Source organism: Cervus canadensis, chromosome 3 (genome assembly GCF_019320065.1).
Source record: "Cervus canadensis isolate Bull #8, Minnesota chromosome 3, ASM1932006v1, whole genome shotgun sequence".
Taxonomy (NCBI): Eukaryota; Metazoa; Chordata; class Mammalia; order Artiodactyla; family Cervidae; genus Cervus; species Cervus canadensis.
This window is the reverse complement of record NC_057388.1, coordinates 38,397,108-38,541,286: the sequence shown is the minus strand read 5'-3', so window position 1 is coordinate 38,541,286 and position 144,179 is coordinate 38,397,108. Positions and strand designations below refer to the sequence as shown.

At 38.4% G+C, this 144,179-nt stretch overlaps 1 protein-coding gene across 1 annotated transcript; it reads left to right on the top strand.

Annotated features, from left to right (window-relative positions):
• The first annotated feature begins 36,016 nt into the window (after positions 1 to 36,016).
• GNAI1 (G protein subunit alpha i1) lies at positions 36,017 to 141,935 on the top strand. Its single transcript, XM_043462934.1, has 9 exons — positions 36,017 to 36,118; positions 36,618 to 36,786; positions 95,682 to 95,724; positions 95,820 to 95,961; positions 105,962 to 106,119; positions 109,489 to 109,617; positions 115,361 to 115,490; positions 116,547 to 116,700; positions 139,828 to 141,935. Exons 2-9 carry the CDS (start codon positions 36,669 to 36,671, stop codon positions 140,016 to 140,018), a joined length of 1,065 nt encoding a protein of 354 aa, XP_043318869.1. The 5' UTR covers positions 36,017 to 36,118; positions 36,618 to 36,668; the 3' UTR covers positions 140,019 to 141,935.
• Positions 141,936 to 144,179: the final 2,244 nt, after the last annotated feature.

The window sequence follows — 144,179 nt, the reverse complement described above, 5'->3', positions numbered from 1 at the left end:
GAAATGATCCTAGCCACACTTAAAAACATTTATTGTACTCATGTAAATGAGACTGCTTTAACTCAAAAATCAGAAAATGAGGGTTCTTACTACCACAGAAATCCAATAACTGAGTTTGTTTAATGTTTCTTTTCTTAATATAACAAGGCATTTCAAGGTTTATTGAGAGGTAGAAGAAACACTTTGTGGTTGGAAAGATCTTATATACTTCATTTGACATATAATTAATTGATAAAGCATTACATTCATGAAATTTTATATTTGACACTTTTATACTTCTATTTTTCTATGAAAGGATGAAACTTACTTTAAAAAAACATTTATGTTATACAATAGAAGTTTTATTGTAAATAGAATAATTCAACTAGGGGAAAATTAACAGATATTAATAAAAAATATGTGAAATAGTTTGTAATAGAATAAGAACAGATACATAGGATGTGAATAATGCTATTGTTCTCAAATTCTTGATTATTTTTTATATTTTAAAAAGTTTCCACAAGTATGGTGTGCAAACTGAGTTTTGCATTTGCAGTTAAGAAATCGAAATAAGCTATGAAATTGTCAGTTTTACTGATTAACCTAAATCAGTACATAACTAAATATTAACCTAAATTGTACATACCTAAATATCTGATAATACATAGAATGATTAACATACTGGTTTGCAGTAATTTGGGTAAAGTCTCAGTCTTTAAAACAAAAGGCTCATTTCCATGGTTCTGCATCTCTGGACATTGCTGGGCCTAATGCTTAGACCCTCAGGACTCATCAATATTACTAAGATTATTTACTGCAATTTGTATATGTTCTTATTTGTAAGAACTGTCTTTATAAAACACTCTCAGTTATTTGTATCTTGGTCTGTCTTTTAGGGCTGTATTATTCAAATGCGGTATCCACATCTGGAAGCTTGTCAGAATTGTAGAATCTCAGGCTCTACCCCTGACCTGCTGAAGTAGAATTGTAATTTAACAAGACTTTCATATGTTCTGCATGCACATTAGAATTTGAGCAGAAGTGCTTGAGGGAGTAAAAACCTAGTATGCTAGAAGGTTTAAAGGTCCCAGGTGGTATGGAGAGAAAATTCATTCCAAAGAAATACAGCTCAAATTATATTTGACTTTCCTTTTTCACATCTTGAGTTTTCTTTAGAATCTGTAAATTATAAGTGGATCATTTAAGTAAGTCAGTTTAAATGAATGGGTATAATTCAGAATTGAGTAGAAATAAGATATTATTTGCATAGTACTCTAACTTGGAAACTTTTTTTAAATAAAAAAGTATATCAAGTAATTATTAGTGATGTATTTTTTTGGTTAATTTCCTCATGATTTTAAATAATAACTTCAATAATACTTAATATGTCATTGAATTAAATATAAAAATCCTTAAATATTCAAGTGATTGAGTATTCTACTCACTTTCTTTGCATGACTTGAAAAGATTTCCAAACCTAAAGAAGCTACAATAGAGAAACTGCACACGAGTTGGTCCTATTTTGGCAGTTCATTGAATGTGTAGGCTGGAAGGTTTTCTCCCTTCACACTGAGTCCTCTACAAACATTTACTGAATGAATGAATCAGTGTTGAGTTAGAGACAAAGACTGTTCTTTCAAGAATCTGTTGTACCAGGAAAAGATATAGGGCAGTATCCAAAAGGAAGATACATTTAGTGTTTTTGTTTGATTATTTATAAAACCAGAAAGGCAATTTATTATTTAAAGATAAGAACTACATTATCAAGAGGAAAGGATACTCATGTTTGCTGATCAGCACTTTCTCTTTCTGGTACAACTATGTGTGGGAAGCAATATTATAATCAGACAGTTACTGTGAGTCAAAGACGTTTGATGGGTGATTATAAATGCTGTTGCCATCAGCCTGAAAAACTGACACATAGTTTTTTTCCATTGTTGTTCAGTCACTAAGTCCTGTTTAACTTTGCAATCCCGTGGAATGCAGCACACCAGACTCCTCCATCCTCCACCATATTAAACCCACAGAATGGATATATGATTTACTGGGTTCAGGGTAAATCTTAATCTGATTACAAGAAACATTTTATTACTATTTGCTCTACATATTCTTCCTTTTCTTTTTCTTTCTTTTGGAAAAATGCTTAGAATGGAAGAAAGAATGGATTGAGGGAAGCCAATCCAGTTAGGAGCCTATTGTTCTACTGAATGTGTGCTTATGTGTGTACATGTTTATCTGTGTCCCAGTTTAGCTGGAACAAGTCTCATTTACACCTGTTTAACATATTGTCACCCTACTTATTTAACTTATATGCAGAGTACATCATGCGAAATGCCAGGTTGGATGAAGCACAAGCCGGAATCAAGATTGCCGGAAAAATATCAATAACCTCACATATGCAGATGACATCACCCTTATGGCAGAAAGTGAAGAGGAACTAAAAAGCCTCTTGATGAAAGTGAAAGAGGAGAGTGAAACAGTTGGCTTAAAGCTTAACATTCAGAAAACTAAGATCATGGCATCTGGTCCCATCACTTCATGGGCAATAGATGGGGAAACAGTGGAAACAGTGACAGACTTACTTTTTGGGGCTTCAAAATCACTGCAGATGGTGACTGCAGCCATGAAATCAAAAGACGCTTGCTCCTAAGCAAAGCCGTAACCAACCTAGACAGCATATTAAAAAACAGAGACATTACTTTGCCAACAAAGGTCCATCTAGTCAAGGCTATGGTTTTTCAAGTAGTCATGTATGGATGTGAGAGCTGGACTATAAAGAAAGCTGAGTGCCAAAGGATTGATGCTTTTGAATTGTGGTGTTGAAGAAGACTCTTGAGAGTCCCTTGGACAGCAAGGAGATCCAATCAGTACAATGCTAAAGGAAATCAGTCCTGAATATTCATTGGAAGGACTGATTCTGAAGCTGAAACTCCAATACTTTGGCCACCTGATGCAAAGAGCTAACTTATTTGAAAAGACCTTGATGCTGGGAAACACTGAGGTCAGGAGGAGAAGGGAACAACAGAGGATGAGATGGTTGGATGGCGTCACCGACTTGATGGACATGAGTTTGAGTAAACTCCGGGAGTTGGTGATGGACAGGGAGGCCTGGCATGCTGCCGTCCATGGGGTCACAAAGAGTTGTACACAACTAAGTGATTGAGCGGAACTGAAACTGAACATTTGTCCACGATGTTTTATTTTTATTAAAGAATCAGTATTTATATGGGCTTCGCAGGTGGCAGTAGTGGTAAAGACCCTGCCTGCCAGTGCAGGAGACATAAGAAATGTGGGTTTGATCCCTGGGTCGGGAAGATCCACTGTAGGAGGGCATGGTAACCCACTCCAGTATTCTTGCCTGGAGAATCCCATGGACAGAGGAGGCTGGTTGGCTACAGTCCATAGGGTCACAAAGAGTCGGACACAACTGAAGCAACTTAGCATGCTGAGTTTGTTAGATCTACTCTTTGTATCTCCAGGTCTGTCATCATCTGTCAGGAACATGGTTGTATCTTTTAAAATAAACTTTAATAACCACTGACCTTTTCCTGGGGCTTCCCTGGTGGCTAAGATGCTAAAGCATCTGCCTGCAATGCAGGAGACCTGGGTTCGATCCCTGGGTTGGGAAGATCCCTGGAGAGGGAAATGGCTACCCATTCCAATATTCTTGTCTGGAGAATTCCATGGACATAGAAGTCTGGTGGGCTACAGTCCATTCAGTCACAAAGAGTCAGACTTGACTGAGTGACTAACATTTTCATGTTCTGGGCCTCAATGAACTCAAAGTAATGAAAAGCCCATTCAATGAAAACTTTTGTATTAAACATCTACTTTTCAAACAAGTGGATATAATGTGAACTTGCACAGAAAGCTTATCAATGAATACCATTCATCACAGGAGTCAGAGGTAAATTAATACTAAGCAAGAAAACACATTCTCTGAAGAAACATTGTCTACTTGAAAAGTTAATACTTATTTTAAGAAGAATGTTCCCAAAGACAACAAGTAGTACATGCAGTTAATATACTTTGTTCTAAGAAGCCTGAGTTTTCGTTTAGATCAAATGAATGTCTTTCTAAATAACTGAATTTATTTTCAATCCCAATTTTTCTTGGGCCCATATGGAAAGTGAACCAGTATCTCTGATGTCAGTTTTATATGTGTTGTTAGATGCTTTAAATAAGATTTCATTTGAATTAATTCCAATAATGTTTCAGGTGTTTTTCTACCAGCTCAAGGAAGCAAAGTAAAATTTTGGAGGTGATAACAGCTGACATTTACAACATTATATAAAAGTTGTAAATTCAATTGAAAGGTTCAACATGTAAGATACAATTATTTTTACACTGATTAAAATGAATGCAAATTTTGATTGGGCAAGCTTTATGGTAGAAACAATGTTGTGGCTAATTTAAGAAAACTAGTTTATCAATTAGCTATTGTCACATTAATGCTGCTTAATAAATCATCCCAAAATCCAGTGGCTTAAAAAATTACTTGTGTGAATATATAATTGTGTCAATATATGATTAGTTGTCAGTAAGAAGGCCAGCAAATAGATGAATGCAATAATCAAGAGTGAGATGATGGTGGCTCAAGCTAGGATGATAGGAGTGAGGACTCAGGGAGAGGTAGAAGTGACTGAATTTAAGTATTATACATGGTCAGCTTTGCGTAAATGACTTGGGCTATGTTAGGCTGCTACTTTATTATACGTCTCTCTCATCTTTCCTGTGGACCCAGTAGAATAGACCAGGACCTGTTCTCATGGTTATGGCAAAGGCTCTGGAGAGCAAGCAGAAATGCTGCAGACTTCTTAAAGCCTAAGGTCAGAACTAGCACACTATCAAATCTATCAATATGCCGCTGGCCAAAATAAGCCAAGGGCTGGGGAAATAGATTCTGCTCAGGATGACAAGCATATGGATGAAAAGCTTTGGGCCCATCTTTCAATCTACAAAGCCTTTTTTTTTTTTTTTAAACCATGCCCTGTGGCATGCAGAATCTTAGTTCCCCTCAAGGATTGAACCCATGTTCCTTGCTTTGGGAGCATGGAGTCTTAACCACCAGACTACCAGGGAAGTCCCTCCAAACCCTTTTGAAAGCAATAAACACTTAAACAAATAAATTTGGAATTGGCTGTGGTCATACATAATTGACTGCATCACATAAAGTACAGTGCTCCATAGTCAAAACAGAGGATGTAGATGTCAAAATTTATGCTTTTTAGTATGTTCACAGAGTAATTAAACTAAAAAATTTAGGGGGATAAAACAATGTTAAATAAGCATACAGGCACTTCAGCATTGAAGTATGTGGTTTTCCTTTTTCTTTTTTCTTTTTTTTTCATTTATTTTTATTAGTTGGAGGCTAATTACTTTACGATATTGTAGTGGGTTTTGTCATACATTGACATGAATCAGCCATGGATTTACATGTAATCCCCATCCCGATCCCCCCTCCCACCTCCGTCTCTACCCGATCCCTCTAGGTCTTCCCAGTGCACCAGGCCCGAGCACTTGTCTCGTGGATCCAACCTGGGCTGGTGATCTGTTTCACTCTTGATAATATACATGTTTCAATGCTGTTCTCTCGAAACATCCCACCCTCGCCTTCTCCCACAGAGTCCAAGAGTCTGTTCTGTACATCTGTGTCTCTATTTCTGTTTTGCATATAGGGTTATCATTACCATCTTTCTAAATTCCATATATATGTGTTAGTATGCTGTAATGTTCTTTATCTTTCTGGCTTACTTCACTCTGTATAATGGGCTCCAGTTTCATCCATCTCATTAGAACAGATTCAAATGAATTCTTTTTAATGGCTGAGTAATATTCCATGGTGTATATGTACCACAGCTTCCTTATCCATTCGTCTGCTGATGGGCATCTAGGTTGCTTCCATGTCCTGGCTATTATAAACAGTGCTGCGATGAACATTGGGGTGCACGTGTCTCTTTCAGATCTGGTTTCCTCAGTGTGTATGCCCAGAAGTGGGATTGCTGGGTCATATGGCAGTTCTATTTCCAGTTTTTTAAGAAATCTCCACACTGTTCTCCATAGTGGCTGTACTAGTTTACATTCCCACCAACAGTGTAAGAGGGTTCCCTTTTCTCCACACCCTCTCCAGCATTTATTGCTTGTAGACTTTTGGATAGCAGCCATCCTGACTGGCGTGTAATGGTACCTCATTGTGGCTTTGATTTGCATTTCTCTGATAATGAGTGATATTGAGCACCTTTTCATGTGTTTGTTAGCCATCTGTATGTCTTCTTTGGAGAAATGTCTGTTTAGTTCTTTGGCCCATTTTTTGCTTGGGTCATTTATTTTTCTGGAATTGAGCTTCAGGAGTTGCTTGTATATTTTTGAGATTACCCCTTTGTCTGTTTCTTCATTATTTTCTCCCAATCTGAGGGCTGTCTTTTCACCTTGCTTATAGTTTCCTTTGTTGTGCAAAAGCTTTTAAGTTTCATTAGGTCCCATTTGTTTAGTTTTGCTTTTATTTCCAATATTCTGGGAGGTGGGTCATAGAGGATCTTGCTGTGATTTATGTCGGAGAGTGTTTTGCCTATGTTCTCCTCTAGGAGTTTTATAGTTTCTGGTCTTACATTTAGATCTTTAATCCATTTTGAGTTTATTTTTGTGTATGGAGTTAGAAAGTGTTCTAGTTTCATTTTTTTACAAGTGGTTGACCAGTTTTCCCAGCACCACTAGTTAAAGAGGTTGTCTTTTTTCCATTGTATATCCTTGCCTCCTTTGTCGAAGATAAGGTGTCCATAGGTTCGTGGATTTATCTCTGGGCTTTCTATTCTGTTCCATTGATCTATATTTCTGTCTTTGTGCCAGTACCATACTGTCTTGATGACTGTGGCTTTGTAGTAGAGTCTGAAGTCAGGCAGGTTGATTCCTCCAGTTCCATTCTTCTTTCTCAAGATTACTTTGGCAATTCGAGGTTTTTTGTATTTCCATACAAATTGTGAAATTATTTGTTCTAGTTCTGTGAAAAATACCGTTGGTAGCTTAATAGGGATTGCATTGAATCTATAAATTGCTTTGGGTAGTATAGCCATTTTGAAAATATTGATTCTTCCAATCCATGAACACGGTATGTTTATCCATCTGTTTGTGTCCTCTTTGATTTCTTTCATCAGTGTGTTATAGTTTTCTATGTATAGGTCTTTTGTTTCTTTAGGTAGATATACTCCTAAGTATTTTATTCTTTTTGTTGCAATGGTGAATGGTATTGTTTCCTTAATTTCTCTTTCTGTTTTTTCATTGTTAGTATATAGGAATGCAAGGGATTTCTGTGTGTTAATTTTATATCCTGTAACTTTACTATATTCATTGATTAGCTCTAGTAATTTTCTGGTAGAGTCTTTAGGGTTTTCTATGTAGAGGATCATGTCATCTGCAAACAGCAAGAGTTTCACTTCTTCTTTTCCTATCTGGATTCCTTTTACTTCTTTTTCTGCTCTGATTGCTGTGACCAAAACTTCCAAAAGTATGTTGAATAGTAGTGGTGAGGGTGGGCACCCTTGTCTTGTTTTTCATTTCAGGGGAAATGCTTTCAATTTTTCAACATTGAGGGTAATGCTTGCTGTGGGTTTGTCATATATTGCTTTTATTATGTTGAGGTATGTTCCTTCTATTCCTGCTTTCTGGAGAGTTTTAATCATAAGTGGGTGTTGAATTTTGTCAAAGGCTTTCTCTGCATCTATTGAGATAATCATATGGTTTTTATCTTTCAATTTGTTAATGTGGTGTATTACATTGATTGATTTGCGGATATTAAAGAATCCTTGCATTCCTGGGATAAAGCCCACTTGGTCATGGTGTATGATTTTTTTAATATGTTGTTGGATTCTGTTTGCTAGAATTTTGTTAAGGATTTTTGCATCTATGTTCATCAGTGATATTGGCCTGTAGTTTTCTTTTTTGGTGGCATCTTTGTCTGGTTTTGGAATTAGGGTGATGGTGGCCTCATAGAATGAGTTTGGAAGCTTACCTTCATCTGCAATTTTCTGGAAGAGTTTGAGTAAGATAGGTGTTAACTCTTCTCTAAATTTTTGGTAGAATTCAGCTGTGAAGCCATCTGGTCCTGGGCTTTTGTTTGCTGGAAGATTTCTGATTACAGTTTTGATTTCCTTGCTTGTGATGGGTCTGTTAAGATCTTCCCTTTCTTTTGGTCTCCGTTTGCATGAAATATTTTTTTCCAGCCCTTCACTTTTAGTCTGTATGTGTCCCTTGTTTTGAGGTGGGTCTCTTGTAGACAGTATATATAGGGGTTTTGTTTTAGTATCCATTCAGCCAGTCTTTGTCTTTTGGTTGGGGCATTCAACCCATTTACATTTAAGGTAATTATTGATAGATATGGTCCCACTGCCATTGACTTTGTTGTTTTGGGTTCACGTTTATACAGCCTTTCTGCATTTCCTGTCTAGAGAAGATCCTTTAGCATTTGTTGAAGAGCTGGTTTGGTGGTGCTGAATTCTCTCAGCTTTTGCTTGTCTGTAAAGTTTTTGAATTCTCCTTCATATCTGAATGAGATCCTTGCTGGGTACAGTAATCTAGGTTGTAGGTTATTGTCTTTCATTACTTTAAGTATGTGCTGCCATTCCCTTCTGGCCTGGAGGGTTTCTATTGATAGATCAGCTGTTATCCTCATGGGAATCCCCTTGTGTGTTATTTGTTGTTTCTCCCTTGCTGCTTTTAATATTTGTTCTTTGTGTTTGATCTTTGTTAATTTGATTAATATATGTCTTGGGGTGTCTCGCCTTGGGTTTATCCTGTTTGGGACTCTCTGGGTTTCTTGGACTTGAGTGGCTATTTCCTTCCCCATTTTAGGGAAGTTTTCAGCTATTATCTCCTTGAGTATTTTCTCATGGCCTTTCTTTTTGTCTTCCTCTTCTGGGACTCCTATGATTCGAATGTTGGGGCATTTCACATGGTCCCAGAGGTCCCTGAGGTTGTCCTCATTTCTTTTGATTCTTTTTTCTTTTTTCCTCTCTGCTTCATTTACTTCCACCATTTTATCTTCTACCTCACTTATCCTATCTTCTGTCTCTGTTATTCTACTCTTGGTTCCCTCCAGAGTGTTTCTGATCTCATTCATTGCATTATTCATTTTTAATTGACTCTTTTATTTCTTCTAGGTCCTTATTAAACATTTCTTGCATCTTCTCAATCTTTGTCTCCAGGCTATTTATCTGTAACTCCATTTTGTTTTTAAGATTTTGGATCATTTTTATTATCATTATTCTAAATTCTTTTCCAGGTAGATTCCCTATCTCCCCCTCTTCTGTTTGACTTGGTGGGCATTTTTCATGTTCCTTTACATGTTGGGTATTTCTCTGCCTTTTCATCTTGTTTAGATTGCTGTGTCTGGAGTGGGTTTTCTGTATTCTGGAGGTCTGTGGTTCCTTTTTATTGTGGAGGTTTCACCCAGTGGGTGGGGTTGGACGATTTGCTTGTCAAGGTTTCCTGGTTAGGGAAGCTTGCGTCAGTGTTCTGGTGCGTGGAACTGGATTTCTCTCTGGAGTGCAACGGAGTGTCCATTAATGAGTTTTGAGATGGGTCTATGTGTTAGTTGTGACTTTGGGCAGCCTGTATGTTGACACTCAGGGCTATGTTCCTGCATTGCTGGAGAATTTGCATGGTATGTCTTGCGCTGAAACTTATTGGCTCTTGGGTGGTGGTTGGTTTCAATGTAGATATGGAGGCTTTTGGATGGTCTCTTATTAGTTAATGTTCCATGTAGTCAGGAGTTTTCTGGTGTTCTCAGGTTTTGGGCTTAAGTCTCCTCCCTCTGGATTTCAGTTTTATTCTTCCAGTAGTCTCAAGACTTCTCCAACTATACAGCACTGATAATAAAACTTCTAGGTTAAGGGTGAAAAGATTCTCCACTGTGAGGGACACCCAGAGAGGTTCACAGAGTTACATGAAGAAGAGGAGAGGGAGGAGGGAGATAGAGATGAGCAGGAGGAGAACGGGGACTCAAGAGGAGAAAGACAGATCTATGCAGTTGTCTGTTCCCAAAGTGTTCCCCGTAGCCCAGACACCCACCGAGATTCACAGAATTGGATTGGGAAGAGAAGGGGAAAGGAGGAAATAGAGGTGTTCTGAGGTAGAAAATGGAGAGTCAAAAGTGGGAGAGAGTAATCAACAAACTCCTGAATAAAAATGGGAACTGAATATTAGATTCTTAAATGTCCAAAATTTATATCACATACTGAAAAACAAAGATTAAAAATCTAGAGTAGAGGTTAGACTCTTAAAAGTACAATATTAGAAACAAAAACACAAAAAATTTTAGAAATATATATGAAGTTCAGTTTAAAAATAGGGCTTCTCTTTTTTTTTTTTGCAAGGTTATAGTGAAATGAAAATGAAAATTCAGGAGTAGTAGAGGAGTAATAGAGGACTTTAAAAGAAAATAAGAGAAAAAGAAAATAAAAAAAAAACAAGAAAAAAAATTTTTTTTCCTAATTAAAAAAATCATAAAAATATATGAAAATGAAAGTTAAGGGGTAATAGGGGAGTAATAGGGAATTTTAAAAGAAAATAAAAGAGAGAAGATAGAAAAGAAAAAAAAATTTTAATTAAAAAAAAGGTAAAAATATATCTAGGAATTTCTCTGAAGCTGTTGCAGTCAGTGTGGGTTCGGTTCAGTTTCAGATAGCTCCTCGTTCCAGCTTACACTTCTCGATATCTATAGGCCCCATCCAGTGTAGTCGGTGTTATCTACAGGGATTTTAATCTGTTGCACCGGTCCCTTCTGAAGCGGTTCCCTTTGTTTTTTTGGCTTCTGTTTGCCGGTCTCTTCAGTGTCTAATTTCCACCCTGACACAAGCAGGTGGAGGTGGTCTCTTGTTCAGGTTCGCTAGTTCCGTCACGCTGTGGGGAGTGGGGGCACTGTTTTCCCCGGCCACGCTGCTCAGGCTCCCGGCTGCTCTATACGAGCGGGCCCTGCGTTGCGTGCGGTTCCAGGTTTCGGGTTCTCCACAAAAGCGCGGACTCAGTTGCGCCTGCGTTTTGTGCCTTTCCCGGCCCAAGCAGCTCAGGCAGCCAGGAGCTTGACGGGCACACTCTCCCCGGGTGCGGCACGCCTTCTCCCCTCCGCGGCCCCAGCCTCAGTTTCCGCCAGCGCTGGTCGGGTGCATGCGCCCTGTGTTTAGCTGCGACCCTCCCGGCAGATGTCGACCATCCAGCATCTCAGGAAGTCTTTGGTTAGAAACTGGAGGCCTGTTTGCAGTGTGGTAGGTGATGCCGCCTCTGGGGCCGCGTTTGCCCCTTTCCCCTCCCCCCTGCCTCCTGCTTCCGGCGGGACTGGGCTGGTCCGCAGCCGGCTAGCTCCTCTGGACTTGCTCAGACCCTATGTTCTGCGAACGCCCGGCAGTGTGTTCGAGCAGGTTAATTTTCTCTCTCTCTTTTGCTATCCCACAGTTTAAGTTGCTTTTTCACAAAAGCTCCCTGCAATTGCCCTCAGGGCACTCAGGCCCAGTCCTTACCCTAAGCAATGCCGCCGCTCCTCTCTGTTCCGCCCCCACTTGCTGGTGGCAGATGCGGGCCTCTGGGGTACTTTTCTGCTGGGAGTTGTTTTTAGGCACGTAATCTGTGGGTTTTATTTATTTTTCCTCCCAGTTATGTTGCCCTCCGAGATTCGAAAACTTCCCCCAGACCCGCCAGTGCGAGGGTTTCCTGGTGTTTGGAAACTTCCTCTATTAAGACTCCCTTCCAGGAATGGGTCTCCATCCCTAGCTCTTTTGTCTCTCTATCTTTTATATTTTGTCCTACCTCCTTTCGAAGACAATGGGCTGCTTTTCTGGGCCCTTGATGTCCTCAGCTAGCGATCAGAAGTTGTTTTGTGAAGTTTGCTCTGCGTTCAATTGTTCTTTTGATGAATTTGTAGGGGAGAAAGTGGTCTCCCCGTCCTATTCCTCCACCATCTTGGCTCCTCCCTCCATGATTTTTCTCTTTGCTGCTCATCATCAATTTGATTTTTAAAATATCTGAGACTTGGGAGACAAAATTTTTAAAACAACCTAGAAGGCCTACAGTGGAATTGAACTTCTTTAAAAAAATTAAAAGTTTCTGAATTTGAGTTGCATTTTGTTCAAAATTAAAGTTGAAAATATTTAACCAAAATGCTCTGCAAACAAAACAATGGAAAACTTCCTTTTAGTAAAGAAAAAGTATTTAAAACAATCCTAAAATCCAGAAGACATTAAAATATATTTGTTTAAAAGCAAAGGAGAAACTGAATAAATTAAGGTTGAGAACTCAAACAGAGTACACAATTTAATTTTTGAAGAGTAAGGTTGCACTTTGGAATATCTCAATTACAGATGAATCTTTTGACAGAGACCTTATTATTAATGAGTAAATTTATAAATTTCTATAAAAACTGAAAAAAAGACCTACACTATGTTGAAACATCAAAACAATAGTAGAAATAACTGACAAGTTTTTTCCTATAAAATGTACATTAAAGAAAGATTTTCTGAATGGAAACAAAAAGAAAACCTGTCAAAATGTTTAGGTTAAATATTTGCATATTTGAATGGAAAAAAGTAGAGAAGAAGAACTGACAATATCCTCCAGTTAGCAAAATTTATTCTGATCTTACCAGGCATCTTAATGTCTGTAGGAGATTATATGTTTAATTAAAAATATATGGTCCACAAAGAAATATTACTATAAATTACCAATAGTCTTAAGTTTAGTAAACATAGAATACAGCTTTTGAAAAATATTGTAGGTAACTGTATAAAAACAAAATAATTAAGACATTTTTTAAGAAAACCTGCTGAAAAAATATGTTCTTAAAAATACTAGTGACATTATGTAACAAACTTATTAAAGAACATGAATATGTGGCAAGATTAATTTTTAAACTTATAATTTTTAATGTTTATATAATCAATGTATATAATTGTTGAAATTTTTGCTTTAATGAACATGGATATACACTATATTTACTTTTGAAATCTTTGTATAGTTTCTGCATTATAACAAATAATTTTGGGAATAAAGAGATAAACATTTCAAAAAACTATGTAATTTTTATATCCTTAATTATATTCCTTTTTTAAAAACAATTTATTGAAGTATAGTTGATTTACAATGCTGCATTAGTTTCAGGTATAAAGCAAAGTAATTCAATTTTATACATACACATACACATACACACACACATATATATTCATTCTCTTTCAAATTCTTTCCCATATAGTGTACTAAGTAGAGATCCCTGTGCTATACAGTATGTCCTTGTTGGCTATATACTATATACTATATTACATATATACTATACTAAATATATACTACATATATTTTATATATAGTGGTGCGTTGTATGTTAATCCCAAACTCCTGTTTTATTACTCCCTGCCATGTTTCCCATTTGGTAACCATAAGTTTGTTTTTTATATCTGTGAGTCTGTTTCTATTTTGTAAATAAGTTCATTGGTATCATTTTAAAAAATTAGAATCCACATATGAGTGATATCATATGATATTTGTCTTTCTCTATCTGACTTACTTCACTTAGTATGATCATCTCTAGGTCCATCCATATTGCTGCAAAGGCATTATTTCATTCTTTTTAATGGCTGAGTAATATTCCATCGTATATATGTACCACATCTCCTTTATCCAGTCCTCTGTCAGTGGACATTTAGGTTGCTTCCTTATCCTGGCTGTTGTAAATTGTGCTGCTATAAACATTGGGGTGCATGTATTTTTTGGATTATGGTTTTCTCTGGATAAATGCTGAGAGCTGAGGTTGTTGGATTGTATGGTAGTTTTATTCTTAGTGTTTTAGGGGACATCCATACTGTTTTCCATAGTGACTATACCAGTTTACTTTACGCCCAGCAGTGTAGGAGGGTTCTCTTTTCTCCATACCCTCTCTTGCACTTATTGTTTGTACACTTTTTGATGATGGCCATTCTGTCCAGTGTGAGGTCATACCTCATTATAGTTTTGACTTGCATTTATCTGATAATTAAGGATGTTGAGCATCTTTTCATGTGCTTTTTGGCCATCTGCATGTCTTTGAAGAAATGTATTACCTTCTGCCCATTTTTTGGTTGGATTATTTCGTTTTTTGATATAGAGCTCTATGAGCTATTTATATATTTTGTAGATCAATCCTTTGTTAGTTGCTTCATTTGTAAATATTTTCCTCCATTCAGTGGTTGTCTTTTCATTTTATAACTGTGTAATTCAATTTGATTCTTTCATTCTCCAAATTGAGTTTAAATTATCCAAAACTGAAATTTAAAATAAATGGTCAAACCTAAATTTTAGTAGTATAGGCCTGACATGATAGTAGTCTGAACTGAGCAGATGCTAGTTGTCAGACAGAAATGTGAATAGAGTTTAATTATATTTAATTAAAATTAATTGGAAGTGAAGTAGATGTATCTAGATTTTATATTTTGATTAGTGGATCTAGTTAGTATAGTTAGTTGGTTAGTGGAAGTCACCTGTTAATAGTTGGTGCTGGCCTTCATGGTATTAAAAAAGACAAGACAGAGATACAGTTTGATAGGAAACTGTTTCCAAGGAGGAGGATCAAGAAAGAGTGGGTCTTGATGGTTGGCTGAGGCCTCAGAGATGAGGTTTTGATACATTGAAGGGACAACATCATTGCTAAGTGACCATATCAAAGTCATGTCTCCTAACAAATGTACTGAGTTTTGTTCATTTGAAGCCTTTGAATGTAATTATTTTATGGGTTTTGAAACAGTATTAGAATAAATAATACACTTTCTGTATTTATGTTGGTATGACAGACTACTAACATGTTAATACACAAGAAAAATAATACTGTTGTTATATATTAATTTTTTGTGAGACCTAGTCAAATCAGTTAAGAGTGCAGTAAGGTAATATAGGGAAAGGTAATTACATATTTTCATTTACCCAGTAAACATAATGCATAATTCAACTAAAAATAAATCAATTGGAATTCAGTGCACTAAGGAAATTAAAAATTAATATATTTGCATTCTCCATTGATTTATTTGATTACTCTTTAAAAAAAGTTTTGTTATATACAAGTGGACACACAATCATATACTGAAATCACAGCCCATATACTGTACTAGTTGATAATGTACAGGTACATTAAAAAAAAGATAAACAAAAAACATAAAAATATGGAGCAGTTTGGCATTTTAGAGGGTGAAAAAGACTTTTAAATTTTAATGTGGTTAATTTTGTTCATCTGATTTATTAAGACACCAGCTGTTGCTCTAGTATGCATTAGATTTTTTATTTTTGTAATCTTGTTATCAAAGTCCATGTTTTTGTGGTTTCTGTCCTTCAGGATCTCAGATTACTTTATAGCTTATCTTATTCACTTATTTGAATATTTTAAAAGAAATTTTCATGTGTATTCGTATGTATATATTTTAGAAAATCCTGTGGAAAATATGATGTAAAACCCTCCAATGTTATAAAATATGATGTAGAATCTTCCATTAATACCACAGTAAATGGTAGTTTTAAGACATTACATCTCAGGAACTCTATTTAAACACCACTTTATTGAAGACATTTAATCTGGCCAGGTGTCAGCAAATGTAGATAATCAAGTGCTTCCCAGATCACTAAAAATGAAACAGAAACTAGGTGAATGAAATGAAAACAGAATCAATTAGATTCTAACAAAACAATAACAATAACAAATAATTCTAATAATAATAATAATAATAAATAATATAATAAAATAATAATAACAAATAATTCTAAAAGTTTACATTCAGTTCAGTTCAGTCGCTCAGTAGTGTCCGACTCTTTGTGACCCCATGAACCACAGCACGCCAGGCCTCCCTGTCCCTAACCAACTCCCGGAGTCTACCCAAACCCATGTCCATTGAGTCGGTGACACCATCCAACCATCTCATCCTCTGTCGTCCCCTTCTCCTCCTGCCCTCAATCTTTCCCAGCATCAGGGTCTTCTCAAATGAGTCAGCTCTTCGCATCAGGTGGCCAAAGTATTGGAATTTCAGCTTCAACATCAGTCCTTCCAATGAACACCCAGGACTGATCACAGGACCTTATTTTCCTGAACCTTTAAAAATATGTGAGTCATATTACTTGATACACTCATCCTCATGTCTTGAAAAGTAACCCATTCATTATGACATCAAAGCACAACAGATGTTGTGCATCTGTTGTGAAACATCCCCTCCTTCTCCTAGAGAGAATGCCACTCCCCAATGAGTTCCCTGTTCACCCCCAGTTAGTTCACTGTTGCTCATATCATCCATTCATGAGATACTTGCCTTCCCTCTCCCACAGTCTTTAACTCTCAGCTGAGGTACACTCCACCTTATTGCTCACTGAGAAAAGTTACTGCAGGGTGGCGCCCTCATATTCCCAGAAGATAATCTATTCATTTTCTCTGCACTCCTACTTGGAGTAGGAACGGAGTGTCCAATCAAGTCTATTCTTGTAGGCACTGGCCTCCTTCCCCTCTTGGCTTATCAAGGGCTTCAGTTCCTCAGCCGTGCCTCCTCCCTACCACCTCCTCAGTCTGTTCATCTATCATCAGTCTCTTCCTCTGTACTGGCATCATTCCATTAGCATACAGATATTCTCTACTAGTTCCTTAAAAATAAAAGGCTGCATCATGAGGTTTGTAGGATCTTAGTTCCCTGACCAGGGTTTGGATCCATGCCCTCAGCAGTGAAAGCATGGAGCCCTAACCACTGGAATGCCATGGAATTCCCTGCTATTTCCATTTTTAAATCCCTTCCCTAACCTCATAATTTCCTCCAGTTACTGTCTTTTCTATTCCTCTTCCCAGAAAATGATATTTAGTAGTGGCTTTCTGTACTCTCTCCAACTTCATTTCTCCAATTCATCCATCAAACTACACATATATGACTTTATTCTCCCTTCCACTGACTCTTCTTTTGAAGGTCACCAGCTACCTCAGAGTTGCCAATTCCAACAGAAATTTCTCTGTATTTAACCTACGTGGCCCCTTGACAGTATATTCAACGTGACAGAAATACTGTTCTTATGGAAGCCTTTCCTCCTGGACTCCTTGAACTAATAGTTTCAGTTTTCTTCATACATCACTATCTCCTCAAGGTCTGTTTCTGATGTGGATCTTACTAAATGCCATCCTGGTGTGCCTCCTACTCTTTATTATCTGCATCTTCGTCTCAGGTTGTCTTTTTTTTTTTTCCTCATAGCTTTAGATCGTATTCCTGCTCTCCCACATTGCAGGTCTATTTCTCCATGTCAGATATGTCCTCTAGGTCTGACTCCTGGCTCATGAAGTCTAGACTCATGTATTCACCTGCCTATCTGACATCTCCTAGATACCTAATTGGTAGGAAATGTTCAAAAGGTAGCTGATGATTCTCTCCACTAACCTATTTCTTCCTCTATTCATAGTAGTTCCATTTTTCAAATTTTTTGAGGAACTGCCACTTTGTTTTCCACAGAGGCTGTATCATTTTATACTCCTACTTTATGCAATGACTCTGCCAGTTATTCAAGTCAAGAAAAAAAAAAACCCTAAAACTAAAAATCATACTTGATTCCTTTCTGTTTCATACCATTATCCATAAATCCAGTTGATCACCAAGTCCTGTTGGTCTAATTAATTGTAAAATATGTCTTGAATTTATCTAAAAGATGTCAGTTGTCTTTCTGAACTTCATCAGTCCTAAATCATCTTCATTGTGTTGCCTAAAATATCACAAAAACTTCTTAATTACAATCCCTGCTCTTTTCTATTTTGTTGTTGTTCAGTCTCATAAGTTGTGTCCGGCTCTTAGAGACTATAACCCACCAGGCTCCTCTGTCCATGGGGTTTTCCAGGCAAGAATACTGGAGTGGGTTGCCATTTCCTTCTCCAGGGGATCTTCCCGACCCAGGATTGAACCTGTGTCTCCTGCAATGACAGGCAGATTCTTTACCTCTGAGCTCGGTTTGCTTCCCAGGTGGCACTAGTGGTGAAGAACCTGCCTGTCAATTCAGGAGACATAGGAGATGTGGGTTTGATCCCTGGGTCGGGACGATCCCTGGAAAAGGAAATGGCAAACCACTCTAGTAGTCTTGCCTGGTTTAGTCTTCTCCAATTGTTCCCCATAGCATCTTTCCAAATATGATCAAGCTCCTGTTTACCTCTGCAAATACAGATCCCCTGTATTACTTCTCAGTTAACAGCCTATTCTTCAGTCAGCTGCTCTTCCAGCATCCACGTTGCCTTTCTATGGAAGGAAATGACCTTCCTTCCACTCCTAGCCTTCCACTGGTTTATTCTCATCCTTCATATTTCCACTCAAATGTCATCTGTTTTGCAGAGTCCTCTCCTCCCCCAAACCATTTACGGCAGCCTCTGCCTACCATTCTTTATTTTCTCACTCTGCTTATTTAGCCCTACACCTATCTATCACCACCTGAAAACATACACTTTGGTTTCTTTCCTCTTTTTTGGGCATATGGGATCTTAGTTCTCCCAACCAAGGATCGAACCCATCTACCTTGCGTTAGGAACATGGAGTCTTCCTTAACCACTGGACCACCAGACAAAGTGCCCTGATTTGGTTTCTTCTTCACTCTTTATCCCTTTGAATATTCATTTGAATGGAAGCTCCTGGAGAACAGGAACACTGACACTCTGGATCAGTTTCATTCTTTTTTTTTTTTTTTTAAATGCCTAGGTCAGTGTCTGCCCTGTATAGCAATCAATAGCTAACTGTTGAATAAATGTAGGATTAAATGAATAGATTATTTATAAAGTATGTTTGTTATATTAAAAAGGTCAGAGCATGAAATTGGATGACATGACAATCTAACCCAAACTCAATGGTCAATATGCTCAATTGTCTAGAAAATTCAAAAAATATAAATAATCCAAGAATATCTGGAGCAACAGCACAGCTGAAAGAATAAAAACAAAACAAATATACTAAGTTTAGAGAGACATATTTTTTCTCTTTTGGAAACTTATAATGAAATGTATATATAATTGCAGAAATCTTAGAAAAATATACAAGGAACAATAATCTAAATATACCTGCTATCCCATCAATATGTCAGAACATCAACTAATATTTTATTACATAACTTTCATATTTTTCCCAGGATATCTACATATGGTCATTGAGCACTTGAAACATGGCTAGTGCAAACAAAGAACTGAATTTTTAGTTTACTTATTTATTTATTTGTGTTGTTGTTTAGTTGCTGAGTCATGTCTGAACCTTTGCAACCCCATGAACTGCAGCATGCCAGGCTTCCCTGCCCTTCAGTATCTCCTGGAATTTTCTGACTCAAGTCCATTGAATCGGTGATGCCATCCAACCATTTCATCCTCTGTTGCCCCTTCTCCTGCCCTCAATCTTTCCCAGCATCAGGGTCTTTTCCAATGGGTCAGCTCTTCACATCAGGTAGCCAAAGTACTAGATCTTCAGCTTAAAACTGAGGCAGCATATTTTTTTTTCTCAAAAACCACTTTATTGTTTGGTGTGACTGTATTTTGCTTAATTGAAAATACAGTGTCTGAATTGAGATGTGCTGTATATATAAAATATATGCTGTTTTTTAAAGCCAACATAAAAATATTCAAAAAATCTAGTAATAACTCTTATGGATTATATGTAAAAACATTAATATTTTGGATCTAATGGATTAAGTAGAATATTTTTAATCTAATCTATTTTTATTTTTTTGGATATTTTTATTTTTTAAATTGGCTACCACAAAATTTCAATTACATTCATGGCTTATATTATACTTCTATTTAATATTACTTTATACACATACATCTATATTTATATGTATATATATATATATTATATATATATATACATAGACGTATGTAGGGTTTTATAAAACATATTCTTCTAAAAACTACTTCCTTGAATTAGTGATATTGTACGAACATCCTCTGAAGTCAATGACTATAGATCTATATTTTGCTTATTTGACTGAGTGCTTAGTATTTCACTATGTGGAATATTAGATATATTTTTTATTACTAAACATTTAGATGATTTCTAAGTTTTCACTCTTATATACAATGCTAGGGGCATAATTTAAGCAATGTTTATGCATGAGACATGGTTATAAAGACCAAATACCTTCAATGCTAAATTTTAAAGCAATTAAAGAAGGCAAGGAGAAATTTTTAGACAAATCATTGAAGTAATGAAAATAATGGAAAGCAAAAGCAATAGTGGATTATTATACCTAAGGGTGAAAGAATGGATTGAGAATCAGTCACAAGGGGTTCCAGGAGGAACACAAGTAGTGACAGGAAGTGTTTTCATGACAATGAGAACAGGAACAAAGACAAGACAGAAGTGACTAGAAGCTGGGGCATCAGGGCTGTCTGAAGACATTTGGTCCAAATGACCTTACCCAACTCCTACACATATTGTTCCAATAGAAGATGCTCCTAAGAATAATAAAAGAGTGTTTACGTTTCATACCTTCTGTTTATTAAGGCAGAAACTAAATAACATGTGGTGAAGATTTATATCAATAATAAATTATGTTTTAAAATTCTATTTAGGATGGTTCTAATTTTCTGGAAAAATATGTTATATGATGATTTCATCTCTTTGAGAACACTTTAAAAATAATTTTAGATCAATGAAGCACTGTCTTTTTATTTTTTCAAGTAATGGTAATTCTTTTTCTAATATTTATTTTTTTATTTATTTTGGCTACACTGGATCTTAGTTGTACCATGTGGGTTCTTTTTAGTTGCATGCCAAATCTTTAGCTGTGGCATGTGGGATCTAGTTCCTTGACCAGGGAATGAACCCAGGCCCCCTGCATTGAAAGCTTGGAGTCTTTAACTGGTGAACCCCCAGGAAAGCCCCTTCTATTTTAAAAACTAGAATACAAGCTCATGGATTTAAGAGGCTAGAAGCTGTGGCCTACATATGTCATTTTTGCCTGACTCTAGAAGATGCTATGAGCACCTCAGAAGACAAAGAGCCTGCATGGACAGGCACACTGAGTCAGCCCTCTGGAGAAAGTGTGTGTTATCTCTTTTCTGATAACACATCAGAATTTACCCACCTAGGGCAGCCTCAGGGTTTTGCCCCGGGGATGGATGTGGAATGGAATGGTTCTCAGACCAGCTCAAGGAGCTCTTTATCCCTTGTGCTCCAACTTGTTAGATCTGCTCCAGGTTCCATAATCAGTAACAACATTGTCTCCAGAGAACTTCTAATACACTTCACATTAAAGGAGACAAATGGAGAAGGACTGTCTTGCTTTTCCAAGAGGTTTGAGTCCACTCAACCCATATATATGTTCAGTGATTCAGTATTGTATGAATTACAAATTCCAGAGTTCTCAGGCCACTGATAGGTTCCTAGACAACAAAAGATTAAAACCTAATATAGAGAAAATTATAGACTTTTATGGTATTATATGGAAATAAAATATAATACCATATTTAGCATGGCTAGAAAAAGCCTTTTAAAATTTGAATCAGTTATGCTACTTACTCCATAAATAAAAATATAAGACTTTCTTGGTTAAGAGCAGTACAGTTACATTTTTTCAATCAGCTTATTTCAGGAAGGGTTTTGTGTCCTGTGTCCCACATTGGAATTTTATTACAATCTCACTTGACTTAAATAGATATTAAGTGAGATCTAGGCATTGTTAAGGGCTTCCCAGGTGGCTCAGTGGGTAAAGAATCCACCTGCAATGCAGGAGACACAGAAGACACAGGAGACGTGGGTTCGATCCCTGAGTCGGGAAGATGCCCTGGAGGAGAGCATGGCATCCCACTCCAGTATTCTTGCCTGGAGAATCCCATGGACAGAGCAGCCTAGAGGGCTGCAGTCCATAGGGTCACAAAGGGTTGGAAACTACTGAAGTGACTGAGCACAGCTCAGGCATTGTTAAATTTCCAACAGTTACAACTTCTATATAAACACACTGTAATTCAATTAGAAGCCCCTCCTCTCTGTATCTTTTCTGCAGTGTCACAGAAGCACCGGGAGGTCTGTCATCTCTTTCTGGCTCTGTCAGTTACTGATTATTTTACAAGGGTATGTAACTTAAACTCTGAAAGTTAATTTTCTTGTATGTGATATGAGGACAGAAAATCTTGTGCTACCTGCTTCATAGGGTTATCACAGGAATCAAATGAGGCAAAATATTTTGAAAACAAAAAAAGAGATTATTCCTGGAAGCTTAGAAAAATTTCAATAGTAATAAGTCCTCATTTTGTGAATATTTCTTTTATTAGGAATCTTTTGATTGCAAGCAATAAAAATCAACTCAAAGAAGCTTAAGTAGGGGGCAAAACATGGAGAAAGGATTCTATTATAAGGATGCAAAATCATCTCTTGGTATATGAAACCAGGAGCATATCAAGATCTTAGGAGAAAAACAGAAGCCAGTTAACTTCTCTCTTCTCTGTCTGAAGCTTTTTAAAAAAAAAATTTTTTTTTTAATCTAAAGATAGATTTCTTCTGCTTTCCCATGAATGAAAATGTGACTCCCCACAGATCCAGAGTATATATTTTACAGATCCAGCCACCTGAAGACACTGGTCTCTCTTTCATATCCAACTACAAATTCACAGGCAATCTGGTTATGCTTGGATGACGTGCCCACCCATGCCTATATTTCCATGAATGATGAAGAACAAGACAGACAAAATGGCTATTGGGTGAATTGTTCTCACTAGACTGGAAAGAGAAACATTTTTTCCTTCCCAAGGAAAGGGGTCGTCAGACAGATCCCTTGGTAGCCACTAATCCCCTTAACTTTCCAAAGCATTTTCACGTGTGAGCAAGGTGAAAAAATGTATTAAGATAATACACAAAAGACAGAATTTCTCTGAGGGATGAAACTGTTTTTGTTGAGGAGAAAAAACACTTTGGAAAACTATTTGAAAGAAATGTGAGATCTTGAGGGCATGGGTGCCTCCTGAGTCCCAGGAACAAAGGAGTGCTTGAGGGAACTGTTCCAGAAAATGAAAGGCGTCAAATTTGGCTCCTATGAGACTAGGGCAGAGAAAGACGAGAGGAGACAGAGAGGCCAAGAGACCAAGACATGCTGTGCATCAAACCTGCATGGAGTAAAGAACTTGTAAAAATCTCCTGGGTGGTAGGATAAGCCTCAGCCTCCATCTAACCCAAAAAAGTCCTTTAAGAAAAAAAAAAAAATAATAACCTAATGTGGTTTTTAATTGACTCTGTGTAATTTGGTTTATATGTCTGCTCTGTAGACATTATGTAAATGAGGTAAGAGTGTGTGTGTGTGTGTGTGTGTGTGTGTGTAAATTAAATATGCCTGGATGGAATCAGTAAGGAACAGAAGAAATGTGTGCAGAAGCAGAGGCAGAGCACACACTGCCTCGGATCTCCAGGGCAGGGAGGCTGCAGCTGAATCAGGGTTATAGATGTATTATTTCCTATGACCTGCCCAACAACTTGTTGAGTGATTAAAACATACCATTACTGTAACAGATGAGGAAGCTAAAAATCATTTATCCAGTGTCTTATAGCAAATTAGTCTCAAGGCAGGATTGAAGCCTGTATGTTTCTTCACTCCTAGGCTCATGTTACTGCATTGAACTTAAATGTTATGACACCAACAGAACAGGGGTGAGCATAGCTTAGTGGCAAGAATCAAGAAGACATTGCTTTTCATGTTTTTTAATGCTTTTAATGGAGTCACCAAGATTACCTCTCATTCATTTGTCTACTCATTTATATATATTGGTTGAATTCCTAATCTGTGACCAGCACTACAGTACGTGATAGGATAGCCCTTTGCCTATGAGTAAGAATAGTTTGACAAAGTGAATCTTAAAATTGTGAAAGGAAAAGACTAAATAGTAATGGAAGACCATGCAGTTCACACTATTCTCAATTTCTTTCCCTTTTTTTTTTTTTTTAAGTTCTCTTCGAAATTGCAGTGTCACACAAAGCCTGATTTGGTGTCAGCAGCAGAACTGAAGAGTTAAAATTTCAAAACTAACCACACCAACTGTCACACACTGCTGGCAGGAATGTAATGGTACAGGCCCTTTGGAAAACAGCTTGGCAGGTGCTCAACAAGTTAAACATAGAATTATCATATGACGTGTTAGCTGCTCAGTCACATCTGACTCTTGGCAACCCCATGGAGTGTAGCCCATCAGGCTCCTCTATCCATGGAATTCTCCAGGCAAGAATACTGGAGTGGGTAGCCATTCCCTTCTCCAGGGATCTTCCTGACCCAGGGATCAGACCCTGGTCTCCTGTACTGCAGGCAGATTCTTTAGTGTCTGAGCCACTAGGGAAGTCCAGTGTTATCATGTGACCCAGCAATTCCACTCTTAGGTATATGCTGTAGATGAAAACATGTATTCAAACAAATACTTATGAACAAATATTCATAGCAACAATATTCACAATAACCCCAAAGTGAAAACAACCCAAATGTCTACCAACTGCTGAATGAAAACATGATGAATGATGAAAACTGATGCATGGAAATTAAACATGACATATCCATACAATGGAATAATATTATCAACAAAAAAGGAAATGAAGATTAATACAGGCTACACCATGGATGAAACTTAAAAACATTATGCTAAATAAAAAAAACCAGCCACAAAGGATCATACATTGTATGATTCCATTTGTATAAAATGTCTAAAATACGCAAATCCAGAGTCAGAAATTAGATTAGTAGTTACCAAGAGCTGGGGTTTCCCTGGTGGCTCGGTGGTAAAAAATCCACTTTCCGATGGAGGAGACACAGGAGATAAGGGTTCCATCCCTGGTTCGAGAAGATCTGGAGGAGTGCATGGCAACACCCTCCAATATTCTTACCTGGAAAATCCCATGGACAGAGGAGCCTGGTGGCCTGGAGTCCATGGAGTGGCAAAAGAGCCAGACACAACTTAACGACTAAATCACAACAACAAGGGCTGGGGTGGGTAGGGAATTGGGAATGACTGCTAACGGGTGTGAGGACTCTTTTTTTGGCATCATAAAAGTGTATTGAAACTAGTGGTAATGGTTGTACAGTTTTATAAATTAAAAACCATTGAATGGTACACTAAAATGGTGATTTTTATATGTAGATTATATCCCAATTAAAAAAGAAAACCAACCACATCACATTTCTAGTTGTGTATAAATAATGTGATAATAAAATCACTCTCAAAATGAACACTAACTCCACCGCGGTCACTGCTTCCGTTGTGACATTTTCCTTCTCGGTGTCTTCCTATGCTCTCCAAAATTTCCTGTCAGCTACTTTATGTTAAAAAAGGAGTCTTAATAATCTGATGAACTTCTGAAAAAGTTTTTTTTTTAAGATTTATTGGTTATAGTTTTTGGTTGGAGCGGTCTTCCTTACTTCGCGCAGGCTTTCTCTAGTTGCAGTGAGTGGGAGCTGCTCTCTGGCTGCAGGTGCGGCTCGTGGGCTCTCGACCACAGGCCTCATAGCTGTGGTGCACAGACGTAGCTGCTCCGCAGCAGGTGAGATCCTCCCAGACCAGGGATCCAACCGTGTGCCCTGCATCGCAAGGCGGAGTCTTAACCACTGGACCACCAGGAAAGCCCTGAAAAAGAAGTTTTGAATTTTACTTTCAAGGACTAAGAAATGCTTTGAAGGTGTTCCACCAACATAAACACTCTTCCTCAGCCAGGAGTTCAGAAGGAGCTGTTTAGGAAAAGAGCATTTTGGGAATCAAAACACCACTCTGCAAGCAGCTCTGCAGCCCTGGGTGTCCCAAGCAGAGCTTTGGTTAAAGGGTGAGGGTGAACTTGTGGTGGAAGCCTGAGAGCTAAGCAGCACTTCTCAGTCAACAGATATTCAATATTTGCGGGCCAACACACTTAGCTTACTTGGGCAAAACAGTGTACCCCAGGCAGACCTTGAGCCCACATACCCACCGAGAGTGCATCAAAGGACAGAGAAAAGCTTTGCTAAGGCCAGGCCTGCATCTGCCCACCCCATGAGGATTAGAAACAGGTCATACAAGGGGAGCATGGGTCCCTAGGAGGAAACCAGTGTACTAGCACTCCTGCTGTGTTCCCGAGTGATTGAATTTACCTTCCTGGGTGTTAGGGGTATAGTAACAGTGAGCTGGGAATAAAGGGGGTAAGGACAGGCCAGGCCCAGGGAGCAGTGACCAGAGATTTTCTGCCAATACATATATTTTATCCCAGTCACTATTCTCACAGGAGACAAAGTCTGATCTTTAGCACTGACTAATTGACTCTATTTTACTGTGGTTGTGTGTATGGAAAACCTTGAAAATTTCATGCCTTAAAGTTCCTCATACATGTCCCCCCTCCCCATTCAGTGACCCTGAACTCTTACAAAGAACTCATTTCTTAATATATTCATATAAATCATATTTTGTCCTTTTTAGCCCCTAATCCATACATAGCCTAATAACATGTTGGTATTCAACAAATGCTTGCTAACCTCTTTATTACTGGGATTTGAAATAATATTGCTGTTACCAGTAACTGGGACAGAAAAGCAGTCAGTGCTTCCCTGAATCCCCTTGGCCTGGCTCCTAATTCCAGTCCTGATCAACCCTTCTGTTGCAGTTCCTGCTGAGCTGAATAAGAGACACACATGCGGGTTTCACAGTTTAAATAGAGAGCTCCCGGGAAGAAAAACAGCTGAGCCAGCAGGAAGCAAGCGCTGCAGGGGAGGTGTCAGTACAACTATTTTTTTAATCCAATGTAGTAAATAAACACGTAGACTTTAATAAACCCAGGTAGCTTTCTTTGAGAAGAAGCTCGCTTATGCTTCAAGCTTGGCCCAAGGTTTGTTTTTAGAAATAGCATGTTGAAATTTTGGTCAGGTCAAACAAATAAATGTGAGGGGAAAAAAACAAAAAAAGACATGACCTCCTTCTTAGGCTTATTCTCACGAACAGAAGCATGAAATTTAAGAAGCAGTAAAAGACAAGGCAAATAGGAAGCACAAAAACCAAATCATTTAGCATTGTCCACCAAAATACAAATAGACACTATATCATGAATTTTACTATTCTGTAATTTCTTCTCTCTAGATCTTATTCAAACCCTCATCTTGGCCCTCAGCATCCTCAGTTGTTCTTTCCACCTAATCTCCTGTCTCTTCTGTTTCATATAAGAGTGAAATACTTAAATTCTTGGGTCTGACAAAGCAGAAAGAAAAAGTACAATAATTAGGAGCATATGATGTGCCAGGAACTGTTATCCTTGACGTTATTTAATCATCAAAACACATCTGCTGATATATCCAGTTTAGCAGAGGCTCACAAATTCCAATTTAGAATAAACTTAGAGTAAATTCTGACCACCTAAGCATGGCCTGCCCCACTCTGCAGGATCTGACCCCATCTCCCTCGCAGCCCCCATCTTTCACCACCCCCCCACCCCCTCTCACCTTCACTCTTATGGTTCAGTCAAACCAGTCTTTGGGCTCCTTGATTAGGCCAACCTCAGTTCTATCCTGGGGACTTAGTACCGGCACTTTACAATGAGACTGGAATCCTCTTCCCCCAAATCAGGTTCCCTCTTCTCCTCCAGTTCTCTGTTCAAAAGGGTCACCTCCTCAGACTGATATCCCTGAACCCTCAGTTGAAAGTAACTCCCCCTGAACTCTTGGTTGGAGGAACAATTACTTTCTGGTTGCTAGTTACAGTAGTCAGAGTAACTCCCTATTATGGCTGAGAGAGCATTACACTCGGATCCCACTTTAGGGGAGTGTAGTTGGCTGACCACCTCCAACTGCCCCATCTGTAGGTCCACTGCAGTGTTCCCATGTGAGGCTGCCCAAAGTCCATGACAGAGCAAGGTGGGGGTCCTAGACCCTGGCTGTTTCTGCCCAAGGCAGGACTTGTCTAACGAGCAGTGTTTACTGGGGATTAGGGAAAGGGAGCCCCGTAGGCCTGGTCAAGACTTTCTGAGTCACACCGAAGCCTGAGACTCTTCCTACACAATTCTTCTCTCTCTCCTTCCCCAGGTGTCAGAGTTGCAGCCCCTTTGAAAGTTCGCCCCAACTCTTCCTGTTCCCCTCTCACCTTTATCCTTCACAGGCTTTTCCCCCAATAAATCTTTTGTGCCTAACCCTGTTTTGGAGTTTGCTTCTCAGAAGACCTGAACTGGTGTATTCTCTCGTAAAACACTTTCTCTTCTTTCTCTTCAGAGCACTTACAACTATTTTTAATTGTATCGTTTAATTGCTCCGCTTACCTACATATTTAACATCTCTCTTCTACCACTGCCCCTAACCCAACATAGTAAATCTTATTTACCACTTCATTCCCAGTGCTAAGAGCATTATCTGGTTCATGACAGGTCTTTAATAGTTGAGTGAAAGAATCAATGGTTCAGAAGGTTAGATTTATACTCTAAATCCAGCTCTTCCTCTTTATTTGCTTACTATGGGAATTTATGTGCTAGTGATTGGAGATAAAACAGTAAACAAATGAGATAAATTCTCTGCTCTTTTGAATTTATGTTCTAGTGAGAGAAGGCAGGGAATAAACAAGTCACAAAAATATGTGTGTGATGTGATAAGTTATAAAGAAATGGCAGTGCATAGTCAAGGAATGAAGAGTGACAGGTGGGTGGTTAAGCAATATATCTCCCTTTTAAGATGCCATTTAACTGAGACTGGACTGATGTATGAGCCAAGTAGATAGCTAGAGGAAGAGTGTTCCAGGCAGGGTGAACAGAAGTACAAAAGTCCCATGACAAGTGTGTTTGGCAGGTTCAAAAAGTAGCCTGCAGGTTAGTGAGGCTGAATCACTGAAGCTAAGGAGAGTGGTAGGAAGTAATATTGAGTGTAAAAAAGTGAGCCTGATAAACCAGCACATCTTTGTCGTCATAAGAACTTGATGTGGGATTTTTCTCTAAGTAAGGTAGAAAGTGAATGGATGGATAGTTCCATGTAAAGAATGACCATTCTGAAAGGATGACTGCTGGGTAGAAAATAGGCGGGGATAAGGGGCAGAGACAGAGGGACAAGAAAGCAGGCTATTGTGAAATTCCATCAATCTCTCAAACTGGGATATCAGTGGATGGGGATATTTGGCCAAATTCTGAATGGATATGAAGGCAGAGTATACAGGATTTCCTCAGGGGGCTGAAGGGAGGGAGGAATCAAAGATGGTGCCAGCTTCGTGGCCTGAGCAAACAGAAGGGCAGAATTGCTGATCACTCTGTTTTCCTCCAGTCAGGCTGCTGTGCAGGTACAGATACAGATAGGCTAGGAGTTGATTTAAGCAAATTTGAGGTTTTTCGGTTGAATCCAGTGGTGTGGTTTTCTGGGAGGTATCTGCAAAGCAAGGATTATCCTGGTACAAGTTGCATAAGTTGCTTAAGGAGAGAAATGATCACATGACAAGGCATAAGGGAAAAGGCATATGGGCAATGGATGGAAGGTGGGTGGATTGAAGAATTGATGGTGATGAGATTTCAGAGAGCATAAGATGGAAAAACCAGAGGTAGAGATCAGAAAGTGGGACAGCCACGTTCCTTCCTTGGGGTGGTAACAATTTCCTTTTCTACCCCTCCCTAACATTTGGGAAGAAGAGTCATGGCTTAAAGGAAACAATAGCATATCCCAAACCTACCTCTCTGTCTACCATCCCATGTGTCTACCATTCTTCATGGTTAAACATTCTGGAAAATGTCCTCATTAATTTCTGCATTCTCATCCTCCTTCTTGATTTTGCATGGTATGGCTTCCTCACTGCAGTACATCAAAGTGCTTTGGTTTCTTTGCCAACCATCTCCTGTTGAAATGATAGGCTTGTAGGAACCCAGGATTATTGCGATCTTGCTGATGATCAGATTCAACATCCTCACTTTTATAGGTAGGGATATTTCAAAGGATATTAGTTAAGGGACTTTCAAAGACAGATATGCAGTTGATAATAGAGCTTTGAATTGCTCCAAGGTTATTTGATTACCTGCTTAGAGCTTCTTCTACCATAATACTATTTCCAATTATCTTTTCTTTTATTCTTGTGCCTGGGAGTATTTTTGATGCATTTGAAATACTATATTACCTCTCTCTCTCTCTCTTTTTTTCTTAAACATCTTCCACCTTTACTTATGTACCGTTATATTCCTCAATGCCCTTGGTCTCATGGACAATGCCTCAAGATTTACCCTCTTCAGCAAGAAATTAAGTGTCCTAATCGGCATCACGTTCACATATGCTCACAAACGAGTCTGTTGGTTGAAGTCACTGCCTATTTTCTTTCATGTCTTTCCTCTTCTTTTCCGGTTCCTTTCGATCATGGCCCCTGTCTGTGAAGCTAAGTGAGGGAGACAGCATTGCCAGTGGTGCAGGGCCCATTGGCAGCACGTGAACATCCACACCCAAGTGCTGTCTCTGCGTGCTTTCAGTTCATCAGCGCGCTGGTGCCTGAGCGGTGGTATGTTCTATGCAGAGACGGTGGCCTTACATTATCATTTTCTGCCCCATCTCTGCCCCACGGTGCTGTAACTTGCAAACCACAGGGTGCTGCTTGTCTTTTAGAGTCTTTCAGTAATTATTCCATGAGCTCTCATATTTCAGTATTTGCCCAGAATCTCACATCTCTAATAAAAATGGTTTTGGTTTGGGGTTTTTCTGTCTCTAACTATAGACAGGTATGGATGCCATGCTAACCCCTCTATTCTGTGTGTATAACCTGTCCCCAAACCAGACTCTCTTCTTCTTAGCAGAACTCTCAATGTAAACAATGGAAATGTGTCCACATGTCACATCTGCTTCCAACTTAGCTAGACGAAGATACACACTGCCTTTTCTATTGTCTCTTTTTGTCTCCTCTTACCCTGGTGCCGTGTGTGTGTGTGTGTGTGTGTGTGTGTGTGTATACACATCAGGTTGTCCTGATTCTCTCCTTCTTTGGTTCCTCCATATCTTCACACTAATCCATCCACACACTAAGCCAACGTATCTCACATAAACTCTCCTTTCCCACTTTTGCTTGTGTATTGATAGCAAGATGAGTAGGAAAGAAAGTTGGAGGCTAGAAGGAGTTTCTGAATTTTAATCTCAGTTCTCACACTAATTCCACTTAACTTCTGAACGATATGGATTCTCAAGGCTGTACGGGATTTCAAAAGCATCACTCTCTAGATTTTTCCCAATACATGATCACCCAGTCTAGATTTTTTACATCTTAGTTGAGTATAAATGAGTTTCTGGGGTTCCCTATTTCCTTTTGGAAATTATCCACTTTTTTTTTTCACTTCAAAGTACAATTTATTGGCTATAGCTTTCTTCCAATAGTTCTTAAATTTACCACCTTGAATCCAGACAGAAAATGCGTTGCCTCTGATTTATGATATTTCTTCAGTCATTGATAAAGAGCTATCATGCCATTTTGTATCTTCTCATTGCTGCATTAAACATCCCCAGTTTCTTTGATCATTCCTTATGACACAGTTTGGTAAGATCTAGATGCTGTCAGCTGAAAATATCCCAATTTGTCTTTTAACATTGTCTCTAATTCTCTTAACATGTGATGGTGAGTTGTTATTCACTAGTAAAAAGAAGTATGAAGTATGAAACATGCTACAACATGGATGAACCTTGAAAATTTTATGCTAAGTGAAAGAAGGCAGTGACGAAAGACCACGTATGTGATTCCTTTTATATAAAATGTCCAGAATGGGTAAATCTATAGAGACAGAAAGTAGATTATTGATTGCCTAGGACTGGGGGTAGGTGTGACAGCAGAAAGATTGGGGGAATAATGGCTTTAGGGCATGGGGTTTCTTTTGGGGGTTATGAAAATGTTCTATTAGAATTGATTGTTGTAATGGCCACACAACTCTACAAGTATACTAGAAGCCATTGAATTACATACTTTTAGTGATAAAATAAATGCAATGTGAATTATATGTCAGTATAGTTGTTGAAAACATGATGGCCAAAAGGTAAAACAGTACTCTGAAGTAGATTGCTTTAAACTCTGTATTTCAGTTTCACTTTCTATAAAATAAATGAGTTGCTACTATCTGTCCCACCTGCTTGACGAGGTTGTTGAATCATGTTTTTCAATGTCATAATTATGCAAATTATTAATTTGAATGATTTTTATCACCTTATATCTGGACTACTAACAAAATCCTCTTGCTGGTAACACCATTTGTTTTGTTGGGTAACATCCTTTATTTCCGTCATATACTTTGCATTCAACTCTTTTAACTGGTTATTCTTCTTAAACAAAACATACCCTGTATGAAGTGAAAGTTTGTGTCCCTGCCCCTGCCATTCATATGTTGAAGCCCTCACTCCAGTATGATGGAATTTGGAGGCAGGGTCTTTGGCAGGTAATGGCAGGGGGTGGGGGCCCAATGATGGGATTAATGTCCTTATAAGAAGAGTTAGAGAGATTAGAGCTCTTTCTCTCTATAGGTGAGAGCACAGTGGGAAGATAGCCATCTGAAAGCCAGGAGCAGAGTCCTCAACAGGAAACGAAATTGGCTGGTGCTTTGATCCTGGACTTCCCAGCCTCCAGAGCTGTGAGAAATAAATTCCTATTGTTAGCACACACTGATGTGTGCTAAGATGCTTCAGTCGAAAGACTCACAGATAATACAAAATGGTAATATGCAAACACTATGTTGAAAGCTCACTCTGTCAACTTTAATTCCAGAGTTTCTGATGAACATCAACATTTAGACTGCCAAGAAATACAAAGAGGATAAAGGTGATTCATCACCAGATGGTCAACACCAAAATCAGATTATTATATTCTTTGCAGGCAAAGATGGAGAAGCTCTATACAGTCAGCAAAAACAGGACTGGGAGCTGACTGTGGCTCTGATCATGAACTCCTTATTGTCAAATTCAGACTTAAATTGAAAAAAGTAGGGAAAACCACTAGACCATTCAGGTATGACCTAAATCAAATCCCTTATGATTATACAGTGGAAGTGAGAAATAGATTTAAGGGACTAGATCTGATAGAGTGCCTGATGAACTATGGATGGAGGTTCGTGACATTGTACAGGAGACAGGGATCAAGACCATTCCCATGGAAAAGAAATGCAAAAAAGCAAAATGGCTGTCTGAGGAGGCCTTACAAATAGTTGTGAAAAGAAGAGAAGTGAAAAGCAAAGGGGAAAGGAAAGATATTCCCATTTGAAAGCAGAGTTCCAAAGAATAGTAAGGAAAGATAAAAAAGCCTTCCTCAGTGATCAATGCAAAGAAATAGAGAAAACAACAGAATGGGAAAGACTAGAGATCTCTTCAAGAAAATTAGAGATACCAAGGGAACATTTCATGCAAAAATGGGCTCAGTAAAGGACAGAAATGGTATGGACCTAACAGAAGCAGAAGATATTAAGAAGAGGTGGCAAGAATACACAGAAGAACTGTACAAAAAAGATCTTCACGACCCAGATAATCTCAGTGGTCTGATCACTCACCTAGAGCCAGACATCCTGGAATGTGAAGTCAAGTGGGCCTTAGAAAGCATTACTATGAACAAAGCTAGTAGATGTGATGGAATTCCAGTTGAGCTATTTCAAATCCTGAAAGATGATGATGTGAAAGTGCTGCACTCAATATGCCAGTAAATTTGGAAAACTCAGCAGTGGCCACAGGACTAGAAAAGGTCAGTTTTCATTCCAATCCCAAAGAAAGGCAATCCCAAAGAATGCTCAAACTACCGCACAATTGCACTCATCTCACACACTAGTGAGGTAATGCTTAAAATTCTCCAAGCCAGGCTTCAGCAATACGTGAACCATGAACTTCCAGATGTTCAAGCTGGTTTTAGAAAAGGCAGAGGTACCAGAGATCAAATTGCCAACATCTGCTGGATCATCGAAAAAGCGAGAGAGTTCCAGAAAAACATCCATTTCTGCTTTATTGACTATGCCAAAGCCTTTGACTATGTGGATCACAGTAAACTGTGGAAAATTCGGAAAGGGATGGGAATACCAGACCACCTGAACTACTTCTTGAGAAATCTGTATGCAGGTCAGGAAGCAACAGTTAGAACTGGACATGGAACCACAGACGGATTCCAAATAGGAAAAGGAGTGTGTCAAGGCTGTATATTGTCACCCTACTTATTTAACTTATATGCAGATTACATCATGAGAAATGCTGGGCTAAAGGAAGCACAAGCTGGAATCAAGATTGTCGGGAGAAATATCAATAACCTCAGATATGCAGATGACACCATCCTTATGGCAGAAAGTGAAGAGGAACTAAAAAGCCTCTTGATGAAAGTGAAAGAGGAGAGTGTAAAAGTTGGCTTAAAGCTCAACACTCAGAAAACTAAGATCATGGCATCTGGTCCCATCACTTCATGGGCAATAGATGGGGAAACAGTGGAAACAGTGTCAGACTATTTTTTTGGGCTCCAAAATCACTGCAGATGGTGACTGCAGCCATGAAATTAAAAGACGCTTACTCCTTGGAAGGAAAGTTATAACCAACTTAGATAGCATATTAAAAAGCAGAGACATTACTTTGCCAACAAAGGTCCATCTAGTGAAGGCTGTGGTGTTTCCAGTGGTCATTTATGGATATGAGAGTTGGAACTGGAAGAAAGCTGAGTGCAGAAGAACTGATGCTTTTGAACTGTGGTGTTGGAGAAGACTCTTGAGAATCCCTTGGACTGCAAGGAGAACCAACCAGTCCATCCTAAAGGAGATCAGTCCTGGGTGTTCATTGGAAGGACTGATGCTGAAGCTGAAACTCCAGGTCTTTGGCCACCTCATGTGAAGAGTTGACTCATTGGAAAATGCCCTAATGCTGGGAGGGATTGGGGGCAGGAGGAGAAGGGGACGACAGAGGATGAGATGGCTGGATGGCATCACCGACTCGATGGACATGAGTTTGAGTAAACTCTGGGAGTTGGTGATGGACAGGGAGGCCTGGCGTGCTGCGATTCATGGGATCGCAAAGAGTCGGACACGACTAAACGACTGAACTGAACTAAACTGAACTGAACTGAAAGGTGATTCATTAGAATTCAAAGCTTGCTCCTTTTTTCTGGTATCTTACAAAAGACCATAGGAAAAGTTGAGGCAGTTCCTGAAATGGCAGTTCTTGAGCCCAGCATGTTTGACTACTGCAGAACAGGAAAGGGCATGTCCAATTAGGAGGAAACTGGCAATCTTTCCCAGGCCCCAGGCCTTCCTTAGGAGACCCATCTAAGGCTATCCTTACTGTAGCATCCTTACCTTGGAAAACTCAAGCCCAGTTTTGTTTTTTTTTTACAAACTTTTTATATTTATTTTAGATGGTTGCTCTTTGGTTTCTGTTAGAGCAATTTCCTAATAATATCAAAGAAGACGTTTTTCTTTGCTACCAACCCCATATTATAATCAACCAACATTTCCTGTGATATCTGTAAGGGTAAGTGTAGTAGTGCAAGTGACAGAGACCAGATCTTAAACCTATGCTCATTGATGACATGCTGGGTGAGATGTCTCTAACGCCCACAGAAGTGATTTCCCCTAGACCAGGTAAAGCTGGAAGGATGGAGGATAGTGTGGATCAACTCCATCTCATTTTATGGGTGAGGATGCCAAAGCCTGCCATAAGGAATGACATGCCCAGTGGCTTCTGATTTACTAACATGGTCATGAATATTGGTGCAGAACTTGGCTGGAAGCTTCTATGTTGCCCCAGAGGAGGTCAGTTACCGTGAGGAGCAGGTTTGTTCGGGTGTGTTGGCTCTTATTTTAAAAATATACTCTTTGATTCTTTGTCTCACATTTTCTCAGGTTTGAGGAAGTCCTTCAAAATGTTTTCTCCTTGTGGAAAGGAACGTGAAAATGGATGGTAGGAGGGAGGAGAGAAGGGAAAGAAAAAAAGGAAGAAAGTTGACCTCCTGTCCTCCCCGGACTTTTCTGTTCCGCACTTTACCTGCTCTGCTTTCTCCATGGCTCCATTCCCAGACCAGCTCGCTCCATCTCCCACCGCCATGAAGGCCAGCTGACAGGGGTTTGCATTTTGAAAACCCTCGCGCGCCCGCCCGAGCTGGGCATGCTCAAACGCCCAGGACTGGTTTTTTTTTTTTCTCGGTTTCCAACTTTGGCAGCTCTCCCACCCGCACCCCAAGGGGCAGGTCCGCACACATCCCTGGGTGTGAGTAAACGGGAGGAAATTATCACACTCTCGAGGAGGAAGCCAGGTAGGGGAATTCCCCGAGAGGTTTGGGGCTCCGGGGGCGCTTCCCAGGGGGGCGCGCGCGCGGGTGGCCGGCCCTCGCGGACGGTGCGGCGCCAGGGTCCGCGGGCGCGCGCGCCCATCCGAGGGGGCGAGGTCCGAGGGCTCGCGCGCGAGCGCGCGCTCTGGGAGTGGTCGCGGGGCGGCGGGCGGGGCAGGCAGGGGCGGGGACGCGGCGGCGCGCGGACGCCTAGCCGAGCTGGGCTCCTTAGAGGCTGCAGCGCGGCCACCAGCAGGAGGCCGCTGGCAGCTGTTCCCAGAATCTAGGAACCTGGGCTTAGGGGGCGCCTCGGGAGGCGAGGAGTAGAGCCTGGCTGTAGAAAGCAGCTGCGTGGAGCTGCTCGCCTTTCGGCAGAGAGCGCTGCCCTCGCTCAGTTTCGGAAGGAGGTAGGGGTGGCGTGGCCGGCGTCAGGAGGAATTCGAACGCCTGCATCCAGAAAGAAAGAATTCACCTGTGTTTCGAGGCAGCGCACCGGACTTGGAGGGAGCGGCGGCCAGCTTTCGCTCCTGGCACAATGGGCTGTACGCTGAGCGCCGAGGACAAGGCGGCGGTGGAGCGGAGTAAGATGATCGACCGGAACCTCCGCGAGGATGGCGAGAAGGCGGCGCGCGAGGTCAAGCTGCTGCTGCTCGGTAAGAGCGGCCGGGCCGGGTTGGGCGCCTGGTGGGCCTGGAACCCGGGGGTCGGGCGGCGGAGCCGGGCGCGGCTGTGCTGGGCTCTTTGGCGTTGGGAAACTGGGAGGGGACGTGCCAAAGCGGCGGGGGGCGCATCGTGTAGCGTCCGAGGATGGTTTCGGAGCGCGAGCTTGTGCGGCGCAGAGCTGAGGCGGGGGCCGCTCTCCTCGGTCCCCTTCTCTTTGCTCCCTTGCCCGCGGAGAACTCGCCGGCGGCGCGGCAAGACTTCGACTCGCGTGCCTGGTGTGAATTTCACCAGGAGCCCAGGAGCGGTTCGCGAGGAAGCCCCCTTCTTTTAAGTTAGCTCAGCTTTATGAAAATGAAAGGGCATTGGCGAAAAAGAAATAAAAGCACCCCCCGCGCTAAAACCCTGCGTACAGGGCATCGTATCGCGGTTGTGGTTTCCTCGAGGATGTCAAGAGTGCCACGTTTTGTGAATCAGTGCACCTTTTGTGGGGCCTCCTTAGGGTTGAATTGTGTCTTTCTGGTGAGCTTCCTATGGCGACTCAGTAAGTGTTAAAGGCGCACTGATTACATTTACCTTGCGTAGGGGAAGTAGGCTATGCTTGGATTTTTTTAATACTGTGGGGACATGGGAACCGCCGAAGTTGGGTAACATTGGCTTCAGTAAAACCGATGTGAAAGGCGTGAGTGGGTCACACGGGACAGCAGGATTCTTCTCTGCTGCCAGGGCTTCTGATGAATGAGATCTGCCAGGTCGACGCAAGGCTTTTATTTGTTCTTAGTATTGTTCTGGTGGCGAAACGCTCTGCTTTTCCAGTTTGAAGGAAGGGAACGTGAAAAGAGTAATCCAGGATTTTGATTGAGGGATACATTTGGAAAATATTCACAGTTTAAGATTTTTGATGTGTGAGTTAGGATTTTCTTTTGTTTGCCCGCCCCCACCCCCCCCCCCCGCAAACGCACCACACCACCCTACCTATAGGTAGTGAAGTAGGTGAAAGATTTCTCAGAATCTTTATTTGCACTCCAGCGACTGCTTTTCTTTTTGTAACCGTTATAATAAAATAAATACTATTGCAGAAGCCTATTTTCAGTAAGCTTCTGTTTCATTGGTTTAATGACTGCAGGAAAAATGGGTTTTTTTTTCCTCCATTACTAGTAGGCTTAGAAGCTGCAAACTTGGCATGACTAAAAGTAATAATGATCTGAGTCATTCTACAAGTAAACTGTGAAATAACTTTGCATTTTAGAGACCTGATGGTTTTTCCGCCCCTCCCCCTACCCAGAGTAAATCTTCCTCAGTTCACAGTTTACCTAAGTTTCTACATTAATAAGAAATAGTCTTTTGAGGAAGTCAATATATTTTTAGTATCTTGAACACAGAAGGGACATACCTTGGTATGGAAACATATAGGTGCTCCTCTTTCAAATGGAACGTGCTTGAGACAAAAATGGAAAAAGGATTGAAAAGTTCTCTTCCAGCAGTTTGTGCACTCCTGCTCTGATGTATTATTTCCGTGTATTGTGTGATGCTCAGTTTGAGCCAGCCATCCACCATGTTTGTTTAAAACATTGAAAAATGAGTCCTCTGGTGTGGTTCTGTGCTTTAAGTAGATGTCTATTAGAAATGGACAAGGATAAGGGTTCAAGGAGTTGGTGTTTGCTTATATTCAGAAGAGATCAGTATTTCTCAAATTTAGCACTGGCATTTTGGATGGGTGTTTGTTTGTGCAAGCTGTGGTGTGCCTTATAGGAAGCTTAGCAGAATCTTTGGCCTCCCAATAATGTCTCAGGTAACTCCCAAACATGCCCTAGGGGCAAGTCTAATCTCAGCTGAGAGTAGCTCTTCTAGACTGAAAAATATATACTGAATATGTAGGGTAGAACCTGAATTTGGATCTCTACCATGAACTGTATGAGAGCTCTGAGAGAGGTGTAGCAGAGTTACGATTTTCAGAAGAAATTAAGGAGTTTTGTTTCTTCATATCAGTAACATTAGAAAGCTTTCAAAATGGCTTAAAATCTTTAGGTAGCTAAATTTTTTCAGCTCTCTTTTCTAGCTTTAGTCTTGTGCTGTTCCCACACCTTTTCTCTGTTGAAATCCCACCACAGGATCATATCATTGGCCCAGCATTCCTCCTCCTCTGTCTTACTCCCATCCTCCCCTCTACCCTTTTGCCCAGAGTTCCAGCATTCTAGTTTCTTTAAACAGAATGTTGGCTTATTCTTGGAATGTTTGAAAAAATATTTCTTTTTCCTAGTTTGACTGTAGCAGTGAAGTGTTGACCTTTGGTTCTTTTGGGGATTTTTTTTTTAGTTCTTAGTGTGTAAAGAGCTCAATTAAATCATTCCATGTAAAATGCAGCAACTGAATCATCTAGAAATATAAAATGGTTTCTAGGTAACCTATAACCAATGTCAATTCCATTTACATCAGATTTTCTTTCTCTTTATTTTTTTTCTCATCAAATGATTTTTTTTATTTAAGGCATAAAGCACCTAAGGTACCTTTAAGATGGTGTAGTAAATAGTCCATTATATTTCATTTTTTATTAAGGCAAGAGTTATTTTAGACATCGTGGTTGAGAGATTCAGGTATAAGACACACATAAGTAAAAAGTTTTTGGTACTGGATGTCTGTGTTATTGGTAACAAATGTATATATTTTAACTCAAAGGTATTTCACTATCCTTATTAGGAGCAGTGAATTAGGCCTTACAAAACAGAGGACCTAGTCTAATTGACCTAAAGACAATTAGGTCAGGGTTTAAGTGGTTCAACCTTTTAGATTTAGCTTTCAGGCTTTAGTATTAGAGTAGTAATCCTAAAGAAAGAAACTTATTTTGATAATGAAAATTTTCTTTTCATTATATGTGACTGTCTCAAGGGAAAATGTTATTGTTATATCTTTGAGGATGTTACAACTTACCATCTTTTTAAGGGTATATCATTAGACCTGTTTCAGTGAGACTATATTATACATATGGGTACTTATTACATATTTTATGATAATTTTCAATGATATATGAGGCTAGAGAATATGCCAATAAAATTTTTACGAATTGTTTTTAAATTATTTGATTCTGAAACTTTGAGCTGTTATTCTCACTCCACCCATTATCCTTCCCTCCACCGGAGTCATCCCCACAAACAAACAAATACAAATCCACACGTTTTATCTCCTCCTTTAGCTTCTTAAAGTGAGGTGAGGAACTGGATCTCTTTTACTTGGTGAATATTTTTCCATTCCTACCACCCACGAGCTATTTGAGAAACTATACCGTTCATCGCTTTGCTTTCTTTAAACTTTTCCCGTGACTCCTCTAGTTGAGAAATTATGGCATTGCAGAACTTTTGATTTTGCATTGCTTTAGCTGTTTCCTTAGAGTTGGCTCAGGATCTTAGATGTCAGAAAGTTCCTTGAGTGAGTGAGTGGATCTGGTATTTCAACAGAGGTTGTGAGTTTCTCTCTCCCTCACCTGCTTTGTATTAGCGGTTACTATAATAGAAGCCACAGGTGGTGTTGATGTAGGTTTTGAAAGTGCTGATATTTCTGTATCTTCTCTTTTTCATTCTCATTTTTTCTAGTTCAGGTTCTGCTCTGCCTCTGGCAGCCCAGTTGCAGTAGACTTTCCTGCATTTGCCCCGCATTCACCTCTAGCCTGCAGTAGGTATCACGCTAACTCCTTGTCCAGAAAACCATTCTTGACTTCTCCTTTGCCTGTAGAATAAAAGCTTTCTTGTAGACCTGGCTTCCCTCTGTCCTCACGCTCTTTTCCTCAGGGCGCCATTCTTCTCTAAACAGGAATGCTCGGCTTATGGTAGAGCATATTTGCACTCTGGCTTCCAGCGTGATTTCGCTTTACGCCCTGTCCGCTTCCCAAACTATCGTGAGACTTCAGGAACAGGATCTTTGCAAGTTGTCCTGACAACCCTTTTATTTTGTCAAGCCCATATTTAGTTCTTAACCATGTTAATATCTTGTGTAGGACTAGGATTCACTTAGAATATAAACCTTACACTTTGCCATTTTTAGTATTGATGGGAATGTAAACAGAAAGGAAACAGTAAAAGTAAATGACAACCAAATAAGTGCATGATATCTAAAAGCAGGCTGATTGGCTTAATAATTTTTTTTTAATAAGAACTTTTCACAGTCATTATATTTATTTGATACCTTAGGTAAATTAAAGAAAATGACAATGGATATCTGAGGAGAGTCATTTATGTTCTTATAGTGTAGCATTATTCCTTAAAATAATTTTTTTTATTAAGCCTAGGTCTCATTTTTTATTCTTTAATTTTGGACTCAGCTATAAAGAACATGAAATTAATTTATCAATGATAGTAAATCAGTTCAGTTCAGTCACTCAGTCCTGTCTGACTCTGCGACTGCATGGACTGCAGCATGCCAGGCCTCTCTGTCCATCACCAACTCCTGCAGCCTCCTCAAACTCATGTCCATCAAGTTGGCAATACCATCCAACCATCTCATCCTCTGTTCTCTCCTTCTCCTCCCGCCCTCAATCTTTCTCAGCATAAGGGTCTTTTCAGATGAGTCAGTTCTTTGCATCAGGTGGCCAAAGTATTGGAGCTTCAGCATCAGTCCTTCCAATGAATATTCAGGACTGATTTCCTTTAGCATTGACTGGTTGGATCTCCTTGCAGTCCAAGGGACTCTCAAGAGTCTTTTCCAACACCACAGTTCAAAAGCATCAATTCTTTGGCGCTCAGCTCTCTTTAGAGTTCAGCTCTCAGATCCATACATGACTACAGGAAAAACCATAGTTTTGACTAGACGGACCTTTATTGACAAAGTAATGTCTCTGCTTTTTAATATGCTGTCTAGGTTGGTCATAGCTTTGCTCCCAAGGAGCAAGCATCTTTTAATTTCATGGCTGCAGTCACCATCTGCAATGATTTTGAAGCCCCCAAAAATAAAGTCTGTCACTGTTTTCATTGTTTTCCCATCTTTTTGCCATGAAGTGATGGGACTGGATGCCGTGATCTTAATTTTCTGAATGTTGACTTTTAAGCCAACTATTTCACTCTCCTCTTTCACTTTCATGAAGAGGCTCTTTAGTTCTTCTTCACTTTCTGCCATAAGGGTGGAGTTATCTGCATATCTGAGGTTATTGATATTTCTCCCAGCAGACTTGATTCCAGCTTGTGCTTCATCCAGCCTGGCATTTCGCATGATGTACTCTGCATATAAGTTAAATAAGCAGGGTGACAGTATACAGCCTTGACACACTCCTCTCCCTATTTGGAAAAAGTCTGTTGTTCCATGTCCAGTTCTAACTTGCTTCTTGACCTGCATACTGATTTCTCAGGAGGCAGGTCAGGTCATCTGGTACTTCCATCTCTTGAAGAATTTTTCACAGTTTGTTGTGATCCACATAGTCAAAGGCTTTGGCATAGTCGATAAAGCAGTAGATGTTTTTCTGGAACTCTCTTGCTTTTTTGATGATCCAACGCATGTTGACAAGTTGATCTCTGGTTCCTCTGCCTTTTCTAAATCCAGCTTGAACATCTTGACATTCACAGTTCACATACTGTTGAAGCCTAGCTTGAAGAATTTTGAGGATTAGTTTGTTAGCGTGTGAGATGAGTGCAATTGTGCAGTAGTTTGAACATTCTTTTGCATTGCCTTTCTTTGGGATTGGAATGAAAACTGACCTTTTCCAGTCCTGTGGCCACTGCTGAATTTTCCAAATTTGCTGGCATATTGAGTATAACACTTTCACAGCATCATCTTATAGGATTTGAAATAGCTCAATTGGAATTTCATCGCCTCCACTAGCTTTGTTCGTAGTGATGCTTCCTAAGGCCCACTTGTCTTCACATTCTAGGATGTCTGGCTGTAGGTGAGTGATCACACCATTGTGGTTATCTGGGTCTTGAAGATCTTTTTTGTATAGTTCTGTGTATTCTTGCCACCTCTTCTTAATATCTTCTGCTTCTGTTAGGTCCATGCCATCTCTGTCCTTTATTGTGCCATCTTTGCATGAAATGTTCCCTTGGTAGCTCTAATTTTCTTGAAGAGATGTCTATAGTCTTTTGTTCTATGTTCTATTGTTCTGTATTGTTTTATATATTGTTGTATTGTATATATTTATATATTGTATTGTATAATACAATATATATTGTATTATATATTGTTTTATATTCTATTCTATATTCTTTTCTATTGAATAGTCTATATTCTATTGTTTTTCTCTGTTTCTTTGCATTGATCACTGAGGAAGGCTTTCTTATCTCTCCTTGCTATTCTTTGGAACTCTGCATTCAAATATGATACCTATGTTATAGGATATGGTGGAAGATGTTATTTAAACCTTGAAAAGAGTGCTATGATTTTTAAGACAATTGAGTGTCCAATCACAATCTTACTTTGTATTTTGTTATGCACTTCTCTCTACCTTGGAAAATTCAGTGTACCACAGATTTACATGGGAGAACCTGATGTATTTTTCATATTTCTAAGTCATGTATTTTTTGGTCACATGTTCTGGCTTGTAGTGACCCAATGTCTGACATCCTAGAGTGTGACACTGGTGAAACTGGATCCCAGATCACACTTGAGTTGAATAAGCTAAAGTCACCTGCACCTGATTTTGTAATGCTTAGGCTGCATTCTGTTATAATTTGTTAAATACTAATTAAAAACTTTAACAGAAGTGGGGCTAAAAATCCTAACAGAAATGGGACAAAAATAATTTTAAAATGAACATTCATTACCATAAACTTAGTGGCTTAAAACAATGCACAGTTTACTACCTTTACATTTCTGTAGGTCAGAGCCTTATAACAAACTCAAATCAAGATGATGTTGGGGCTGCTTTTGTTTCGGAGGTTGTAGAAGAGAATCCAACCTCTGTCTAGCGACTACCTGCTTTCATTGGCTCATGGCCTCTACTTCATCTACAAAGCCAGCAGTGGCTAGTGGAGTCTTTCTCATGGAGCATCACTCTCTTGTCTACCTCCTTCACCCATAAGGACCTTTGTGATCACTTTGGGCCTGCCCAAATAATCCAGGATAGCAGACCTATCTCAAGCTGAGTCTTGAATCACATCTGCAAAGTTCCATACTTTGTAGGATAACATGCTCATAGATTCTAGGGACTGGGGACATGGGCATCTTTGGGGACTGTTATTCTGTCTCCTATAATCTGCCCTCTGGCTCCCAAAGATTCATGTCCATCCCACGTGCAAAAAGCAGTTGTTGTTGCTCTTCAGCCACCAAGTCGTGTCCGACCCTGCACCCTCGTGAACCGCAACACACCAGGCGTTGGTGTCCCCCACTGTCTCCCGGCGTTTGCTCAAACTTATGTCCACTGAGGTGGTGATGCCATACAACCCCCTTATCCTCTGTCACCCCCTTCTCCTCCTGCCCTCAATATTTCCCAGCATGAAGGAAGGTCTTTTCCAATGAGTCGGCTCTTCACATCAGGTAACTAAACTGTTGGAGCTTCAGCTTCAGCATCAGTCCTTCCAGTGAATATTCAGGTTTGCTTTCCCTTAGGATTGACTGGTTTGATCTCCTTAAAGTCTCAGCCCCTTATGGCATGAATTCAACACCCGAAATCTCATCCAGATCTCAGACTCTACTTCGGGTATAGGTGAGAATCTTCATATAATTCATACAAGAACCAAATTTCTTTTCATTTGTGAACCTGTGAAAATAGAAAACACTCTGCTCCCAGAATATAGTAAGAATGCACAGCCTATGAAACAGGCATCAGTTCAGTTCAGTCACTCAGTCGTGTCCAGCTCTTTGCAATCCCGTCGACTACAGCACGGCAGGCTTCCCTGTCCATCACCAACTCCCAGAGCTTGCTCAAACTCATGTCCATCGAGTAGGTGATGCCATCCAACTATCTCATCCTCCGTCCCCTTCTCCTGCCCTCAATCTTTTCTAGCATCAGGGTCTTTTCCAGTGAGTCAGTTCTTCGCATCAGGTGGCCAGAGTATTGGAGCTTCAACTTTAACATCAGTCCTTCCAATGAATATTCAGGACTGATTTCCTTTAGGATTGACTGGTTTGATCTCTCTGCAGTCCAAGGGACTCTCAAGTCTTCTCCAACACCACAGTTCAAGAGTATCAGGATACCAGTAATAGTCATTCTCATTCAAAAAGGGATAAAGTGGAAAGAAAAAGTACTGCATATTTGGTCCCATATACTTTGCAAACTACTTTAGGTTCAAGGCCTATGAGCACTCTTGGTGACTCTGCTTCACTTTCTGGCCTCTGGACTCCATCCTTCAGTTTTCATCCTTTCTTTTCAAGGAAAGGTAGCACCGTTTTATCAGCCTGTTTCTTGTCTGTATGATGGTGATCTGACAGCATTCTTTCATTTTGTACTTTTTTCCTCTCCCATTTTCCTATAACCAGTAAGAAAAAAACAGGTTGCACCTTCAACAGTTTGCTTGCCAATCTCCTTGTCTAAATATCCAAGTTTATAGTTCACAAGTTCTGCTTTCCACATAACTGCAGAACATAATTCACTTATGCTTTGCCATGAAATAACAAGGATTCCCTTTCCTCTAGTTTCTAATAATAAGTTCCTCCTTTTCATCCAAATCCTCAGCAGCAGCACATGTTAAGTTCACCTGTTTATTGACAGTCTGTTCGTGATGGTATTTAGTTTTCTCTACCATCTTCCTTACTTTCATCTGAGTCTCACCAAGGGAGCCATTAATATCTGTATTTTTAAAAGCATGTCCAAGGCAAATCTTGGCTTTTTGTATCCTGCTTCTCAAAATTCTTTCAGCTTCTACCCATTGCTTAATTCTAAAGCCATTTCCACATTTTTAGTATTTGTTGTGGCAACGCTCTACTTCCAGATACCCTCACTTATATCTCATGTTTAACTTTAGGGATGCATAATGTTGGTAATTTTGTAAACTTTGGCCCCTTGTAATTTACTTAACTGTTAGGGTAACAGTGAAACCACCAGTTTCTGGTGCTTCATGTTGAACTTGCGATATTTCACTTGGGACGTAGTATGAATGAGTGAGACTTCCTTTGTTTGCCTCCTCTTCAGTGAAGTTTTTCCCGACCATTTAGTCTAAATTAGTCTTCTTTCCTCTCCCTTCCAAGTTACACCATTTGGAAATCATCTTGTCCTTTTGCTTTTGTGTTTGTTGCATCTCTACACCCGGATTGGTTTCATCAGGGCACAACCCTGTACGACTTATCACCTAGTGAGGTGACACATATTCGTCTTTTCATAAGTGTTAATTAAACGAGTAACTAGTTAAGTGATTCATTTTGAGTAATAGTTTTTTAAAGGGAAAAAGTCAATATATTATCCTTGTGCTTTGGGTAAATTAGTGAATTTTGGCCCATTGTGTCCCAATTTATGTTCAACACCTTGCTAGTTAAGAGTAACTAGAATTTACCATGTTATTTCTAACAGAGTTCTAAAAACATAACATAGAGGACCAAATTCTTGTTACATGATCAGAAAAATATTTTGACTCTTGGTAAGTGGTGGAGTGAAAGTGATTTTTTTATTTGTATATTCTGAATACATTTTTTTAACTTTTTATTTTATATTGGAGTATAACCAATTTACAATGTTGTGAGAGTCTCAGGTGGACAGCACAGGGACTCAGCCATACATATGCATGTATCCATTCTCCCCCAGAGTCCCCTCACATCCAGGCTGCCGTATAACATGGAGCAGAGTTCCCTGTGCTACACAGTAGGTCCTTGTTGGAAGCATCTTGTTTTTAACAGGATTGTTATGTTGCTACTTCACATACTATTGAATGCTTTGTTTGGAATGCTTTCTTGAAATGCATACAGTCATGCAACAAGACATTACATATACTCTCACAACCGTATCTGTCCTACAGGATGATGCGACTGTGGGTAACTTTGGCTTGCAGGAGCCAACAGTGTGTTCTTTATGTCTTGTTGGTCTTCGTCTGGTGAGAATTGTCATTGGTGGCATTTGTTCAGTGTGGTCCATATTTTTGGTATTTTTTCTTAGGTTTGCTAAATCCTTGGGAGAATTTACAGTCTACTTAGGGAAAGAAAATGTATATATAAAAATAATGCCTCACAATGGAAAATGGGGGAGAAGGTAGAAGAGACACCGGGGGAGGGGACTGCTTTGTTGATCTTGTGAGATGAGGGTGGATGTGGCATGCACCTCAGAAATCAAGTGGTTACAAATCTGCCAGTTGCCTTCTTGTAGTTCTGAGGGGCTTTTGGATTCTGTCAGCTGTAAGCTTTGTATTGTGCCTAAACCTACCATCTAGAAGGGACTTTGCCATCTATAGTTTACTTTTCTTACTTTTTCCAGGTATAAGGACTTTTATTCCTCCAAGTGTTTTTTGTTGTTGTTCTGTAGAAAGACTCTCCACTTGGGAAAGGTGGTTGACCCAGAACTTGGGCAGTAAAATGTTTTCTTTAAGACCTTGGGCAAGTTACCCAGTTCTGTGAGCCTCAGTTTCCTATAAATTCCAGACGATAAGTATTGCTATCCTGTAGGGTTGAGAGACAAAGTGTATCTACAGTACTTAGAGCCGTTGTTTATGGCACACACATCTTAGTAAGTATTGATATAAGCTGTTATTATAAATACTTCAGAGACTCCTTGGAGCCAGCCCTCCCTCCCTGCCTCCTTGCAGTTTGATCCATTTATGGTCACAAATATTAAATCTTTTTGTTGGCTCTTCTTAGCAAAGGGTGGGTACATCGCTGAAGAAGTATAAAATAAGTCATAATTACCAGTTTCCGATCCCACCTCAGCTTCCTCTGGGACTTGGGTTTCTGTTAACAGATTCCCCACTGGGAATAGACCAGCTAAATACCTGTGCTAGGTTAAGAATTCTGTAGAGAGTGAATTTTGAGTAAATAGAAAACTTTAAAAATGATTTAGAGGTAGTTTTCTCTCCATTTTATTACCCATTCGTAGGATAAATGCAGCAGTTTCCTGCAAAGTTTCCTTTTATCTTTCTTAAAAATAAAAAATAGCTGTTAATATAAATTATGAAACATAATTTGAATTGACTCAAATGAATGTGCCATTTATCACGGAAGTTTATTCTTATTTACCACAAATTTTAGAACTTTTCTGCAACTTCCTGTATTGCTAACTCAAATAGATTCCTAATAAAACTCCAGAATTAAAATGAATTTACTTTTAAGAGAGAAGAAAAATTTACTTTTAAGATCTCTTGAAAAGTGATCATAACCTTGAAATAAAAACAATGAAGCATTGAATATGTTACAGTACTTAAACGCATTTTAATAATTTTTCAAAGGAGTCCCTTGAGACTTAACCTTGAATTACCTGGAATTGTTCTGTTTACTGTGCCTATTTAACATATTTAAGGTTTCTACCAGGTTGTTTTTTTTTTTATCCTGGTAATATACTTGTTTAATCTACAATATATTTTTTCTTGTTTGGGCACATGCCTTTTATTTATTTAAGAAGCATGGAACCTGTAAGTAAACCATACTTAAGATCAATATAATGTAGTAGGAGAAGAAAACTGCCTTCTGATTAGTAGTGTTGAAGTTAATCTTTTGAAGAATAACATATTTCTATGCAATTTAAAAATTTGATCCACTGAGTTTTTACAAACTAAGCACATAGTGTCCCTAACAACCAGATCAGGGCATACCTGCCAGAGATGTGTGGTGACAGTACAAATTGGTGATGTTGGTCAGTGGAGTTGCTGGAAATCATGAGATGGTGCTCCCCCAACTCAAGGCCAGTGCTCTGCACTGGCTTCAACTCCTTCATCCTGTCTTGGCATACAGGACATTCCCATCCTCTCTGATTCTGTCGTCTTCACACTTTCTTAAAGTCTCCTGTGTCCTGTTCCATAAATATTTTCAAGTCATGCCTGGCATTAAAAGTAATAAAATCCAGACAAAAATTAAAAGTAATAAAATCTGCACTCCTTTAATAATGTTTCATCCCATATTTTGTCATCTAAACTTTTCAAAATACTAGGCTATATTCCCATCATTTTCACTTTTAATTCAGTATTTAAGCTGCTTTATGTTTTAAAATTGTGGGCTTTTCTAGTGATACAGAATTATTGGGAACTTTACAAATGCTCATGGAATGCACACCAATATCTTTTTTAAAGAGATAACATCTTGTGACTTTGCTCTGTTCACTGAAGTTCGGGCTTCTCATTCTAACTTCCACATCTCTTAACCTCTCTTCTGTTTTTGTTTTTTTTTTCATCCTTTTTTGTGTGCTACTTAGATAATCTTCTAGTTTACTTTCTCAATTCAGTAATAAATTAATTTATTTTGTTTTATTATTATTTAATTATTTTGTTTTATTATTATGCTTTAAAAACATAAGTGGTTTTTTTTACTTCTAATGGTGACAATTTTATTTCTAGAAACTGTTTCTAATCTTTTTTTTTAATAGTTTATTACTGTATTGTCTTTTAAAAAATCACTTTTATTAATACTAACTTCATAGTCTCTTTGCAGCTACTTGTAGTGACTTGACTGTATCTCATGGTAAGCAGATTGTACTCTCTTGTAATTTTTTTTTTTATGAGCGTATATGAACCAATACATGGCATGTGTGAATCCTGGGCACCCTATATTGGCTGCAGTTTTCCTCTGTTTTGCGAACTGAGGGCAGAAGACAGGTTTATTTCTCGTTTACCTAACATGGTGTTCCAAAACTGGAGGCATCATCTCTCCTCCACTCACTAAACCACTTTCTTCTTCCTGTTTCCTTCTTCTTAGCTCCTGTCACCACCAATCCATCACTTTTTATTTGTTCTCACACCTAATTAGTCAAAATGACCATTGACTTTATTTTCTAAGTACTTATTTTCCTGCCTTACCTTTTTTTACTATCCAGCAACCTTGAATTTGAATATTTATGGTTCCTTTCATTTCTGTGCTTTTTTTTTTTACTTCCCTCTGCCCTTCACTTATGCAGTCTCTGCTTAGGTTGAGAGAGAGAGAGAGTGTGTGTGGGGTCTGTGTGTGTGTGTGTGTGTGGGGTCTGTGTGTGTGTGTGTGTGTGTGTGTGTGGTCTGTGTGTGTGTGTCTCTGTGTGTGTGTGTGTGTGCGCGTGCGCGCGCCCAGTGGGGAGGGTCTTCTGGGGATCCTCATTCACTTCCACTGTGCCTGTGACCCTGGCAGACAGCTTGTTTCCTGTCTGCTGGCACCCACTGCTGCAGTGGGGGTATCCGTGCTGGTCCATCATGTCTCATTTTAATCACAGCCGGGACCATCTGTCTCACTGCCGTGGCCGTCCTCTGTCTCTAGTGGAGCTGTGGGCCTCCTGCTCACCCCTTTCCAGACAGCCCTTTGCTGCGGAGCCAGAATGTGGTAGCCAGGCTGTGAGCGCCCTGAGAGCTCTGCCTCTCTAGTCACCTCAAGCACGCAGAAGGTTCTGTGGGGCGGTGATGCCAAGGTGCTGGAGGGAGACGAACTTGCGTGTTCTCTCTGCAGAATCACACCACCAGGCTGCCTGGATGTGTTGCTGCCTTAGGCGACTTTCTTCTCCCAGGATCCCAGATAGGCCCCTCTGCCTTTAGCAGTCTCTTCACTGACACCCCATTCACGCCTGAAAGGCGGGCTCAAAGAGACCAGCGTAGAGATGACTCCGTGCCTCCCTTGTCCCCATGTGCCTTCTGCAGTTGCTCCCAGACCACTGAGCGCCTGGTGGCGGCCAGGATTGCAGTCTCTGCCGTGTGATAACCTGGAAAGTAGGCCATGTGCATTCACCCATTTCTGTCTTGATGACGCTAATGAACCCTTTCCTGCCTCTTTCCCGTTATTCATGTAAATATGAAAGAGAAAAAAACCACGAAAATTTTAAAATATTTCTCACATCACATTCTCTATTGTCCTTTACATTCCTGCTCTGAAGTTGGTTTTTTTCCACTACTGTCCTAATTGTGAGTCCTTGCTGCTCCATATGTGCTCACCTTTATTTTCCTAAAGCAGCTCTTCTTAAACACAAAAAGATAAGTTGGAATCTTTTAAAACACAGGTTCTAATTCAGTAGATCTGGGATGGGATCTGAGTTTTCTGCATTTCTCACAAGCTCAGAGGGGATCCCTTGGCTGCTGATCCACAGCCCAGGCCATACTTGGAGAAGCAAATTCCTTGAGTAGGTGATCCTCCTGGATTGTTTCCATTTATCCATTTGTACACATTTTGCAAGACTTTTCCTGTCTTTGCCACCTTCTTGAAGCCTCCCATAACCTCCTCAGTAAAGTATTTAAAACAGCACTTTGCTCAAAGTAAGCACTCGTTATGTTTTATGCATTCACATACACGTACATGCATGTATAATGCTTGTTGTTGTTTTATTGCTAAGTCATGTCTGACTCTTTTGCAACCCCATGGACTGTAGCCCACTAGGCTCCTCTATCCATGGGATTTCCCAGGCACAAACACTGGACTGAGTTGCCGTTTCCTTCGTCAGGGAATCTTTCCGACCCAGGGATCGAACCCACGTCTCTTGTGTCTCCTGCATTGGCAGTTGAATTCTTTATCTATGAGCCACTAAGGAAGTCCTGTATAATTCTTACCACTTACCATTTTATTGTCAACTTTTAATGTTAATCTGGAATCTTGTTTTAGAAGTGCATTTTGAAAAAAACTACTTGATACTGTCTTGCATGGAAGCATGCACTTCCTGGAAAGTGATCAAAAACTATAATTAGTGATAATGAATCTTCTGTGTGTTTAGCAAGACTTTTTACAGTGGATTTCTTCTTTTGATGATATAATTGTTCAGGTCAGGTTGAATGTGACCTTATAATTTTTTATGAACATTTTCTTCTGGTAAAGTTCATGATGAAATTCCTTTGTTAGAAGTAAATAAAAGATGATTATAAAGTCTGAGGAAGTTTATAGCCATTGCCACTTTTATAACCTCAGCTTTCCTAATCTATATGCACATACAACACATTTTTCCCTGCCCTTAAAGGGAGTTCTGGTCTTAGAAAACTTATCTGTCACATTAATGTTTACTGACATGCACTTACAAAATGTGATTAAATATAGCATAAGTGTTCAATGACTTCTGTTTTCATTATAGTATCGTTAGCTGGCTGGGCTTACTTTAAGTTAGCTATGACATCTGGTTCTTATGAAACATATGTAAATTCATTCAACAAATATTTATAGAATGCCAACCCTATAGCCTGCATTTAGGTATCTGGGAATGGAAAAATCTTTGGGAAGCTGGTATTAATTAGAGTAGAGAAAGCATTCTTTAAGCATTTTACCATTAGATAAGAACAATATGGTTATTTTTGGCTTGTTACAAGTTTAAGTATTAAAAACTGGGTTCTGGGTTTCTTCCACTCTGACATTTGTGTTACCCTTTGTAGTAGATCATGTTAACTTTGCTCTGGATGATTGCATTTTATATGTCAAGTTGAATTTTACTGCTTTTTGCCAAAAACGTTTTTTTTTTTTTTTTTTTTTTTACTGCTTTTTGCCAAAAAAGTTTTTGTTCAAAAACTTTGGGAGCAGAAAATATATAATGAGCTTCACAGTAACTTATACTGTGCATGTGGCATTTCAGAACTCATTTCCAGAAAAGCTGTCAGTCTACAGATGTAGCCCATTGTAGTTCTTGCAGTCACATCCAAAGTAACTGAGGCTCTAATCTAAGAAGTAAGCAGTATGTAAAGAATGATTCTGAAAAATATGAAACTCTTAACAGACTCTTCATGGTGGCTGGCTTTTGACAGTCAGCCAGCAGGACTTAAGCTTTGTGATTCATAGACTTGTGTAGAGTTTGAATTACGTTTGGGTGCGTGTGGATGTTTTTGTTCATTAGTGGACAAATGCTATTTTAAAAAACAAAAATATTAGAAAATTCAAACATCAGAATGAGTTTGCAGGTATGCAGTTTATTTTTTCTGAATAAACATAGCCATGAGGAATTTCTAGAATGGGCTCCTATACATGGGGGAATAAGTTGAGAGTTGAACTTTGTTATTTTAAGAATCATAATATTCTAATAAAATAATTTGGCATAATGATTTTGTCTGGATTCTGAAAGTTAAGATTGTGTGTATTTGTTAGTCACTCAGTTGTGTCCAACTCTTCGTGACCCCATTGACTGTAGCCCTCCAGGCTCCCCTGTCCATGGAATTCTCCAGGCAAGAATACTGGAGTGGATTGCCATTTCCTTCTTCAGGGGAATCTTTCCGATCCAGGATTTGAACACAGGTCTCCTGCATTGCAGGCAGACTCTTTACCGGCTGAGCCACCAGGGAAGACATCTAAGTTAAGAAAATCTAAGTTAAGATTAGGTGTTTAATTTTATGATATTTCTAACTAATAAATATTATGTGGGTAAGTTTGCAATCAAGATAATTGACTTATTTGATAGAACATTTCAAATGCAAATATAGGGGTGTAATTATTTGTCATGTGTTACCCATATAGATAGTATGATTGAAGATAAGTTGGTTTTTAATTGTGTATAGGTATCATTTACATTTGTTGTGATTTAAAGCTTTAGTTTACTATAATTAAGTTTCTAATACTTGTTGTGTGGCCTTAAGTTGAAGCATTTAGCCAGAGCATTTGTGTTGTTAGTCTTTTGAATACATTTCTTCTATTAATAATGGATTATATGATATAGATCCATGGTAGTTTCATACTTTAATGCAGTCTACTGTTACAGCTTCAGTAAAGAGACTTTATAAAAGACCCATTCTTCAGCTTTCTTGGGCATAACATATTCACAAAGTTTTTTCTTCCTTTCTAGCTCTCTATTTCTCTTAATTTTATATCTCAATCTCTTAAATGTAAACTGGCATCTGTGATGATAGATACAGTAAATATCTGACATGATAAGTGTGTGAAGAACATTTCTGTTGTTAGGTGGGGTTCTTTATTGGCTAGAAAAAGATACTCCTCAAGCTGCCTCCGGCAAAGAGGGCGTCATTATTACAAGAGGCTCGGAGGAAGCCGAAGGCTGAAACTCTTGAAAATGGCAGGTGGGGAATCAGGGCTGGTGCCTTTGGTTCTGGCTCGTACGGCATTCCTCCATGATTTCCGTCCAGCCTCTGGTTTCCGCATTCCATGAACTTAAAGTTCACCTTGCACCACTCATAGCCTCAAACCCTGAATTAGTTTTCTAAAATTAGACAGATCTGATCTGCCTATCACAACGTTTACCCCAAGCTCTGGAGTTACCGGTCTTTGTTAGGTGAAGATTGGGCCTCCTGTTGGTCCAGTGCTCACTCTTTTCTGGTGTAGGCAGCTGTGGTCTGAGAGGAGTGCAGAGTCACTGAGCCTGCTTCTCAGTAAAGCCAAGAAGAGGGCTGTCAGACTGTTTAAAAAATATATGACGTTGCTTCTGAATCCTTTATATATATCTAGTATAAGAAAATAATTTATTTTTTGCATTTCAGACAACAAAATAGCTTTCTGTTAAACTTTTCTATCAGTCCTATTCATTGTCTCCTATGTTCTGAGCTGTTCAGTCTTGAGATTGATACAATTCAGTTCAGCGCTCAGTGGTGTCAGACTCTGCGACCCCACGAACTGCAGCACGCCAGGCCTCCCTGTCCTGCACCATCTCTCAGAACTTGCTCTTCCCTTGTGGCTCAGCTGGTAAAGAATCCTCCTGCAGTCTGGGAGACCTGGATTCGATCTCTGGGTTGGGAAGATCCCCCGGAGAAGGAAAAGGCTACCCACTCCAGTATTCTGGCCTGGAGGGTTCTGTGGACTGTAAAAGTCTTTGGAGTTGCAAAGAGTCGGACACAATTGAGCAACTTTCTATTCTATGGCACAATCAAGTAAAGTTAAAAAAAATCTTAAGAACTATACCATATGTTTATAGGTACAAATGTATATAACAAAAGTATAAAGAAATACATGGAGAAGATAAACATCAAATTCAAAGTGCCGGTGATTCCTGAGAAGAGAGAGAGGGAATGAATGAGGGAGGGCTATCCAGGGTGCTATAGTGCTTTATGTCTCAAGCGGTGTGCTGGATACACCACACAGGTGTTGATTCTCTTATTTTCCAGATATTTCTGTTTGACTGAAATATTACGTAAGAACACAGAAATATTGTTACTCTTGGCTAATTCTTGTCAGTTTTGGCATCCTCTTTTTTGTGTGTGTGTTTTCACATCTGTTACTTCCCAAGCCTTGTTTGCTAATAATTTCCATTGTCTTGTTCATCATCCTTTTTTTTTTTTTCCATTTTCATGTTAAGTTGAACTGTAGTAATTTTTTCCTGCCAGGACTTCCTACTTACACACTTTCTGCCCTTCATTCTAAATTAATGCTTCTTAGTGATAGCCTTGATCTCTTAGCAGTAGCTACTCAGAAGTATGTAATAGTTGTGATTACTTACAGAAAATTACCTTGTTTATCACTTTTGTAATTAAGAACCTCTGTGGTTTGGCGTCTGCCCTGCCTTTCCATATTTCCCATGATGATCCCTTGTCTCTCTCTGCACACTGCACATGCTTCCCCATAGATACCCTTCCTCATACTGTTCCTCTTTCTAGGAACACCCTTCCATCCTTCCCGATTTCCAGTCCTGCCCATGTAAGTTGATGAGTAGAGAGAGTTTGGAACAACCTTCATCCAAATTGAATAATATCTGAAAGAGAAAACAATTCTTACAGATTCCTAATACTGTTTGAAATGTATTGCAATATCACTTAATTATATACAGTTGTGCAAACATGTAATTAGGTTTAAAAAAGTCATACATTTCTTACCCCTAATCAGCTAGAAACCCAAAAATATTACAAACAAAACTACATATACAATTCCCGTTAACGTTTCTTCTGTGCTGGTAGTGGTATGAGTCAGGTGTACATTGCCTTTGCTTTTGGCATGCCTGTGCTACTAGGCAAAATGCCCCAATTCTCTCCTCCACTTTCTCTAATTGAGTTATTCAACCCCCTCATTCCTATGGTCTCACTATCATTGGAATAAATGCCCATTGAGGCATCATCTGTGATAACATGAATCATAAGGCTCAGTACTATACCCACCAAGTAACCTGAATTTGTATGTGGGGGAAACAAGGTATATTTGGAGGTAAATGCAGATTCACTAATAAATATTAAATTGACTACCATAGCAGATGCCACACACATCAAACATGGATCTTACTCTCAGGAGTTTCAATTCACTTGCTCAGTCGTGTCCGACTCCTTGCAACCCCATGGACTGCAACATGCCAGGCTTCCCTGTCCATCACCAACTCCCGGACCTTGCGGAAACTCATGTCCATTGAGTCGATAATGGCATCCACCCATCTCATCCTCTGTTGCCCACTTCTCTTCCTGCTTTTGATCTTTCCCAACATCAATGTCTTTTCCAGTGACTCGGTTCTTCACATCAGGTGGCCAGAGTATTGGAGCTTCAGCTTCATCATTCCTTCCAATGAATATTCAGGATTGATTTGCTTTAGGATTGACTTGTTTGATCTCCTTGCATCCGAGGGACTCTCCAATAGTCTTCTCCAACACCACAGTTCAAAAGCATCAAAACTTAAGGAGTTTAGTGGTAACATAAAGCAAAAGGAAACATTACAGGAGGGATAAATGCTGGAGGTGGTATTTGAACATGTACAAGGAGGCACCAGGATTTCAAATTCGGAGCTGTTCCCTATTCAGTCTTTAAGCTATTAAAGGATACAAGCAAAAAAAAAAAAAAAATTAGGTCGATGCGTTTCATTTTGAATTTATTTCTCTAGTTTCGTATTTATTTTCTTCATTATTCTTCCATTGCTGCTGCTGCTGCTAAGTCGCTTCAGTCGTGTCCAACTCTGTGCAGCTCCATAGACGGCAGCCCACCAGGCTCGTCTGTCCACAGGATTCTCCAGGCAAGAGAACTGGAGTGGGTTGCCATTTCCTTCTCCCATTGGAAGGTTTAAGAGTATCTAAAATTTAAATATTAAATCTTTCACAGAAACTTTTTTTTTTTTACATGAAAGGTACTTTCATTGCCTCTCTTCTTTTTCACAGACCTATTTCCTTCAGTTTTCTAAAACTAAGGAAGGTGATGATCATGTCATGTTACAAAGTAGGAAATGGAGGCTTAAACTCGTACGTAATTTGCCCAAGGATATACGGCTGCTGAGTGGCCAGGCTGGGTCTTTTATATACATCTCTTGATCAAATTCCGGGTTCTTAACAGTCTTGGTATACTGCCTATCAGTACTTTCTTAAGCTTAAATCTGAAGTAATCTACTTTTCTGTTGTTTCCTGTAGGTTTTTTTTGCATTTGTGAAATTAAAGGGTGTATTAGGGTGAAAGGGCCGGGTACAGAATAGACATTTCCTAAATATTGGTTGAATAAATTAACAGTTGTGTCTTATGTGGAAAGAGCAATAATTTAAAACACCAATATTAACTGATATGCATAATGAGATGTTTTAGCTAGATGTTTTTTAAAGGGAATACTGAATGATACATGTACATTAAAATAGTTCAATGTTAGGTTTGAGAAATAAACCTCAGAATCTAATCTGATTGAGGTTAAATGTATATTTAGTACCATGTCTTCCATCTTCAGATCTAGGGCTGAAGTATTTAAAATGAGACATGAAATTTATTGTTTAAAAAAGAGTAAAATTGAATATCCTGAATCTTTGAAGAAAGAGTTAATTATACTTACTACACTATATCTGGCCCTCAATGTGGCTCAGATGGTAAAGCGTCTGCCTGCAATGCGGGAGACCCAGGTTCGATTCCTGGGTTGGGAAGATCCCCTGGAGAAGGAAATGGCAACCTACTCCAGTACTCTTGCCTGGAAAATCCCATGGATGGAGGAGCCTGGTAGGCTACAGTCCATGGGGTTGCAACAAGTCGGACACAACTGAACGACTTCACTTTACATTATATTTACCATTGGAAAAAATTACAGACTATTGGATTTTAAAACAACTGTTTTCTATATCAGTGACTTTCCCATTAGCCAAGGTAACTAAAATACTACATTTCAGAGATAATGCCACAGTGTAAAAATAACCCTCTCAATGACAAACTGATAATGATGGAAACTGAGGGCAGATTAAATTAATCATGCTTGTCAGGTCTAATATACACTTCAACAAGAATCAAAATATTTACTTTAACTTTGAATTCTTTTTTCTTTGGCATAGGCATAATAACACAGTTTTATATATTTGTTTTAAGGGTTTGGTTATAAAATATATGTCTTAAAATTGGTAAGCATAATTAATGCTTATATTTTTCTAACTTTGTAAGTATATTTAAACACTGGTATGTCTAATTATCAAATTGGAATCAAAACATTTCCATTTCTACAGGTTAATAAGGAATGTATTGGGGGTGTTTTTGCTCTGATTCACCATAGGAAAAAAGTGAGATTAGTAAGTCAGAGATTAGTAAGTTATCCTATTAATAAGATAGGATGCTTATTCCTTCAAGAATGCTAAAATATTGTCAATATATAGAGAAGTGTTTCTGGTGAACTTATTTGAGGGGTCACATTAATTGTCTGAAATATGGCCGTTGATACTTTACTCAGTTTGGTTCAGTTCAGTTGCTCAGTCGTGTCCAACTCTTTGCGACCCCATGAACCACAGCACATCAGGCCTCCCTATCCATCACCAACTCCCGGAGTTTACTCAAACTCATGTCCATTGAGTCGGTGATGCCATCCAGCCATCTCATCCTCTGTCGTCCCCTTCTCCTCCTGCCCTCAATCTTTCCCAACATCAGGGTCTTTTCCAGTATGTCAGCTCTTTGCATCAGGTGGCCAAAGTATTGGAGTTTCAGCTTCAACATCAGTCCTTCCAATGAACACCCAGAACTGATCTCCTTTAGGATGGACTGCTTGGATCTCCTTGCAGTCCAAGGGACTCTCAAGAGTCTTCTCCAACACCACAGTTCAAAAGCATCAATTCTTCAGTGCTCAGCTTTCTTTATAGTCCAACTTTCACATCCATACATGACCACTGGAAAAACCACAGCCTTGACTAGATGGACCTTTGTTGGCAAAGTAATGTCTCTGCTTTTTAATATGCTGTCTAGGTTGGTCATAACTTTCCTTCCAAGGAGTAAGTGTCTTTTAATTTCATGGCTGCAGTCACCATCTGCAGTGATTTTGGAGCCCCCCAAAATAAAGTCATCTCCACTGTTTCCATTGTTTCCCCATCTATTTGCCATGAAGTGATGGGACTGGATGCCATGATCTTAGTTTTCTGAGTGTTGAGCTTTAAGCCAACTTTTACACTCTCCTCTTTCACTTTCACCAAGAGGCTCTTTAGTTCTTCTTCACTTTCTGCCATAAGGGTGGTGCTGTCTGCATATCTGAGGTTACTGATATTTCTCCCGGCAATCTTGATTCCAGCTTGTGCTTCTTTCAGTCCAGCATTTCTCATGATGTACTCTGCATATAAGTTAAATAAACAGGGTGACAATATACAGCCTTGACTTACTCCTTTTCCTATTTGGAACCGGTCTGTTGTTCCATGTCCATTTCTAACTGTTGCTTCCTGACCTGCGTATAGGTTTCTCAAGAGGCAGGTCAGGTGGTCTGGTATTCCCATCTCTTTCAGAATTTTCCAGTTTATTGTGATCCACACAGTCGAAGGCTTTGGCATAGTGAATAAAGCAGAAATAGATATTTTTCTGGAACTCACTTGCTTTTTTGATGATCCAGCGGATGTTGGCAAGTTGATCACTGGTTCCTCTGCCTTTTTCTAAAACCACCTTGAACATCTGGAATTTCACATTTCACGTATTGCTGAAGCCTGGCTTAGAGAGTTTTAAGCATTACTTTACTAGCGTGTGAGATGAGTACAGTTGTGCGGTAGTTTGAGCATTCTTTGGGATTGCCTTTCTTTGGGATTGGAATGAAAACTGACCTTTTCTAGTCTTGTGGCCACCGCTGAATTTTCCAAATTTGCTGGCATATTGAGTGCAGCACATTTACAGCATCATCTTTACTCAGTAACCATCAAAAAAGAGATACATCCTTTGTTTCATGGTTGAGAAGATGAAAAAAATTTTAATGCACTGAAAATAGTACTTTGTTTTTCCTTTGCATTTAGAAGTTTGTCTAGTTTTCTTACTCTTAATCTGCTGTCACTTCTGTTTTGTTTCCTTTAGTGTAATTCCTAGAAATATTTCAGAGAGCCAGTTACCAAAGTCTCTTTCGTAATCAGGTTTATAATACTGAACTGATTTTTAAGAAAAAATGGAGAGGTGCTCCTTTATTTTAATTGTTATTTTTATGGCTCTAATGACTTGTGTTTAGTTGAGTTCTGGGTTGTAAATGTTTTGTTAAGGTTATACTTTAAAGCCTCTTTGTGACCATGATTAATTTTGTATTTTGTGCAATTATGGTAAACTAGGATTGCACTCAGTGCACAGGGATTTAAGAAATAAAGCCTTAACCTTCCCCAGATTCTTGAGTTTGCCCTGAAAGAGTGGCAGGGATGGCTAGAAAAAATCTGGTTCTGAACTCTTTTGTGTACATTAATTTCCAGACTGAATATATATGAGCTTTCAGTTTTTTAGGTGGGTACTTCTTAGATAAACAAGCTTGTACCATAATTTATTTTCCTTTACCAGAATAACTTTCTTTAGGTTCATGGTTGACAACACATTTCAATTATATAATTTTGAAGGTTGTTTTCTTTGTTATAGTAAAGCAAATGATTGGTACATTTTATATTTAAGAGAAAACTATAAAATATCTCTTGAAAATGGTGTTTTCTGCAAGTTGGAAGAACTTAGAAAGATTTCAATTATTGTAACTAGAACTTTGGCTTCCGGAATAGCTTTCCAGGCTGTGTTCCAAAATTATATGTGGAGTCTAATTGTGAAAGACTTGGACTTATTTATTAGGTTACAGATACAATATTTTTAAAGTAGATTATTATTATAAAATATTGTATCATCTTTAATTAGATATACTGCTATAGAAGAAATACCTATTATATATTATCGGGAAAATTAAATATGCTGGTTATTCTTTAGTTTGTCTTAACCTGCATTTGAATTCATTTTTAAGTGCATTGTCTATAAATGTTGTATTTCTAACTAAAGTGCAGAGGTTTTTTAAAATTCCTGACTCAGTGGGATTATACAACTTTTGTTTTATTGAGCTTTTCTTAGTAAAAGGAAAAGTTTAATGTTTTTAATAGAATCTCATTAACTTGAATAAGGACAAATGATTCTCAAGAGTTGATATTAAATGAATACATGGGTTGTTTTCTGTTTTTAATATTTTAATAATAATTGAATTGCTTTTTCCTGCGTAAAAAAGGAAATAAAACTTTCTTTGCTAGTATTGTGAATTTCAGATAATTCCTAATTCTATATTTCTATCAGATAATACATGTATAATGCATAAGGATTTTTTTTGGTATATACCAGATCTTTAATAGTTAGACTTCATTGATTTCAGAATGTATTTTTTGGTGTGTTATTTTTGTTCTGAAATCAAATGATTTTGTCAAGGTTAAACAAAAACTCGTATGTGCTTACCTTCCTTAAATATATTTTATGTAGTCTAGTTTTCAAGACTTTGCACTCTTAGTCATTAAGGTGTCAAAGTCAGTGAGTAGGCTGGTGTCTTTATTATTAAAGATCAGTGATTATAATTGAGGTTTTGAAATTTTAAGTAGCAATGGCATTCCAGAACGAATGATAACACAGTTATTCAGCTAGATGTTTAAGAGAATGAAATCCAATGTGTCACTGAGCAGACTATTAGAAAGTGAATGTACAGATGGGCAGGCAAGTTTGCCTGTCTTCCCGATGACATTAAGATCAGAGCTGATGGAGCAGGCCTGAGTTGTGGAGGGCACCATGCTTCTTTGCATAATTCTTCCGAACACTTTCCCACTATCTTAAATAAATATGCTCTATTCACTAAGCATTTACTGTGGGCTTATCGTATGCCATGCATCCTGTTGGATGCATGTTGGAAGAAATAAAAGAAAATAAGGCAAGAGAAGGCTCTTGTACCCTGGATCTAGTGGTAAGAGATTTAAGATTGGATCTAGAGGTGAGAGATTTAAGATACCCTTTTAGGTGAAACAAACCGCCAAGTATAAGTATACTTTTTTTATTTTTATTTTTTTATTTTTTTTCCCACTTCCTTTATTTTTTAAATTTATTTATTTATTTATTTTTTCAGTGGGTTTTGTCATACATTGACATGAATCAGCCATAGATTTACACGTATTCCCCATCCCGATCCCCCCTCCCACCTCCCTCTCCACCCGATTCCTCTGGGTCTTCCCAGTGCACCAGGCCCGAGCACTTGTCTCATGCATCCCCACCTGGGCTGGTGATCTGTTTCACCATAGATAATATACATGCTGTTCTTTCGCAACATCCCACCCTCACCTTCTCCCACAGAGTTCAAAAGTCTGTTCTGTACTTCTGTGTCTCTTTTTCTGTTTTGCCTATAGGGTTGTCGTTACCATCTTTCTAAATTCCATATAGTATACTTTTTTTAAAGAAGGGCTTTTGAGTACAGAAATGAAATCATTTCTTTCAAATGGCAAAGCTTTTAATGAGGTTCACATGCTGAATAAGCATACTAATACTTAACAGTGTTTCTAGATATTTCATTAAACTTTTCTTTCCCAAAGAGCGACCTTCAGATAAAAAGTCACAGTGCAAAGGGCAAAGCCCTGTATTCTCAGGAGGTTCCAAGCTACTCTTGCCAGCCTCAGGATATCCATACTTTTCAAATTCTGCCAAGTGCACCCTGAGATTTGTGAGGGAGACTCAGATCCCTCGTGTCTTTTTTCTTGGCTTCTGCATGAACTCCGCTGTTTTCCAGTGCTCTGGCTGCAGCTCACAGTGGTGATGTCTTCTAAGGCTGCTGAGATCAGAGGTATCTTTCACCGTGTCTCATTGCCCACACAGACGCACGGGGACTCTTGGTGCCCCGGCTTGAGTTTGCTGTGTGTCTTGTGGTCTCTCCAGGTCTCTTGTGGTGGTTCCCTTGTCAGATGAGAGCTCTGTCCTTGGCCCCAGCTGCTGGCACGGGTTCCTGAGCATTGTGCTCTCACAGCCCCGTGGAGACTTTTGTGAAACAGTTCTGTTTAGGTTTGACTTGCTTGTTGATTGCAGTGCCCTTGTACCGGCATAGCTGCCTGACATCATGCTAAGAACCATAGCTCTGAGGCTCCATCGTTCTTTGTTCTTGAGCCAGTCTGTGTGGATTGACTCCTCACCACCCCCACCCCCCAATTTCTTTTGACATAGTGTCTTCTAGTGTCTAGAAAAGCCTTAAATCTTAGATGACCGCAGCTCAAGTTCAAGAAATACACTCGGTGGGTGGTTCTTAGCAGACACTTTGAGATGTTTCTATTTACTGTCTTCTTTTTCAGCAAACTGTTTTCACATTTTGAATCACGCTTTGCTTTTGGGTGGCGGAGAATCTTTAGCTGTAGTTGTCTCCAGGTCGATTATTTCCACTTCACTTTTCTATGCTGAAAGATCCTAATTTTCAAGCAGGCAGAATTCAATGTCCATCTTCACTTCAACACTTTAACTGGTGGGGTGACCATGATGCATTTCTACATTTCTGAGAAGCTTAATCTCCTCATCTGTGAATTTGTAAGAAAATATCTGTTTTATAGGGTTTGTTGTGAAGATTAGATATATATCAGGGGCTGCGCACATGCTGAATGCTTATTATGTGGTACGTGATGTTGACCTTCCTGGGTTGGCTGGATCACTCATTAACCATCAGTAAATAAGTGAATCTTTCCTGTTACTTTGCTTCATAGAGCTGAGCTTAACAGGCAGCTCTACTGGAAATCAGTTCTCTGCAGCTTCTCTGGAAAATGACTGCTGCTTTTTTAAATGATCCCACCAATCACCCCAGAATTGACTTTTATATATTGTTTATTGGTAGCTCACTGCAGACAGTTTAAATGTGAAGGGAAACATTGAAACTGTTTGCACATGATGTAAGCATGTGACAGTCAGCAGAGTCTAGATTAAAACTCAACAGCTCATAGAGCCTGGCGTTTCTGCAGTTCTCTGGACCACAGTTTGGTTATTTTTACAGATGGGAGGAAGCAGCCAGGTGATCTTTGAAGAGCTTCTCCATGTTAAAAAAAAAAAAAAAAAATCTGTTACTCTCCAAGACAAGATCTTTTATGCTCAACTTTGTATTTTAGGCTAGAGGTTTCCACATAAGTAAGATGTATTCTGATATTCCCATACTGGAATAAGTAAATATCCAGGATAAACCTAATACAAGTCAGAGTTTGGAAATTGATCCAACAGCTTCCAGCCCTTTTGGTTGTGGCCTTTGATGATTTTCATTAAGTTTAAAAAATAAGTAGTACTTATGATATCCACTTGCAAATCAGAGACTTAATTTCAAGTTATTTGCTAATGTATTATTTGGAGTGATTTTACCAGTTAAAGAAGAATATTACCTTGAATTGTTAATAGCATATTATATTCTTGAGAGCAGTGTGAAAATCTGTTAAAGAGGATATTTTGGTAAAACAATTTGAATGTTTTCTAAGGAAGGCAGTAATTAATATTTTTTATATTCCTTCCATTTTGTTGTTGTTTATTTGCCAAGTCATTTCCAACTCTGCCACCCATGGACTACAGCGCACCAGGCTTCCCTGTCCCTCACCTTCTCCCGGGGTTCGCCCAAGTTCATATCTCCTTCCATTTTAGCTAACATCATAGTTGATATTGTATGGCTTATTTTGCAACAGTTTTCTGAATTTCCATAAATCAAGTAGAATGGTTTCTTAGTTCTCATTACCTCTAAGAAGTACTGAGTTAAAGTTAAATGTAGGACACTTCTTAGTCTTTAATATGCTTATGTTCACTGTGTATATCCTTAAAGTAGGTATGGTAAGCACCTTATTATACTATACAGCTTGGTATTCACAGAACACCTATTGGCATTCTTCATATTAGTGTTCCAAGGATAGTTTGTGAGAAACTCAGTCGTATATAATTCTCAGCAGTTTATGAAGTACTGTTGCATTATTACCTCCTTTGATTTTCACGACTCTGTTAAGTATTGTTTCACTAGTCAGATGTGTGAGTATTGGAGAAACTATGGCTATGTCACAAAGGCACATGTTTACTTAGCTGGAGATTTATATTGAGAAGGAAATTTGATCTTAACTCAGCAATGGTATGTTGTTTTAAGAAGTATTTGAGAAGTTAATTCAGTACAGCTTTGATGATTAAAGGGAAATATATTAGAAGACATTGATTTAGGGAATGAGAGTTTAAGAATGTCAACTATTTACTACTGAGCGTGCGAGTGAAATTTTCCACTCCTTAATTATGTTTGTGTCAATAAGAAAGAACTTCTTTAAATGTTGTATGTTTTTAAAAGTACGTCATCCCTGATGCTGGGAAAGATTGAAGGCAAGAGGAGAAGGGGATGACAGAAGATGAGATGGTTGGATGGCATAACCAATTCAGTGGACGTGAACTTGGGCAAACTCTGGGAGATGGTGAAGGTCAGGGAAGCCTGGCATGCTGCAGACCATGTGATCGCAAAGCATCAGACATGACTTAGCAACTGAACAACAACAGTGGCTCTATAATATAAACTCCTTGGATTCTTATTAACTTAAAATTTAAAGTACATGTTAATCTATAATGTTATTGTTTGCTGAGGCAGCCTGTATTTGTTTCTAAAGTGGAAGCCCCACAATCGAAACCATTGGGTCATAGATTGATAGGAAGTTGTGTTGAACATGATTTTTGGTGTCCCTTAGTCCATCCTCTTCTAAAAGCTGAAATTATCCCTGCAACATTACTACTGGATCATGGAATTGTATAGCATGATTGATAATCACTGGAAAGATGCTTAGTTTTATTTATTAGAAGATGCTTATATATTGCTTAGCATTTTCCAGACAGTGTCCCAAGGGATCTATAAATATTGGCTTATTTCAGTAATTGTTACAGAGTGTCTGCTAATATGCCAGGTACTTTGCTTGGTTTTTTTGAGTTATTTTATTAAATCCTACAGCAGCTGACTGTGGAAGTTTGTATTATTATACACATTTTATAGATGAGATATATACTCTTCTCATGCATCTCAAACTGAGACTACACACCTGAATACCAAGGTTAATACCAAAGGCAGGAAAAGAACTCTGCTACCTCTTCTGGAATTGGCTTTTTTGATACCAAGCAGAATCAGCAGAATTCTCTTCAGTTTCATGTTTTCAAGAAGGTTTTGCTCTTGGAGCTCCCATGTCAGTAGCAACAGCAAATCTCTCCTTTTGAAAAGAAACCCTTCTTGGGTTGAAGGGATGCTTTGAACAGTTCCTTGAGTTTAGGGGAGAGATGTTTAAGATGCCTGGGAGAAATAATAAATGGTCCTTGTTCAGCCACAGACTCATTAGGTGTGGCTGTGCATGATGGCTGGGTTTTGAGAACCCATGTGAGAGGAGAATGGAAGAGGGTCGGGGTGACTTCCAGTGAGGAGAAACAGAGGAAGGGAGAATGGGTGTGTGTGGGCAATATTGTTAGGTTCTGGAATACATTGTATGATACAGATTTTATCCCTTGTCTCCCCACAGGATCTTTATTCAACGGTTTAAAAATCATGTGTGGACCTGGGTTTGTTTTTTAGCCCAAGTGCTAACTGCACTTTCGTGGGGAGACTCAGAGCTGACTTGCCGAGATGACCCCGGGGAGGCTGACACAGCTAGGTTCCATGCGTGTTTGTGTCCCTGTATTTATTTCCCTCTGGCGGTATCTGTGTCACTTCTCCTTTATGTAGCATCTGAAAGGGTTTTAGATGATTAGAGAAAAGAATGGCCCCTTCCCTGAAACCTCTCACTCTTTTGTATAAGTTAAATAATTTAAGTTCTGTAATCATTCTGTAAGCATTACTCTCAGACACCTTAGCATCAGTAGCCCTGCTGTAGGTCAGCTCACACCTGTTTGCAAACTCCACATATATTTACACCACAGCAAGGACTTGGACACTGCTTGATCTCTGCACGTCCTCTAGTAGTATGTTCTGTTTAGAGTAGATTCTCCGTCACTCTGTTTGATGTTTAGCAAACTGCTCTTTACTGTTGGCATGTTAATTATATCCCACTGAAATTCATTACGTAACTACTTAGCTCAAACCAGTAACCTACATTTGAAAATTTGAAATTTTGAGTCTAAGTTCTGTTTCCTACATCCATTTTAACATATGTGAAGACAATTTGTCCTTTCCCTTTATTACTGAATTTTGAGATACTATGAGATGCTGGTGTTCCTTCTGTTTTTTCCTCCTACCTCATGATTAAAGAATAAGTTTTATAACTAATTATTCACAAATAGTAATTCATTAATCCCATTATTTAAATAGATACCGGATACACACCCACCTAACCTAGAGTTTAGCATTGTATTCTTGTATTGAGCACAAGGATATTATGGGGTATCTGTTAAAGCCTTTCTGAAACTAAGCTACTTTTGGGCTCAAGTGTAGTCATGCCTTTTTCTCTGTCTAATAATCTCATCGAAATAGTACTGACCTTTTTTAGTGAACCTGTAGCTACTTCCTCATGCCAGGGATTTCTGTTCTAAGTGCTTACAATTTACTTTTTGTAAGTTGTCTTCAAAGTTGTCAGCAGTTTATTCCAGGCTTACCTAATTTCTCCACTCCTCTTTGTCTGTTTCTTTTCTTCTCTAGCCTTCATGATGTCTCAACTTTCATTTGATGACTTTACAAAGATACTAGCAATTGGAGAAGCAAGAATGATGGCTTAATAACAGTGGGTTGACATTTTAGAGCATGAGAAACCACCTACTTCCTCCCTTGGCCTTTTAAGAGGAATGGAGAGAGATCAGAGAGAAGGATTTATAACAGATTAGAAAACAAAGCCTAATGAGAAAAAGCTAAAGATGGCATATTTGTGTCCCTCCCACCCCACCCCAAAAGAGAAAGCTAAAGACTTCACATGTAGTGTGATGGCCAGCAGTTTTGCACATTCCACGAAGACCATACGAAAGGAAATGGACTTAAGCAGGATTATTCAAGGATTTATATTGAGTATAAATAGAGGTTTGACTCTAAATATTGTTCATCTCTGAGGTGACTTTTTAAAGGAAGTAGGATATTTTCCCTCTCTTCTAATGTCTAAAAATAACAGATTTTCATCTCTTAGTAATGGTGTAGCCTTGTAGTGCTCCCCAAGACCTAACAGAGATACTAGATGACCTTTACAAATCCTTTCTGGCCCAGTGATTCTGTCTTTTCACAAATCTCACCTCACATCTACAGATCAGATGCCTTAGAGTCACTCCAGTTCTTTCTCTTTCTGTCATTTAAAATGCTGTGAACATTCCTTCGTGAAGCTGCTAATGGAAAAGTGACTGGACAGTTTAGTGTGCTGTTCTGTATAAAAATAAAACTCAATATGTTTATGTAAAATATAAATGCTTCCTATAATGTTTTGGTAATTTAAATGTCAGGTGATATGATTAATTGTTTTTAATGATGGTCTTTACTTTTCAGTTAGTTCACCCTAAGAGTTTTGGCTGAAGATTTTTTTTGTCTGTCGTGAAACTGAATATGCTAGCATTTATTTTTACTTGATATTTCAGATATTTCATTAGTAGGTAGTTTCTTTTAGCTAAACTATTTTATAACTGGGGGTGTTTTTCACTGTAGTACTTCTTAGAAACTAGATTACTCTTAAGCTGGTCATGTTATCTATTTCAGAAGAACAAATGCTGTTTGGGAACATCAGTTCTTAATTTTCTCTGTTTTGGAAATAAAGTTAATTATAGATATAATCAAAATAACAAAGTTCAATCTGTAAGGTATTTCCATAACAATTACTGCATCCTTTTTACAGAAGGTGTCATCCTGTTTGACCTTCATTACTTTGTCCTTCATTGAGAATTAAAGGCAGAGAAGGTTGTGGTTCAGTCGCTCAGTCATGTTGGAGCCTTTGTGACCCCATGAACTGCAGCACGCCAGGCTCTGCTGTCCTTCACCATCTCCTGGAGCTTGCTCAGGCTCAGAGTTGGTGATGCCATCCAACCATCTTGTCCTCTGTTGTCCTTTTCTCCTCCTGCCCTCAATCTTTCCCAGCATCAGGGTCTTTTCCAGTGAGTCAGTTCTTCACATCAGGTTGCCAAAATATGGGAGCTTCAGCTTCAGCATCAGTCCTTCCAATGAATATTCAGGGTTGATTTCCTTTAGGATTGACTGGTTTGATCTTGCTGTCCAAGGGACTCTCAAGAGTCTTTTCCAACACCACAGTTTGAAAGTATCATTTTTTCAGTGCTCAGCCTTCTTTATGTTCCAACTCTCACCTCCATACATAACTACTGGAAAAACCATAGCTTTGACCATACAGACCTTTGTCAGCAGAGTGATGTCTCTGTTTTTTAATATGCTGTCTTGATTTATCATAGCAGAGAAGGTAGTTAATATAGAACCTTTGACTTTTGGATCTCTACTTGCAAGGGGTGTGACCTTGGGTAATTAGAGTAATCTTTGTTAAGCTTCAGTTTTAGTATTTATAATATAATATAGTAATGCCTTATAGTAATGGCAATGCTTATTAAGACTGATGAAAAAAAAAGACTGATGAAAAATTAATGCAAAGTGCTTAATATAGTGCTTATCACCTAGCACCAATTATAAAGGTAGCTATTTTCATACATTAACAGAAACAAATGCAGTTTGCTTACTGCTGTTCACTAGGCATTATGCTGGGTACTGAACAGGTAAGAATGAAAATATTTTTAAAAGGTGCTATTTAGATCATTTTCCTGTGTGCAAAATAAGATTGATACGTTGCTGTTATAAATAATCATAAAGTTAGTAGTAGTAATACATTTGGCATTTGCTTGACTCTAAGTGATTGCTTGTAGAGCACTGTTGGAGGAAGTGAAATCTCACAGTTAATTCTGTTGTGAATATTTGCATATTGATATTAATTTAGAATTCTAAGTTGTCTTTATGATTACTTGGATCAAGTGCCCGTTTTAATATTGTTGCTTTAACTATTATAATTTAGTTTTAGTCTTTTCAAACTATATGGGGGTTTTGAATGATGATATATATTTATAAAATTATTTTCAGTCTCATTTTTCCTCCCCCTGTTTTTAATGTCAGTGGTTGGGGATAGAAATGGATCTTCTTCTACACATAGTGGTCTGTAAAATATACACCTGTGGTTTTTAAAAGTGATTTGGTACAGTTGTCATCATTGAGGTCTATCACCTGGGGCATTATGTTGCCTGTGAAAGCCTTTCTTGGACATGTGGTCCTATTTAAAACATCCATGAGCGTATTTGGCTCATGCCAAGTAGTTTTGGACAGGGCCAAGTTATCAAGGACGTTTTGGTGTGGATAAAATACCTAATGGACATTTTAGACAGGACCAGATGTCTGCTAGTCCTGAGAGCTTGACGAGGTGGTTAACATCATTTCAACAACCATTGAGAATGAGGGGGTTAATGACTTGCTGTTTCCTGGGGTTTGGTAACTTAAACTCACCTTAGCACTATTGATAGTTTCATAGACTTTTTGAAGTTAGAAAGAAACTTGGAGTTAACTGGAGTTGTCCAGCCTTCAGCTAATATAAGAATGACCTGTATCCTTCTACATCCCTGACTGATGGGCATCCTGCCTTTGAGCACTGCTCCTGGATGGATGGAGCAAAAGAAGAAGGTCTTTCTTGCAGTGCTTGGTGTTCTGTAGAAAACAGACATTTACAATGTCAATAATGGACAGCAAGAGTCATGTGGACTTAGCTTTTCTTTTCTGTACTTCGGAATGGAGGTTAGTGTTCTGAACTGAAGTGAAAGTGTCTGAGAAAGGAAAAGTGGTCCATATTTTACTTGTTCTAGATCAATAGTTCTCATCCGTATCAGGCTCACTGCCCCCTTTTGTAGAAGAAAAAATTTTAATGTGACCCATAATATTTTGAATCAAGATTGGTAGATAATAATAACCTATAATTATATATATATATAAAAAAGTAATCAGTATAACACTTTGGGATTCCCTTGTGATTCAGCTGGTAAAGAATCCACCTGCAATGCAGGAGACCTGGGTTGATCCCTGGTTGGGAAGATCCCTTGGAGAAGGGAATGGCTATCCACTCCAGGATTCTGACCTGGAGAATTCCATGGACTGTATAGTCCATGGTGTCGCAAAGAGTCAGACATGACTGAGTGACTTTCACAGTATAACAGTTTAACTATAATGTATTATGAGAAAGTAATTTATGTTTTTCAGTTTCTGACTCAGCCACAACTATAGGTCATTATAAAACTCAGATGCTTGTTCTGTGTATGGAATCTATGTAGTTTGCTACACATGCAGACTACAGTATGTGTGCTACTGACAATGTGATTGTCAGAAATGGAGCTCAGCTTTCCTAAAATTTCTAAATGATAAGAACATATTTTCCCCATTTATGCAGCAGTTGCATTCCCGGAAAATCCAGCATATACTAAAACTGTGCAAAAAGGCCTTTGTGTTTATATGAGAAATGGGGTTAGGTTCTAGACTCAGATCATGAATGTTTTGTTTTTTTTTTTTGAATGGTAGGGATGGCCAAAGGATCACTTGAAAATTGTACAGAACACAAGACCAGTGCCTCATTGATAGGATTGTTTTGTATATTGCAATAAAACACCCAACCACTCCAACAACCAAAAATGCTCTCATAAATTTCCTTTACACTGCCCATGAGGCTGTACCATCCCTTTTGAGAATCACTGCCCTGTGCTGATTCCAGTAGAACTTTACCAGCACCTTGAAGCCCAGGGAACTTCCTTAGGTCAAAAATTTATATAAACCTGTGCATGTGAAATGTCTTGTAGAAATCTTTAGTCACATATTTAACCCCTTTTCACTAACTTGCTAGATTTTATTTTTAAATTACTGTGAAATTTATTATAAACAAGCCCCCCGCCCCCCTTGCATACTAAAGCCATACCTAGAACATCATCAGTTCAGTTCAGTTCAGTCACTCAGTCATGTCCAACTCTTTGTGACCCCATGGACTGCAGCATGCCAGGCCTCCCTGTCTATCACCAACTCCCGGAGTTTACCCAAACTCATGTCCGTTGAGTCGGTGAAGCCATCCAACCATCTCATCCTCTGTCGTCCCCTTCTCCTCCTGCCCTCAATCTTTCCCAGCATCAGGGTCTTTTAAAATGAGTCAGCTCTTCACATCAGGTGGGCAAAGTATTGGAGTTTCAGCTTCAACATCAGTCCTTCCAGTGAATATTGAAGACTGATTTCCTTTAGGATAGACTGGTTGGATCTCCTTGCAGTCCAAGGGACTCTCAAGAGTCTTCTCCAACACCAGATTTCAAAAGCATCAATTCTTCAGCTCTTAGCTTTCTTTTCTTTTTTTACTCCATCCCAAGCTGACACTCTGTGCTTATTAAACAATAGCTCCACATTCTTAGCCCTTAGCAATCATTGTTCTGCTTTCCATCTCTATGAGTTTTGACTATTCTGTATACCTTGTATAATGGAATCATGGAATGGTTGTATTTTCTTTCTGGCTTATGATAATGCTATCAAAGTCTACCTACTTTGTTGCACACGTCAAAATTTCCTTCCTTTTTAAGACTGAATAATATTCCATTTTTTGTATATACTACAGTTTATTCATTCATTATACACATTTCAGCTGTTGATGCCTTTTAACTATTGTAAATAATACTGCTGTGAACATGTGTGTATAAATGTCTCTTTGAGTTGCTACTTATAATTCTTTTGGGTATATACTCAGAAGTGGAATTGCTGGATCATATGGTAACTCTGTTTTTTTTAATTTTCATTTTTTAGAATAAGAAATTCTGTTTTTAAAGTTTCAACTGCCATACCATTTTCCATAGTGGCTACACCATTTCACATTACCATCGACTGTGTTCAAGAGTTCTGAGTTCCCCACATCCTTCCCAAAGCTTGTTATTTATAGGTTTTTGTTTTTGTTCTTTGACAAGTAGTCTCCTAATGGGTGGTATCTTATAGCTGTTTTGATTTGCCTTTTCCTAAAGATTAGTGAAGTTGAGTGTGTTTTCATGTGCTTTTTGGCTGTTTATATATCTTCTTTGGAGAAAAGTCTATTCAAGTCCTTTTCCATTTTTTAATTGGGTTATTAACAAGATAAATATCTTGTTAAGTCGTAGGAGTTTTCTGTATGTATTCTGGATGTTCATCATTTATCACATATTTAATTTGAAAATATTTTTTTCTCCTATTCTGGGAGTTGCCTTTTCATTTTCTTTTTAGTGTCTTCTAATGCACAAATTTTAAAGTTTGATGAAGTCCCATTTAGTTGTTTCTTCTTTTGTTACTTGAACTTTTGGTGTCATATCCAAGAAATCATTGTCAAATCCAGTATCATGAAGTTTTCTCCTATGTTTTGTTCCAAGAGTTTTATGGTTTTATCCCTTATGTTTAGACCTTTTGTCCATTTTGCGTTAATTTTTTTGTATGGTGCAGGGTAAGGATCCAACTTCATTCTTTTACATGTGGGCATCTAATTTACTAGATTTTCAACTTTTCAGTTTCAAAATTGTTGTTTATAGTCTTAGCTGTCTTACCATTATACAATCTTAATCTTCTTTCACATAAAACTTTTTTGCATTTTTGAAAACAATCTGTTTATTTTCCAATTTATGTTATACAGTTATTTTTATTCTTAAATATGAGCATGTTTTGTTTCTTCAGTTTTTGAAATTATTTAGCTTTGTCCTCTTTTTCAATCTTTATTATTTTTAACCCTGATATGCCTTAATCTCTTTTTTTGCACTTGCCTGCTTGATACATTACTTATATGGTTTGAATGCTATTTTCCCATTTTTATTATAAAGTGATATTTGATTATTAGAAAATAATTTATGAAAATATATAAATTAGAAAATGAAAAGACATTTCATTTCATATCCTAGCCTCAAGGATTAATAACAATTTCATGTGTATTCTTCTAGATACTGATTGTGTATGTGTATATTCCAACACACATATTTAATCTATCCATACACTCTTGTAGCCTGTTTTTTCCCACATAACATATCCTGAACATTTTTCTATGTTGACTCATATAAAACTATCACATTTTAGTGCTTTTATAAAAGTACTTTTGTATGTCTATCATGATTTGTTAAATCAGCTTCCTATTACCGGACGCTTAGGTTGACTCTACTCTTCTGTTGTTAAAAAATGTATAAATATGTTTACGATGGATTTCTAAAAAGGATTGTATGGTTTGGACTAGGGTATTTATTAAGGCTTTTGAAATGTATTATCTGTTGCCCTCTGAAAGGTGGTAACCATTCTACTTTCAGGAATAGTATGAGAATGTACTCACTTGCACACCATTTCTTATACCACATTGATTTAGCTAAAAATATTTCATTACTTTTCTTTTTAGTGATCAGTGAGGTTGGCTGTCTTTTTATGTTTATAGGGCTTGTATATTTCCTCTGTTGCCAGTTTTTGTGCTTTATTTTTTGTTTCTTTCTTGTTGCTTACTTTGTATTAGTTTATTGGTTTCATCTTGCCTGGTTTAAGTATTTTAAATAGTGGTTTTCTTATTGCCCTTTTTCTGTAGTTCTTTTCCTGATTCTTATAGTTTTGACTATTTTGTCTGTCAGAATTTTTTAAATTATGATTTTTCCTCTTTTTAAGTATTCCTGGATTTAAAAGAAGGAGCAAGAATCATGACTTAACAATGGCAATTTTAGGACAATTCCACATCCCTGGCCTTAAACAACCACTAATCTGCTTTTGTCTCTATAGATTTGATGTTTCTGGGCATTTAATATGAATAGAATCATACACTGTGTGGTCTTTTTGTTGACCTCTATCACTTCACATGATGTTTGTAGCATCTATCAGTACTTTATTGCTTAAATGGCCAAATAATATTCCATTGTATAGATAAGCCGCGTTTTGTTGATCTCTTCAGTAGTTGATGGATATTTGGGTTGTTTCCATTTGGGGGCTATTACGAATAATGCTGCTTTGACCACTGATTACAACTTTTTGCGTGGACATGTTTCATTTCTCTTGGTTAAGTACTTAGGAGTGGAAATATTGAATCAAATGGTAACTTCCATTTAACTTTTTGAACTTCTGAGGATTCCAATTTATTCACACGCTTAGCAACACTTGTTACTATCTGACCTTTTGGTTCTAGCCTTCCTGGTATATGTGAAGTAGTATCGTCTTATGCTTTTGATTTGCATTTCCCAGATGACTACTGATGTTGAGTATCTTTTCATGTTTATTAACTCCTATTTAACTTTTAAAATTTAAATATACTAAATCCCTAATGGAAACTCTAATCTGGCATTTACTCCATTAGAGAGAATGAATCAAGACATGTATTTCATTAATTATATGATACACGTATTTTGGAAGATTGCTGGAGAAGGGAGAGGCTACCCACTCCAGTATTCTTGGGCTTCCCTTGTGGCTCAGCTGGTAAAGAATATGCCTGCAGTGCGGGAGACCTGGGTTCAATCCCTGGGCTGGGGAGATCCCCTGGAGAAGGGAAAGGCTACCCACTCCAGTATTCTGCCCTGGAGAATTCCATGGACTGTATAGACAATAGGGTCACAAAGAGTTGGACATGACTGAGCGACTTTCACTTCACACATTTTTCACATTTAACATACTGAAATCAGCACAGGTGCACATCTTACAGTAAGTATAATATGGCTTATAGTAAAGACAACTTGAAAAAGAAAACCCAGTTGGCATTTAAGAAGTTTACTGTTTCTGGTACCATAGTCCTAGAGCAACTGATTCATCTAAAAATTAAAGAGTTCTCAGATTAGGACTTAGTACTGATAATTCCTTCTCTTACAGATCACCAGACTAAGTTTTTAAGTAACTTGTGATGTGAGGTCTCTTTTCCTCCACAAGTCTTTTCTGGTTGGTTCACTGATACTTGCCAACCTATTTTATCATGTCCCACCAACCATGAGGGATTTGATGCATTATTTATCCTCATTTTTAATAGATTTTTTTCCTTATTTCCTTATAAAATTATTGGATATTTAATGAAGAATTTTTGTTTATTACTTATAAATTTAAGTCTCTGTGTTTCAGTTTGCATGGGGTGCAGGAATTTAGTTAAAGCTGTTTCATCGCTGATCAGTTTTAGATTCACTTTTGTTTAGTGAAGAGAGCTGATGAGAAAAAGTCAAGGCTTGTGTTTTACTGATCCCTTTAGAACTTTGACCCTGAACAGAAACTGGCTATGGCCAGAATGCATGAATTCAGCATAGTTGTTTTTTGTTTTTTTTTTTATTGTTTGTATGCAACCTACAGTTTAACATGACAAGTAGTTTTAATGATTTCTAGTAGTGTTTTGTAGAGTTCTGTACCGCCCCATTCCTTACCACCCCTTTTATTGTGGTAAGAATACCTAAAATGAGATCTGCTGTCTTAACAAAATGTTAAGTGTACAGTATTGTTAAGCATGGAAAGTCGGGGAATTGCCTCATTTCTTTTTAACGTAACTTAATGACGTAAAATGACGTCTAACAAAACTATATATATATGACTCCTGCTAAAATGAACTACCTCATAGCTCAGTCGATAATCTGCCTGCAATGCAGGAGATGCAGGTTGGATCTCTGGGTCAGGAAGATCCCCCGAAGAAGGAAATGGCAACCCACTCCAGTATTCTTGCCTGGAAAATCCCACGAAGAAAGGAGCCTGGAGGGCTACAGTCCATGGGGTCGCAAGAGTCAGACACAACCTAATGACTAAACCATAGCGTAAGGAACTGAGGAGAATAACAATCTTATTGACAGATAATGTGTTTTTATAGATTCTGGCTTCAGTTTGTTAATAGCTTACTCCTTTTACTGAGGTTTCCTTCTGTGTAATTTCAGTTATTGATCCTAGTTCAGCCTTCTTGAGTGTCACACAGTGTAACTTCTCTTCCCATGTAGGGTCTTAAGCTGTTTATCACACACCGTGTTTTCTCCTAGTCTTTTTTCTAAACATTCCTCCCTCCCTCAGCCTTTCTGCAAATGAAGTATAGTCATCTATACATCCTCTCTGGACATAATTCTGTTTTATCTGTGTTTTTCCCTAAAACTGTGGCTAGAAAGGATATTTTAGACATTATTGGACCAGTGAAAAGTATATTAGGGTTGTAGTTCTTAGGAATTATATTCTCGTACATGTTTTGTTTTATAGTAGCTTTCTGTAACTTTCTACTATCATTTTCTTCCTCTCATTAATTTAGTTCTTCCACTGACTTACTAGGTACATTAGCTTGTTAAGATCTATTAGTAGCAGTTATATTTTAAGTAAACCATCTGCGTGTATTTATTAATCACTGCTGTAAGTAGCCCTTCCTCCCCACACGATCTGAAGTGTTTCCTGCCACCTGTTCTTCCCCTTCATGCGATGAGGACATGCAACTCTTATTCCCAGTCATTCTGTTCTCAATACCCAGAGTTGTACCTGCCACACAGCAAGAACTTCATACTTTTTGAATGAAAGAAAGTATGTTGAAATTGTTTATTTTCTTGACTGTCTCCTTTGATTCTAGATAAAACTTTTATAGTCAGGACCTGTGATTTATTCAACTTTGACTTGGTTATGTAATGTGATCCTTGACACACAGATGCTGGAATTCTGGCTGAGTATATTAGATAGATTATTTTGAAGACTTCCATGGCTAGAGAATGATTGGAGTTATATGAAAGAGGTGAGGCTGGAATACCTGTGGGTCCAGATCCTAGCATCCTTGGAATGTCATGCTCAGAAGTTTGTGTTAAAGAACTGATACACATTTAAACAGTTTAGAAAAATGGTTGTGGGAGGATTATAAAAATTGGAAGATAAAGGTAATTAAGTTCTGAATTTGTTGACATGCAGGGGGAAATTTCCTTTGTAGAAGTTCTCTGTACTGATAGGATCAGAATTTAACAGTCTTAAGGGTAAATTCTAAAAATATATATATACTTTTGTAAATATAACTTGAAGTATTCTGTTTTAGTTGAAAACATAAGTATAGTTCTGTTTAGCAATCTTTTGATGTACAATTTTGATCCCTTTTGGTGGGGGTAGGATTCATTAATTATATAGTTCACAGTTGTCTTTTTTGCATAGTTAGAATGAACCCCTTACTTCCATTTTCTTTCTTTCTTTTTTTTTCAACTAAAGATACTTGCAAAGGAATCTGAGTGAAGAATCCTCTTAGATTTTTTTTCTCCTCTCTGTTGAAGAGTTTCTCACGTTGATCTAATTCAGTGGCCATTTTTAGCAGCTTGCTTTATTGCACTTTTCCAAGGCACCCAACTTAGTTTTTAGGAGGAAACCAAAGCAGATAAAAAAACAAAACACAAACCCTTTTATTTTGTATATTAATATATTGACTGGCATAATGTTTCGTTAAAAAAAATTTTTTTTTTTTAATTCAAACATGAAACAAACAGCACAGGAAAGAAAAGAATAGGCCTATGGGATAAGTAAAAATTTCTGGTTGTTCTCCTTTAGCCACTGTCCCTTGATAGGACACATTGCCACACAGATAGTGACTCTGTTTCCCAGCTTTACTAGCGTGAAACTAGGAAGGTAAATTCTGCTCATGGGGATATGAAGGGAAATAAGCTACAACTTTGGGGTTGTCCCCTTAAAGCACATTGCCTCCACCTCCTCTACTTGTGGTCACCCCCAGTGACTGCAAGTTCGTGTACCAGTGAGCTCCTGGACAGATGCCTGTACCCGAGTAGGGAGCCTTGTCATGGGGTGGCAGAGCAGTAAGGTGGAGGGTGCTCGGGCCTCAGGGCAGGCCTTGGAAGACTCACGTGTGTACTGCTGAGTGAGAGAGCGATGGCATTCTTTCTCTCTTGTTTAAACCACGTCCATTGCCTGAACCAGAATCCTCATTAAAACTTTAAGGTACGTGTGTACATGCCCAAAGCTTGGTGCCCCATGGAATTGAGCTAATCTGAGTCGATAAAAGTAGAAAAGGTAGTATGTGCATTGGATTATGTACTGAAGGGAAGTGTTTGAAGTGGTGAAAGGATGGAGTCAGTTCACATCAGATATGAGACATGTCATCCTAGTCAGATTTATGATTCCTCTGAACAGGCTATGAAGATACTGTATAAAATTTGGGATGTTTGATAGGGGAAAGTATAACATCCATGTCTTTAAAAAAATATGATTGAAGGTTATTGCCTATAAATTGAGTAACAATTCACAGTATTTTATTTTAATCTAAAATCAACTTACTTCCTGCTGATTAGTAGAGAAAATAATAAAATGTTCGATGTTGCTTAAGCTTTAGTCCAATCTGATTACTTGAACAATCATTTATGTAGTGTTCAGATAAAAATGTTTCATCCTTTGCCATCCTTCCTGCTGTTTTCCTTCATTGGTAGGGGGGCAGTGAGTGGGATGGGCGGGAAGAGTGACTTCCTTGGACTCACTGAAGTGGGGACAGGGTTCTGGTCCCTTAGATTTAATATGCTCTGCTTTGCTTCCTTTGGTCACGGAGGTGACAGTTTTCACCTTGGTGCTCCTGGCGTCATAATTGAAGTCTCTGGTGCTATAACTCAGCCTGCCTAGAGCCTGCCTGCTCTGAATGCCTCAGTGCAGCCCTCAGAATCTCTCTCCTGGGTCTTTGTAGAGCCGTGGTCTGGCTGGTTTTCTTGCCTGCCGTATGGGGCCATGGAGCAGGCCTGGCGTATCTCCACTCAGTTTTCACACTCCCTGGGAATTAGCTGTGTTTTGGTTGGAGAAGTTCAACCCCAGTTGCTCCTTGCCTAAATATGGTGTGGTCCTTTTTATTGCCGATGTTAATAAGGGGCTCCACTTGGGAGAAAGTCTGGGGGGGTAATGGAGCAGGCATGATCAGGAAACTTTTGGAAGTGAAAGTGATTTGCTGTGATTAAAATGTGAGATTTATGTGCATGAGTGATGAGATTGGAACGTGAGTTGAAGCAGAGGAGACTAAAGACGATGATGTTATTCAGCTTTAATCATAGAGATATGACCACATTTTTCTAAATAAATTGCATCATTTTGATTGTCTTACAGTGTAAAAAAATTGGAATTATACAGATGTTTGAGGCATAAAATTGCATTATTCAGATACAAACACTTTTCAGTATATTTCTTTCAAGGTACTTTTTTTTTGGTGAGCATGCTCAGTTGTGTCTGACTCTTTGTGACCCCGTGGACTGTAGCCCACCAGGCTCCTCTATCAGTGAAATTTTCCAGGCAAGAATACCAAAGTGGGTTGCCTTTTCCTTCTTTGTTTGGTATGAATATATGTATATCTGGAGTTTAAAACCACTATATTTGTTTGTTTTCTCTCTGTAAGTTGTGTTTGTGTCCTTTGCTGTTTAGAATATTGGTATTTTTCTTGTCATTTAATGTTAATCTATTATGAATTTTAAAAATATACAGTTTCTTTTTCTCTGATGTCTTTGCTATCATGGTGATAGTGGCCTCATAGAATGAGTTCAGAAATGCTCCTTCATCTGCAGTTTTTGGAATAGTCTCAGAAGGATAACTGTTAACTCTTCACTAAATATTTGGTAGAATTCACCTGTTAAGCCATCTGGTCCTGGATTTTTGTTTATTGGGAGTTTTAAAATTACTGATTCGATTTCAGTTATGGTAATTGTCCTGTTCATATTTTCTGTTTCTTCCTGGTTTGGTTTTCAATTTCAGAGAAATTGAACCTTTCTAAGAATTTGTCCATTCCTTCTGGGTTGTCCATTTTATTAGCATATAGTTGCCCACATGGTGGTATTAGTCACTCAGTCATGTCCAACTCTTTGCGACCCCAGAGATTGTAGCCCACCAGGCTCCTCTGTCCATGGGATTCTCCAGGCAAGAATACTGAGATGGGTTTCCATTCCCTTCTCCAGAAGATGTTCCGGCCCAGGGATTGAACCCAGGTCTCCTGCATTGCAGGCAGATTCTTTACTGTATGAGCTACAGGGAAGTAGTCTCTTACTTCTGTGTGTCATTTGTAAGTTTTCCTTTTTTCATTTCTTATTTCATTTGGGCCCTCTCTCTTTTTTCTTGATGATTCCAGCTAAAGGTTTATTGATTTTGTTAATTTTTTCAAATAACCAACTGTTAGCTTCATTGACCTTTTCTACTGTTTTTGTAGTCTCTATTTCATTTATTTTTGCTCTGATCATTATGATTTCTCTCTTATTAACTTCAGATTTTTTTTTTTATAGTTCTTTCCTTGATAGCTTTAGGTGTAAGGTTGGGTTGCTTATTTGAGATTTTTCTTGTTCCCTGAGGGTAAGCTTGTATGGTGTAAATTTCTTCTTAGAACTGCTTTTCCTCCATCCTATAGGTTTTGAATTATTGTGATTTCATTTTCATTTGTCTGTAGGTATTTTTTATTTTCTCTTTGAGTGTTTCAGTGGCTCATTGCTTGTTTAGTAACATATTGTTTAATCTCCATGTGTTTGTACTTTTGCAGTGGTTTTTTTTTTCCCTTGTAGTTGGTTTTTAGCCTCATAGTATTATGCTCAGAAAAGATACTTCATATGATTCCAGTATTCTTATATTGGGTTGGCCAAAAAGTTTGTTCAAGTTTTTCTGTAAAATGTTTCCCAGATGAACTTTTTCATCGACCCAGTATTTACCAAGGTTTGGTTTGTGGCCAGGCATGTGGTCTGTCCTGTGGGATGTTCCATGTGCACGTGAAAGGAATGTGGATTCTGCTGCTTTTAGATGAGATGCTCTATAAGTATCAATTAAGTCCATCTGATGTAATTTGTCATTTAAGGTATGTGTTTTTCCTTATTGATTTTCTATCTGGTGATCTGTCCATTAATGTAAGTGGAGAGTGTTGAAGTCCCCTACTACTATGGTATTACTGTTAATTTCTCATTTTATGTCTATTAACATTTACCTTATATATTGAGGTTTCTCCTTTGTTGGATTGGAAATACACACACAAACACACAATTGTTATATTTTCTCTTTGGTTGATCCTTTGATTATTAAATAGTGTCCTTCTTTGTCTCTTTTTTAAAAAAATTAATTTATTTTAATTGGAGGCTAATTACTTTACAATATTGTGGTGGTTTTGCCATACACTGACATGAATCAGCCGCAGGTGTACATGTGTCCCCCATCCCAAACCCCCTGCCACCTCCCTCCCCATCCCATCCCTCTGGTTCTTCCAGCACACCGACCTGGAGTGCCCTCTTTCCTGCATCAAACTTGGATTGGTGATCTTTTTCACATATGGTAATATACATGTTTCAATGCTATTCTCTAAAATCATCCCACCCTCGCCTTGTCCCACAGGTCCAAAAGTCTGTTCATTATATCTGTGTGTCTCTTTTGCTGTCTCGCATATAGGGTCATCATTACCATCTTTCTAAATTCCATATATATGCGTTAATATACTGTATTGGTGTTTTTTTCTTTCTGACTTACTTCACTCTGTTTAATAGGCTCCAGTTTCATCCACCTCGTTAGAACCGATTCAGATGCATTCTTTTTAATAGCTGAATAATATTCCATCATGTATATGTACCGTAACTTTCTTTGTCTCTTTTGACAGTCTTTTTTTTAAAGTCTGTATTGTCTGATATTAAGTATTTCTACTCTGACTTTCTTTTGATTTTCCTGTGTGTGGAATACGTTTTTCCACCCCCGATTTCAGTTTGCGTGTGTCTCTAGATCTGAAGTGGGTTGCTTGTAGGCAGCAGGTATACAGGTCCTGTTTTTTTGTATCAGATTGTACTGCAAAGTTACAGTAATTAAAGCAGTGTGGTACTGGCACAAAAACAGTATATAGATCAGTGGAATAGGATAGAAAGCCCAGAAATAAACCCATGCATTTATGATCAATTAATCTATGATAAATTAGGAAAGAATTTATCAATACAGTGGAGGAAAGAGAGTCTTCTCAGTAAGTTGTGTTGGACAAGCTACACACTAGTCATAATAGGCATCAGTCTACAAACAGTAAAGGCTTGAGAAGGTGTGGAGAAAAAGGAACCCTCCTACACTGTTGGTAGGAATGTAAATTGGTATAACTGCTATGGAAAACAATTCAAAAGGATACGTGCACCCCAGTGTTCATAGTAACACTATGTGTAACAGCCAAAAAATGAAAGCAACATAAATGTCCATTGATAGATGAATAAAAGATAACAGTGTTATTACTCAGTCATAAAAAAGAATGAAATGATGCCATTTACAGCAACATGGATGGACCCAGAGATTATCATGTTAAGTGAAGTAAGTCAGAGGAATACAGATATCATATGATATCACTTATATGTGAAATCTAAAAGAGTATATATGAACTTATTAGCAAAGTAGTAATAGACTCAGACATAGAAAACAAACTTATGGTTACCAGAAAATAACCAAAGGGGGGATAGTGTGGGGAGAGGGAGAGAAGGGGCTAAATTGGTAGTTTGGGGTTAACATATACAAACTACTATGTAGATAACAGATAAATAACAAGGACCTACTTATTGTATAGCATAGGGAACTATATTCAATATCTGTAATAACCTATAATGGAAAAGAATATGAAAAAGAATGTCTTGGGACTTCCCTTGTGGTCCATTGATTAAGACTCCAAGCTCTCAATGCAGGGGATGTGGGTCCAATCCTTAATCAGGGAACTAAGATCCAGTATGCCACATGATGTGGTCAAAAAAAAAAGTTCAATTAAAAAAATTTTGTGTGTGTGTTTGTGTGGCTGAATCATTTTGCTTTGTATCTGGGAGGAAAAAAAGAAATCTACATTTTGATATTCATTAATTACTGATAGTTTTCCCTGTTTTATAGTTTGCCTCTTAATTTATGGTAATTTTTTTAAACATTTATAGGTTTTGGGACTTTTTGGTTTGTTTATATAGCTATATATTAACATATATATATGATATATGTGTTTGTATATATATATTTGCTTGTATATTTATACCTAGACAGCTTTTAAAAATTAGCATAAAAGTCTGTCTCAGAATCAGAGAAACCTAACCTGACCATGGCCTAAAGAAGATAGCTCTTTAGTTCTCTCATATAATGGGATCTAAGGTTAAGTAGTGCTGGGGTGCTCTGCCTAGCATGACAATTCAGGGACCCACATTCCTGCCTTCTTATTGCCCTACTGTCCTTGGACATTGTCTTAATTCACCCGGTTGGAACAAGACCACAGGGACACCTATTTTCTGGCTTATACGTAGGAACAGGAATGATAGAGTCCAAGCCTGCATTTTCCTTTTAGACACATGGTGATTTGATGAGAAATGTGGGGATATGGCTACACCCAGCAGCAAGTAAGGATGAGCAAGACAGTCTCTAGCTGCCATGCTCTCAGCCACTACTCTTATTGTAATAAAAGAAGAAGAGAACCTGCTTTTTTTTCCTTTATGAACCTGTTTTTAATGGTCAGTCACAGGCTTCCACTCATTTCTTTATTTGGTCTTCCAACAGAATTCTGTTCTCCCTTTCCATGGTTCATATAAATATTCAGTTACATTTTCTTATGCTTTCTTCATGTTATGTATTCTTCTTCCCTTCTCTCTACTCCCTCCCTTTCTGTCATCCAGCCAGTGAATAAATGTGTTCCTGCTATTAGGGATGTCATGGTGACAAAAACCAAGTCCTCCCTTCCCTCATAGCTCACCGTCCAACGGGTGAGAAAGACGTTAAATCTGTGGTTTTAGGAGGGATCAGTGGACTCTGGAGACCCCTGAGACCATTTTCATAATGCTAAGATATTATTTGCCTTTTCTATTGTGTCATTTGCTCTGATGGTACCAAAGTAATAATCAGTCAAACTGCTGAATCACGTCAGTAGCACTGGGTTGTACCAATGGTCATTGTATTCTTCACTACTATGCACTTGTAATTAAAAAATGTTGAAGTCATAAACATTATTTTTATTAAATCTTGACCATTGAGTAAATACCTCTTTAATATTCTGTGTGACCAAATGGGAAGTACTTCCAGACTGCTGTTGCACTTGTTGTCTTGAGAAAGAGCAGTTGTGTGATTGCTTGAGTTGTGAATTGAACTAGATACTGTTTTCCTGGAATACCATTCCATTTTCGTTTGAAAGTCAGAAAAATTATGGTTAATCTGACTTGGGATTTGGCAGTTAGTCAGATGTCACTTCTAGGAAAACAGCAAACAGTATTTGTTGGCAATAATAAAATGTGAGCTTTCAAACAAAAATAAATAAATAAATAAATAGAAATTTTATAACCTTGTCCCTACCACTGGGAGCTTGATACCATTTCACCTAAAGCTTTTTCTGGTGAAATTCTGTGTAATATTACAGTAAAGGCAATGTAAACATAAATGCTTTTTTAAAAATATTGAAAATATGTAGACATTCAGTTCTCTGTAAGTTAGTGAACTAATATCCACATCAGACATAGATAAAAGATCCATTCCAAGTACAAGATTGATTACAATACATTTCTTTGGACTTAAGTCCAAAGAAATGTATTGTAATCAAACTTAAAGCTACTCTTTTCAAATTTTGCTATAGAATCAATGAAAACTATCCATAGTTATCTGCAAATGCTATTAAAATGCTCTTTTGTTTTCTAACTACATTATTATGTGAGAATGTTTTGGCCAAGCCCTGATGCTTGTAGGATCTTAGTTCCACTACCAAGGATGGAACACAGGCTCTTGGCAGCCCTAAGCACTGGACCATCAGAAAATTCCCACCTCAGTTTCATGGTTACTGGCAGAAGACATAAGAGTCTTGGTTCAGAGACAAAAATGACTGTATTACAGCAATTGCAGTTGCCATTATGGCAATTTACCAAGCCCTGATTCCCTAAGGCAACAAGAAGAGAGCCATGGCTACACAGTCTGTGAGTTATGTTGCAATAGAGGAGCCCCGAAATTAGGGCTCCTCAATGTTTTTTTCATGATGTGCAGTGCCTGGGAATTTGTCCCAGAGGATGTGTTATCTTTATTATACTGGACAGCAAAGAGACCTGCCCTTGGTTCCAGAGGAGAGCCTTATCTCTGACTTCAGACTGTTCTCTACATAAACATCCTTGAAAAGATGGTTGAGGACAAAGGCAGTTGCTGCCTCTGCTCATGTACGTTCAGAAATGTGAGAGAGACCCATGGAAAGTTGTACGGCAACATGGGAAGAGTTGCAAGTTTGTGTATTACATTACTCAATGGTCCTTACTAGTAAACAGCTAAGCAAAAACCTGAGAGCAATTAGACTTGAGTTTTAGAAAATGCCATGTATGACTCCCTGATAAAGGAAACCTTCCCCTCCTGTGTGGTACCAAATCATTTTCACAAATGTGTGTAACTGTCATTGGGAACAAAGTTCTCATGCTTTACAGGTCTTCTATGAACTATAAAATCAAACAGTTTTTATAAAATGTATATGCACATTTAAAAGGTAAATAGGAATTTAGTTAGACAAATAGTGATACATTAGTCACAGTAAATTGCACTTACAATGTGGCTCTTGGATTAAGGCATACCTCTTCTACAGTGGGCTATGTGATGACTAATTTTCCCACATCTTTTCTCTGTCTAAACTTCTGTAACTTTTCTTTTTTAAAGGATCCAGTAATTATCATTTGACCTTTACTTGCTGCAAATGCATCATTAACCTCCTTTGTTTTCCCCTCATTAGCTAAAGATAATTAAAGTAATGCTGTTTGGCACAGGGTTAGCCCAAAACTCTTTTCAGGTCCTTGTGACAGAACGCAAACTCGTAACTGACTCATAGTTTGGAAACTGAGTTGAAATTGTCTTCAGTTCTGACTGGAGTGGTGTCTTTCCTCCTCCTTCCAGGTCAGTCCTGGTTTGTGCTTCTGCCCCCTTTAGCTCTCAGCAGTGCCCCACTTCCTATGGTCATTTGTAATGTGATTCCCTAAGTGTGATAAAGGCTCAGGGGTGCTTCAGGCTTTTCTCACCCTAGCTCTCTCTTAGTGCTGCTTCCCTCTGTTCTGGCCCCATCCTTTCATTGTGTCTTCCATGACATGATCATGGAAAATGACTTCTATGGACCAGATTTCACATTATCCTTTCCTGTGATTTCTTTCTTTAACTTTCACATAAAAGGCCAGGGAAGATCTCCAACACCTAGATCTCATTCCTTCCTTGGAGGGGTGGGGGGGGGAAAGCACTGCATCCAAACTGATTTTTTTGTTAAGCTTTTAGTATATATTATGTATATAATATATGGATATATTTACATATATTTCTAAAATTTTTTAATTGTTTATAAAAGATCTATAAGAATAGGGAGTTTTGCTCTCAGACACAACTGTGATTAGAATGCTGGAAACACATGGTCCTTTCTTTGGATAAGGGGGTCTAGTGATTGACAGCCAGACCAGATAGAGTCATGCGTAGACACCTTCTCAAGCAAGGTACAATGTTTGGCACTTGCTTGAGTATCTTAAGACCTATAAACACAAACTCAAATACAGATCCTGAAATTTAGCCATATAGAGGCATTCAAATGACTCAAGATTTCTTAAAATATTCTTGTTACACAAAAACAAAACAAAATACTGAATTAATTCTTGCAGAAAACTTGTAAACTCTCAGGAGTTTGCTTGTAGCACCGGTCCTTTATCCTTCCTCACCCTCACCTTGGATTCTGCAGACTTGACTCTCCGAAACATTGATTCCTCAGTTCAGTTAGCTACTTTTGTGGTCTCTTTGACTAGGCTGCCAGGAAAAAGTTTCCTGTGTTGCCCACAATTCTCCTTTCTTTTGTCCTCCTTTCTAGGGTAGCCTTGCATGTGTAATCATTCTTGCTCAGTGTTACAGTGTGATCCCTATTTCAGACATGAATGTCTTGGGGAATGATTTTATAGGGAATTAATATTTAGAGAAGAGGATCATTTGGGGGAATCTATAGATTCTGGTGTCTACAGTCACTATTTTTATATCCCAGAATGTCAGGTAATCTCATAAAATGTATGTATTCATATAAATGTAAGTCCAGCTTACAGCTAAATAAAAAAGGTTTCTAGATTATTATCTATGTTGGGGACTTATAATTAAAAACAAAGTCTTCTCTCAACCCAGAAATCATCTTCACAATGGTAGTGGAGAAAGAAAACTTTTTTTTTTAATTGAATGGATTGCATCACAGGCAGTCCATTGAGAGACAGAGACAGAAAGGTATCTTACCCTCTTACGTAGCCAAGCTGATACAACCTATTACATACATGTTTTCAAGATAAACAACTAGTTCCTAAATGACAGGCTTTACAACACCTTATGTAATACATGGTTCATCATAACTTTACTGGGTAATTGAAATAATCATCATTTAGCTAATTGACCTTGTCCAGAAGAGACACAAGCTTATCTTGTGATGAGGTAGTTTTGTAACTTGGAGCAAGATATTCAACCAAGTTAGACTTCTGCCCACCTGCAGAAACGGGCAGTTAGGGGTACTCTCTCCCTGATGTTTACCTTTCAAAGAGATGATTCTCAGGTCCTTGAGAAAGACATTCTCCATCATAAAGCTGACAAAAAAGGCCTATTTAGTTTTCCAAAGGGAATACAGTTGTTCTTGGGTATCTACAGGTGATTAGTTCTAGGATCTGCCACAGATTCAACCAGCCTAAGAGTCTGTGTGTAGTACTATGTGAATTTACTGGGGAAAAAAAAAATCCATGTATAAGTGAACCCATTCAATTCAAACCCAGGTTGCTCAAGGGTCAGCTATACATACATTTCAAAGCGAGGGGAAAGTTTTACTTACTTTTATTTTATTTATTTATTTATTTTACTTACATTTAAAACTATTCTAAGTAAATGTCCTAAGAAGAAGGGAGAGAAATTTTCCTTTACTTCCATCAGGGATAATTTAAACCTCTTTAATTTATATTTGCCCTTTGCTGTTGTTCAGTTGCTAAGTTGTGTCCAACTCTTTGCAGTGTGGCAAGCTTCATGATCTCCCAGAGTTTACTCAAACTCATGTCCATTGAGTCAATGATGCCATCCACCCATCTCATCCGTTATCACTCCTTTCTCCTCTTGCCTTCAATATTTCCAGGCATCAGGGTCTTTTTCAGTGAGTCAGCTCTTTGCATCAGGTGGCCAAAGTATTGGAGCTTCAGCTTCCACATCAGTCCTTCCAGTGAATATACTGGATTGATTTCCTTTAGGATTGACTGGTTTGATCTCCTTGAAGTCCAAGGGACTCTGAAGAGTCTTCTCCAACACCACAGTTCGAAAGTATCAATTCTTCGGTACTCAGTCTTCTTTATGGTTCAATTCTCACATCCGTACATGACTACTGAAAAAACCATAGCTTTAACTGTATGGCCCTTTGTTGGCAAAGTAATGCATGCTTTTTAATACACTGTCTAGATTTGTCATATTTGCCCTTGCATCCTCTATATTTGCTTCTATCTTAAAAATAAGGACCTTGATCTTATTAATCTTACAGTAGCTTTATGATTAAACAGAAGTTATTTTAAATGCACTTGTAAATTTGATTTTATTACAGTTTAAATTATTATTTAGTTTTATTCAGTATAAAAATGGTTTAATTAGGGTTTTTTTTAAGTGGAATAGAGTTGTTATCATAGACTCTGAAATACAGTACTTGGATGCAATCTCAAAAACAACAGAATGATCTCTGTTCATTTCCAAGGCAAACCATTCAATATCACAGTAATCCAGGTCTATGCCCTGACCAGCAATGCTGAAGAAGCTGAAGTTGAATGGTTCTATGAAGACCTTCTACAACTAATACCCCAAAAAGATGTCCTTTTCATTATAGGGGAGTGGAATGCAAAAGTAGGAAGTCAAGAAATACCTGGAGTAACAGGCAGATTTGGCCTTGGAGTACAGAATGAAGCAGGGCAAAGACTAATAGCGTTTTACCAACAGAACACACTGGTCATAGAAAACACCCTCTTCCAACAACACAAGATAAGACTACATATGGACATCACCAAATGGTCAATACCAAAATCAGATTAATTATATTCCTGGCAGCCAAAGATGGAGAAGTTCTATACAGTCAGCAAAAACAGGACCGGGAGCTGACTATGGCTCTGATCCTGAACTCCTTATTGCCAAATTCAGACTTAAATTGAAGAAAGTAGGGAAAACCACTAGACCATTCAGGTATGACCTAAATCAAATGCCTTACAATTACACAGTGAAAGTGAGAAATAGATTCAAGGGATTAGATCTGTTAGAGTGCCTGAAGAACTATGAAGGAAGGTTCGTGACATTGTACAGGAGGCAGGAATTAAGACCATCCCCAAGTTAAAAAAAAGCAAAAAGGCAAAATGGCTGTCTGAGGAGGCCTTACAAATAGCTGTGAAAAGAAGAGAAGTGAAAGGCAAAGGAGAAAAGGGAAGATATACCCATTTGAATGCAGAGTTCCAAAGAATAGTAAAGAGAGATGAGAAAGCCTTCCTCAGTGATCAGTGCAAAGAAATAGAGGAAAACAATAGAAAGGGAAAGACTGGAGATCTCTTGAAGAAAATTAGAGATACCAAGGGAACATTTCATGCAAAGATGAGTTCGACAAAGGACAGAAATGGTATGGCCCTAACAGAAGCAGAAGATATTAAGAGGTGGCAAAAATACACAAAAGAACTATATAAAAAAGATCTTCATTACCCAGATAATGATGATGGTGTGATCACTCACCTAGAGGCAGACATCCTGGAATGCAAAGTCAAGTGGGCCTTAGGAAGCATCACTACAAAGAAAGCTAGTGGAGGTGATGGAATTCCAGTTGAGCTATTTCAAATCCTAAAAGATGATGCTGTGAAAGTGTTGCACTCAATATGCCAACAAATTTGGAAAACTCAGCAGTGACCATAGGACTGGAAAACTGTTTCATTCCAATCCCAAAGAAAGGCAATGCCGAGGAATGTTCAAACTACCCACTCAATTGCACTTATCTCACACGCTACCATAGGAATGCTCAAAATTCTCCACGCCAGGCTTCAACAGTACGTGAACTGTGAACTTTCAGGTGTTCCAGCTGGATTTAGAAAAGGTAGAGGAACCAGAGATCAAATTGCCAACATCCGCTAGATCATCAAAAAAGCAAGAGAGTTCCAGAAAAACATCTACTTCTGCTTTCTTGACTATGCCAAAGCCTTTGACTGTGTGGATCACAATAAACTGTGGAAAATTCTTCAAGAGATGGGAATACCAGACCACCTGACCTGCCTCTTGAGAAATCTGTGTGCAGGTCAGGAAGCAACAGTTAGAACTGGACATGGAACAACAGACTGGTTCCAAATAGGAAAAGGAATAAGTCAAGGCTGTATATTGTCACCCTGTTTATTTAACTTATATGCAGAGTACATCATGAGAAACACTGGGCTGGATGAAGCACAAGCTGGAATCAAGATTGCCAGGAGAAATATCAGTAACCTCAGATATGCAGACAGCACCACCCTTATGGCAGAAAGTGAAGAAGAACTAAAGAGCCTCTTGATGAAAGTGAAACAGGAGAGTTAAAAAGTTGACTTAAAACTCAACATTCAGAAAACTAAGATCATGGCATCTGGTCCCATCACTTCATGGGAAATAGATGGGGAAACAGTGGAAACAGTGACAGACTTTATTTTTTGGGCTCCAAAATCACTGCAGATGGTGGCTGCAGCCATGAAATTAAAAGACTCTTACTCCTTGGAAGAAAAGTTAAGACCAACCTAGGTAGCATATTAAAAAATAGAGACATTACTTTGTCAACAAAGGTCCATCTAGTCAAAGCTATGGTTTTTCCAGTAGTCATGTGTGGATGTGAGAGTTGGACTATAAAGAAAGCTGAGTGCCGAAGAATTGGTGCTTTTGAACTGTGGTGTTGGAGAAGACTCTTGAGAGTCCCTTGGACTGCAAGGAGATCCAGCCAGTCCATCCTAAAGGAAATCGGTCCTGAATATTCATTGGAAGGACTGCTGCTGAAGCTGAAACTCCAATCCTTTGGCCACCTGATGGGAAGAACTGACTCATTTGACAAGACCCTGATGCTGGGAAAGATAGAAGGCGGAGGAGAAGGGGACGACAGCGGATGAGATGGCTGGATGGCATCACCGAGTCTGTGGACATGAGTTTGAGTAAACTTCGGGAGTTGGTGATGGACAGGGAGGCCTGGCATGCTGCAGTCCATGGGGTTGCAAAGAGTTGGACATAACTGTGCTACTGAACTGAGTTTGTCAGGAGCTCAGCGTAAGGTGACTTTGGCTAAATCAGTATTTTCATGCTCAACAGCCTGTGATGTTGGGTACCTGAAACTGTTAAGTTATATAAATGTGCACCCAAGCAGAGAATCAGACAAAGAACTGTTGGTTTGTTGCTAAGTCATGTCTGCTTCTTTTGCGATCCCATGACTGTAGCCTGCCAGGATCCTCTGTCCATGGGATTCCTAGGCCAAAATATGGAGTGGCTTACCATTTCTTTCTCCAGGGGATCTTCCCAACCCAGGGACAGAACCCGCATCTTTTCATGGGCAGGCAATTCTTTACCACTCAGCCACCAGGGATGTCCTGGACAAAGAATACTGGGAAAAAGACAAGTTTGTGTTTTCTGAGTTTGGAGGTCTTTTTTCTTTTACACTTCACTGCAGTTAAAATTCCGAATTTCCCTAGACAGCCCCTCAACAAACATCGGGAGTAGGCACTATTTGCTTATCATTTTTATAACTGTAACTTATATAATTCTATTCATGGGCTTAGAATCTAGCCAAGGGTGACTTGACTTCGACCTTTATGTGATTTTGTCTTTCCCCTCCTCCTCCCTCTGCTTGTCAGCACGTGGCCGTGCCCGCAGGCGAGTCCCGGTCCGCGTCTCTGGTGGGGAGCCCCGACTCTCCCATCATCTGTGTGGTGTGTTACCAGATGCCGAGCCCCACTGCCCGCAGCTGCTGGGTGCATGTTTGCTCACAGACTTGCAGTTTTCCATCTGCCACTTCCTCTTTAAAGAGAGGCCTGGGGGATCCCCCTCAGCGGCCTTGTGGTTCCTGTGGCCACGTTGCACACATTCCTGCCCACCACCCTGAAGTCTCTCATTTCACACCGACCAGCTTGTCGAGAGTTGCTTTAGAGGCCACCTAGTCACCTGACTGGGTCAGCTTTGTGACTGCAGGGGTCTGTGACTAGGATCTCTCCTGACGACAGGTGTCACATATTCCTTGTTTCTTCTTGAAAGAAGGCTTCTCTCACTCTTAACCTCACCTATGGATTGAATCGAAAAGCGATAGCTGCCTCGCTGAGTTCGGCTAGGAAAATTTACCCTTTTCTCCTTTATCCTGCCTCCATGACCTCTGAGGTTTTTGGTTTTTTTGTTTGTTTGTTTCTTTAATATATAAATAATTGCTTCCTGTCAGTCTCTCAAACAAGACCGTGCTGAGATTTGTAGAGAACTAGTCTCCTGTATGCTGTATGGAAAGAATAGCAGTGTTTAGAATGTTGGAACCATAACAAGGCAGCGTTTCTGATTTTCCTATTAAGAGTCTGTGTGGAACTAAGAATTGAAAGCTAATTACATAAATCTTTAAATTTTGATAGATCCCCCACCCCCTAGTGTTTCTGCCTCTGGGATATCTATTCCACAGAGGGTACCTTGTATCTAGCAAAAAAAATCAGTTAAACATTCAACCAATGACACTGCCACCCCTCACTCTTAAATGTTAAACATCTTTCAGGATTTTTTTGAACCGCAAACCATTGACTAGATTCTCTATTGCTCATACAATAATCGGTGACATGGGAAGTGAATCTGAATTTAAAAATAATGTCTAACATTAGGAAAACTTGCTTTTTTCTCATTAAGATTTTAAAATTTTCATCTGTATACACATAGTTTAGCTAGTAGCTTTTCTGTTCTTTACTGTTTCTGATTTTTCCACCTTGTGTGGTTCTCAGACCTCATGGACGTGTGTCATGTAAGCCTTTCTCTGAGCCTCTGGGTTGTTTCACTGACAGAATGGGGGTGTCACCATAGCACGCCTGCTGCTGAGTCAAGGAGCAGGGCCCTGGAAGCACAGAGGTCCCTTGGAGATAGCTCTGCTGGAAACTGTTGAGGGCGTGTGACTTGGGGAGACCTCTCCTGAATTAGAGAAATGTGTGAGCCATGATGCCTACAATTGTGCTTTTCATAGAGCCAAGTATACTGTTGCTGATTAATAAATAATGGGTTGTTTATCTTGGAGTTGTTTGTATTGGCAGATGCCCTCTAAGATTCAAAGGCTGTCTGTAAACGAATAATGCCCTCATTGTTTATTCAGCGCCTGCTTTTCTATTTAATATGCAGCTATCTGGGAGAAATTTCTTGAATATCAAATCACAAGTAAAATGTAAGCAGTTTTTTTCCCCCAGATTTCCAAATAGGCCATTTAACTGTGGCTCATTCTCAGATGTTCTAATGATCTGGTTGTGTGTGAGGGAGAAGGGCAAGGGAGTGAGGCCCAGAAGTTTGCCATCTACCAGATCCATCACAGATAGCTTAAATAAATTCAGGTACATTTCTGGCTGATGGTGTGTCTAGCACAGGTTAGCTGCTGGGCTTTCAAGCGGAAAATGTGCAAAGGGCCGGGCAGCGGGGATCACAGTGGGAGCAGGTCGGGAAAGGCTGATGAAGGAGGTGGGTCTGGTGGTTGACACAGCATCACTGGTGTGGCACCAGGAACAGAGCAAATTACACTCGGCAGGGGAAACCGTATGTTTGAAGACTTGTGGCGTCATCAGCAGTAGGCGTTCTGGGAACTGTAAGTTCAGTGATTCTGGAGCATAAAGCACTGTAGGAGTGGCCCTGGGAAAATGGGAATATGAGGCCCAGATGATGAAAATCCCGAACCCCGTCTCTCTCGCAGGAGTGACGGCTCCATGATGTGTAGCTCTGGCCGAAGACAGCGTGAAGCTGTCACCCCTTCCTTGTTCTGTGTGCTATGCTCAGATGTTCTCAGTATCTAGAGGGCTCTGATTTTATAAAGGGCCACTGTGTGATTAATATTTTCATGTTGCAATGGCATAATTCTAGAGACTCAAATGGTGAGGAGATCGTGCATGAGCACAGAGGGTCAGGGAGAGTTTTGTTTTTTTTTTTAGGGATAGTTTTGAAACTGGGTTTATGCCTCAGGTGGTAGTGATATAGAAAAACATGGGCGGAGATATTTCCTTCTGCATACCTTTGCATCCTCAGTGCTGGCAAAGTGTGTTGGCTCTGTCGGTTGTTTAATAATGGTGATCAACTATATATAATGCATGAGACATTGTTATTTTAACATATTTAAAAATAATTTTCATGGTTTCTTGGTACTGCCGGCTATCTGATTCACAAGAGGCAAAGGTTAAAATTATGATAATTGGCCAAACAGTTAAATGTCTTCCAGTGAGGGGCAAAATCTTGAATAAAATTAATTTATATTGCTTCAGTGTAAGCCATAACAGAAGGAATTTTTTTAAGTGCTTTAGGGAATACATAAAAACAACGATGAAAGCATTTTTTTTCAGTTGAGTTTTAAGTATTATGATGTAATAAATATTTGGGACTTATTTTTAAGAAATTTTCAGTATTTTGGAAACCAATAAAGATCATTTTGATATAAAATAAAATTTAGTCACAGATGTTAGAAAAAATGGTTACCAGTGTAAAAGGGGGTAGACTGGGATATATATATGTACACACTACTCTATATATAATACATAACTGATAAGGGCCTACTATATAGCACAGGAAACTATACTCAATACTCTGTAATGACCGTATATGGGAAAATATATTTTTCATGTATGTGTGTGTATAATTGATTTACTTTGCTCTACAGCAGAAAGTAATACAGCAATGTAAATGAACTATACTCCAATTTAAAATAATGTTTTAAAAAATTCAACTGTGAGAGAGAATGTGTGTGTTTGGGAGTTGGATATACATAAGTGATAAAATTAGAAATCCCGTAATTACTTTATTTCACATTTTTTAGGTGCTGGTGAATCTGGGAAAAGTACAATTGTGAAGCAAATGAAGTAAGTAGATTTAAAACATTAATTTTTTTTTTATGTTGTTTAAGTGTACCGTTCCCTCAAAGGAAGTAAGTATTCTTTTTTTCCTTTTGTCTCAGAATTATCCACGAAGCTGGTTATTCAGAAGAGGAATGTAAGCAGTACAAAGCAGTGGTCTACAGTAACACCATCCAGTCAATTATCGCTATCATTAGGGCCATGGGGAGATTGAAGATTGACTTCAGTGACTCGGCCCGGGCGGTAAGTTACTAAAGTCCTTGGAGCAGACCAGAAGAGTTAAAAAAAAAAAAAACAAAGCTTGCATGATAACACCATACTGTATTTATCAGCTGTCTCAGGACCAGAAGAATAGTAGTGAGTGAAGAAGGTCAGAAGCTTTAGATGTGAGTAGAGTAAGAATACACAGATTTGCATAATCTTCCCATTAGAGCCAGAATGCTTTCCTTATCCATCAGACGGTTTGGCCCACTCAGTAACCATTTTCTATATAACATAGTATACTGACTACCTCTGACTCTCCATAATGGTTTTGAGTAGATACTACCGGGTTCAGTAAACTGCCTACACTGGCATTCTTCAGAATTTGTTTACATGATTTGGAATGCTGAAATGATCTAAATATTTGTGTTCATGCCCAGACTAAAAAGCAGTCTAGTCTCAGATGATGAAAACAGTATACAGTTTGCTTATCTTTGGAATCAGAAAATACTGGCTATTAGAAAACATCTTTCAGAATTTCAAAGCTAGAAGGACAAGGACCTTAGGAGACAGGCTAGTTCCACCGCTTCGTTTTAGCAGTAAAGAAACTGGAACCCAGGACATTACATGATAAGAAAGATGGCAGTGTGCTGTGCTTCCTTCTGTGACCCAGTGTGTAACTTGTTTTCAGTTTGATTGGAAACAGCCTCAGCCTGGCCCATATATTACATTTTCCTCTTTTCTCCGCAGTCCTGGGTTGCTTAATCTGTTTCAAATTTTTTTTTATTTGTGTATGGTTTATTCTTCACTGATTCTTTTTTTTTAAATAACATGGTAAAACTTGATGTTTCTGGAAACCTTTAAGTGAATCTCTAGATTAGTTTTTAATATTTTGGTACAAAGTAGATGTACATTATTACTACTGTTACTACTACTACCCCCTTTTATAGTTCCTTTTTATTTTTATGTGTTCAATATGTGTGTGATCTCCCTAATAATACTATAAATACTTTTTTGTATAGAGACCATAACTTTTTGTCTTCTTAGGTCTGCCAGGTTTTTGATTTTATATATAGGCTCAATTTGTACTTAATAGGAAAAAAAAATGAATGAAAGCAGCGTTAGAAAACATACATTGGGGAAATCTGTAATAATTTGCTTATTTTGTATAATAAGTCACTAAAATTTCTTTATAAGTTGTGGGACATATTAACTTACTAAGCTTTTTTTTTAAAATAAGGATTAAAAAGCTTCATGTAATGAATTAAAATTTTCAAAGACTTCAGGATCATTTTTAATAATAATTCATAGCATTATTCTAACTTATCTTTTCTGAAACAGCATTTGATCATATCCAGACAATTTTTGCCTTATCTCCTATCCATTCAGGCTGTAACTTATTCATTTATCGTTATTCATTCAGGAAATGTTTTTGAGCTCTTAGTCATACACAAGAGAGCTACCCTACGATAAAGAATTGAATAAATTGTACTTTACATTAATTCCAATTCATGTGTACAGTATTATGCCTTCAGATCTTACATGTGATTATTAAAGAGAAAGGTTTTGTAGCCTCCATTGTGTGAGGTAATGAAGGGTCAAGGCAAGCTGCCTTTTTATGAGGTCTTTTTATTTTCATATTTTTCTCAAGAAATATTTTCATTTTGTGTCCTTTAGAGGCAGATTTGGGCTTAATTTCAGGACTGACTGGGCTTCCCTGGTGGCTCAGCTGGTAAAGAACCCACCTGCAATGAGGTAGACCTGGGTTCGATCCCTGGGTTGGGAAGATCCGGGAAGGGCTTCCCAATCCACTATTCTGGCCTGGAGAATTCAATGGACTATATATATAGTCCATGGGGTGGCAAAGAGTTGGACACGACTGAGCAACTTTCAGAGACTTTGTTTCAGGACTGACTGGGAATAACTGCTCTCACACCGGTGTTTTTTTTTTTTTTTTAACTCGTTTTCTGATGCTTTTGGAATCTACACGGGGGCCTGCTCTGGTCAGGTTTGCTTCATCCGTGCTAGTTTCTCCCACTCTTTCTAGACTGTCTAGCTGTATCCTAGTAACTTATTTTCTTCCTTCCTTATGACTGTTACCTCTGCTAATGTTAGCCATTGTTACTGTTTCACACAGATGTCTTCAGGCTGTTTAATCAGTTTTGATTGGTCTATTCCATGTCTTTGCAGCCTTGCTTCTATGCAAATTTTAAAAGACTATGAGGCTCTGGAAATGGTGCTCAGGAATACAAAGATGAATTAAAGACAGCTTGGTCTTTGAGCTTGATAATTGGAGCATGTGTTAAGAGTTGTCTAGACCAAAACAAGGGAAAAAAGCATTCTAGAAAGAAGAAACTGTATAGTGAAAGGCTGAATATATTTCTTTTTCTAAGGTATCAATTCTTGGAAGTGTTAGCCTTAAGTTGAAGGATAACCAGATATTTAAGTGTGAAGGTACTATAGTTTTTTCTGTTCTCAGAAAAAACACAAAGTGAATAATCTCTTCTAGCAACTGTGTGCATCAGTGTCAACTCAGTCTCATTAACTTAGATACGTCAACATTTGAGTTATTTAATACCTTTTTTTGTAAGTTTATTTGGCTTTACTGGATTTTTCGTTGTAGCATGTGGGATCTAGCTCCCTGACTCGGGATCAAGTGCAAGCCCCCTCCTTTAGGAGCAAGGAAGCTTAGCCACTGGGCTGACCACCAAGGATTGTCCTGAACATGTTAATATCTTAGTGAAAAATTACTCTTTTTTTCTCTACTAGCTTTTATTTTCTTGATTTTTGCTGAGGTTGAGAATCTTTTTATATCTCTTCTTAGTATTGAACTTAGTATTTAGACTCCTCTTAGTAGTCTTTACTTAGTTCTGTTTAATACCTTGTCATTTTTCACATTGAGTCTCAGAATATTAGGGATATTGCTTCTTTATACTTTGCAAATATTTTTATTCAGGATATTTCTTTTATTGTTTTAAAACAGTATTTTTCTTATGTTAGAAATCCTCATTTTCTTTAGTCAATTCTGACTTCTGTGTTTTGTGCCTTTAGATATTCTTCATCTTAAAATTGTTTTTAAAAACATATCTTCTTTTTCTAGAATAACGTGTCCACTCACCTGGAAATGTTATGTGTGTCTCCTGCTAGGTGGAATCTAAGTATGTTTTATAGTTTGATCATCTCTTGCCTTACAAACCATGTATTAAGTACTCCATTCCTGAGTGACTTGAAAATGCTACCCTTAGCATTATATTGAGTGTTTTTAGACTCCAGTTTTTTGTTTTTTTTTTTCTCACTGATGCATTCTTTTTTCCCCAACTCAGTCACTTATTTTCATCATAAGATGGAAATAATAACAACATCTACCTTTTAGAGTTGTGAGGGATAATGACAAGACTTTACCGCATGTCTTGGTCATAAGAGATTTCAATAAATATTTATTACTGCTGCTGTCATTTATAATGACTACACTACTGTTATAATTTTTGTCAGAGTAACATTTAGTTTCTCTTGATTCATAGGGCATTGGTATCTGCTAGGGTAAGTGCATCCATTCCACTATCCTTATTTAACCAAAATATCAAGGCTACTATCCATTTCTCTTCCAGATGAACTCAGGAATCATTGTAATTCCCCACATCCCTATTGAAACGAAAAAAACGAAAAAGCCTGTCAGTATCTTAACTGGAATTATATTTTAATATGTAGGCTAACTGGGTGAGTGAGAACTGATGACAAAATGTATTTTAAATTTTAAGAGATGGTGACTAATTTGCTGTGGTTTGCTTCATATTTGGCAGCTAGTGAATTTGCAAAGCACATTACACATTAGTTATTTAAAATGAAAGGGAGCAAAATTATTTTCAAGGCTGGCATAGAGCAATCAAATTTTGTGCCTAATATACTTTCAGAACTCTCATAATGAGTGTAGTCAGTCTGTGGATGACAATACTGATAAATTATATTACTTTGTTTTTAATAATGTGCAGTTAGGGAAGCCTTGAATTGGGGCCTATAAACATGTCTTAGGCACTGCACATAAGCATGTACACAGGTGAGCACAGAGGGGAAGTAATTAGACAGACTTGCAGCAATTGACATAGTAATTTATATGTTAACTCATATTATATGTTAACTCTTATATTATATGTTAAGTGAAGTCGCTCAATCATGTCTGACTCTCTGCGACCCCATGGACTGTAGCCCACCAGGCTCCTCGGTCCATGGGATTTTCCAGGCATGAATACTGGAGTGGGTTGCCGTTTCCTTCTCCAGGGGATCTTCCCGACTCGGGGATCGAACCCGGGTCTCCCGCATTGTAGGCAGATGCTTTACCGTCTGAGCTACCTTAATTTCCAATAGTATTAGTATTAAAAGATTAGAAACAAAAGAAGATAAAACACAGGGCTGATCTTTCATCCAAGAAGGCTTGAGAAGTACTTCCTTAGAATACTCTGGGCTGTAAGGAACAGAAAACCTTGCCTTGAATTGACTTAAGCTCCCTTGCTCCCCCAAACCTCAGTATGCTGCTGCTGCTGCTAAGATGGAACTCTGTGCGACCCCACAGACGGCAGCCCACCAGGCTCCTCTGTCCCTGGGATTCTCCAGGCAAGAACGCTGGAGTGGGCTCCTGCACTGTGGCCACTTTTCTCTTCCTCTGGTTTTTGCATTTATTTCATTAGTTAGTTACATTACATCTGTCTGCCAGATTTGCCAGATTGCTTCTGAGAAAGGCTGTACTTTCCTAGCCGCAGCACTGTTTCTCAGCTGTCTCAGTAGCCAAAATCTTGCAGTCTTAAATTTTAAAAATATTGGCTAGTTTAAGTCTTACTTCAATTTAATTTGCATTTTCAGTTTTTTCATACAACTCTGCATTTTTCCTTGTCTTCATTGACTCTTTTTCTCTACGTTTGTCACCTGTTTTATCCTGTATTCACTTATTGATTAGAATCTTGGTGTTTTGATTAATCTCTTTGCTTGTTTGTATGTATATGGGCTTCCCAGGTGGCTCATTGGTAAAGACTCTGCCCTGCCAAGCAGGAGACATGAGTTCAGACCCTGGGTCTATATGGTTCCATGGATAAGGAAATGGCAACCTACTGCAATATTCTTGTCTGGGAAATCCCATGAACAGAGGGGCCTGGCGGGCTACAGTCCATGGGGTCACAAAGAATGGACACAACTTAGCCAGTAAACAACAACAAATGTACAAGTATAGTAACTCTTTGTCCACTAATGCATAGGTTCTCTCACATTTGGCTTACTGCCTTTCATCTTAGGTTTTCATAAAAAAAAAATTCCCCTATTATTTATTCCATTATGTTTAAATTTAGATAGTCTTCTCTCAACCAAAGATTTACTGAATATTTATGATATTTTATGAGTTTTTTTAGGGAGTGAATTTCAGCGTTGTTTCTATGCTAGATCCTCAAACCCCTCTGACACTTTGCTGTATGCATGGAATAAGGATCTACACTATTTTTTTCCTCTTCAGATGGCTATCTAAATATTCACAAGTGTTTTTTAAGTAATTGCATTCTTTCCTGATTTATCTTGCCACCTTTATAAGGTCAGATTTGGGGCTCCCCACCCCCATTGATCTTAATACCAGATGTTTTACATGTTGTAGACTTTTAATATCTGATCATTTTAGCCCTCTGCCCCCAGTATTCTTTTTCAAAATGTTTCTAGTTATTTCTACTTGTTATTTTCCCAGATCAGTGTTTGAATTATTTATAGTAGTAGTCTGGTTTATATTTGAGAACTAAGATGAAGAAGTTATGTTGTTTTTGATTCTGAGAAATAATGATTTGTATATGTGGAAAGTGATACTAACCTTAATTTGAAATATATTATGTCCCTCCAGCAATGCTTTACTCAATTCATGTATTATTCATTACATATTTATCTATGTCTTTTGACAATAGTTTCTATTGTCCATACAAAGAACACTTAAATATTTATTTTATTGATTTGATATTTTAAAATACATACATTTATAAGATTAATACATACATGTTATATTTATGTAATATATTGTAATTTCTCTTTTTGACATAATGAAGCTCACACTTACTGCAATTTAGTCAAGTTTTGCCTCTGCAGTTTAAAATTAGATTATTTTATTTTTAGCACCCCCCATTTCCTTGTCTCAGTCATTTTTACTTTAGCTATATTTCTGTTTTTAGAGAAAAAAAGTTTTATGTTTATTTTTTAATGAAAGTATTTCTTTAATGTCTGGGATTAGCACCAGGAGCTGTGGAGAGGTGACTTCACTAACATTCTCAGTATTTCCTATTGAGTACACTAACTTTGGTAAAAGCTGTATAGTCGTCTTAAATTTATAGGAGTGATTGTATGCTATAGAAATGTGGTAGATTAAATATAGGAGAATTTCTCGTTGTATGTGGTGTTCAGTATTGTCAACTAATGTTATTAATGAAAATAATTATTCAAAACCATTGAAACAAAGGATTTCTATGTGTATATCAATCATGACATCAATATATTGATATTTTCCCTGCAGCCAAAAATTTGGTGTCACAATTTTTTAACACTCCTTGAGCATATTATTTAGCTTCTGTTGGAAGGGCTTTCTGATGATTTCTATTTATTTATTTTTTTTCTTATCATTTCTATTTAAACTCTTCATCTGATTCATAAATTCTGTCTGCTAGATCACCATAAATAATGATGTAGCCTTTGCTTAAAATTTCAGTCTCTCACTCTCCCTCCTTTTTTTGTTTTTTAGGTGGCTTTGGTTGTTAAAAAGTGTTTTTATTGAATTGAAATCTGCTCTCTTTTGCCCTAAGAATTCTTTTTCTGCTCTGTGTCTAAGCACAGTCTACTCCTTCTTCCTTTTAATGACCCTTGATATATCAGAAATCAGAAGACAGCTGTCATCAGCCTCAAAGTACTTTCTCATAATCCTCATGAAGTAGGAGAAAGCTTCAAATAAAATGTATTGTCACTGAGTAACAGGTGCTCCCTCATCGTCAGTGTGGGAAAAGAGGTTATTATGTGTCTCTTGATATGGTAGCAGATAACATTTCTTACCTCTTTTCTGAGTTCCCCAAATGCCCCGTTTGTATGAGCTAGAATTTCCATTCTTCAGACCATCTTATTTTCCTTCAGTTCTTAGTCATTTAAAAACATACTAACTTGGCTACATTGACAGATTTTTTTCTTGATACTTGCAAGTAATTGCCTGATAAGTAAATTTCTTCTTAAGGTCACAAATGAGAGTTCTTGTAAGCTGTTTCACTTACCTATAGCCCTTTAGTAACACCTGTCAATTTTCTGCACTGTGTCACTGTTTTGGTACGCTTAAGTTTTTCTTTCTTAAATGTTCATAGTAGTAATAGTGTCACTACCTTAGTTGTGTCTGACTCTTTGCAACACTGTGGACTGTAGCCCTCCAGGCTCCTCTGTCCATGGAATTCTCCAGGAAAGAATACTGGAGTGGGTGGCCATGCCTTTCTCCAGGGGATCTTCCTTATCTGGGGATTGAACCTGGTCTCCTGCATTGCAGGAGATTCTTTACCATCTGAGCTACAGGGAAGCCGTAAATGTTCTTAAATAACATTTTACATGAATCTTGAAAAGACTTCAGTTCATGATAAGATAGGACTATTGTCATCATCCTGCAATTTTCAAATTTGTCTTGTCTTAGGCAGTGGCTACTTGGTAACTATTGACTAATATGTGTGATTGGGTGAGGTGACTAATTACCTGTGGAACTCCAAATAAATTGCACAATCTTTTTGTGCATCGGATTCTTTTTATATAAAACCTAAAGTTAGGTAGAATAATTTTAAAAGTACCTTCCAGCTTATATTTATTTCTTAAAGCTCATCTGTAGACATCTGAATATGCTCCTAATGGCGTGGGAATATTCCAATTTATTTATTAAGGAAAAGAGACTTCTTAACATTTTTGTGAAGAGAAGACATTTTTGAATGCTACAGAGAGGATACAATACAGTTTATAAATAGAGTTTCCACAGTTTCCCAAGTCTTTTCTTCAGGCTTCTTGCCTGGTAAGTTTGAAGAGAATGTGATCTTATGACCCATACCAGTGGGCATTAGTCTTTTCTGTCAAAAAATTTAATGGAAATTGAATAAATACATCATAATGGAAGCTCACTTAAGTGAAAAGCACTTTTCTAAAATGGATAGAGAAAAGTATGTTTGATGTCACTTAGTTAAAAATAAAAATGACCAAATTTAGAAATTTCTTATATGTAAGTCATTATTTGGAAAACTGAGTAAATATTTACTGGAATAAGGTAAGTGGTGCTAAGAATGACTTGAAATCGTGTTTTGTTGGAGTTTATTAAGGATCTTGTACACGTGTTACTTGCTTGCATGCATTTCTCTTGTGATTTACTAAAAAGGGAAACATATGCTTGAATAATATGTTCCCATGCTGAGTGACTTAATTATTTCTCATGATGGGTTCTGTCTGAAAAGAAAATGTTTCACAAATTGGCAGTAGAATGAATTTACATTGTCAGCTGGTACCCGCTGCTAGCCTGTGTCACCAAATGCTTCCCTTCTGTACACCGTATCCTGAGATGTGCCATCAGTTCGTAAAGAGCTACTACACTAGGCTGGAAAGATGCCCCTAGAGAAAAGTTAGGAATGGTCTACCCAGTTAACATAAGCTGCAAATCCCAGCCCAAGAAAGAATCTTTGTGACGATGGTGACCTCACATCTCCCTTATTTTGTATTAACCATGTTATTACCGGAAGACTAGAGTTGTGTTTTAGAGCACTGTTGCTACTACCTGTATGTGGCTATTGAGTACGTGAAATGTGCCTGATCAGAACTGGGGTGTGCTGTCTGTGTAAAAGAAATGCCAAGTTTCAAAGACTAAATATCTAAGTTTATATTGGTTAAATGTTGAAATATATTGTATATACAGGTGATATAAAATACTGTGAAAGTGAATTTTACTTTTTTTTTTTTTTACACTTTTTAAAACGTGCTGTTGGAAAATTTAGAATTCCATCAGTGGCTTAAATCTCTTGGACAACACTGACTTAGTGGGTTTTATTACCTATAGATCAGAATAACTGTAACTATTGTAGATTCTGGGCTTCCCAGGTGGTACTAGTGGTAGAGAACCCACCTGTCAATGTAGAACAGATGAGAGATGGGGGTTTGACCCCTGGGTTGGGAAGATCCCCTGGAGGAGGGCATGGCCACCCACTCCAGTGTTCTTGCCTGGAGAATCCCATGGACAGAGGAGCCTGGTGGGCTACGGTCCATGGAGTCGCAGAGTTGGACACAACTAAGGCGACTTAGCACACATGCATTGTAGGCTCAACACTTGAGCAGAATTTAATTTTGCGTGCAGTATTCCTCCATTTAAAAACTTTTGCATGCTATCTTCTATATGCATCATGAGTTATTTCTGCTTCAGAGCTGTGTTTTTTTCCTATGCTTGGATTAGCAAACACCTATCCCCACTTCTGGACCCACTAATGTTAATGTATATATACTTTAAGGTCTTCTGAAACCTCAGACTATTCTGTGGAACTATTCTTGCTTTATTCCACATTGACTTCTTCCTTATCTGAGTTTATTATGCCTCTACAAAGTGTATCACAGAGCTGACAATTCAATTCTGAAAATAACTTTTAATGGTGTGAATGTGTTTTTTAAATAAGAAAACATTTTGGTGATGGGAGGCAAAGAATACAATCTTCTGTTTGGTTACAGGTGATCATCTTCCATGCACAGCTGACTGTCAGTGGGTAGTTGGTTAATATAATCCCTCATGAGCTGTCTCGTCATTATTTCAGCTTTCTGGTGCCTTGATTGCTGTTACTAATATCACAAAACTGGACTCATGACTTAAGATTGTGTTTTTTTTTTGATTAAGCCAATTTTTAAAGTGGTATTTTAGGGAAATCCAAGTTATGACACCAATAGACAGCATAAAGGAAATTCAGAATTGTACCTTTTGTAATCTATAATGTATTTTATCTGTAGTGTCTTTTTACTTTTTAAATAAAAATGGCCTTTGAATGTTCAGGATGATGCCCGCCAACTCTTTGTGCTTGCTGGTGCTGCAGAGGAAGGTTTTATGACTGCAGAACTTGCTGGAGTTATAAAGAGACTGTGGAAAGACAGTGGTGTACAAGCCTGCTTCAACAGATCCCGAGAGTACCAGCTTAATGATTCTGCAGCATAGTAAGTAATCATAACTTCATGATCATGAATAGTTACTTGCAAGTCAAATATACCTCCAAGTCAGTTTTAATGCAGAATTGGCTGACACATTCTTATACAACTCAAGGTATTCAGGATGACAATATTTGAACACTTTTTCTGTCTTTGTGTGTGTGTGTTTGCAGGTAGCAAGGCTCGTATTTCTTTTGTGTTCAAAAATTGTCTCAGGGGACACATGCTTCTGTAACTCTAATCATGCAGCATGGAACTGTTTCCAGTATACTTCCAAGAAAGTATTTGGGATTTCCCAAAGTTTACTCTGAATTTGGGTGGACCTCTGGTTTGTCTGGGACCAGCCAAAGGGGAGGGTAACTAATGTGAGTGCTCTTCATTTACTTACGTTCCTGAGAAGTCACTTGTCCGGGGACAGGCACCTTGAGTCCCAGGCACCCTGTTTGAAGGGGTATACAGTGATACCATCAAGATATTCTCATTGATGAAAATAAAGGAGCTGTAAATGTGACAATTTTCAAGTATATGTGCTGTGTTGCATTAGACATTGTTTAAATTAATAGATATCGAACTGCAGTTTTTAGAAGAAAAATTTGCCCCAGTTTTCTAGGTGGTGGCCTCAGAAAGTCTATAAAGTAAGTTTTGATAAAACCTAGTTAGGGAGTTTTCTATTTGGTGATCTGCATAGGAAAAAAAATATCAAGAATTTATTTCCATTATTTCGCACACATGCTCAGCAGTGTCAAAGATGATACTCTGAGTAGAAACAAGTGCCTTACGCTTATTTTATTTTCCAAAGTTAGTTTTCTTGATAGAGCTCTTGGCTCTCAGGGATACAAGTGAGGATTAAATAGAAGATGCCAAGTATTAGAAGGTCTGGGTAAACACACATACTTTGCCACAGTGAAAAAACAAATGGGTGTGGCTGCTGAGAACCTAATTATAGTAATGTCATGCGTTGCGCGTCAGTGTACTCGGCATTACGTTAATGATTTAGTGTGAGTGAAGAAGTAATACAAGATATTGTGTAACCTGTCATAATTTTTATAATGCTATATTTTTTAACATATATTTTTAGTGTTTTACAAGTGTATAAGCCATATGTATTATTACATGTATATAACATCTTATTGACATGTAGCTCATCTCTCCATCTGGTGTCCTTACTTTTTACAAGGAAATATTCTTTGACTTAGTGGGTAGGCCATTGTCTCTGTGTTGTGTACTTATGATCTGAGGTGTTTTTTTTTCTCTAGCACTCACAGATTTACATGTATTTTGAGGTAATATTATTTATACTTAACATTGAGGACTATTTGATTCTTTTTTAAAATCCCTGCCACTAAACTGTAAACTCAGTAAGGTCTGTTTTTGCCCAGTGTTCTATCTCCATTACCTGATACATGGTCATCACACAATATGCCCTTATATTAATAAACCAAACTTTCCAGAAGCTAGAAGAAAAAAGTAGAAAAAAATTTTCTTAGTGCAAAACACAACTCTTGGTCCACAATACTTGCTTTGGCACCACCAGAACCTGCAGAAAGATCAAAGCGGAAATTACTTATGGTGAGTAACTTGCTCTGAGCTGAGCCCAGCAAGAGGAGCTATTTGAATAATTATGGGGTGCTTCTCAGGGACAGTAGATTAAAGTTCATTTCCCCCTATCTTCCTGGATGGACACCCCACTTCCCATGAAGTATATTTGCCCAGACCCCTTGTCCTATGCACAGTGCTTGGAGTCACTTTGGCTCTCTGTTATTTCATTACTAATCTTAAGATGGCAAAAATGGAGCCACTTTTCAAGAATGAAGGAAGTCATGAAACTCATTATTCTCCTTAGTAGTTATGAGGCATCTTGATTTCTGAATTCTTGACTGGAGATAGAGGGTGCTGCCCAGTTGCCCAGTAAGACCATCTAACCATCAATCTATGAAAAATTTATGATCTTTTAAAACAATTGGAGTTTTTCACAGTGCCCGTTTTTCTTTTTTGTCTTGTTGAAATATAAATGTGCATTATTTTTAGAGGCTAATAGAACTATAGTAGTTTTAAGCAAATAAATGTTTATATGAGTAATCAGAACATATTTTAAATAAGAACAGCTCATTATTTCAAAGGGACAGTTAGTAAACTCTTGTCATGGCCTGTTTTAAGTTAGATTTTATTACAGTAAAGTGAGCTTTAATATATGTGGAACTAAAATAGTAGGAGATTATCAACAATGTAGTAATACATTATTTTAAAATACAGATAAACTATCATCTCTGTGTATTCTAGTATCAACATCACATACATATACTTGTCTATAACATTTTGATTACTAATTCAGCAGATGGCTTTCCAATTCCATCTCCACAAATCATATATTTATTGAGCTCCTTTTATGGATAAGACCCCATTCTAAATGGCTAAAGAACACTTTGAGATGGCAGCATCAAAGTTGCAAAAGTTGGGTGCTTCTCTAATGAACCCTGATGTATTTGCTAAATTATCTTGAACTGCTCGACTCTAGTATTAGGAAACACTGCAGTCGTGCTCCCCACATTCAGGTGACCTTAGGATTAATTCCATAGCCTACTAGTGGATTTATGTTCTAAGATACAAGATGTGACTGTTCCTACCTCCTTACTACGCTTTTTCTGATGTGAGAAACATTCCCTTTTATCCATGCACCTTTCAGATTTGTTACACTCCTCGCCTCACTCTCCAGTAAGCCCTCTTCTTAACCACTCAGGTTCACCATAATCTCTCTATACCTGTACTGTGTGTAACCTTACTGATTCTACTACATAATTGGGCACAAAAGCATTGCATAGTATGATACCACTACATTTTTATAGCACAACATATTTTGCATTATTGGCAGAGAGAGTTGAATGAGTGGCTACAATCAGAAATAAAATATGAATGTTGATTCATAGAGCCAGTAAAATGTAGAGTACAGGAGCATGTGTAGTGTTTTGTGTGTATAACTTAAGGCTAGGTGAAAAGGAACAATCCTGAATTCAGCCTTTGGCCAGGGGTTTCCTCACTACTTTCTCAAAAAGGAAGGCTTTCTGCAATAACTCCTCAACAAAAAAGAAATGTCTAGAAAATAAACATAGTGCTACATAATAAAGAGTTTTTAGAGACAAATTCATGGCTTGCAGTGAGTCAGGTGCTTATGGAGTTTTGTGGCTGGAAAAGTATAAACATTTTCATTTCAGAGAGAGTTGTGTAAGATACAGATTTAAACTGGTCAAATTACATCATTACACAGAAATGTAAAAACTTGCAGTAAAAAAATGCAGTACTGCATTTATCAAAATGTTCTACTCTTTGATTTGATGATCTTTATTGATAACGTTAACTATTAGCATATTGTTTATTTTTCAGCTATTTGAATGATTTGGACAGAATTGCACAACCAAATTATATTCCAACTCAACAAGATGTTCTCAGAACTCGCGTGAAAACCACAGGAATTGTTGAGACCCATTTTACTTTCAAAGATCTTCATTTTAAGTGAGTAGCTTCAAAGCGTATAATATATGAATTCAGATATAGAATACAAAATACAATGTTTAAGGGAAAAATGTATAAAAAAGTTTAAAATTTTTTAGGTTTGGAAATTATGAAAAAATGTTTTTCAGGTCCAAAGGGGGATATTTTTATTTAAGAAAAAGTAACCATGCAGATTTCTTTTGCCTGTATTTTTCACAGTGGCTTAAATAAAAATAGATTTGGTTTTTATTTTTAAATAGAAACTACTGCTCTAATACTGTATATTTTGGAAAAGTATTGCCATCTATTTTTAGGTTTTACTAATAGAATATATGCTGATTTGTGGAAATGTTTTTAAAAGCTACCTTTTTAAAATTTTTCACAAAGATTTTTACTCACACTTACATTTCTACTATTTCATGATGAAAAATGTTCATTTAATTTACAGTGTACTATAACTTATTGAGGTCTGAACAGAGAAGTATTGAATGGTAGCCTATAGAATGAAAGGGATCCTGAAGTTCATTTTGTCTTGTTGGCTCATTTTGTAATGAACCAAGTTCAGGGAAGTTCAGGATTGAACTTTGAAAATTGTTACTTAGTAAAAAAAGAAAAACAAAATATGAGAAAAACTGCTGAATTTTGCTCCAGTTAATTTCAGTGCTCTGAAACAGTATGATAATAAATTAGAATTTCTGAAACTATCATAAAAAGAGGTTTCTAGTCAAAGATAAAAACAAATATTCGTCAGTTCACCTCAAAGAACCTCAGTATTACACACTGTGGGGACCACAGCTAAGTTTGCAACTATAGCTCTGAGTCTCTCCATAAGTATTTTAAATATAATACATCTCTTACTAGCATTCATCACTACATTATCCCACATTCAGTGATTCATGTAATTTAGTTTTCCAGGAAATTAAAATTTAATTTCAGTTTTCCATGGCAGCTTCCCTCTCAGAAACAAACACTGCCTTGCTTTCTTAAACAGAGATACAGATCATAATTAGTTTATCTGAGCATGTAACTTTTGGTACTATAGTATGGTACTGTTTTGCATTTGCTTGTAATTTTTTTTCTGCTCTCCCTGCTGATATTATCTCTTATTTACTGAAATCATTTGCCTTCTTTTAGTTTGCTTACTATTTGTAGAATATTATATAACCAAACTCAGGAATATTAAAATAGCATTATTTTAAATCATCTGATTTGTCTTACTTGATTTCTATTGCTGGATTTATTTAAAAATTATGAAATGATTTTAAGTATAAGGAAATTCAGTGTTTGGCTTGTAAGGTTTATTGCATTTTTTTTTTTTAACCTTGCTTTACGACCATATTTGGTAGCAATCTGAAATTATGTTCAGATCATCACTTTGTTCTAACCGTGAAATCTGAGGAAAAAGTGCTTGGGGTTAAGGTTACCAAATAAGGATTCTGTACCTGCCCTTGTTAGGTAAGGGCAAACGTGTTTTAAGATTCTTAATTGATGTTCCAATCTTGCCCAGTGTCAGAGGTTTGTACATAAAATGGGTTATTATCTGTAGAAGGAAACAAGCTCTGTAATGATGGGAAATGGCAAAGGTAAATATTACGTCAATTATTTGGTGCTTCAGGCAATCTGTGTCAAATTCAGTCACGTTCTTGGGTAGATGCACTATAAATATTTACTTCCAGATCATACGCATCACTTCCAGCCTAGATTTCCCGAAGTTGTCATTTCAACATCAGGTAGGTTGTCTGTTATCATGATCCTTCCAGGAAGTCCACTTACCTTGCTCTGTTTATTTTTCTTGGGTGACGTAAAGTTTGGCAGGATGTTTTTAGTTACTGTTTTCACTTGCTGACTTAAACATAGGGCTGTCAGGAACTTAAACAAACTTTGTCTTATTTTGGATTTGAATTGTTAAATTACTATCATTGCTAACATATGGTTCCAAGTATGCTTTTTATATATTTAAGAGAGTCTCAGAAAAATGAAGACAAAAATGTGCTTAGAACAATTCTACTGGATACTCCTGAGTGTGTTTTATTGTTTTGAGTGTTGTGTGGTATAAATTCATTGTCCAATTTTTTAACTGCTGATACAAAATTTTAGTTTCACTTGTTTTGTGGTATGGGAATTAACAAATTTAAAATGAGGCAACAAAGCATTATAACTTAGGAATATACACTGTCACCACTGTGACCAGGCATTTATGGACAGTGTCTAGAGAATTATTTTGCTTTAAAGAATCAACAGTTTTATTGGTATTTTGTTATATTTTTGCTGAAAATAGAATTTTCTAATAGAAGGGATGCTTTATCATTGTAATATGTTTCTATTCCTTTTCTATAGTAATGTAAATGTGCAGTTGGTTTTGGGGTGGAAAGTCATTTATGGGGTAGTATTCATGTATAGTCAATTAGCATTGTCCCAGTCTTGGTCACAGTGATATCAGAAAACAGTCTTGAGAGTAAGTCAGCACAGTTCAGGATCTTCAATACATTCCCTTCCATCTTCTCTCCCTGCCTCTGCTCCCCTAAAGAAAGAAATCTAAGAAAGCTCAATTTCACTCCCTGTTTAATACTAGTCAACAGTCTCTTCATGTGAAGAACATACTATAATCTTTGTTTTGGATTAAATAGAAATTCAGAATTTGAAGATAATTTTAATATATGTGTAAAACAATGAATAATGCTCTGTGTACAGTCTGATCCTTTGTTGTATTGGTTCTTAGTCATTTTTGCTCCTTGAGTTAGGCCAGTGATTCTCAAAGTCCGGTCTGCAAATCAGCAGCATCAACATCACACATAATGTCTGAGAAGCACCAGCTTAAAGGTTCTTTGTTTATGCTAGGCTTCACTGGTGGCTCAGATGGTAAAGAATCCACTTGCAATGCAGGGGATCCAGGTTTGATCCCTGGGTTGGGAAGATCCTCTGGGGAATGGAATGTCTATCCACTTCAGAATCCTTGCCTGGAGAATCCCATGGACAGAGAAGTCTGACAGGCTATAGTCCATAGGGTCACTTATGATCAATAATGAATGACCGTCATTCATTCATAAATTAAATTGAAGAGATTGTTTCTGTATTCATACTACTTATCAACTTAAAGCTCTTTTATATTTAACATTCCCAGAGCATAACTGGAAGGTCTGTCTCTTTAACATGGTAAAACTAATCTATTATTGATCCATTTTGAGTTTAATTTTGTATATGATATTAGAGAATGCTCTAATTTCACTCTTTTTACATGTAGCTGTCCAGTTTTCCCAGCGCCACTTTCTCCATTGTATTTTCTTGCCTCCTTCGTCTTAGATTAACTGACTGTAGGTGTTTGAGTTTATTGCTGGGCTTTCTGACCTAGTCCCTTGATCTGTATTTCTGTTCTTGTGCCAGTATCATTCTATCATGGTATTTTGATTACTGAAGCTTTGTAGTATAGTCTGAAGTCAGGAACTCTGACTCCTCCAGCCTCATTTTTCTTTCTCAAGGTTTCTTTGGCTATTTGGGATCTTTTGTGTTTCCATATAAATTTTAAGGTTTTTTAGCTCTAGTTCTGTGAAAAATAGCATTGGTAAAAACTAGTCTATTACTGCTTAAAAGTGTTTTAAAATACTCTGTAGACACAGTTCATTATTTCATTCAACAAATACTTATGCAGTACATTTGTTTGTCCAGTGGAGGCCAAAACAAAGTCTTTGTCTTTACATCATTGTAGGGTTGGGGGACGAGAGGAAATGAAATACATATTTAGTATTCAGGGGGTGGTAACTGCTATGATAAGAAAAGCAAGATAGCATATACTAGCTAGCTCCCTAAAGCTTCTGTAACAAATGACCACAAATTTGTGGCATAAAACAACAGAAATTTATTCTCTGATAGTACTTGAAGCTAGAAGTTAAAAATTAGTTTGTTAGTAGGATTATGCTCTTCCTGAAGGCTAAAAAAGAAAAATCTAATTCTCATCAAAATCACTTTTAATATCTGTATTTCTAACCAACCGCATTTCAAGGTATTCTGGACTTTTTCTGTCAAATTATTCAAAATTCTTCCAACCTTTCTCTACTACCCACTTCCAAAGCCACATCCACAGGAGTATTTGTTTTACTGCATTACCCAAATCTGGGTACTAAAGACGTGTCAAGGTTCTCAGAGGAAACAACCTGTAGGGTCTGTTTATTTCAAGGAGCCGGCTTACCTGACAGTGGGTGTTGGTTTGCAGTGCAGGACAGCGGGCTCAGGTAGACATTCATTTTGCAGTATTGAGGCAGATTGTTTTCTTCTGAGAAACTTCAGCTTTTGACCTTAAGGCCTTTCAACTCAATAGATGAGGTCTGCCCACATTATCAAGGATAAATTCCTTTAGTGAAAATCAACTGATTGTAGATACTAACCATAACAATAAAATACCTTCACAGCAGCACCCAAATTAGTGTTTGATTAAGTAACTGCATATGATAGCCTAGCCAAATTGATACATAAACCAACCATCAACAGAGGGAAAATATGGGAGAGGGAGGGTTCTGTTGTTATTTCACATGGAGTGATATATGACATGTGATCAGAGAAGTTAGCTAAAATATATTATCTTTTTGGTAATGCAGTCTTCAAATTGTGTTCCTTGGCAATTTAGCAGATGGGTAATCATTTTAATTTCTTTTATTTTGTTTGATCGTCATTACCAGCTGTCCTTTTCACATCTTACCCATTTTAATTTAGTGTGTAGTAGAATCATTTTGTTATATAGCATACTTAAACTTAATGAACAATTTACTAGCTAGACTAATAGAAAAATACCATTTAAATGATGATAAAAGTAACTAGTATTGTTACTTTTATATTGAGTACAAATCTGATGCACTTGGATTTGGTTTATAGGCCAATGCTACTCTACTGGGAAAATTCGTTTTGCCTGAGAATTAAATAGGGACTATTTTAATTAGTGCAGTATCTAGATAAATGGACTCTTTTAAAATGTACCAGTTCGCACAGTGTTTCCATTATGTAAGCAGCTATTTCTAGATTGCATAACATAATCTATGTGAATTTCAACTTTTGCTTAACTTATACTCTTAGAGGAAAAAGCAGAAAACATCATTATATTGTTTGTGTTACTACCTTGTACAGCAACTTTGAATGGTCTCCTATTGCATATCATGTAAAAACTAGTAGTAGTTTTTTCACTCCTAGTATTCACACTATTCAATAGGCCACCCATTTATCTCATCTCTCTTTTTTTCTGTACCATGGTTTTATTTTTTTATTTAGGCAGCCTGTTTGCCCCTATTTAAATATGACTTGCTTTGAGTATGACACCTTTCTTACCTCTAATGGTTTCTCCTTTACATTTAAGTCCTGCTATATTGCTTCACAGAGAAAACATTTTGTAGTTGGACAAGGGGACCATGTTCTCTGCCTCTAATGTTCTGTGACTCTAGTGAATTGAATATATTCTATTATCTCTGCATTCTCTAGATGCTTCCTGTGACTTCTCTGTTCACACATAGTTCAGCCCCTTCATTTGTGTGTTTTAATGTTCTTGTTCTAATGTGGTCTCATATGTTAAAAAAAAAAATACCCAAATTCATTAAGGTATTTTGGTTTTATTGTGAGAGACCTTCCCTTCTAGCAGACTTTTTCTCTCTTAAAGTCCTTTTCTCCTTACCTTCCATCCCACATTCTCCATGCGATTTAGAGCTTTTTTGTTGATTTTTTTTATAGAACTCCTTGCTGTGTCTGAGCATTCAGGGTGATGTCAAACTCATTTCTCCTCTTACAGAATGTTTGATGTGGGGGGACAGAGATCTGAGCGGAAGAAATGGATTCACTGCTTCGAAGGAGTGACCGCCATCATCTTCTGTGTGGCGCTGAGTGACTATGACCTGGTTCTAGCTGAAGATGAAGAAATGGCAAGTAGAACCTCTTTTAAAGATTGAACATGGAATAAGAAGAGTTCGAATTGTTGCCAAGAATTTTTCTAAGAAAAAGTCTTGAGAAATTCTTGCTAATGCCTGAATAATGTGAAAGTTCAGGCACTTTTCTCTAACTTTTCTATTTGGTACATTTCCCTCTTAGTATGCAAAGAAGCATACTTTTTATGATGGATCCTCATAAAAAGGAGAAGACAAAGAGTTCATCTCACTTCAACCCTAGATGTTTAGGCATTTCTGTGATCTGGTATCTACATACTGATTAAAAATAAAGTTAGCTCCATATAGTCCAAGGCTTATATTTCTTACTTCTGCCTGCTTAGTAATCCCTGAGCTATATTATACTTTGCTGCTGTCATGTAATTGTCACATGTGTTTCAGTGTACCATTAATCTGGGGGAAATATTTTTAAATGGAAGAGCTATAAATGTCAGTTTCTTTTTTTTTTTTTTTAAGATAAGCTGTATACAGTTACTGTTCAGTAGGTGTAACATACAACATTCATTTCTGTCCTCCTGGCATTCTATAATATATCAGTGCCCTTTTTGAAACCACAAATACCAGAAGGGCAGGAAACAGGAATTGGAGGTTTCCTTGCCTCATACACTATTATAAAGGGTATTGGTCTAATTGTGTTTCAGCTTTTTCAGTTCATTAATCTTTAAAAACCTCTACTTACCTTTTAATGGAAACTTCAGTTCACTCTGTAATGATGAGGTCCCCTCTGAGATGTCTGCACTTGGGATTTCTAGATCACAAGCTCCTGCAGTACAGTGGCACGCTGCGGGCACTCAGCGAGTGCTGGATGGACGCAAAAGGGTGATGAGTGATGCGGATATTCATCTCGCCTAAGATCATCACGTGTGCTTGTTCTTAAATGGCAGAAGTGCATTTTTGTGATAGGTTATCTATTTTTCGGCTGTCTAAGCTCTATTATACTGCCACACCTTTTTCCCCCACACACTCATTATTTTTTAAAAGTAATATTTCTCAGAATCTTTGCCCTTCTGACACACTGGCTGTATTCTATTACAGAACCGAATGCATGAAAGCATGAAGTTATTCGACAGCATATGTAACAACAAATGGTTTACAGATACATCTATTATACTTTTTCTGAACAAGAAGGATCTCTTTGAAGAAAAAATCAAGAAGAGCCCTCTCACTATATGCTATCCAGAATATGCAGGTATTTTACTTTCTCTGTCAACTCATAGATTTCTAAGTGAAAGTTCCCCTAAGCCAAGATTTCAGTTGTTGATTTGAATCTCTTGGCTTAGTAGTTCTTAACCTGTAAGCAAAATTATTTAGCAAACTGCATTCAAGCCCAGGTAGCTCCTTGAGGTGTGGATGATTAAAAATAACATTCATTTTATGGAAAAGCTGTTAGATAATTTTCTGTGGTGACCCCAAGTCTTTGTAAATGTAAGATACTGATTTGTTCATGCAGTTAACAGATCTTAGGTCAGGTATTGTGTGATGCACAATAAATAAGATATGTCTCTGTTCACTGACTAATCTCTAAGACAGAGGTACTCCTAAGGAAACATGATACAACAACAGTGCAGCATGTGACTACAGAGGAAAATGAACAGTAAGTAATTGTAAGGGGGGGAAGATTAGAAAGGAGTCTGAGTTAGCTAACTGCTCAGGGGAACGGGGGAAGGGTTCACAAGAAATCCAGGCTTTGGTAATGAGACCTTAATGCTACTTCAATTTTACTGCTGTGGAAAACGGTCTTGAGAAAAGGAAACCTGAGATTCAGTCCTGGCTTTCCCATAATTTGCTCTTTGATCTTGAATGAGGCAGTTAATTTTCCTAAGTCTCAGTACTCCATCTGTGAAATCAAAAGTTGGGCAAAAACACTGCTTTAGTTCTTTGGAACACTTCCCTGCTACTGCTGGAAGTGGGCACAAGGAGCACAGATACTCACCCCTCGCCCCCCTCCACAAAGAGTCGAACGTGACAGAATAGTAACAACCCTTGATCCATCCTAATTAAGAACTTTTTTCTTACAGACAAAATTTTAGTTTTGTATTGAGTAAATTGTATGAATATTTACTGTCTTTCCACGGGCAGTGTTAAAACAGCCGTGTGCAATGGATGCTTTAGTATCCCACTAACAGGTGAGAGCACTGGGAGGAGTGAAGCAAGAGTCCCAATCCAGACCCAGGTCCACTGCCCCTGCTGCATCCAGAACATTAACAGCCAGAATACATTTAATTATATTCTTTTTTTTTTAATTTATTTTTATTAGTTGGAGGCTAATTACTTTACAATATTGTAGTGGGTTTTGTCATACACTAACATGAATCAGCCATGGAGTTACATGTATTCCCCATCCCGATCCCCCCTCCCACCTCCCTCTCTACCCAATCCCTCTGGGTCTTCCCAGTGGACCAGGCCCAAGCACTTGTCTCATGCATCCAACCTGGGCTGGTGATGTGTTTTACCATAGATAATATACATGTTTCAATGCTGTTCTCTCAAAACATCCCACCCTCACCTTCTCCCACAGAGTCCAAAAGTCTGTTCTGTACATCTGTGTCTCTTTTTCTGTTTTGCATATAGGGTTATCACTACCATCTTTCTAAATTCCATATATATGTGTTAGTATGCTGTAATGTTCTTTATCTTTCTGGCTTACTTCACTCTGTATAATGGGCTCCAGTTTCATCCATCTCATTAGAACTGATTCAAAATGAATTCTTTTTAATGGCTGAGTAATATTCCATGGTGTATATGTACACAGCTTCCTTATCCATTCGTCTGCTGATGGACATCTAGGTTGTTTCCATGTCCTGGCTATTATAAACAGTGCTGCGATGAACATTGGGGTGCACGTGTCTCTTTCAGATCTGGTTTCCTCAGTGTGTATGCCCAGAAGTGGGATTGCTGGGTCATATGGCAGTTCTATTTCCAGTTTTTTAAGAAATCTCCACACTGTTCTCCATAGTGGCTGTACTAGTTTGCATTCCCACCAACAGTGTAAGAGGGTTCCCTTTTCTCCACACCCTCTCCAGCATTTATTGCTTGTAGACTTTTGGATAGCAGCCATCCTGACTGGCGTGTAATGGTACCTCATTGTGGTTTTGATTTGCATTTCTCTGATAATGAGTGATGTTGAGCATCTTTTCATGTGTTTGTTAGCCATCTGTATGTCTTCTTTGGAGAAATGTCTGTTTAGTTCTTTGGCCCATTTTTTGATTGGGTCATTTATTTTTCTGGAATTGAGCTGCAGGAGTTGCTTGTATATTTTTGAGATTAATCCTTTGTCTGTTGCTTCATTTGCTATTATTTTCTCCCAATCTGAGGGCTGTCTTTTCACCTTGCTTATAGTTTCCTTTGTTGTGCAAAAGCTTTTAAGTTTCATTAGGTCCCATTTGTTTATTTTTGCTTTTATTTCCAATATTCTGGGAGGTGGATCATAGAGGATCCTGCTATGAATTATGTTGAAGAGTGTTTTGCCTATGTTCTCCTCTAGGACTTTTATAGTTTCTGGTCTTACATTTAGATCTTTAATCCATTTTGAGTTTATTTTTGTGTATGGTGTTAGAAAGTGTTCTAGTTTCATTCTTTTACAAGTGGTTGACCAGTTTTCCCAGCACCACTAGTTAAAGAGGTTGTCTTTTTTCCATTGTATATCCTTGCCTCCTTTGTCGAAGATAAGGTGTCCATAGGTCTGTGGATTTATCTCTGGGCTTTCTATTCTGTTCCATTGATCTATATTTCTGTCTTTGTGCCAGTACCATACTGTCTTGATGACTGTGGCTTTGTAGTAGAATCTGAAGTCAGGCAGGTTGATTCCTCCAGTTCCATTCTTCTTTCTCAAGATTACTTTGGCTATTAGAGGTTTTTTGTATTTCCATACAAATTGTGAAATTCTTTGGTCTAGTTCTGTGAAAAATACCGTTGGTAGCTTGAATAAGGGATGCATTGAATCTATAGATCTCGCTTTGGGTAGATGAGCCAGTTTTGACAATATTGATTCTTCAAATCCCATGAACACGTATGTTTCTCCATCTGTTTGTTGTCCTTCTTTGATTTCTTTCAATCAGTGCTTTTTATAGTTTTCTATGTATAGGTCTTTTGGTTTCTTTAGGTAGATATACTCCTAAGTATTTTATTTTCTTTTTGTTGCAATGTGAACTGGTACTGTGTTCTCTTAAATTTCTCTTTCTGTTTTCTCATTGTTAGTGTATAGGAATGCAAGGGATTTCTGTGTGTTAATTTTATATCCTGCAACTTTACTATATTCGTTGATTAGTTCTAGTTAATTTTCTGGTAGAGTCTTTAGGGTTTTCTATGTAGAGGATCATGTCATCTGCAAACAGCGAGAGTTTCACTTCTTCTTTTCCTATCTGGATTCCTCCTACTTCTTTTTCTGCTCTGATTGCTGTGGCGAAAACTTCCAAAACTATGTTGAATAGTAGTGGTGAGAGTGGGCACCCTTGTCTTGTTTTTCATTTCAGGGGAAATGCTTTCAATTTTTCACCATTGAGGGTAATGCTTGCTGTGGGTTTGTCATATACAGCTTTTATTGTGTTGAGGTATGTTCCTTCTATTCCTGCTTTCTGGAGAGTTTTAATCATAAGTGGGTGTTGAATTTTGTCAAAGGCTTTCTCTGCATCTATTGAGATAATCATATGGTTTTTATCTTTCAATTTGTTAATGTGGTGTATTACATTGATTGATTTGCGGATATTAAAGAATCCTTGCATTCCTGGGATAAAGCCCACTTGGTCATGATGTATGATTTTTTAAATACGTTGTTGGATTCTGTTTGCTAGAATTTTTTTTAAGGACTTTTGCATCTATGTTCATGAGTGATATTGGCCTGTAGTTTTCTTTTTTTGTGGCATCTTTGTCTGGTTTTGGAATTAGGGTGATGGTGGCCTCATAGAATGAGTTTGGAAGTTGATCTTCTTCTGCAATTTTCTGGAAGAGTTTGAGTAAGATAGGTGTTAGCTCTTCTCTAAATTTTTGGTAGAATTCAGCTGTGAAGCCATCTGGTCCTGGGTTTTTGTTTGCTGGAAGATTTTTGATTACAGTTTCGATTTCCTTGCTTGTGATGGGTCTGTTAAGATCTTCTATTTCTTCCTGGTTCAGTTTTGGAAAGTTATACTTTTCTAAGAATTTTTCCAGTTCTTCCAAGCTGTTCATTTTATTGGCATAGAGCTGCTGGTAGTAGTCTCTTATGATCCTTTGTATTTCAGTGTTGTCTGTTGTGATCTCTCCATTTTCATTTCTAATTTTGTTAATTTGGTTCTTCTCCCTTTGTTTCTTAATGAGTCTTGCTAAGTTTCTCAATTTTGTTTATTTTTTCAAGAAACCAGCTTTTAGCTTTGTTGATTTTTGCTATGGTCTCTTTAGTTTCTTTTGCATTTATTTCTGCCCTAATTTTTAAGATTTCTTTCCTTCTACTAACCTTGGGGTTCTTCATTTCTTCCTTCTCTAGTTGCTTTAGGTGTAGAGTTAGGTTATTTATTTGACTTTTTTCTTGTTTCTTGAGGTAAGCCTGTAATGCTATGAACCTTCCCTTAGCACTGCTTTTACAGTGTCCCATAGGTTTTGGGTTGTTGTGTTTTCATTTTCATTCATTTCTATACATATTTTGATTTCTTTTTTGATTTCTTCTATGATTTGTTGATTATTCAGAAGCGTGTTATTTAGCTTCCATATGTTTGAATTTTTAACAATTTTTTTCCTGTAATTGAGATCTAATCTTACTGCACTGTGGTCAGAAAAGATGACTGGAATGATTTCAATATTTTTGAATTTACCAAGACTAGATTTATGGCCCAGGATGTGATCTATTCTTGAGAAGGTTCCATGTGCACTTGAGAAAAAGGTGAAGTTGATTGCTTTGGGGTGAAATGTCCTATAGATATCAATTAGGTCTAGCTGGTCCATTGTGTCATTTAAGGTTTGTGTTTCCTTGTTAATTTTCTGTTTAGTTGATCTATCCATAGTTGTGAGTGGGGTATTAAAGTCTCCCACTATTATTGTGTTACTATTAATTTCCTCTTTCATACTCATTAGCGTTTGCCTTACATATTGCGGTGCTCCTATGTTGGGTGCATATATATTTATAATTGTTATATCTTCTTCTTGGATTGATACTTTGATCATTATGTACTGTCCTTCCTTGTCTCTTTTCACATCCTTTATTTGAAAGTCTATTTTATCTGATATGAGTATTGCGCCTCCTGTTTTCTTTTGGTCTCCGTTTGTGTGAAATATTTTTTTCCAGCCCTTCACTTTTAGTCTGTATGTGTCCCTTGTTTTGAGGTGGGTCTCTTGTAGACAGCATATATAGGGGTCTTGGTTTTTGTATCCATTCAGCCAATCTTTGTCTTTTGGTTGGGGCATTCAACCCATTTACATTTAGGGTAATTATTGATAGGTGTGGTCCCGTTGCCATTTACTTTGTTGTTTTGGGTTCACGTTTATACAGCCTTTCTGCATTTCCTGTCTAGAGAAGATCCTTTAGCATTTGTTGAAGAGCTGGTTTGGTGGTGCTGAATTCTCTCAGCTTTTGCTTATCTGTAAAGCTTTTGAATTCTCCTTCATATCTGAATGAGATCCTTGCTGGATACAGTAATCTAGGTTGTAGGTTATTCTCTTTCATTACTTTCAGTACGTCCTGCCATTCCCTTCTGGCCTGGAGGGTTTCTATTGATAGATCAGCTGTTATCCTTATGGGAATCCCCTTGTGTGTTATTTGTTGTTTCTCCCTTGCTGCTTTTAATATTTGTTCTTTGTGTTTGATCTTTGTTAATTTGATTAATATGTGTCTTGGGGTGTTTTGGCTTGGGTTTATCCTGTTTGGGACTCTCTGGGTTTCTTGGACTTGGGTGGCTATTTCCTTCCCCATTTTAGGGAAGTTTTCAGCTATTATCTCCTCGAGTATTTTCTCATGGCCTTTCGTTCTGTCTTCTTCTTCCGGGACTCCTATGATTCGAATGTTGGGGCATTTCACATTGTCCCAGAGGTGCCTGAGTTTGTCCTCATTTCTTTTGATTCTTTTTTCTTTTTTCCTCTCTGCTTCATTTATTTCCACCATTTTATTTTCTACCTCACTTATCCTATTTTCTGTCTCCATTATTCTACTCTTGGTTCCCTCCAGAGTGTTTTTGATCTCATTTATTGCATTACTCATTTTTAATTGACTCTTTTTTATTTCTTCTAGGTCCTTATTAAACATTTCTTGCATCTTCTCAATCTGTCTCCAGGCTATTTATCTGTAATTCTATCTTGTTTTCAAGATTTTGGATCATTTTTATTATCATTATTCTAAATTCTTTTTCAGGTAGATTCCCTATTTCCTCCTCTTTTGCTTGACTTGGTGGGCATTTTTCATGTTCCTTTACCTGTTGGGTGTTTCTCTGCCTTTTCATCTTGTTTAGATTGCTGTGTCTGGAGTGGGCTTTCTGTATTCTGGAGGTCTGTGGTTCCTTTTTATTGTGGAGGTTTCACCCACTGGGTGGGGTTGGACGATTTGCTTGTCAAGGTTTCCCGGTTAGGGAAGCTTGCGTCGGTGTTCTGGTGCGTGGAACTGGATTTCTTCTCTCTGGAGTGAATGGAGTGCCCAGTAATGAGTTTTGAGATGGGTCTGTGTGTTAGGTGTAACTTTGGGCAGCCTGTATGTTGACGCTCAGGGCTATGTTCCTGCGTTGCTGAAGAATTTGCATCGTATGTCTTGCTCTGAAACTTACTGGCTCTTGGGTGGTGGTTGGTTTCAGCGTAGGTATGGAGGCTTTTGGATGGTCTCTTATTAGTTAATGTTCCATGTAGTCAGGAGTTTTCTGGTGTTCTCAGGTTTTGGGCTTAAGTCTCCTGCCCCTGGAATTCAGTTTTATTCTTCCAGTAGTCTCAAGACTTCTCCAACTATACAGCACTGATAATAAAACTTCTAGGTTAAGGGTGAAAAGATTCTCCACTGTGAGGGACACCCTGAGAGGTTCACAGAGTTACATGAAGAAGAAGAGAGGGAGGAGGGAGATAGAGGTGAGCAGGAGGAGAAAAAGGGGACTCAAGAGGAGAGAGACAGATCTACGCAGTTGTCTGTTCCCAAAGTGTTCTCCATGGCCCAGACACCCACAAAGATTCACAGAGTTGGATTGGGAAGAGAAGGGGAAAGGAGGAAATAGAGGTGTTCTGAGGTAGAAAATGGAGAGTCAAAAGTGGGAGAGAGTAATCAACACACTCCTGAATAAAAATGGGAACTGAATATTAGATTCTTAAATGTCCAAAATTTATATCACATATTGAAAAACAAAGGTTAAAAATCTAGAGTAGAGGTTAGACTCTTAAAAATACAATATTGAAAACAAAAACAAAAAATTTTAGAAATATATATGAAGTTCAGTTAAAAAATAAGGCTTCTTTTTTTTTTGCAAGGTTATAGTGAAATGAAAATGAAAATTAAGGAGTAGTAGAGAAGTAATAGAGGACTTTAAAGGAAAATAAGAGAAAAAGAAAAAGAAGAAAAAAAAACAAGAAAAAAAATTTTTTTCCTAATTAAAAAAATCGTAAAAATATATGAAATGAAAGTTAAGGAGTAATGGGGGGGTAATAGGGACTTTTAAAAGAAAATAAAAGAGAAAAAATACAAAAGAAAAAAATTTTTAATTAGAAAAAAAAAAGGTAAAAATATATCTAGGAATTTCTCTGGAGCTGTTGAGGTCAGTGTGGGTTTGGTTCAGTTTCAGATAGCTCCTCTTTCCAGCTTACACTTCTCAATATCTATATGGCCCTTCCGGTGTAGTTGGTGTTATCTACAGGGATTTTAATCTGTTGCACCGGTCCCTTCTGCAGTGGTTCCCTTTGTTTATTTGGCTTCTGATTGCCGGTCTCTTCAGTGCCTAATTTCCGCTCTGACACAGGTGGGTGGAGGTGGTCTCTTGTTCAGGTTCACTAGTTCCGTCGCTCTGCGGGGAGGGAGGGGCGCTGCAGACAGATATCGCTGTGTGTGGGGAGCACTCACCATGTTCCGGCCACACTGGGTTTGCCCCGCTCACGGGTGTGTGTGCTTTTCCCATCTACACTGCTCAGGCTCCCAGCTGCTCTATATGGAGCAGGCCCTGCGTTGCGTGCGGTTCCTGTTTTCAGGTACTCCACAGAAGCGCGGACTCGGTTGCACCTGCGTTTTGTGCCTTCCCCAGCCGAGCAGCTCAGGCAGCCAGGAGCTTGATGGGCGCACTCTCCCCGGGTGCGGCACGCCTTCTCCCCTCAGCGGCCCCAGCCTGTTTCTGCCCGCGCAGTCGGGTGCGTGCACCTTGTGTTTAGCCATGCCCCTCCCAGCGGATGTCAACCATCCAGAATCTCAGGAAGTCTTTGGTTAGAAACTGGAGGCCTGTTTGCAGTGTGGTAGGGGGTGCCGTCTTTGGGGCCGAGTTTGCCCCTTTCCCCTCCCCCCTGCCTCCTGCCTCTGGCGGGGCTGGGCCAGTCCGCAGCCTGCTAGCTCTTCTCTGGACTTGCTCAGACCCTTTGTTCTGTGAACGGCCAGCAGTGTGTTCCAGCAGGTTAATTTTCTCTCTCTCTTTTGCTATCCCACAGTTTAAGTTGGTAACTCACAAAAGCTCCCTCCGATTGCCCTCAGGGCACTCAGGCCAGGTCCTTACCCTAAGCAATGCCGCCGGCTCCTCTCTGTTCCGCCCCCACTTGCTGGTGGCGGATGCGGGCGTCTGGGGTGCTTTTCTGCTGGGAGTTGCTTTTAGGCACGTAATCTGTGAGTTTTATTTATTTTTCCTCCCAGTTAGGTTGCCCTCCGATATTTGAAAACTTCCCCCAGACCCGCCAGTGCGAGGGTTTCCTGGTGTTTGGAAACTTCCTCCATTAAGACTCCCCTCCCAGGAGGGTTCTCCGTCCCTAGCTCTTTTGTCTTTCTTTATATCTTTTATATTTTGTCCTACCTCCTTTTGAAGACAATGGGCTGCTTTTCTGGGTGCCTGATGTCCTCAGCTAGCTATCAGAAGTTGTTTTGTGAAGTTTGCTCTGCGTTCAATTGTTCTTTTGATGAATTTGTAGGGGAGAAAGTGGTCTCCCCGTCCTATTCCTCCGCCATCTAGGCTCCTCCCCCATTTAATTATATTCTCACTGGAGGCAAAGCAGAGGGTTCTTCAGTCAGTGTGATCCTACTGCTTTTTACTACAGCCCTTTTTGTGGATCATAGAGTTATCACTTTAGTCACTCAGTCATGTCTGACCCTTTGCGACCCCATGGACTGCGGCACACCAAGCCTCCCTGTCCATCACCAATTCCCAGAGTTTACTCAAACTCATGTCCATTGAGTTGGTGAAGACATCCAACCACCATCAGGGTCTTTTCAACTGAGTCAGTTCTTTGCATCAGGTGGCCAAAGTATTGGAGCTTCAGCATCAGTCCTTCCAATGAATATTCAGGACTGATTTCCTTTAGGATTGACTGGTTGGATCTCCTTGCACTCCAGGGAACTCTCAAGAGTCTTTTCCAACACCACCACAGTTCAAAAGCATCAATTCTTCGGCGCTCAGCTTTCTTTATAGTTCAACTCTCACATCCATACATGACCACTGGAAAAACCATAGCCTTGACTAGATGGACCTTTGTTGGCAAAATAATGTCTCTGTTTTTTAATATGCTGTCTAGGTTGGTCATAACTTTTCTTCCAAGGAGTAAGCATCTTTTGATTTCATGGCTGCAGTCACCATCTGCAGTGATTTTGGAAGCCCCCAAAATAAAGTTGGTCACTGTTTCCACTGTATCCCCATCTGTTTGCCGTGAAGTGATGGGACCGAATGCCATAATCTTAGTTTTCTGAATGTTGAGTTTTAAGTCAACTTTTTAACTCTCCTGTTTCACTTTCATCAAGAGGCTCTTTAGTTCTTCTTCGCTTTCTGCCATAAGGGTGGTGTCATCTGCATATCTGAGGTTACTGATATTTCTCCCGGAAATCTTGATTCCAGCTTGTACTTCTTCCAGCCCAGCGTTTCTCATGATGTACTCTGCATATAAGTTAAATAAGCAGGGTGACAATATATAGCCTTGACTTAATCCTTTTCCTATTTGGAACCAGTCTGTTGTTCCATGTCCAGTTCTAACTGTTGCTTCCTGACATGCATACAGATTTCTCAAGATGCAGGGTAGCCTTTCCCTTCTCCAGGGGATCTTCCCAACCCAGGGATTGAATGCCAAGTTTCCCACATTGCAGATGGATTCTTTACCAGCTAAGCCACAAGGAAAGCCCACAGAGTTATACTTAAATTCAAAATAATTTCACAGAATTGACTTGACTTTAGTTTAATTTTTGAAAGTCTTAGTATCCTAAGTCACCTTACTCAAATATTTTTAGTGCTTTATTGGGGATAGAATTATTAATAGTTCTGATTCCAAGATTGAAGATCTAGAATCAAGGCAATTCAGTTTTGCCTTTACTTTATCTTTAAGGTCATTGTCATTTTCTTTAGTGAAGTAAGGGCTTCCCTGGTGGCTCAGCAGTAAAGAATCTGCCTGCAAATCCAGGAGATGTGGATTTGATCCCTGGGTTGGGAAGATCCCCTGGAGAGGAAGTGGCAACCCACTCCAGTATTCTCGCCTGGGAGATCCCGCGGACAGAGGAGTCTGGAAGGTTACAGTCCATGGGGTTGCGAGAGTCAGACACGACTTACAGACTAAACAGCAGCATTGTAAAGTAGCCCTTTTGTGTTAATGTCAGAGGACCCAAGTGATAAAGTAAAAGTGTTAACTCGGTTGTGTCTCTTGTGTGATCCCATGGACTATAGCCCACCAGGCTCCTCTGTCCATGGGATTCTCTAGACAAGAATACTGGAGTGGGTAGTCATTCCCTTCTCCAGGGGATCTTCCTGACCCAGAGGTTAAACTGTGTCTCCTACATCACAGGCAGATTCTTTACTGTCTTAGCCACTAGGGAAAGTCCCAGAGAACCCAAATCACTCCTCAAATATTACATACCTACAGAGATTTTAGAGCCAGCAAGAACATACTTGTTAGCTCCTTTTTTTTTTTTTTTTTGGCCAGGTATACATTTTTTTAAAGTTAGTAGTAATCACAGATCTAAGATTCTTTTAGCAAAGAGAGTATTATAGAATTCTTGATTCACCTGATTCAGATTCTCTGATGCACCTTCAATTCTTAATTCCTGTTCTATACTGTTTGCTATAGAAGAAGACATGTAGCCTGCAAACTCACTTGGTTTATCTCCTACCTCTCTCTGCTCCTGTCTTCTCCTCTTTTTATCTGTATGTTGGCATTTCACCAAATTCCCTCTGCAGTCTTATAATCTTCCAGCATTCTCTTCTTTCATAGGCATATTTATTCTCAGCATGATAAATTCTGTTGTCAACTCTAATTTCTCTGTGGAGACTCAGACTTGCATTTCTAACTGCTTACTGAGTATATCTGTGTTTTTTAGCACCTGAGACTCAAATTGAACTCATGCTATCTTTTTTTTTTTTTCAAATCACCTTTATCTCCCTTTGAATTATATCATCAGCCTCCCATTCTCAAGTGTTGAGCCAGGTTATATCATCTGTAACAAACCTTTATTCAAGACAGTTATATTACGTTAGAAACTAATGTCATCTTCCACCACTCCTTCCCTCAGTCATTCTTTGCCAAAACTTAAAATCAGGTTTAATACTGTACTTACCAGTTCATTCATGTATCTTGTAGTTCTGGGGATTAAGTAATGTAACTAGTTACCTGGAATATGTACAGCAGATTGAGGAATGCACACAGGGCAAGCTATTTTCTCAAAACATATTTTTAATTTAGAGGTTGCGTTAGCTTCTGTGAGTCAACAGGACATTGTTTATTCCTTTATATTTCAGTGTACCAACCTTATTATGATTTAATAAACTAAAATTTAATTTGTAGAGTATATGGCTGTCTGCTATTGACTTGAGATAAAATGTAAACTCATTTTGACAACCTAGAGGAAATTTCCTATGAACAGTCAACCAAGTTTGAATCATTAAGAAATAGAAAATCTGAATAGACTGATTAGTAAAGAGTTCAATCAGTAATCAAAAACCTCCCAGTAAACAAAAGTTCATAACCAGATGGCCTTACTGGTGAATTCTACCAAACACTCTGAGAAGCACTGCTAATAATTCTTCTCTAACTCTTCCAAAATTGGAAGCATTCTCTCCTCTTCCATCACTCATTTTACCAGGCCAGCATTTCCTGTTACCTAAACCAAGCAAATAATTCACAAGAAAATTCAGTTCAGTTGCTGTCATGTCCGACTCTTGCAACCCCATGGACCACAGTACGCCAGGCCTCCCTATCCATCACCAACTCCCGTAGTCTGCTCAGACTCACCTCAGTTGAGTCAGTGATGCCATCCGACCATCTCATCCTCTGTCATCCCCTTCTCCTCCTGCCTTTAATCTCTCCCAGCATCAGGGTCTTTTCCAATGAGTCAGCTCTTCACATCAGGTGGCCAAAGTATTGGAGTTTCAGCTTTAACATAAGTCCTTACAATGAACACTCAGGACTGATTTCCTTTAGGATGGACTGATTGGATCTCCTTGCAGTCCAAGGGGCTCTCAAGAGTCTTCTCCAATACCACAGTTCAAAAGCATCAATTCTTTGGCGCTCAGCCTTCTTTACAGCCCAACTCTCACATCCATACATGACTACTAGAAAAACCATAGCCTTGATTAGATGGACCTTTGCTGACAAAATAATGTCTCTGCTTTTTAATATGCTGTCTAGGTTGGTCATAACTTTCCTTCCAAGGAGTAAGCGTCTTTTAATTTCATGGCTGCAGTCACCATCTGCAGTGATTTTGGAGCCCCCAAAAATAGTCATCCATTGTTTCCACTGTTTCTCCTAGCCATTTGCAATGAAGTGATGGGACCAGATGCCATGATCTCAGTTTTCTGAATGTTGAACTTTTTAAGCCAACTTTTTCACTTTCCTCTTTCACTTTCATCAAGAGGCTCTTTAGTTCTTCACTTTCTGCCATAAGGGTGGTGTCATCTGCATATCTGAGGTTATTGATATTTCTCCTGGCAATCATGATTCCAGCTTGTGCTTCTTCCAGCCAAGCGTTTCTCATGATGTACTCTGCTTATATGTTAAGTAAGCAACATGACAATATACAGCCTTGACGTACTCCTTTTCCTGTTTGGAACCAGTCTGTTGTTCCATGTCCAGTTCTAACTGTTGCTTCCTGACCTGCATACAGATTTCTCATGAGGTAGGTCAGGTGGTCTGGTATTCCCATCTCTTCCAGAATTTTCCACAGTTTATTGTGATCCACACAGTCGAAGGCTTTTTCATAGTCAATAAAGCAGAAGTAGATGTTTTTCTGGAACTCTTGCTTTTTCAATTACAGGCCAAATATCTCTGATAAACATAAATGTAAAAATCTTCTACAAAATATTAGCAAACTGAATTGGGCAGTACATTAAAAAGATTTACACCATTAGTGCATGGGATTTATTCCTGGAATGCAATGATAGTTCAATACCTGCAAATCAGTTAATGTGACACCACCTAAGAAATAATCAACAGATCCAATGACAATAACCAAAAAAGCATCTTTAAATTCAACGTCCATTTAGGGGATAAAAACTCAACAAAAAGTTGCAGGGGGAATGTACCTCAATGCAATAAAGGCCATGTGACAATTCTATAGCTAATACCATACTCAACTGTGAAAAGCTGAAAGCTTTTTTTCTAAGATAGGGAGTAAGACAAGGTTTCCCACCATCACCACTTTTGTTCAACATAGTATTACAAGTCCTAGAGAAGGAAATGGCAATCCACTCCAGTACTCGTCTGGAAAGTCCAATGGTCGGAGGAGCCTGGTAGGCTATAGTCCATAGCGTCACAAAGAGTTGGACACAACTGAGCGACTTCACACACACACACACACACACACACACACACACACAAAAGCAAAAAAATAAAGGCATCCAAATCAGAAACCAAGAAGAACTATAAGTATTCACAGAAGACATAGTATTAAATATAGAAAATCTTACAGGACTCACAAGAAAACTGTTAAGAATCATAGTCAATGAATTTAGTGAAACTGCAGGATACAAATCAGTACATAAAAATCTTAGTAGTAGTGAACTATAAGAAAAATTAAAAGTCAGATTTATAGTTGCATTAAAAACAAAATTTCTAGGAATAAATTTAACCAAGGAGGTTAAAGACGTGTACGCTGAAAACTAAAACACAGATGAAAGAAATTGAAGAAGATAACAAATAAATGGGAAGACATTCCACGCCCGATTAGAAGAATACTGTTAGAACAGTCCATGCTACCTGCAGTTGTCTAAAACACTCAATGTAATCCATATCAAAATTCTAATTGCAGTTTTCACAGAAAGAATAATCCTAATATTTTTAAGTCATAAAATATACCAAAAACTAAAGCAGTCTTTAAAAGGAACAACAAAGGTGGAAGCACTCTTCTCCCTGGTTTCCAACAGCTAGAGTAATAAAAACAAGTGTGGTGTTGGCATTAAAAACAGATCTAAGGAACAGAATAGAGAGCCCAGAAGTAAACCATGAATACATGATCAAGTAATTTATGACAGAACTCAAGAATATACAATGGGGAAAGAGCAGTCTCTTCAATAAATGTTAGCATGTGGCTGCTCAGTTTTCCTAAGAATGAAACTGGACTGCTTTCTCTACCATACACAAAGATAAACCCAAATAGATTAAAGATTTGAGCATAAGAAATGATCGAACTCCTAGAAGAAAACATAGGCAGTAAGCTGGGCATCCATCTTGCCTAATTTTTAGGTTTGACACCAAAAGCAAAAATAGACAAGTGGGACTACATCAAACTAAAAAGCTTCTGCATGGCAAAGAAAATCATCAACAAAATAAAACTGCAGCCAAACGAATGGGAGAAAATATTTGCAAATCATTTATCTGTTTAGGGGTTAACATTCAAAATGTCCTTTATTGAGCCCATCTTTGCGTGAAATGTTCCCTTGGTATCTCTAATTTTCTTGAAGAGATCTCTAGTCTTTCCATTCTGTTGTTTTCCTTGATTTCTTTGCACTGATCACTGAGGAAGGCTTTCTTATCTTTCCTGGCTATTCTTTGGAACTGCATTCAGATGGGTATATCTTCCCTTTCTCCTTTGCTTTTCACTTCTCTTCTTTTCAGTTATTTGTAAGGACTCCTCAGATAGCCATTTTGCTTTTTTGCATTTCTTTTTCCTGGGAGTAATCTTGATCACTGACTCCTGTACAATGTCACAAACTTCCATCAATACTTCATCAGGCACTCTATCAGATCTAGTCCCTTAAATCTATTTCTCACTGTATAATTGTACAAGATTTGATTTAGGTCATATTTGAATGGTCTAGTGGTTTTCCCTACTTTCTTCAATTTAAGTCTGAATTTGTCACTAAGGAGTTCATGATCTGAACCACAGTTAGCTCCTGGTATTGTTTTTGCTGACTGTATAGAGCTTCTCCACCTTTGGCTGTAAAGAATATAATCAATCTGATTTCGGTGTTGACCATCTGGTGATGTCCATGGTAAAGTCTTCTCTTGTGTTGTTGGAAGAGGGTGTTTGCTATGACCAGTGCATTCTTTTGGCAAAAGTCTATTAGCCTTTGCCCTGCTTCGTTCTGTACTTGAAGGCCAAATCTGCCTGTTACTCCAGGTATTTCTTGACTTCCTACTTTTGCATTCCAGTCCCCTAGAATGAAAAGGACACCTTTTTTTGGTGTGTTAGTTCTAAAAGGTTCTTCATAGAACTGTTTAGCTTCTTCAGCATTACTGGTCGGGGCACAGACTTGAATTACTGTGATATTGAATGGTTTGCCTTGGAAACAAACAGAGATCATTTTGTCGTTTTTGAGATTCCATCTAAGTACTGCGTTGCGGAGTCTTTTGTTGACTATGAGGGCTACTCCATTTCTTCTAAGGGATTCTTGCCCACAGTAGTGGATATAATGGTCATCTGAGTTAAATTCACCCATTCCAGTCCATGTTAATTTGCTAATTCCTGAAATGTCGACGATCACTCTTGCCATCTCCTGTTTGACCACTTCCAATTTGCCTTGATTTATGGACCTAACATTCCAGGTTCCTATGCAATATTACTCTTTACAGCATTGGACCTTACTTTCATCACCAGCCAAATCCACAACTGGGTGTTGTTTTTGCTTTGGCTCTGTTGTCTTCATTTTTTCTTCATTCTAGCTGGAGTTATTTCTCCACTGATCTCCAGTAGCATACTGGGCACCTACCAACCTGGGGAGATCATCTTTCAGTGTCCTGTCTTTTTGCCTTTTCATACTGTTCATGGGGTTCTCAAGGCAAGAATACTGAAGTGGGTTGCCATTCCCTTCTCCAGTGGACCACATTTTGTTAGAGCTCTCCACTGTGACCCCTCTGTTTTGGGTGGCCCTACATGGTATGGCTCATATGTTCATTGAGTTAGACAAGGCTGTGGTCCATGTGATTAGATTGGTTAATTTTCTGTGATTGTGGTTTTCAGTCTGTCTGTCCTCTGATGGAGAAGGATTAGAGGCTTATGGAAGCTTCCTGGTGGGAGAGGATAACTGAGGGGGAAACTGGGTCTTGTTCTGGTGGGCGGGGCCATGCTCAGTAAACCTTTAATCCAATTTTCTGTTGATGCATGGTGCTATGTTCCCTTCCTGCTGTTTACCTGGGGCCAAACTATGTTGGAGGTAATGAAGATAATGGTCAGTTCAGCTCAGTTGTGTCCGACTCTTTGACCCCATGAATCGCAGAACGCGAAGCCTCCCTGTCCATCACCAACTCCCGGAGTTTACTCAAACTCATATCCATAGAGTCAGTGATGCCATCCAGGCATCTCGTCCTCTGTCGTCCCCTTCTCCTCCTGCCCCCAATCCGTCCCAGCATCAGGGACTTTTCCAATGAGTCAGCTCTTTGCATGAGTTGGCCAAAGTATTGGAGTTTAAGCTTCAGCATCAGTCCTTCCAACGAACACCCAGGACTGATCTCCTTTAGGATGGACTGGTTGGATCTCCTCGTAGTCCAAGAGACTCTCAAGAGTCTTCTCCAACACCACAGTTCAAGAAGCTATCATTCTTTGGCACTCAGCTTCTTCACACGTCCAACTCTCACATCCTCATGACCATGGAACAAAAACCGATAGCTTGACTAGATGGACCCCAAATTGTTGCAACAGTAATGTCTCTGCTTTTAATAAAGCTACTCTATGTTGGTCAATAGTATATTATACTACAACAGAGAGAGTCAAGTGTCTTTTAATTTCCATGGCTGCAAGTCATTAATATGCAGTTGATTTTGGAGCCCAAAATTAAAAGTGGACATGTTCCCATCTAGTCCCATGACATGATTGGGACCCAGATTGCCATGACTTCTTAGTTTTCTGATATTGACGCTTTAAGCCACTTTTTCACTCCTTCTTTCACCTTCTCATCACAGAAGAGTTCTTTTATCATTCTTCACTTCTTCTGCCATACAGGGTGGTGTCATCTGCCTATCTGAGGGTTATTGTATTTCTCCCGGCAATCTTGATTCCAGCTTGTGCTTCTTCAGCCCAGTGTTCTATTTGATTTTTTTGTACTCTGCATATCAAGTTAAATAAGCAGAGGTGACATATTCCCAAGGTTTTTTTTTCTGATTATATTACTTGTATTATGGACATACTCCTCTCCCTATCTAGCAACCAGTCTGTTGTTCCGTGCTCCAGTTCTAACTGTTGCTTCTTGACGTGCATATAGGTTTCTCAAGAGTCAGGTCAGGTGGTCTGGTATTCCCATCTCTTTAAGAATTTTCCACAGTTTATTGTGATCCACACAGTCAAAGGCTTTGGCATAGTCAATAAACCAGAAATGGATGTTTTTCTGGAACTCTCTTGCTTTTTCAATGATCCAGCAGATGTTGGCAATTTGATCTCTGGTTCCTCTGCCTTTTCTAAAACCAGCTTGGACATCTGGAAGTTCATGGTTAATGTATTGCTGAAGCCTGGCTTGGAGAATTTTGAGCATTACTTTACTAGCATGTGAGATGAGTGGAACTGGGCGGTAGTTTGAGTATTCTTTGGCATTGCCTTTCTTTGGGATTGGAATGAAAACTAACCTTTCCCAGTCCTGTGGCCACTGATGAGTTTTCCAAATTTGCTGGCATATTGAGTGCAGCACTTTCACAGCATCATCTCTCAGGATTTGAAATAGCTCAGCTGGAATTCCATCATCCACACTAGCTTTGTTCGTAGTGATGCTTTCTAAGGCCCACTTGACTTCACATTCCAGGCTGTCTGGCTCTAGGTGAGTGATCACACCATCATGATTATCTGAGTCGTGACCATCTTTTTTGTACAGTTCTGTGTATTCTTGCCACCTCTTCTTAATCTCTTCTGCTTCTGTTAGGTCCATACCATTTCTGTCCTTTAGCAAACCCATCTTTGCATGAAATGTTCCCTTGGTATCTAATTTTCTTGAAGAGATCTCTAGTCTTTCCCATTCTGTTGTTTTCCTCTATTTCTTTGCATTGATCTCTGAGGAAGGCTTTCTTATCTCTCCTTGCTGTTCTTTGGAACTCTGCATTCAAATGGGAATATCTTTCCTTTTCTCTTTTGCTTTTCACTTCTCTTCTTTTCACAGCTATTTGTAAGATAATGGTAACCTCCTTCAAAAGATCCCATGCATGTACTGCTACACTCACTGCCCCCAACCCTGCAGCAGGCCACCACCGACCTACACCTCCACTGGAGACTCCTGGACACTCCCAGGCAAGTCTGGGTCAGTCTCTTGTGGGGTCACTGCTCCTTTCTCTTGAGTCCTGGTGCACAAGGTTCTGTTTGTGCCCTCCAAGTGTCTATTTCCCAGTCCTGTGTAAGTTCTGGCAGCTCTATGGTGGGGTTAATGGCAATCTCCTCCATAAGGGTTATGCCGTACCCAAGTCTGCTGCTCCCAGAGCCCCTGTCCCTGTGGCAGTCCGCTGCTGACCCGTCCCTCCACAGGAGACACTCAAACACAGTTCTGTCTCAGTCTGTGGGGTTCCTGGGTCCCTGGGTCCTGGTGCACACAAGGTTTGTTTGAGCCCTCTTAGTATCTCTGGTGGGAATTGGGTTTGATTCTAAATGTGAATTCGCCCCTCCTACCATCTTGCTGGGTCTTCTCCTTTGCCCTTGAACGTGGGGTATCTCCTCATGGCTGCTCCAGCAAAGCGCAGCCACCACTTCTGACCTTGGATGTGGGTATCTCCTCTCGGCCTCTCTCCACTCCAGCGTGGTGCTGCCATTTCTATAGCACATCTTATGCATTTCTATAAAGGACAGAAATGGTATGGACCTAACAGAAGCAGAAGATATTAAGAAAGGGTGCCAAGAATACAGAGGAGAACTGTACAAAAAAGATCTTCACGACCCAGATAATCACAATGGTATGATCACTCACCTAGAGCCAGACATCCTAGAATGTGTAGTCAAGTGGGCCTTAGGAAGCATCAGTACGAACAAAGCTAGTGTGGATGATGGAATTCCAGTTAAGCTATTTCAAATCCTCAAAGATGATGCTGTGAAAGTGCTGCATTCAACATGCCAGCAAATTTGGAAAACTTTGCAGTGGTGACTGGACTGGAAAAGGTCAGTTTTCATTCGAATCCAAAAGAAAGGCAATGCCAAAGATTGCTCAAACTACCGCCCAGTTCCACTCATCTCACACTACCATAGTAATGCTCAAAATTCTCTAAGCCAGGCTTCAACAATATGTGAACCGTGAACTTCCCAATGTCCAAGCTGGTTTTGGAAAAGGCAGAGGAATCAGAGATCAAATTGCCAACATCCACTGGATCACTGAAAAAGCAAGAGAGTTCCAGAAAAACATCTATTTCTGGTTTATTGACTATGCCAAAGCCTTTGACTGTGTGGATCACAATAAACTGTGGAAAATTCTTAAAGAGATGGGAATACCAGACCACCTGACCTGACTCTTGAGAAACCTATATGCAGGTCAAGAAGCAACAGTTAGAGCTGGACATGGAACAACAGACTGGTTCCAAATAGGAAAAGGAGTATGTCAAGGCTGCATATTGTCACCCTGCTTATTTAACTTATATGCAGAGTACATCATGAGAAATGCTGGACTGGATGAATCACAAGCTGGAATCAAGATTGCCAGGAGAAATATCAATAACTTCAGATACGCAGATGCTACCATCCTTATGGCAAAAAGCAAAGAGGAACTAAAGATCCTCTTGATGAGTAAGACAAGAATGAAAAAGTTGGCTTAAAGCTCAACATTCAGATCATGGCATCCAGTCCCTTCAGTTCATGGCAAATAAGATGGGGAAAAAGTGGCAGACTTTATTTTTTTGGGCTCCAAAATCACTGCAGCCATGAAATTAAAAGACGCTTGATCCTTGGAAGGAAAGTTATGACCAACCTAGGTAGCATATTAAAAAGCAGAGACATTACTTTGCCAACAAAGTCCTTCTAGTCAAGGCTGTGGTTTTTCCAGTGGTCGTGTATGGATGTGAGAGTTGGACTGTGAAGAAAGATGAGCGCCAAAGAATTGATGCTTTTGAACTGTGGTGTTGGAGAAGTCTCTTGAGAGTCCCTTGGACTGCAAGGAGATCCAAACAGTCCATCCTAAAGGAGATCAGCCCTGAGTGTTCATTGAAACTCCAATGGATTAAAACTCCAATCCTTTGGCCACCTGATGCGAAGCACTAACTCATTGGAAAAGACCCTGATGTTGGGAAAGATTGAGGGCAGGAGGAGAAGGGGACGACCGAGGATGAGATGGTTGGATGGCATTACCAACTCAACAGACATAAATTTGGGTAACCTCTGGGAGATGGTGATGGACAAGGATGCCTGGCATGCTACAGTCCATGGGGTTGCAAAGAGTTGGACATGACTGAGTGACTGAACTGATTCAAAATGTGTAGTTATCCCTCAGTACCCATAGGATACCACTACACTAGTTTGGTATACAGTAGTGGTATACCATGCATACCACTATACTAGTTTGGGATACCAAAACAATAGTTTGAGGACCTACCATAGGTAACAGAAAACTGTGGATGCTTCCACCTTTGTTGTTCCTTTTCAAGACTGCTTTAGCTTTTGTAGTCTTTTATGATTCAAAATTGTTAGGATTATTTATTCTTTCTGTGAATAAAGTCTCTTGCATAGAATGGCATGGTGTAGCTTGTCCTCCATTTGCTGGTTACAAATCCACAGGGCCAGCTGTATAAAGAACTACAACTCAGTAACAAAAACACACAATTTGACTTTTAAAATGGGCAGAGGATCTGAATAGACATTTTTCCAAAGACATACCAGTGGCCAACATGTCCATGAAAAGGTGCTCAACATCACTGATCATCAGGGAAATCAAATCAGAACCACAGTTTGCTCTTACCACACACCTGTTAGAATGGCTATTACCATAAAGAAAAGAAATGCTAAATGTTGGTAACGATGGGGAGAAAGAGGAACCCTTGTAACCTGTTGCTGAGATTGTAAATTGGTGCTGCCACCATGGAAAACAACATGAATTTCCCAAAAAACTAGAAGTAGATCTGCCATATAATTCAGCATTTCCACTTCTAGGTATGTGAAGAAAATGACAACACTTTTTGGAAATGATGTATGTACCCCTCTGTTCACTGCAGTATTACTTATGGTAGCCAAGTTACGAAAACCAGCAGTGAAGTTCAGGGGAGGGGAAGCACTATGGTAATGCAGTGGCACTTTAAATATAAATTTCCTCCAGATATGGAGTGAGCCTCAGATGTGGACAGAGAGTTTCAGAATGGCTTTCCCAAGCAGGCTGGGTAACAAAGGACCTTGAAGGCCAGGCACATAATTTTGTGTTATTACTGCAGGTTTTTTTCAAGTGAACATTTTATTGAAGTTTAACTTAAGTACACAAACAGTACATAAATAAATTATACACACTTAGCACAAATATGAAACTTACTGAATGTTAAAAAGTGAAAATACTGATACATGTGATACTCAGGTCAAGAAATAGAACATTTCCAAGTCCCCAGAAACTGTCATCCCCCTTTCCAGTCTTAAGTGATCGAATTCCACCCACACACACACAGAGTGATCATTATCATGACTTCCATCTTCATTGATTAATTTTTAGTCTTTTCAAGCTTCTTTGTTTTCTCAACATCAGTTGTTCATAGTATACTGTTTTGTGTCTGCCTTCATTTATTCAGTGGTATGTTTTTGAAACTCATCTGTAGTATTGTGTGCAGCAGTATTTTTATTCTCATTTCTCTGTGGCAGCTCATTGTATGAGTATGTTGGAATTTATCAGCCAATCTACAATGGCTGGTTTTTGGGTTGCTTCCTAAAGTAGAAGTTCTGCTATTAACAGTCTTTATATGTCTTCTGGTGAATATATTCACCAGACTTTATATATACATATAAAGGTACATTCTGTCAGAGACACACCTAAAACCTGAACTTTTGGGTCACAGAGTACACGTGTGATTATTTTTAGTTGCCAAGTATCAAAATGTTGCACTCAGGAGTCTCCAGTCATCTGATGAAAGCAGCAGTCATTCTGTCATTGACTTTTTTGTAACTTCATAGCCATATACCACATTGTAGACCATTGTACTGTTTTTGAATAAAAAACTGAGAGATAAATGCTAGTTTATGTATTGAATATATATAGGAAGTTGAATAAAAATGGCTTCCTTTGTGGCTCAGACAGTAAAGAATCCACCTGCAATGTGGGAGACCTGGGTTCAATCCCTGGGATGGGAAAATCTCCTGGAAAAGGAAATGGAAACCCACTCCAATATTTTTGCCTGGAGAATTCTATGGACAGAGAGGAGCCTGGCAGGCTACAGTCCTTGGGGTCGCAAGGAGTCGGACAAGACTGAGTGACTAACACAACACTTTGAATAAAAATATACCAGTCAGTATTCAGCCAGCATTTCTTGATCAGCCACTATAGGCTAGAAGTGTTATAGCAAGCCACATCAGTTATTTGTATAAGTTGTTTCCATGTTAGGATGTAGAGTGTAAGGGGTAAGAGCAAAAAGAGGCTCTGACACTTGGAGATTGAGGCAGGAACAAAGATCATGGGGAATGTGGAATACCATGCTTTTGGTTTTTGTTTTTTTTCTTTAAATGTAACTTACAGTCATTAAAGGGTGATTAACATTGGGTATTTTTCGCTTAAAGTTTATCTTGTTCTCAAAGGGCAAAGACAAGTATGATGGAATCTACATATTTCATACATATGAAACCTATTTCTGTATTTTAAGGTCCATGTTGCTTAGCAGTATACTCCTTTTAACTTCACCTTACTTTTCTTTCCATTTCCCTTCTCAGGCTCAAACACATATGAAGAGGCAGCTGCATATATCCAGTGTCAGTTTGAAGACCTCAATAAGAGAAAGGACACAAAGGAAATATACACCCACTTCACATGTGCCACGGATACCAAGAATGTGCAGTTTGTCTTTGATGCCGTAACAGATGTCATCATAAAAAATAATCTAAAAGATTGTGGTCTCTTCTGAGTTTTGGCAGTAAATGGTAAAATGCATTTTCAAACCAAATGAGTACTTACATGTGGATCTCTCTAGACTAGAGTCTTGCAGCAACACAGAATGTAGTTAGTATATAGCAAGTGCATCTGGGACCTGACCAAAGCTGTTCTATTTTGTTTTTTTAACTAAAAGTAATGGAAAGACCTTTCTTAAATGTGAGAGGTGGCCCTGCATTGTGAAACTAAGGGCAGTGTTAAAGCTGGGCTCTAGTGTACTGATGACTTCTACATACGTGTAAATATGCAAATGTATGTATACATGTATTTATGACTTTAGTTTTCCACATTACTTTTAGGTATTTAGTAAGCGGCAACTTATAATTTTAGTGTGATGGCTTTGGAAATAACAGAAATATTAAGTACTTTGTACTGAATGACAGACTATAGTCATGTTTGCCAGTTCTAAACAGCTTTATTTATGTTCCTGTCCTGTAAATTTTTAAGTATGATGATTAATATTAGGACACATTGCAGCTCTTGTCTTGATTATATGTATACTTGTAATCATAAATGTTATTTGTACAAACATTGCACAGACTATTTTAATAACATGATTTGTTCTTTAAATTTATGTGTTTTATTGAACTGTTCTTGAAGAAGATGACTATACCTGCCTTTGAATCAGTTAAACATTGTATGCGTTTCAGTTTTTCTTTTTTAAGAGTGCATGCTGATCTGATTCTACATTAGATTTGGTTTAAAAACTGTAAAATTGCAGGTTTCTGAGGATATACGTTTAGACTTATAAACACTTAATTTTTATTCAGTTGGTTTGTTTTCACTTTGAATTTTAATATTTGGATGGTTTTCATGCATTGCCTTAAAGGTGATGCCAAATTAATTTTTATACACTTCAAATAACTACATTTTTATTTATAACTAAGTTTAGGTGGGTGAGAGAGCATTTTTGTGGGTAAAAAATAAGTCAGCATAATGAATTTTGAGACATTCATCTGTGTATTTCCTTTGGGAAATCCCTTGTACGTACCATACATGACAGCTCCTTGTTCGGAAGGTAACAGGAAAGACCTCTGAAGATTCTGCTGCTGATAAAATGCAAGCTTTAAAATCACATGTGTAAGTAACTAGTTTCAAATTTAATTATCACACTATATTAAAATTACTTTTTTCCCTGAGATTATTCAAGTTTCCTCCACTTGCTTGAGTTTGTATTATTTCTTTAAACTGTGCTGTTATCTCTGAGAATGAAATGGGCAATTACACTTAGAAAAATGAGTAATCGTATTTAATTAAGTCAGCAATTGTATGTATTCTCAAGTAAGTATTACATTTTCGCTAGATATTAAACTTTTGATAGTCCCTTTTGTTTTAATTATTCACAGTATCTATGACCTTGTTTTCAGCGAAGTGAACAGCATTCCATACCCTACTTCTCTTTTTTACTCATCTTGAAAAAGTTATTTAGTGTTTCAGTAAGCTTTGTGGGTAAGTAGTTTCTAAGTTTAGTTGTGTGTTATCATTTTGTTGAGGTCTATTTGTTGCAGTGTGTGTGTTTGTGTGTGTGTATGTAACCAGAAACTACATTTACATCTGTTTCATTTGGGGGGGGGGGGTCTTTTTTGTAATGTAAAGAAATTCAAAGTTATCAAAATTCTTTAAATAAATGTGTTAGTTTAGATTCTTTATGTGCCTTTCATGAAAGATATGTTTTCATTAATTTTATGGATGGAAGACCTGTTGTATTCATCTTATGAAGCTATGTATGAAATTCAACTGTCCTGTGAATCGATTTGAATCATGAGAAATAACAGTTTAAAAAGCCACAAAAGAAGCACATATTGGTGACCACCATTGATGAATTCCTGACTTTATTCTGTGTAATTGTGTTACTAATAAAATCTAATAAATTCGAATTTTTAAAATTTTACAAACCTGTTGGCTAAATACCTGTTTTTGTATTAGCATTTATCAGTCTGTAGTTCATTTCTTCTTTGCCTTTGTGTTTGCAATTTAATCTATTCCTGAAGCTTGAGTTTTCCCTGCCCTAAATTTTCTCATGAGATGTGGTGCCACATTTGGAATTTCCTGCTCCAACTCAGTACGCCCAAACCAAATTCATCATCATTTTCCCTGTCAACCAGTTCTCACCCTCTTTCTTGGCCACTGAACCGCCATTCACGTAATCCCTCAGTGGGGAATTTGTCAGCCATTAGGAACTCTTCTTAGCCCTCATCTCCATTTCTGATAAGCCACTATTTGAGTACAAGTCTCCTTCCCAGTGCCTTACATGTGGTTTTTGTTTTATTTCTCTTTCCCATTCCCACTGCCATCTACTGAATTCAGGTCTTTGTTTAACTTCCAATTAAAATGGCTTATTAATTAAATTCCCCACTTACTTCCAGTTTCTCTTTTCTTCAGAGCTGGTTACTTATCCTAATCTAGAACTGTGCCTGTGTTACTTTCTGTGCATTAGCTCTGACTTGTCAGTAAAATGAAATCTACTTAGCCTTCCATTCATGCTCTTCATCAAATGAGCCCACTTCACTACGTCCCCTCCCCCTGCCACCTTCCACACATTCTAACAGCGCTTTGTGCATAGCCCGGGCTTTCCTTCAAGCACTGTACTACATCCTACCTGCAAGTGCTTAAAACAATGCCTGGGACACAGGACATGTTCCTTTATGTCTGTTAATGTTATTTTTATTTATTAGCACTTTTTTTGGTGGTCTCTTTTTTAGACCAACTGGCATCTTGTCTTCCATCTGCCCTACTTGAAACTGCATGGTTCTCATAGGGCTGCCAATCGCAGTTCTCACCTCCCTGGCCAGAGGCTCAGGTCTGATCAGCCCTCATCCCCGTCACTGGGAAGCAGCTCAACTGAGCCAGTCATAGTGCCAGTTCTCATTTCTCAATTTCCTAAAGCTCTTCTGGCTTCTAAAGTCCCTTTCATTTCATTAGTTCAGTATCCTTTTAAAAAACAACACTGTTTCATTCATTCAGGTTCAGACTTTTACCCCCCAAAAAAATGCTTAGTAAAATACACATGGTCTTACTAAATGGCAGCAGTAACTGCGATAGATCAAAAGTCTCAGAGAGGTTAATCAACAACCAAGACCAACATTTCAAACCTGTGACTTCTGACTTCACTTCTGTTTAATGCTATCTTATATCCAGAAAATGTCTAAGTATTCTTTTAACCACCCCCATTGTCACCTTCTGAGTTTATCTGAATCATATTTTTAGACTAAAAGTACATAAGATAGAGATTATGGAGCATGAGGTATCCCGCTTTGTTCTAACTATACTAGAAAGCTATAGTAGAGCAGTGTTCTATTGGCATAAAAACGTGCACATAGATCTGAGAAAAAGAATAGAGAGCCTAAAAATAAACCCAGACATATATGGTCAATTTATGAGAATAGAGCCAAGAATATACAACAGAGAAAGAACATCTTCAATAAATGATGTTGGGAGAACTGGACAATATGCAAGAGAATGGAACTGGATAATTATCTTATACCACACACACAAAAAAAACCCAAAATGGATTAAGGGCCTGGGTTGATTAAGACCTGAAACCATGAAACTCCCAGAAGACAGAGGCAGTAATAAGCTCCTCGACACTGGTCTTGGTGATAATCTTTTAGATTTGACAGAAGGCGACAGAAAAAGTGGGACTACATCAAACTAAGCTGCTTCTGCACAGGAAAGGAATCCATCAACAAACTGAAACAGCAACCTGTGGGATGGGAGAAAACACTGCAAATCATATCTTGTAATCCAATAGTTAATATCCAAATATACAACTCAAAAAAAAAAAAAAAAAAAACCTGATTTTAAAATGGCCTGAGAATATAAAGACTTTTTTGTTTTTTTTTTCCAAAAAAAGACATGGATAGCCAATAGGTTCACAGTAAGTTGCCCAGCCTCATTAAATATCTGGGAATTACAAATCGAAATCACAGTGAGCTATCACTTCACTTCTGTTAGGATGACTATTATCAAAAGACAAGAAATAACAAATATTGTAAGGATGTGTTGAATCAGGAACCCTCGTGCCCCGTTGGTTGGGACATACACTGGGGCTGTCACTATGGCAAAAAGGATGGAGGTTCCCCAAGATATTAAAAGTGGAATGACCATACGATTCAGAAATTCTACTTCAGGGTAT

Coding starts and splice junctions, on each gene's coding strand:
- GNAI1 (XM_043462934.1), top strand. CDS start 36,669: ATGGGCTGTACGCTGAGCGCCGAGGACAAGGCGGCGGTGGAGCGGAGT. Junction 106,120..109,488: donor CTTAATGATTCTGCAGCATA/GTAAGTAATCAT, acceptor TTTATTTTTCAG/CTATTTGAATGATTTGGACA. Junction 115,491..116,546: donor TAGCTGAAGATGAAGAAATG/GCAAGTAGAACC, acceptor ATTCTATTACAG/AACCGAATGCATGAAAGCAT.